Below are 144,179 nucleotides of genomic sequence, written 5' to 3'. Positions count from 1 at the left end.
TCCCCCAGGGGTTAGAATTCAGTGCCTGTGACACCAGGGTCTCACTCAGGAGTCTTTGAGACCCTCACCAGGGGGATTTTGAGATCCCCAAGGAGGCCAGGGGTACACCCTGGGCTCCCACACTGTTTAGAGAATATAATTTTCTCAGCTCTGTGTTTCATAATACAGAGTGCAGGGAAGGGCTGTGCCTGCTTTGGACATCTCTATGATGCCTAGCCAAAATTTAAAAAAAGGTACCTAAGTGCAAGAATTGGACAGGAGAAAAAATACCTGAAGAAATTGCTCTTCTTCTAGCCTTCTAACAAGCTTGTTATCTTGGATTAACCTGTCCCTGAAGTCTCCAGAGATTGTCTTAAATAAATAGATGCAGCATCTAGTCATTCATTACCTGCCTATTTTCAAACCAAGCTGAGCAGTGTTCTAATTCACAGTATAGGTTTCTGACTTTAATTGAAAACAAACGTGGGTAAACAATGAAACCACATGTTTATCAAGTGCCCATTTCCTGACAATCAAGAGATATTGTAATTGCAGCAGTACCAGGGCTTTTTATCAAGATGCTTCATTGTTGAGTGTTTATGTACATCTCCTCCCAGTCCTTGTTCCCATAAAACATAAGCAGGCTGGCAACAGCAGGGAAAATGTCCCTCCTGAGGCCAGCAAGGTAGGGCAGCAGTGGTAAAAATGTTCCTCTAGAGGCCAGTAAGATAGTTTGTTCCACAAGGCCTTATTGAAGAGATGTGATTGGGAAAATGCTCCAGATTGGTCTCAGGGAAATGGTTTCAGAGATTGGAAGAGGAAAACAGTAGTGGGAGGAAATTAGATATTTTATATGTTAATAAATACAAATAAAATACTTCTAACAAGCAAAAATCTATGTAAAGCTCCCCAAAGGATCTACAGCTATATTTTGAGACACCCACTCATGTGTAAACCACAGGACTCAGAAGGCCCCTACTGCAGATGTTTCAGCAGAATATTTCATGTCAAAAGGGAAGGCTGGCCAAGATGCACTGGGTAGGGCTTTTACAGGTAGACAGCTACAGTTTATGGGAAAATGTTCTCTTTTAAAGCTTGGGTATTTAAATACAGGAATTGGAACTCTTTCCAAAATCCTTTTCTGAATGCATCACTGCAGAGACATTTGCTGAAAGCAGACAAATGAATGATTAGGTAACAGGAAAACAAGCTGGATGGCAGGCAATGCATTTGGTGAGTGTGGCACAAGAAATCCCTGTGCATAAAGCTATGGCAGAGCTGTGTTAGGTCTCCACTAAGAGATCCTGTTTCTTTAAGAATTAGACTGATAATTAGAAGGGTGCATAATTTCAGTTTCTCTTACATAGAAGCTATGCTGGGATAAATGTACCTGATGTTGGTATGCTTATCTGTGTACATGAAGTAGAAAATCATTATGCAGGCTTGAAATGTCTTTTCAGTGGCTTAATGACATTCAGAAATTATTGTTGATCTGACATTGCTTTAAAAAGTTTTTAAAAAATTGACCCAGTAAATATAACTCTTTCAAGAAACATTTCCATTCCAAATAGACATCACTAGTAATCCTTTTGTTCCTTTCCCCCTATCATACACTTAAAAATGTCACCATTCATTAGTTCCTGAACTTTTCACATTAATTTCTTTACATTCTAGATGTGGAACAGCATATGTCCCTTTTATTTCTTCTCCTATCTCAGGAAATGTATCTGGTTTACAACCAGAAAATTAATTCTGCTCTTACCTTTACAAGTATCACTCACACAATCCTTTGATGTCAAACCAGCAGCTCTCATATCTAATTGACTGCAAAGCTAGAAGATGGATTGACTTTAAAAAACTTCTTAGCCAATCCTATCTTTTTTCTTTTTATTTATTTTTCATGTAATTATAGAGACCGGGTGTTCAACTGACATAAACTTATCACATTCCATTCTTCTTCCAAGTTTCCTCATTATTTTACACCTAATGAAGATTTAGCCCTGCTGTTGTGGAAGAACAAAAGCTAATGTGATTCTGTTTGTTAACCTGCTTGAGCATGCAGCAGCAGTACTGATGGTATTAGCAGAAACGAGCACACTTTGGGAATAGCAGTTTTTACTTAATTACTTCTATATGACCAGCTGGGAAAACTCAGTTTGTTTTTATTAAACTTCTAAAAGTTCTGTGCATGTAAGGAATGCTTAGATGCCTGACAACGCACACAGTGCAAACAGTAGATTGTTCTATGAAGGGGAATATATACACAAACAACAGAACACACAAAAAGAGTGAAAAGCAGTCTGCCAGACAAGTGTTATGACACCCCATACTTTGTACCCAGCTAAGTAGAGTTACATGAATTAAGGACTTCACAAAACATTGTGAGATAATCCTCTAATAAAAGTATCAGCCAGTTATCAATTGGCCATTGTCTTAGCCTGAGAGTTGTTTCTGTTAGGATTTCTATGATTTCTGTAAACTGCCTTATAAAATATTCTTATTTACCAAATATTTTTTATTTCAAATTCTTATGTCCTGGGCAGATCAACTCCACGTGGTGCTTGTTGGGTTCATCCAGACATCTCTGGAATACTAGGGGCAGTATCAATTTTTCAAGACATCCAAACATCCAGAAGTTAGCCAAAAATAGTTTCATGATCCAGGACCTGGTCTTGCAAAGCAGGGGATGCACATCTGGGTGCCTGTGGGATTAAAAGCCCCACAGGATCATAAGTCAGTTTTGAAGACAAACAATACTTTTCTTGTTGCTGTGGCCAGCTCATGTGATCTTTAATGTGCTCTTTAGACATGAGAGTGATAATTTTTCCACGGACAAATGGATGAACAGATAATCTTTTAGGACACTCTGATCTGAATAGCAGTGGCTGAAATGTGCATTTTTTATTATTTAATATCTCCCAAGACCAGCATGACAGAGGTAACAGAGAAAAAAAAATCTGCATTTACAAATATCTACATTAATTTCTAAAGCTTCACACAATGTACATTTTCTATAAATATCTATTACTACCGTCACTATTAGCATTAAAATTTTCATTGTTTTTCTGAAGCTTGTGGGACAATAAATTTCTCAGATTCAAGCAAAGTCAGTAGATGTTCATTTTAGTGACAAATCTGTTTTCCTATTTTTAAGCACTTTACTGTATTTCCTCTACCATCTTTGTCAAAGCAATTATTTGTATTTCATTGTCATTTAAGTCCTTGTCTTAAAAAAGCTGAATTGTTAAGATAAACAAGGATATTATTCCCCCACTTAATATTCTCCACAAAATTTTTTGAAATATTTTCCTGACCAGGATTGATGAAATTTAAACACCATCTTTCTTGTGATCTTTCATGTGGAGAGCTGTGGCCTCTCTTTGATGATAAAAAAGTGAAATGAGCTGAATTTAAAGCAGCTCTGGCCATGGCTTACTGCAATTGTTTTCAAACACCTTGATTTAAGGTAACTTTCCTGAGAGCAATGCACTATAAATGGCATTACTTTATTTTTTAATAGTGAGTTCACTTTATCTTATGGCTATCTGAAAAAGCTACTTATGGTTTTATATGATCACTGAAATATAAGTGCTTAGGTGAGAGACCTTAAACATGAGGAAAAATCTGGTGTCAGGAGCAGAGCTGTGCTGAGACTGAGCAGTTTGCTTTGCTCTGCCAGAGCTCTCATTCTCTGTGATTTCTGCTCTGTGCAAAGATTGTAATGTTGTTTATTTCTTGATTTTGCAAAGGTTTTAAAGGCTTCAAGAAACAAGGACTAAGTTGATCATATTAATTTCTGGGGCAGAAGGTGAATAAAAAAAACTTTCGTAGTGAGTTTAAAATTTTGTCTTCTGCAGAGTCCATTAGAAAAGGTTCTAATAGAGACAGCTAGATCAGCTCTAGTTTGTGGTCTGAGATTCTGTCAGGGAAACACACCTGGATTTGGGATGTCTTGGAAAGTTGTAAATTCTTGAGGAATACTTGTTGCATCAGACTTGTTTAGAAATAACTTGTCATTTGTCAGTTATGGCACCTTCTCCAAGGCTCCAGCTGCCCAGTGGGAATCTGCCCCATTGTCTGCTGCTCCCTCAGGGCAGTTTAGGTGATGCTTCCTGGGACTTGCTGCAGCTCCTTACCCCAGAGATTCTGTCACATGCTCATCTGAGGTGTATTGGTCCAGTGCTCCAGTGGAATAAGCCTGTTGGAATACAGATGTAATTCCCTTTTTTGTTCTTGAATGATCTGAGATGACTTCAAGAAGACTTTGGACAAAAACTCTCAATCCACATGGTGTGACTCTTGGGTTGGACTCCATGATCCTTGTGGGTCCCTTCCAGCTCAGCTCTGTCTGTGATTCTGTGAGGATCCAGCAGAGGAGGATTCCATTCATGTTAAATTCTGGCTCGTACAAAAGAGAATATCAAAAAGGAGAAAATTTGGAAAATTTCAATCAGAATTTTGTTGATTTTGACTACAAAATAGGAACAAATTGATCTGAAATTTGATTAGACATAGGAAGTATGTGGCTAAAATTTTAATAATCAGTAAAGAGAACTTACAGATTAGTGAAAAATCAAGAAAAATCATGTGTAGAATCTCTTTTATTTAAAGCCCTATGAAGAAGAAATTGAGGGGTGGGCACCAATGTTTGCTGACTTTGTGCTCTTATGTGGCTGACTCTGAGATGAGTGTTCAGAGGTATTCTGAAATCTCAATCTCTTGCTAACAGTTTCACTGCTGGAATTTTTAAAGCAGAGAATGCTACCACTTTGGCAAATCAGAAATTTCAAGTGACTTTTAATCACCATTAAAAAGAATTTTCATTAAACAAAAGCCTAATCAGCAACAGAGTTTCTGGCTTACTTGTATACTCTGAAGCTTGTGAGCAATTATGGTATCTGAAAAAGTTAAGTTTGTCTTCAATCTAAGACTGGTCTGAATAGTCAGTAACACATCCCACATTAATGATTGTCATCAGGAAAATGTTGTCTCACAGTATTTTACAACAGAAAATAAAATCAGGTACAGTTTACAGTGCCAAGTTTATTAGTTGACTATATGGAAAAAACAAATCTACTGCTATGTCAAAATTATTAATAGAGTTACACAAATATTCATGCATCTGGTTCAGGTAAAACAGTGGCAGAATGAATAATTGGGACTTTGTCTACCATGAAAGTTCAATATGTCTAAAATGCTGACTCTTCATTTTCCTGCAAACATCACATTTCTTCTTAGGTGATGTAATTTGTCATTAAATTAAAAAAAGAGACACAAAGGTCTTAAAAGCATGCTGTATATATTTGCTATTCTAGATCTGGTGCAATACACAGAATTGAAAAAAATTAGCATTTCTGTTTTGAGTAGAATGGCAACACTTTTTAAACAAATAAAGAATAACAAAAAAATATTTTGAACCACATTTTTGGATCTTTTTTTTCCCAGTGGCAGTATGAAACAGTAGCAATCTTGGCTGTTCTTATTGGCTGAGGTTTATTTATGACATATGCTTGGGTGTTTATTTCCACCTGTAAGCACTTTGTCCTTCTTATACATATCAAAATTTCCAACCATGTTTCATCAAGGTATAAATCAGAATAGGAGACTGCTCTTTGTGAATTTAACTAACCTGCAAATTCACACACTGAATTGCTTCCTCTTAAGGTAGTATCCATGGACTTTTTTTTTTTAATATATTCAACAGGAAACAATCTTTAATTTGTTACAGGGTAACAAATGTGTTTATTAACTTCTCACAGTATGCCCTACTGGCTGTGAAAGTCTTCTTAAGCTTCAAAAACTTTATTTCTGTTGTTGCTGAAATCTTAATAAATATTTTCATAGATTCTCGAGAAGTTACAAGAACAGGATCTATTTAAGAGTCCCAGTCACTCTGCTTTTTAAAACTGTTAGTTTTTTCATCTTATTTCCTTTATTCCTTTTTATTTTAATTTTTTTTTAACAACCATTTCTATTCCATGCTGGCTTTGCTGTCATAGATGTTAAAGCATTCAAAGTGTGATTTTTCTCCTGGAAGGGCTTTCTGACACTTGCAGGTTGGAATCCTGTGCTGTTTTTAATGCTGAGCATGTTCTGAAAAGCAATCACAAGAGAAGTATTTGCCAAATGGTGTGTTGGAACTACAAATCTTAAAGCACCTTGTGCCAGTGAAAACTTGCCAAACCTTTTCTGATTAATTTGCTGGAGCATTTTGTTCCTGCTATCTCAGCAAATATTTACCTTGCAGAAGTCCCTGGTGTTCTGGCACAGCTGTTGGGGATCTCTATGAAGTTTGAATGTTTCCACCTTCACTTCTGCAAATGCTGCAGAGTAAGCAGGTATTTAGATACTGTAAGATGATGTATTTTTCAAAGGTTTTTTTTCCCTGTGTTTCTCCAAGTTTTATAAGGCTTGTTGTTTAGGTCTTGTATAAACCAGTTTCAGGCTCAACTTTGCAATAGCAGAGGAGCTGAATTCCTGATTCAGCATGGTTCCATACCTGCTGAGTGGTGGTGTCCTGAAAATTGCTGATAAAGGTTATCCATTTGCAATAGTGGTACCTAGTAACATGTTATTAATTACTCCTTTGCCTTTTCTTCTGAGAAAGCTTGCTTATCTCTTGTTCTCACTTTCCAAAAGAATAGCCTGCATGGGGAAATCGAATTGCCTAACAGCTAGCTCTTCCATGGAATAAACTAATTACCATTGTAATTGATTTCTTGAATTGTCTTAATCAGTAAGGTGTACTCAGGTGCACCCTGTGCAGGGCTTGGCACAGGTGTGTGACCAGCATTCTCACCATGGTGAGCTGGATTCCATTCCCTGGGCAGTGCATTTCCATTGGATTCTGTGCCCACACTGCCCTGAGATTCATAGTGATGCTCTTCTGAAACACTTGTCATGATGCAAAAACCACTGACTGTCAATATCACTGTGCCACAGGAATCACTGAATGAGTAGCATGGCAGAATCTTTCTTCCAAGGAACACTGGGAACTTGATTATTATGAACCAGGACTGATATAACAGCCAGGCAAGTTCCTTTAAAGGTTTCACTTGAGATTTTGGAAAAAAAATAAAAAGAAAAATCCATATCGTGCTATAGAGGAAGTTCACATATTGTCCTTAAAACCAAATCAGAAAAAAAAAAACCCACCAAAAAAAACCAAACCAACAAAAAAGCAACTAAAAAAACCCTCAAAAAACAAACAAAACAACAACAACAACAAAACGAAAAAAACCAACAACTTTCTTTTTCTTATACATTTTCAAAATTTTTTTTTATAGGAGTGTAATAAATTTTAAAGTAAACATTTTATATTTTAACCAGACAGTCTTAGAAAACCTTACCAGTGCAGTCCAATTCTTTATTATCAAAATCTGGACACTTAGAAAAATTGTAGCTTGATAGGGACAAATGACTCCAAAATGTGATTCCACATGTACCTCTTACATAAATATCTCCCTTTGGTTCCTCAAAACCATTCTATATTTGAGGGTATTTTATTAAAGTGTAGAAGTAATTAATCCTATATACAACAGAAAAAATAATCTTTAATTGGCAATATTTCCTGCTCTTGTGTTCTTTCCCTTGATAGTAAGAAAGGGATTTTATATTGTTTTATCATCTTGTATTGAGTAGCCTGTCAGCTGTGTGTTTGATCCACATGGCACAGATTCAGGGTGTATAAAGTAATAGGAGTGAGCACTGCCAGAGCATAAGTAAAACTGAACTGTGCTGATATTATTTTCTCACTCATTGAAAACAAATTTTTAGAGGTGCAATTTCATCTGTGTTTGTGTGTGCATAGGTTCAAATTCCCATGGCCTAATTACAATCCAGTTACAAGAGAGGAATTCTGAAGGATTAAGCTCCTTGGGACAGTAGCTTGCATGTGAGATGTGGAGCACTCTGACCACCTCTGACCACCTTAGTGACAAAACCAAACTTTGAAATGAGATTACAGACAAAAGCATCTCAGCCCTTTGATATATTCACTCAGTTTTTCAGTAGTTTGAGTCCCTAAAGTAATACAATTATCTTCTGAGTTTCTTCTTGCTAAGACAGTCTTGTCCTCATTACAGGCTGGAATTTGGACCCTCAGCTGTGATTGAGACACAACAGTAAGAATAATTTTATGTCATGACTTTTACTCCTTTCTCAGTGTGGTAAATATGCAAAAAAAAAAAAATCTTATTGCTGCTGACTAGTAAAATACTGTAGTATGAGTTCAGTTTCAATTGTTAGGGATCTTTCAAATTATGGTTAATAAGTACTGTGGAAAAACCCTTAACTCTTTTTCTGAGTTTAGTTACTGTTCTATTTTCAAACAGGCTGGAAGATGTCACTTTTTGTGATTTATCATGATTTCTCAAATTCATACAAAATGGAAGAACTCACTTTCGATAGTCCTATAGTTTTGCAGAGATAAAACTTGTTTCCCTGTGTGCTGGATGTATAAGTGATCTATGATGTAAATCCATGCTTCTCAATCCATACAGAAACAAAATATCAAGTGCTGTTCCCCCAAGAAAATGATAATTGCCTTCAAACTGTCTCAGACAGGGTGTCCATTAGACTGAATATGTCTCACTTGGTAAGGTTTTTTTTTTAAGTTTAATGTCCTAAGGAGTTTGAAGGGTTGACAGATTTATAGAGTGCAGAGTGTGCTACTAATGCCACAAATTTGTTCAACTCATGGCAAGCCCGTGCTTGACTATGGCAGCAAGTCAAAGGGATAGAAAATTCTGGTAATGTTTATTATTTGTATTGCAGGAGTGCCTAGAGGCTCTGCTTGGGAATGTAATTCTTCATGCTGGGGGCTCTGTGTATCTACATGAAGCTAATCTCTGCTTCAAAGAGCATGCAGTCTGAGGAAACAAACAAAATAAATAAAAACAAGTGAAAATAGAGATTTAAAGGATTAGGAACTGGGAAACAATAAGTACATGTGTCTGTGCAGGATCTTTATACAGCTCCTCTTATTTGTCCTAAAATCATAATTGTACCAAAGCAACATACTGTGGGGAAAAAAAGAATAAGAAAAAAAAAAGAGATTGTTTCTGAACCAACATGCATTCAAGAAATCATTTAACTCCTCATTCTGCTTCAAACTTGCTGTTATACTTTGGAAGACAGAAAATTTGTATTGTAATGGGAAAATAATATAGATAAATATCCTATGAGTAGTAAAAATTACTTTCAGAATGTCACATTCTTCAGAGTTGGATAGTAAAGAATTATAGAAACCTTGATGTAGTTGGTATGATTAATAAGTTTATTTAAATCAGTCTTCAGTGGATGAGTTGAAAAGTATGGTGCATGATGGGATCAGCAAAACTGGATTTGAAAATGAAATTCCACTCACTGGGAGAGAGTAGTTATAGGCAAAGAAAGAAGTGAAAAATAGCAATGATTGGAAGACCAATAATATAACATTAATTTAAAGTGTGGTGAGTGGAAATGAAATTCCATATGAATTCAATAGGAATTTTCTGAGTTTATGCAGTTCCTGTTTAACAAATGAGAATTCTGTAGCTCCAATAATAAAGATTTCTACACATTGAAATACACCAGAGTTCTTATCAAAATAAAATACAGATTGAGATCAGACAAGAGTGAATGGGATACAGCAATTGACTCATAAGACTAAAGAAAAAAATAGTCATTTACAGAGAAGGGATAACATAATTTATGATGAAAATGTGCTAAAATAAATGAGAATTTTTAATTTCAAGGAATGTATATTTATAATTTCTTTTAATGGGGAAGTGAGTTTATTTGTATACACAAATCTGTCTGTCTGTCTATCCATCCATCCATCCATCCATCCATCCATCCATCCATGAAAGTGAAACTCAAGAAAATCACTCCAGTTGGTAAAAATAACTGTTAGGAATACCTGTCAAGCAGACAAATGCTTCTGATGAAGATGCCAAAAATATTTCTCCACAATGCTCTCTACAGGGAGAAGTAATGAGGTAGTAAAATGTGATATAAAATAGAAAATCATAGTACTCTCCTAATAGAAATTTTACTCTGATTTCAGGGCTCAAGGAGTTCTAAAGAGAAATATAGTTTTGGAAACCCATGAAGAACATTAGAAAAGAGTTAAATAACTTAACATTCTGTAACATAGGATTGAACACCTGATTCTTGACACAGTTATGCTGTGATATGTGTGGGAAACTGTAATTTCTGCCATGGAGTTTATAGTGTAGAGCTTTGTGGAATAATGTAACTGGTTTCTCCTGTACCTGAAGGAGAGACAGAGGCTCTAAATGCCTAAAGTTTACTCTTCTTTAATGGCCAGAATAAATGTTTGGTTGCATTTATGAGCAACTGCCAGAGTTTGAAAAATCAGATCTCTTCAAAAGGCAGTTACACTCCTAAATCAACTAGTTGATAATACTGGAATGAAGGAATGAATCAAAGTGTAAGTGTGTTTTTGTTTTTTTTTTTTTTTTAATCAAGTGTGGTGATTTGCAGTTCATGTTTTGTAACAGACCAGCACTAGGATTCCATCTTAACTTCTACCCAAAGTCAGAATTGAAGTTATCCTTTATTTACTGCTTAGTTTAGGTAATGTAAGAACCATTGTGAAATAATAACCATACCTGGAAAAAGATAAGGATTTCCCTCCATTAAACAGTGAGGCAATATTCCTATATATTTATATGTATTTCCCAACAGCTTTAATCAAGGCCTGCTATGGATATTTCACAAAGCCAACAGCAGTAGTGAGGAGGATATTTCACAGAGATTCCCTTCCCTCTTCTCTCCCTGAGGAGATAAACAGCCATGTGGCTGCAGTAAATGTCAGTGGGAGTTTTTTAATGAATTCCCTCTCAGTGACCTTTGAAGAGTATTGCCAGTTCTCAAGCTACTCCAAAACCTCTACAATTTATAAACTCATTGCTGCAATTTTAAACATTCAGTGTAGTTTTGAGCAGTAAAAATTCAATGAGTTGACCTAAAATCCTCTGTTGTCACCACAATGGGAAAAGCAACCTGCTGGGAAGGATTGCTTACTGCACTTGTACTGCACTGTCAAGATGGATTGTTGCTGAAGCACTTTCTTACTTAAGGGATCAGAAACACCAGTTAAACTCTACTGTCTGGAGTAGGAGGGTTTGTGTATTGATGGAAATTAACACAGTAAGATTATGCAAATTTGAACAAAGCTTTCCTGTGTACTGTCTTCCTAAACACCTGAATTGTTGGATGCTGTCATGGTTGATTCCCCCCACCAATGCCCCATTTGATCAATCGGAGCTCTCTCTATTGAAGACAGATGTTACACTCTTTTGTATTTTTGGCAAGCAGATGTCCCAGGTGTTGGTACAGGTGAGTTAATAACTCCTTCAGACCAATCTAGTGCTTACTTTGATCCAAGAATTAATTTCTATTTGTAAGCCCTCTGTAAGCTGAAACATCCTCTGGTCACTTCACAAAACTTTTCTGTTGTTGTGACAGAGAGTGACATTCACATCTTCCATGACTTGGCTCTTTATTGTGGAGATGGGTCATTTTAATTCCTCTGGCTAGATTATGTTAATGAATTTTCTAAACGTGGCCTCGTTGTGACCATCTGCACCCTCGGGGTACTTGGAGTGGCTGCAGTGGCTTATTACAAGGATGCAGAAAATCACATTGGAGTGCTTTGGCTAAAGCTGAAAACTCATGCCACTTTCCTGTTTTATTTATGCTCCTTCATTTCAGGGTGAGGATTAGCTTGCATTTGCCACTTCCTTCAGCTGCACATGAAAATAGCAAACAGTTTTTTATTGCATGCACAAGGCAACAACTTGGTGTGTGACTGACCTGCAGCTTCAAAGCAGTAGCAGCTCTTTTTACAGAATACCAAAATTATGCTTCCATAAATATTTGCCAGTCACAACCATCATGTTCTGATCTTTACTTCTTAAATTTCAAAACAGAAAACAGTGTGCTTGTTAGAAGTTTTTTGTTTTTTTTTTTTTTTTTTTGGTAGTGATTTGTTTCTTATGGGAATATACCAATTGGAAGAGAGGAGGTTTCTGTCATTGTCTCTTGTACTACCACAGTGTAATACACAGAAGAACAGAGTAGAAACAGGTTTTTGAACTTCCTTTGCCCCTGGCAATTGGGCAACAAGAGTCTGGTCCTCTCACTTTATAAAGGGCAAGGCATCATATTCTGTGATGGTCCTCTGAGCAATAAGAAGGGAAATGACTCATCAGAAGTGGACAGAGAAATGCACTATGCCAGAGCCCAGGGAAATAAAAGCATGGTGATACTTAAGATACACCTACAGTGCATAACAGACCTTTATCTAAACCACTTAATAAAGGGTGATGAAATTATGACCCTCAGTTCCTACCACAGTTTTCTATATCTCCAGTTAAATGAATAACAAATTAATTTGAAGCCATTGAATTAACAATTCAGATTACACTGACATTTAGACACATCTAGTAACAGGTAGTAGTACTACCTTAAGATCTACAAATAAATTGCAAACTTCTATATAATTAATAGCTCTAACACCTATAACATTTCCCTTGTAGAAGGGAAATGCTTTGATTTACTGGCAGCTCTGGACATAGGAAATAGGAATGACCCCTCAGGTCACCAAAGTCCTCTGTTCTGCTGGAGCAGGTTTTATAGCAGGATCCCTTCACACATCACTGAACTGCAGCCACTTGCATTGTCCCTGGGCTGTTAATCTGCCATACACCCACCCATCATATCACTGTCCTAAAAAAGGGCACATTAAAGTGTGGGAAAATCAGTGTGTCCTTGGAAATTACCTCTGACCTTGGCAGTTTGATAGGCAGATAACCTGCTGAGAAAAGCCACTTTATAATTGTTTTCATACCTCTACATGAGCTGAGAATCCAGGTAAGAGAATTTAGGGGATTACAGGAAAACCAGAGGTCATTTTTGCTAGAAGAAAACAAATGGAAAATGCTTTCTACAACATGAGTATATTTTGGCTTGTTCCTTTTCAGACTAATACGTTCACTTTTTAGTCCAAAAAGGAGTTGCCAAGCCTGATTCAAGCTTGATACAATAATAAGTTACTAATTTTTGAATTATCTGTGCTCATTCATAACAGACAACAGCAAAATTAAGTTGATCATACTTATTGCAACATACTATAGGAAATTATGTGATATTCTATAAATATTCATTATTATCAGTACCTCATAGCTGGGATTTTTCATTGAGCTGGAATAAAAACTGACTGAAATGCCAAGCCCAGGATATGGTGATTCTTGATGCAAAGTCTTTGCCACTGCCAGGTTCTTGTAATTTTGTTTTTCTATTTCATGGGGTATATGTTGGACTTTTTTTTTTTTTTTTAATTTCAAGATCAGAATAATAAAAGACTGTGTATGGTGTAGCATAGTATAGAAATGTCATGGGAATGTTTTGAATTAATACAGTGTGGTTTCAGTCTTCCTGTGATCATTGGCCATTTTTCTGGGATTTTGAGACATCTGCAGTCCCATCAGAACTCACTTCTGCTCTCAGTGCACTCTTGATAATTCAAGAACCTGGGGCAAATGACCAAAATCTTCTAATTCCATCTGGCACTATTTCTGGAGAGAAAAGTGGCCTTAAAAGACCAGATATATGGTAACATTAATAGCCCTAAATTAAGTGGAGCAGAAGTTAAAGCAACAATGATTTTTAGGAATATTAGTCACTGCTCCTTAAAAATCTGGGCTTCCACATTTTTCAAAACTTGCCTAGTAGAGATAACAGATGAAAACAGAACACAGGTTATTGTTTATCTCATTTGCAATTACACTTTATTAATGAAATTGGAATCCCAATGGGGAATTGAGTGTATTTCATTAAAACATTATCACTTCAGAATTCTGAGATAAAGTATTTTCTAATATTCAGTGATAGAAAATAAAATTTCCTGATATATTTTCTTTGTTTTAAAACCAAGTATACATCTTTTCCAATTTTGATGTTTACTGATATGTGCCAAGGACTAAAAATTATTCATGATGGAAGAAGACTTTCTTGGGGAAATTGTATAGACGACATGGAGGACATGTGAAGGATATTACTGAACACAAGAGGCTTTTAAAATTCTGTTTAAGCAGTGTATGTCAGCATTCCCCAGTATGGATCCAAGTCACAGCAGTGTTCTTGCTGTGCTGCTGGGGGTGGCAGTGGAGGTGCATCATCATTGGGCTGCAATTAACCTTAATCCTTAATCAAAATAGATCAAACATTTCACATCTGTTCACATGTAAAAACAAAGCAATGAAAACTAGAGAAAGAGAGAAAGACATCCCCATTTAATGTCATGAAAGGCAGTGGAATGGGGCGATTTGGGCAGGCTCTGGCTACTTTGCTGACAATGCTTTATAAATTTGAAATGGAAATGAGTGATTAAACCAGGCAACCACACTGATATAAAAGTTGAGAAACAGAGGATCAGGGTCTGGAGTGTCCTGAGAAATCTTCAGGAAAGCATTTCAGGCATGCTCCTGAAGCAGGAGCTTAAAATCTGTTCTTGAAGTTAGAGGAGTGGAAGAGAGGATGTAATCTTTCATCTGTGAGAGGAGCTGTACAAAAGAGAGGGAAGCCTGTGGTAGCATTTAATTCTCTGAATGATAAGGTCTCTATTCTGTACTTTTCACTGAGCTTGCTGCTTAGCAGGAGCTGAGAGTCAGAAGGTGCAGTGTGTCCTAGAGGCATGGTGGCTGTGATGCACCTGGTCTGTGGCTCTTTGGAAAGTCAGTTTACAGCCTCCCTCCCACAGCACCTGCAGTGGACAATCATTTGCCAGCTGCAGCTCTCTGGTGTGTCAGTGCTTTGTGCCTCCTCATATTCTGTTGCAATCACATTTTGAGATCTTATGTTCTTTAAAAACACATTGTTTTTAAAGATCACATCACCTCTAGGTTAAACCTCTAGCATTGTATTTCTCTCTGCTTCTGACTTTGGGTTCTTTTTCCTTGGAGAAGTGCAAGCTGACACAGTTGATCTAAACACAATGCAATCCTTTGATTTCATAGAACTTGAGCAATATTAGAAGTGCCCACACGATCCCTCATTGCAGTCAAGAGGTGAAATTGCAAGGAGCAATTGTGAGCAGCTCAGGCTTTGACTGATCATGGCAGGCCACTGCAGAGTGTGCTACTTGCCTTGACCTCTCAGCACTCCTGCTCTTCCATCAAGGCTGAAAACTTGCCAGTTCCCAGGTACACCATAATTCTAAATTTAGTAACTTGTCTCTGAACCTAATGGCAGGTAGGAGCAGCTGTGTGTGGAGTGGGAGGCTTCATGGTGAGAGAGCCTGTGGCAGGCTAATGGAGTCATGATGGAACAACTGCACTGAAAATCAGGCTACAGAGCACCCAAAAGTCTTTATTGCATCTCTAGGAAATGCTGTCTGTCCAAAACAACACCAGAAATGTGCTTTGATCTCTTCCCTGGAAAGCAGCTTTGGTGATTCCAGTATGTGCCTCTACCCCTCTCTGTCTGTAATGAATCAATCATGCAGCAGGATTCCGTCAGCCATTCTGCTGGCCTGAGAGCCATCCCTCAGGTGAGGTACTTAGAGAATTGATGTCTCTTTTGTAAAGGAAGGAAAGCTGAATGTATATTTATGGACCATAATGTTCTATCTCCCAAATTTTCATGCTCTTCTCTTGTTTAAACTTCACAGGGTATTAGTTGAGATTTTATGCTAAACTCTTCTGATTTTGCTACAGATATGGCAAAACAGCTGCAGTGCTGATTTCTGGAGGCAAGTGCATTTCATTAGTGATAGAGTGACCCAAATAGATCCATGCTGTCACACAGGAGCTTAACAAGTTTCTTGTGTAGTGATTAAGACACTGTCTGCCCCTTCATCTAAGGCTTACAATCTTTTTTCTCTAAAGAGTTTTAAAATAATGTATTCCTCAAAAATGTGTTTATCAATAACAGGTTTAAAGCAATTTGAGGGAAATGTGAGACCTTTCAGCAATCACCAAAGCTTTTTATAGCTTACATTAGTTATTTTCCAAATTAAATATATGGAAAAATCTCCTTCTGCTTCTGCTATTTTGACAGTGCTGAAAATCGATTGCTCTTAATAATTTCTAATTTGCACTTAAAAGCATTTACACTTAAAAGCAATTTTAAGCATGATCCAAATCTGCTGGGATGTTAGGAATATGTTGTCTCTGAATACATCCAGCCTGTTGTTGAAGTATACATCTGTGTGGGCCTTACCCAAGCTCTCCATGAGTTATCTCCTCCACACACTGTGCAAGTCACAGATTTATCCTACACTGGAAAGCCAAGGTGAGCAAAGCTGAACAAAGCACCTGCAAACATCAAGAAATGTCTCCGTGCCCAGTGTTTGCCTTTAAGTACTAGTTAGTCTTACTTTAAATAACAATGTGCTTTATTTGTTGCAAGGTGCAATTAAATTGTCTAAAGGCTTCCAGGATTCTTCAAAGAGCACCCACTCATTTGTAATTCAAAACATATTTGAGCAACAGCTCAAAACATATTATAAGTGTTTCTCAGAGAAGATAAGCATTTATAGAATGTCTTTTTTTTTTTTTTTTTTTTTTTTTTTTACTTCAAGAAATTAACAGCACAGAGCATTGAACATATTTGCCTTCTGGTGACTTAAAGAGATGATGTTTGATTATGCAGAATTTAATGATCACATCTAATTCAAACAGGAATATGATTAAAAAAGGACATTGGAGCCAACATATATGCAGTGACATGGATGGTGACAAAGAGTTCCTGGTAGAACTACTACTAAAGATTGAATGTAAGACCAAGAAATTATGTTAATAAATCACTGAGGAGCATCCCAGCATCAGAAACCCTAAAGAGAAATATTGCTTCTCCTCTAACACACTGGAATCTGATACTGTATGATGCAAAAGGCAGCCTCTAAGGAATACTGTATTCTAAATATATTCTTGACACCAATGCACAACTACTTCAATCTGTAAATTTAGTTACTATTTTTTGTTTCTCTGCTAGAGGACATGATTGTGCTTGAATGGGAATTGAAGTCACTTCTAATAGTGCAATTCATGTATGCAGTTGATATCTTTTTTGCTACCATGATCTAGTAATAGACTTTTATCTTTTATTGGTTATTGTTTGCAGTAGCTTCATATTTGCATTTTGTATTTTCACTTGAAACAATCAAGAGCAATAAGAAAAATCTTGTATCTGAATTTAATTTCCTCTTCTTGCCTATTAATATTCATGCTTCATGCCATGCATGAGCATTAAAGAGAAAATCCCCTTGGCTATGTGCAGTGAGACTTAAAGAAAGATCAAGGAAGATGCATTTCATGGGATTCTGCTTGGGTCATATAGAAGGGTAAAGTTAAGAATGCAGTAGCATGGCTTTCTGGCAGAAAGTCTATTTCAAATTGTCTCAAATGCTATTCCAATACAAAAATGCCTCCATATTTCTGTTGCTAATTTAAAAAAAAGAAAAAAGAAAAAAAAAAAAAAAAAGGTTGGTTACCTGCAATCAACCAGGAGGGGATGGCAGGAATGGCCAAAGAGACGAGCCAGTGTTCTGCAGCTCAGAGCTGCAATCACTAAGCTGGCTGAAGCATCTGCATTGCACAGATATGTAGGCAGAAAAACAGTTTTATATAACCATTTTTTAATTTATGTTCTGTCTTCCTCAGTAATCATCTGTTGTCTGATTAAAAAGTTAATTATTTGGTTTTATATTTGAATAAAAACTGTTGGAATGTTCTTTTTGATGCAAAAGCTTTCTGGCCTCTAGGGAGTTCCTCTTCCTAGACTTAGAGGAGAAGGTCTGGGCAGATCCACTGCAAAGCTCTGCTTGCTTCAAAGCCTTATCAAAGGGATTTTACAGCTCTTTTACTGAGCAAGGCAGTAGCAGTGAACTCTCTTGGGTTTATTATCATGGAGATTTCTTCTTTATTTCTGGTCTAAATATGTTAATTATTCAGATGACAGTTATCTGTCAGAATACCTGTATTAGAAACACAGATATTAAGTTTCTTAAGGTCTCTTATGCTATATTTGAATAGCAGAATACTCAACAAAATTTTTGTGGGGAAAGTGAAGATTTCCCTGCTCTACCCTTCCTGAATATGTTTCCATTCTGCTCTTATTCAACATCTGTAGATGCCTGCTACTATTACTTCATTTAAACTCTCTTCAGAAAATTCCATTAGTTTCACCAGCTCTGACAAAGCCAAGGTGAGGTGCAAACATTTTTCTGACATCTATTTCAAGCAATTTCTTCTTCATCATCCTTTTCCTCTTATTCACAAGGTTTCCTTTTCTGAGAGGCACACACTGATGAGCCAGACCTTGCATAATATTTAGGACAGCCAACAATTACATACATTACATGCCTAATCTAATGCCCTGTTCCTTTTGAAAAATGTGTGCTCATTTTATATAGAGTTTTCTGACCGGGAAATGAAGGGACAACTGATTTTTACCCCTTTGTACCTGCCTCCTCCAGTGTGCCCCAGCCTTCCTTCCTTTGGTGCTCTCTGAGTCTGTGTGTGTGCCTGCCATGCATCACTGTGTTAGGTGAGGCAGAAAATAGTGCAGTCCCCAAAAATACAAAAGGAGGATGTTCATACAGGGAGACCTGAATACCTCGATCAGGGCAACCATCTACTCAGATTTTTAGATTACAGCAGATAATTCTCAGTTTACACATTAAAAACACACGAGAAAGTGCTAAAATTCAAGTAGTGTATTTCTAGTTGATTTAGTTAAATCAGTCTTTTCCTTGCAGATTTTCTGAAAGTGCTTGTAGAAAACGAGAGACTGAGGATTTCTTGTTTGGTATTGCCCCCTACAGATAAACGGGATGATGACAACAACCCGAGTGTAGGATGATAGAACAGGTGACTGCACTGCAGACCAGCACAAGTTCAGTTTTTACTGATTTAAAAGTTACTTTTGTAGGTGTAGAAGAAGAGATTACATGTCAGGGGTGAGGGTGGTCCCCAACAATACTTTTTGGGGTTCCTCTGATATCAGGGCTATCATGGCAAAATAAAAGAAGAGCAGTGTGATGACCACGGCTTAGCAACATAAAATACTTTAATAATAGTGAAGGTAAATGTGGGATGAGGCCCAAAAATCCCAACACACTAACCAGGTCTCTTTAGGAGTTGGTGATGCAGGGAGGTCCAGGGTATAAATGTGGGGCAGGAGAGGGATGGAGTGGAGGTTGGGATCCAGTGGGTACAGGGGAAAGTGGTGCAGGGTGGGGTAAGGGAAGGCAGGGCCCATGGGGCAGGCTGGGTGGGACACTGCATCAGCTGAGGCAATGGGGATACAAGGAAGGGAGAACATTCTGGGGACTGGGAGTGGTGATATCAACTAGAAAATGAGGGTTGGGAATAGGTATGAGGCATCAACATGGGCAGCCCCATAACTCCTTGGAACTTTCCCTTCTGGGATCACCACAACTCAACAGATGCTTGCCAGGGCCTAGGGTTGGGTACAGGCCTTCCTCAGGAATAGTTGGGTGATCTGTATTCCTGGTTAGACTGACTCCTGCAATTACAGGTGACCTTGCCCCTGATAAATCACAACTGTACTAATTACCAAAGAATAGCCTTGCCCTTAATGGGTTGCAGCTGTGACTAATAAAGGTAAGTGTGATAAAGGGGGTGAGTTGCCTGGCCAAGGGGGCAGGGGAGGAGAAAGAGGGTCTGGAGGAGTTCTGAGGAAGAAGGAATGATCAAGTTAGACAAATGGATCTGCTATGAAGTCAGTCTGGGTGTGAGGGAGTTGGAGCCTGCTGTTGGAGGCTGCAGAGTCCTCACATCAATACTTGCAGTCATGGTTTAGAAGGAAGCAGCCAGCAGTCAGTCTGCAGTTGGACCACACAGCAGGAGCTTGCTGTAGTCAGTCAGGATGGCTAAGCTGTAAAAGAATAAACTGATACTCAAGTTGTTAAACAGAGTCTGTGTCTTGACTCATTTCTACCCCTAACATGAGGTCTGCTGCAACACCTTCCAAAAAAACCCAAGTTGTCTATGTTAATGAAGTTTTAGCTTAATTTTTTATTTTTTAATTTAACCCTGGCTGTACAAAAAACCAAACCTTGTAAAATAAGAAAGGCAAGCAAACCAGCACATCAGATTGTAATGATTTTCAGCCTAGTGAAACATCTTAATGCTGCCAGGTTTCTTAAAACCTTTTCCACCACTGCAAATAGAAAATACTAAATCATCTCTTCAGCTTCTCATGACATCTATGTAAACCAATACCCATCAATGTTTTTTTTGTAACATAAAGCAGAGTTGAAAATAAATAAAACTTGTGTGAGAGGGAAAATTATCCTGCATGAAAAATTATCATTGTGACAACTTTCAAAGTTCTTGTTCTACATTCCTATTGTATGAATATAGAGGAGTAATTTAAGCACAAGAATGTAGGCATTCACAGATTCTCACATACATAAAAACCCACTTTTTATAAAACCAAATAAACCTGATGAAGGCCCAAAGAAACTATTTTGTTTTCTGTGTGCTATAAGTTTGATAGTTTGATGAAATAACACCAGAGTTGCTTGCTTCTTTGGCTGGATTTTGTTTTTAAGGTCTGAATAGATTATACCATCCATTTATGAGACTTTCAGTGGGTGGGCTGTGAACTTTACACTGGAATCACTTTCAAACAGGTGACATTGAACCAAAGAAAATGTCCTGTAAGTGACAATAGTCCAGTGGGATAATCAACCTCCCTTAAAACCCTTGGCTGTTTGGAGGGTAAGGATCCAGAAATCCTTGTGAAATTCCTACAAATAGTGTCTCTGCTGTAGTATAAGAGGTATTCAGATAGGAAAATGCAGAGTGTCAAGCCCCAGATGAGACTGGGTAGGAGGAGGAGAGTTAAAGACAGGTTTTGAAAATCCCAGCCTTGAAGCAATCTGCAATCACCAGAACTCTATTTGTCTAAATTAAAGACCTACTTATGCAGTCTCCTGTTCACAGAAATTGCTGTATGCACATGATTTTCTCTCTGGAAAGTGTTGAAGAGAGCCTGAAATACAGACTGCTGAAATGAAATAAGGAATTAAAAAAAAATAAAAAATTGGGAAAATGTAACAAGTTAAGTAATTCTTCTATTTTATGTTCCTGACAACCAATTAAGTAATTACCAATTACCAATAAGTAAAAATCTGGCTAATGGTTATTACAAGATAATTTGAAAGACACATACCTCTGCATTTGAAATTCATAGGAGGAATTTGATATCATGTTAGAAATTCTTTAATATATTCATCATAAAATACATAATCATGGGAAAGATTACTGAGTGTTTTACTTGATCTGTACTCTTTTAAAGAGGTAAAAGGATTATGCTTAATTCCATTGAGATTTTTCTCTCTGAAAGGATGCACTTGGAACTTTTATTAACATGAATAATGTTCTTTCTCATTACAGAGGGAAGATAAAGGGCAAGGGTGGAAATTTTGCAAGTGAGAAGGAAAGAAACACTGTCCCTACTTCCTTCTGATGGAGACATCAATGCTCTGAGACCCTTCCTCCTGGCTTGTCTGCAGTGACTGCTAAGCAACATTACTCTGGGCCTATTTACCCTTCTCTGTAATTTCCAGGAAATTCACAGGCTGCAGATATCCTAAACCATCAGGCAATGAGCTATATGGAACACAGAATATTATGCTGCAAAATATTTTTTTTAAAGTGTGTTAATTTTTTGGTGGAATTAGACTGCCAGTGAATAAGGCAGCACAATTATCTTTAGACTGAGTATTCTGTATGGCAGATGTCAATAGTTGCACTAAGTGATTCAGAAAGGAAAATTCAGCCTGGTATAATTAAGTGAAATTTTGTTGTAGAAGTGATCACACTTTTTATTTCTGGATTGAAAATGATTGTGAGGATGAGAGTGAGGGAGGATACATCTCTGCCAGAAGGATAAATCTGCACCTACTCCATGATGTTGTTGGAGTAGGAAATAGTTGCACAGACTGTGAGACATTCAAAAAGGGCTGCAATTCAAATCTGCTTTAGATCTTCTTTACCTCAATTTGAGTAGCTATTTATTTTGTACTGGAGAAATGTAATGAGAGAAAATTTGGCTCCTATTCTCTTTGGGAGCCTTTATTTCTTCTGCAGGAACTCCATCCTTCCCACCCTTTTTTCTCATGCTATATCTGTCTTATCAGTGGAAGTGGTAAAACGCTCTGAAAGTTTTGCTTCCCAATTCTCACAGAAACAGAGGCCAAGAGAGCCTCTAGGTGGTACTGTGCTATAAAAAATTAATTAGGAACAGCAAGCAAAAAGCATGCTTACTTCTTATTCACAGTTCAAGATTTCACTTGGATTGCAAAGATAGTATTTACAAAAGAGAGCCTTTTTTCTGTTAGGTGAAATTCACTCCAGCAATTCGGAAAATCTTCTATTTTAGCTCTGTCAAACTTCACTGCTTTGCTATTTCCACCTTTCTAACTGAGCTCTGCAGGATCCTATTTTATAGCCATTTTCACAGAGTTTATATGCTTAACACTACTAGACAATAATTTCTTTGAAGATTGATTCTTGCCTGGTTATAGCAGAAACCCTTCTCCCAAATTTGATAAATTGCTTTCACATTAGCTAGGATATAGCTAAACATCTCACAAGAGAATCAAAACACTCTTTTTTTTTTTTTTTTTGTAGGTGTCTTTCCAGAATAAATATATCAGTGAGAAAATGCAATGCAAATCTTAGTGTAGAGCAAGATAAGTGTTTGAGGTGACATGCAATTTGCAGTCAACATCAAAGGAAAGGACAAATCATTCTATAAGAACTGCATCTTTTTCTGGAAATAATTGCAAACTAAAGTAGATGAAAATAAAATAGAAGAAACTGAAAATACTTTGTTTTTTTAAGAGGAAAAGAGGCAAAGATTTTGATACAAGAAACAGTATCCCTTAGCAGCCCGGTAGATGCACACAAGCTCAAATTCCACCCTAGTGTAAGTATACTGCTGCTTCTCTCCTACAAGTGAAGAAAGTCACTCCATTCATGAACATGGCAAGGATCTCACTTGGTCTTTTCTTTTCAGCTCCTTCCTTTTTTTTCATTCCTTTCTCTTCCTCTGCACTGTGAGATCTCTTATCCTTCCCTTCTTTCCACCCTTTCAACATGTTGTTCCCCTCTTGACCCTGATGCCATTCTGTCTTTTGTGCCAGAGGCTGCAAAGATAGAGCTGAGCACTGATTATGGATCCTATCTTCTTTATTCTTGTCAGAAGTAGTGGATTAAGATAAAGTCAGGGTGGATTAAGATAATGGGACATACAATACAGGAATAGAGGTACCAGAGAAATATTTCTCATTTGGTTGAGCCTGCTGTGGAATTAAATTTGAAACACCTACCAGGCTTATATTCTCCTATCCAGAAAGCCATTGAATCTTCTCTTTGTACAAAGTAAAAAGAGGAGATGAGGAGCATGATCAGTGGAAATTTCTAGCCTGTTCACCAAGAGTACCCACCAGAAACAGATTGTAGTAAAGCCTTCTTTTACTTTCTGAACTTCTCTCTTTTTTTTTTTTTTTTTTAACCAGTAAAATCAGACAGAAGTAAAAAACACTTTTCCATACTGCAGCCTTTTTGGCAGTAGGATTTCTTATAGTAAACTCTGGAGTCCTATGCTCTTTTCCCTCTGCACAGAATATTAGTTCTGTTAAATAATCTGATCTGACCTATTATTATAATGATACTTATTAATATATACCTTAGGCTAGATTGATTAGCATGTGATTCCAGATACAGAGTCTGTTTCACAGGAGTAATATATTATGTGACCTGTTTTTTTAATCACAGTTTTAGAGATCTCATCTATCAGGTAAAATGTGGCTTTGAAAGCTGTGAAATAGAATGCAAAAATCCCACCATTTAGGTTATATAATTCATTCTGGCAAGGTCAAAGAATCTGTGTACAAATGTCATTTCAAAGCAAGTAATTAGCTTAATCCAATCATCCTATTTCATTACTTAATAACTTATCCTCAGAACAACAGGTCACTGCATTAACTAAATGGCAGAGGAACAATCATGAAGAGCATTTATACCATGCCTTGGTGAATTGCTGATGAGTTTTTGTCAAAGTTTTTGGCCTCTACTTCATAAAGAGTGTAGATCAAAATTCACAAAGACAAGAGATCTGCCTCACCTGGGGACTGTACAGTCTATCACAAAGATTGTGCAAATGAAATTGCCATGTTTTCCCTTAAATGCTTTTTTTTTTTTTTTTGCAACTTTTTTTCCCTGCATGCCTGTAATTGAAGTAGATGTACACGTTTTCTCTGATGGATATTGGTTGCTGTAAAGTGACAGTTACTCAGTCAAGCATTATTAAGAGAATACTTTTTAACTTGTACAAAGAACAGATCGAAAGGCTGGCTGGTCCATTAGAAAGCAGTTATCAGGAAAAAAAAAAGTTGTCACTATTAAAAAAAAATAAACTGCACTTATATGACCTTCCAACCTTATTTCTCAATTGGTTAAAAGTTTTCACAAATGCTGGTAACCATTGTCTAATTAGGGCACCTTCAGGCCACAAAGATGATTAAAGGAGCACCTCTGCCATAAGGAAAGGGTGAGGGAGTTGGAATTGGTCAGCCTGCAGAAGAGAAGGTCTTTCAGTACCCAAAGAGAGCTTACAAGAAAGATGGAGAGACTTTTTACATGAGTGTGTAGTGACAGAGCAAGGGGGAAATGGCTTCAGACTGGCAGAGGGCAGGTTTAGATTACATGTTATGAAGAAATTCTTTACTGTGAGGGTGGGGAGGCACTGGCACATGTTCCCCAGAGAAGCTGTGGCTGCCCCATCCCTGGAAAAGTTCCAGTTTCAGCTGGATGGGGGTTTGAAGTGGTTTAGAATTATTTTGCTCTAATACAACATGGAAAAATTGATCAGCCTTGGAAAATAAAGGATTAATTTAATTTCCCAAAAAGTATTTCAGGCTTTTTATTTAACCGTTTTGAGTTTAAAAAGTTAAACTTTAGTGTTCTTGAGCTACTACATGTAATGAGGGCCAGTAATCAGTGATTCTGAAATTACCAATAAATGCCTCTTTCCATTGCAAGATAAGTAAAATTAAATATACATGCCATTCAAAACAAACCCATATAATCAGCACACAGTTTTGACTTTAAAAAAGATAATCTTTATTTACAAATCTACATAAATACAAACCAGCTAGTCTCCATTTATTTAATGAAGTTCAAATTAGAAAGTAAATACTCAGGTAATAAAATAAAATAAAATAAAATAAAATAAAATAAAATTTTAAAAGTGTTACCATGAAATTTTTATTTTCATTTGAGAAAAAACATTGTGCTTTTCTTCTAAATGCTTTAATTACAATATGACAGTTATCAGCAGGGCTGTACCCAAATTGTTTTGTTTTTTTAACTTGTTAGCTCTTCTATTTGATATTCAGGAAGATGCAGTGCTTGGCAGTGGGTTTGCAGTCTGGTTTTCCTGCTGTGGGCTGGCTCAGCAGTGAGCTGGCTGCCCCAGGAGAGGGCAGAGCAGGAACACAAAAAACAAGCCCAGACTGAGCCCATCTGAGCATTCCTGCACAGCACTGCCACCTCTGTTTAAGGCTGCTTTGTAAAGGATGGAAAGCTCCAGTCATTTTAGAGTTTTTTAGTCGATTCTAAGTGTCTGGTGTGCAGGCAGCCTTCCTGTATTTTAGCACTGAACCCCTGGAAAATTTTGATTTCCTAGTGTGTATGGTTGTTGTGAGAAAAAACACTGATTTGCTGTAGTTTAAAAGTAACTTTTTTGTTAGTAACTATTTTTTTTGGGTTTTAGTACTTTTGTGAAATAGTGAATGCAATGAGAAAAAAAAAAAAAAAAAAAAAAGAAGAAGAACTGAAATTGCTGAAACTAAAAGCCTGTGGGTTAAGTGTCTGCTCTTCCTTATGTCTAAAACTGAGTCACATCATCACATCAGAGCTTCACATGCTGTTTTACATATATACACACATGTATAATCTGGATAGCTCTACAGGCCTGTCTGGGAATAAAGAAGTCTCATTTGCAAGATTTTCTCTTTTCCAGGGTAAAACTCTACAACTTCCCCACAGAGCTGTGGTTTTTAAGTTGGTCAGCATGGGAACAGATAAGAGGAAGGAAACTGAGACTCCATATCCAAGACAGTGTTCATTCTACTTTTGTGGGTAGCAGAAAATGATAAACAGAAGGTAAATTAGCAGACTTGGCAGAGCAAAAGAGAGTGTACAGAAGTCCTTGTGTGTCTGAGATCCCCCTACCTATATACACACACACTGACCTAGAAAGGGACTTTGGCACTCATTCAGTCAAAATACTTTGGGTTACATTTCCCTTTGTCTTAATTGATTTTTAAGGAATAAAACCCTATGACTGCAATGTAGTTATTCTATGTTTACACATGGTAGCAAAGTAGTTAATTGTAGCCTTTGAATTTATGCTTTATAAAACAACCAAGAGTCAAATTAATAAGGGAGGAGGTGGATGAGGTTATTGCTACAATCTTCTCCAAGTCATGGACTTTGTTCACATTCATTTGTTGAGGTCAATGTGCTGAGCCGGGAAAAGGCCCTTTAAAAGAAATACAGCACTTACTAATGAAACCCACATAATCAATAATGGTTCTTGGCTTGTTTGTTTTGATTACCCTCTCCCTTGCTGATTATCTAGCTTAAGCTTCCCCAAGTCTGAGTGTCTGTTTTTAAATCTCAGATATATGTGCACTACCCAGTGAAACACATCCAGGTTTTCTGAGAGGCCCTGCAGGAGGGGTTCAGGTAAGACACAGAGTGTGCTCACAGCACAGCTTGAGGGTTTCTGTGATACTCCATGCTGACATTTGCTCTATTTCCTCTATGAGTTAATTCACAAGTGTATGAATTTTGTCTCATTCCTGTATTTATTCACACTTTAGGACAAAGTTGTAAGTCCACTGTGCATTTCCTAACATGCTGCTTCTAAAATCTATCTGTAGAGCTCTCTGTGACAAGCTGAAGAATTGATGCATGAATTAATCACTGTACAGTGAATAGCCCATTGCTTGTTTGGCTGCTCTGAGTCCAGCCTGCTCAGCCATTTGCAGGATAAAACATTTCTGTTAAATGTCACCTTGTTATATATCTTGGTCTAATTTACAGGTATTTGTAGGCCATTTGTCTTAGCAAGAGAGGAATTTTTCTTCTGGATACCAAACAAATAGGTGTTAAAAGCAACATTACTGCACTAAACTCTTGGGATGTTTTTAATGAAACCTGCAAGTGATAAATCACATTAAATATGAACACAGAAATTAAACAGCCAGAAATAATAGCTGATAATTTTGTCCTCAGGAAGAAAGTTACCTCCTAAAAAGCTTGAAAATACATGCTTTTCAGTTTATTTAAATGCTAAATATTTAAATATATAAAAATATTTTAATTTTAGATGGTTGAAAAGGCAAGGCCCGTTTTTTAAATTTGAAATTATCTATTATGTTGAACTGAGAAACACATAAAAACAAAAAAAACACCAACTGTTCATATTATAATGAAACATTTCAGCATTAAAAATATATATGGCTCTTTCTAGTGTATCCTCTAGATTAGATTTCAGGGATAGTTGTTTTTTCACCTTTGAATTTTTTGAAGTTTAAAGTTGTATTGTAATTTTATATGAACATTTACTGCAAAAAAACCTCAAAAAGTTTGATATCATAAGAACATAGTTCTTTATTGTTATATTTTTCCAAGAAAAGCTTTAAAATTATAAAGATGGGAATAATTAAAGAATAAATTAAAAATAAACAGATTTTTTTTAATTGAAGTTCAAGGCTTTTTAGAAAAAAAACTATTTCATCAATTTAATTATATTTTATACTTATTTCCATTTGATTTTTCTTTAAGAGTTAGGAGTATTAAATGAATTTCAAACACATATCAACTCATCACACAGAAACATCAAAGTAACACTTGCTCTTGCTTTATAGCCAAAAAATTTGCCAGAGCCAAGGTTAACCCTTAAAATTGATGTTCTGTAGCACAGTCCCACCATAAAGGCATGCATTAAGTAGAGGAAAGTACAATCAATATACAAATAACAAGAAAGGTCATTGTTAGTTGTCAGTATTTCTAAGGTTTATGTGCCATTCAATGAAGAAAGACAATTTGGGATGTGCACAGATTTCATGGTATGAGGTTGGATCCTGCCCTACATAAGGTTTGATTGAAAATTTCCTCCACAAAATGGCCTGAAAGATGTGGTATATTTTAAATATACACACGTCACGTGTCCTGTGTCTTGTTTAGCTGATAAAGCTGAGCAGCATCTTCTTCACAGTATTGAATTTTATATTATCAATTCATTCCAGATTTGTATAGCTTTAGAGACATTTTCAATTCTTGTTCACATTAATGGGAAAGAGCTTGGGTATACCTATGAAATATTTAAATATTTGTTTTAAAATGTTCATGAATAGTTGAAGACAGGAGGGTAATTTCCAGTCAAAAATTAAAAATTACCTATTACTATATATACAGTAGTAAGTTTATCAGATTGCACAAAAAAAAAAAAAAAAAATCCACTCACTCTATTTCAGGTTGAAATTTTACCTGTTTCCCAGGAGGACTAGCCAATTTCTGACTTGTCATCAATTTGTAAGAGTTCACTAGGAAGAAATAGAGTTTATAATGAGGTTATGAACAGCAACTTAAGGATAGATTCCATAAAAATTGGGTTTGGGAGGTTAGATGGCAAACTGTTGAGGCCAAGCTCCAATCAACATGCACACAGTGAGCTTGAGGATGTGATTACCTGGCTGAGCACCTGGAGATTGCAGCCCCACGGACTGTGATGTACTGATCTCTCTGATCACTGCCTTTAATAAACTTAAATAAAGTCATGGCAAATCCTCCGGGCTGAAGTTCCCAAGGAGCCCTTGCAAGAATCAGTGCAGCTCCGTGGGCAGAGTTCACTTTGCTGTGATTGTGCTGCTGGTGCTTTGTAAAAGTGTCCCCTGCATGGCCTTCAGCAGCTGCAAAGATCACCTTCACTCTTAAAATTCCTCTTGACCTATATGTACAAGGTTATGAGGCACAAATTGTCATGGTCAATCTCTTCCCTTTCTCTTGTGCATCTAATTGCTTCTCAGAATGCATGACTTCTCTGAAATTGCAGCCCTGGCTGCAAAACTAACCATGAGTGGATGGTCATACAAATCAGGCATTAACTCTTATGCAAGCAGTATTCTGGACAAAAAGTGAGTATTTTGTAAAGGCCATTTTCAAGAAAGTCTGGTCAGCACTCTGCTTTTTGTGCATCTGCCTAAATGTCTTTTCATGAAGTGTATATTTAAACCCTTTGCTGAACTGGCATATCAACAACAAAATGTTTCCGTGGAATGCAAACCAAGGGGGCCAAAATTCTCTAGGAACACAAGAAAAATTCTATCTACCTGCCTTAGACAAGGCAGTAGAGCTCCCTGGTTTAGGAGTTCTGACTTCCAAATATGTGATACTGGATTTTGCTCTGTAGAAGTTGTACTGCCATGGGACAAACAAATGGCCCAAACTCTGAATGCTTTGCACACTTAGAGCACTGGACAGTGAGCTGAGTGTGGCCATATCATCTCTGATGGAGAAATGAGTCTGTATGGGGCTGCAGCAGCAGTAATTAGCAGGACTATCTGGAATTACTAGGACTATCTGGTGTCAGCAGCAATTACCAGTCACATCTTCAAGGATCTCCCCCTGGCTCCATTACTGTTCCCCTGGCTTCTTTGTACAGCTACTAGATTAATTTCTTAGTCTGTCTCCTTTTATCTTTGGAGAAGTTAAACTTTGTCTTGCCCAGAGAACTGAGATGAATATGACCTGACAACTATTACTTGAATGTTGTAAAACCTAAATGTACAATACCCAAGATGAGTGAGTATTATTAGCTGGTAAGTATTATATGGAAATGCTAATAATTTTAAATTCAGAACTAGGTATGAAATACTGGATTCAAAAGCATGATTTACTGCTGAGTGAAACATCATCTGCACTTCATTCTAATTAGCTGGATTAAACAACTGCAGTGTACATGGCAAGGATGAAATACTGTTAATGAAAGCCTTCAGTCCAACTAGCACTCATGAAAGTCAAGTGGTCAACAATGTTGCCTTTATTATGTTTTTTTTGTGGTTGTTTTTTAGTTTGTTTGGGGTGTTTTTTGTTTGCTAGTTTGTTTAGTTTTTAAATGAAAAGATGTGTGGGAAGGACTGTAAGTCATAACTGTATTTAGAATCCTTTTAGACCTGTTCAGTCTCAACTATTGACCCCTACCCTGATATTTACCCCTCATTCTTGTATGCCCTTGTATGCATATGCAGATATAGGAGGCCTTTGCTCAAAATAAGTATAAATAGGTAATATAAACCCTACAAGAGATGAACAAGTCCCAGGACCATTATTGCTAAGATTGTGCAATGAAAATAAAATCATAATATCTGCATAACCTTCCTGTTTATTCATGCTGCACACTTTATGCAGTAAAATGAGGATATATTTCCACAGCTATGTAGCAGAAATAAGAAAGCTCTCTAGTAGTCACTGCGTCATAGAACTAAAGCAAATATCTAAAAATAAGATAGAAGTCATAAAATTATAAAGCTGTGTAAGAGCAGAGCATCATAGTCAGTGAATTGGGAACTGTGCAAAGCCACTGGTTCTGTCTGTATGGTAGAAAAACTATCATAACTAAGCCTAAAATAAATTTGTATAAAATAAGGAAAGTTTCTGACCAATTTCCTGCTGCTTATCTGCACAATTTGGATCTGTCAAACACACCTTTATGTTTGTGCTGTTTGGATACTTCTGTGTTATCTTTTTCAGAATCTTCAGTCTAAATTTCAGTTTTTTGTTCAGTTTTTCTTCTTCTTAAAACCCTCATGTAGCTTTACTCTTTTTTTTTTTTTCTTTTTTATTTTTTGTTACTCTAAAGGTGTAAGTTTGATCTTTATTCCTTAAAGACTTGGATATCAAAGGAACTTCTATTCAGTTTGATATATATGAAAAAGACCAAGATGCCTTCCAGGCAGCTGGTCAAATCAGAAAGCTATCAGAGCCCAGCTCTTGGTGGTGGGCAGGATATCTGAAAGAAAATCGTCCCCCATGGATTTCACTCAGTTTCTGGAAACCAAGCCAGTGCAAGTACAAAAAGGGAACAAGCTATGGGCTCAAATATGTCATTTCTGCAAGTTTCAGTTGCAGAATGCTGATAACTGCATCCTTTAACTTGCTGGGCAATAAATTTATGATTCATTGGATAATCATAACTTCTGTGCTAGATTTCCTCGATGTCTTCTCTTTGGTTTTAATGTAATTTCTTTTAGACACTGGACTTGCAAAAAGTTTGGCGGAAAAGTCAGAAACTTATTACTAGGTCCTTAACAATTAAGCTAAAACACCTTTTCTTGTCATATATCACATGTTGGGATCCACAAAAAAATAAAAAAATCCACGTTTAAATGTTTATATTGCAATTTTTTAGCATGGTAAAAGATGGTATTTTCTTAAGTATAATTTTGTTACTAAATGCCTAAAAGAGATTTTTAGTGACCATTTCAAGATAAAGTGATTGACAAATCTGCAGTTTGTGTGATGAACTTTCTTTGGATGGGGAACATTCTGCTTTTCTCACATACATTGAATTTATACTGGTGTCAGTGTGGTAGAGTAGGAAGACTCAGCAGAGTCCTATTGACTGTGGCCAGTTAAATGGACAGAGATTTTTGCTGATTGAATCTTTCACACTCTATACTGCACATCATTAATTAATGGCTCAGCATGTGCTAAGGCTGAGAAAAACAGCTCTGCACTGGATGCTCAGAAGACAAGATTTATTTTCAAGTACCTTAGGTAAGATTCAAACCACAGACCAAGAGAACAATTTCATCACTACTCCACAAGTAGAGTTTTTCCTGACAGCAGATTTAAATAACTATCAGGCATGTTCCATATAACCCTTCCCTGACCTACAGCCTCACATTTCAGTACAGAACCCATGCATGTTCTTGAGGGACAACTGCTCTCCCTGCACAAACATAAACTCAAATTCTTCAAATATTCCCATTTTCCCAGCCATTTATTGTGCTACATGAAATATGTTCCAATTGCTTTTATTGCAGTAAATTCAGCAGTAACTGTAGCCTATTTAAAACCATTTTAGCTAAACATATATTACTGCTTCTACAAGTAGAGCCTGAAATTTTCAGAAGTGCTCTCCTCTCTTTTCAGTGCCAGGGGGAACGGAAGGTAAAATACAGTGCTTTAAAAGTAAGCCTCTTCCATCTGGTTAGCTACCCTTAGACCTACTTTAGTCTGCCAGGAACAGCCTAAAATTGTTTCTATTTTTCATCTGTAGTTAAAACACTAACAGGCATAATGAGAACAGGAGCTTTTATAAAATTACTGACTGCCAGGATGATGAATTCATTCTCTTCTGTTAAAATGAGGCTGTGTTTTAGGTTTGATGTCATCCTATGATGTTTGGCTATTACTTTGCTTTTAAAGTAGCTAAATGAACCTTTTCTTAATACTCAAGAGCACTCTTCCTGCTGCTATATTTCAGATTCTCACAGAATTTTCATTATAATACTGTATTTTTGAGAGCCTGTGACTTCTCTGCAAAATATCCTCCAGGCAAAAAAAAGAAAAAGGATCACAGTCTCAGCTTGGAAGTAAATCAAGAATGGCTTATTTAAGTTGATTTAAAAAACATAGTATGAATTTTTATTATTTTTTCAAGGTTTTTTTAAATTTTTTTTTATTTCTACACATTAAAAAAAAAAAAAAGTCATTCAGAATTATTCTTTGTGACTAGATCAGCTCTCAGTCTTTAAACAAGCATGAAAGATTTGATTTGTGTTTACCAGTACAGTCCAGAGTAATTAAATCAGTTTATGTTAAACCTGGAGTTTTCTAAACTCATGATCTTTTAATATTGAGGAGTTTTGGGATTTTGGTTTCTTTTAGGGTTATTTTTTGGTTTTGTTTGTTTATTTATTTATTTATTTATGGTATATTTAAATGTGTGTCTGTGATTTTGTACTTCACTATTTTGTTTCATAAACTGTAAATCTATTTATATTGTATCTAAACACAACACAAGTCCATGACCTCACTGCTAAAATCTCCATTAAAACCAGGACTCTCAAACAGGCTGCTGAACATCCCTGAAGAATCCCACTCAGATGTTGGGATTCTCCACCCTCCATCCCTACTAGCAGTAGTTCCAGGAAGAGACCCTAAATCTCCTCTCCCCTTCTCCTCTTTCCAGGAATGGTGCTGACAGGACATGTCAGGGGCTCTGGTACTTGTGGGGGAGGGATGATATTTTGCTTTAGATGAAAAGGAGATCTCAGTGCTTGCAGGTTACCCCACTGACAAACAGACAGGAACAGCTTTGATGCCTTTTCCTGCATTTTTTTTTTTTTTGCAGGTTTGCTTCATGATCTGTCCTTTACCACATATTTTTTTCATGGTTCATCTCTGTGTTAGTATCTATGGGGAGCTCTTTGGCTAAATACTAAATATATGTTGTTTTTATTTGAGCTCAGAGGGTGCAATGGTCTGTGGCCATGCCAGCACTGAAGATGCTGTGTGATCTTGCTGATCTGCAGCAGTTCAGGGGCAGAGCACAGGATATAACTTGCTTCAGTTTCCCAGCCCCAGGGCCTTAAAGGGTCAGTGAAGATGAATGGAGTTGTCCTGCTAAACTGTTTGCTCCTTTTTCTTTCACTTAAGGGATGAAACCATGTTTTCTAACAGAATACAATTGTTCTTTCCTTGAACTGTGGATATTCTTTACATTTCTTCTTGTGTAGGACGTTTGATCCTACTGAGGTTCATGTGGGCAGTGTGGAATATTGCTGGGTTAAATGCATTAACCCTCATATCTCATTCATGTTAATTTGTTGGGCTTTTTAAAGTGTTGTGTCTGCTTAGATTTTAAAACCACAACGACAGTCACACATGCAGACTGTGCAGACTTCTATCAATGGCTCTGTGAAGGTCAGTGATGCATAACTTAGGGAATAATCATTCAGTCTAATGTCTTTACGATGAAGCTTCACCACTGTTTATCATCCTTACAGAAAATCTATTTATAGGTATTGAAACCCAAAGTGGAGATTTTCAGGATTAATTTGCAGGATTAATTAATGAAAATAAGTGCATGCATTTACATTGCTGAACAATATTCCAGTTCTGAAAACTGATAGTAGATTAAATTAAGAATATCCTTGTTATGGATCAAATTCTACTTTTCTGTGCAGATCTGCATTTAACAATCAGGTGATAAGGCACCTAAAAATAATTTTATTTTATGTGGTTTTGGAGATACAGAGTAGATTAAAATGTCCATGTAAACACTGCAGTTAGTTACTTCATAAAATTGTTCTACTGACATCAAAGGACATGATGCTATCCACTATCACCTTAGCATCAGGCCTGCTGGAGGTGTTTAATTTTAATTTTAATATTAAATTTTAATTTTAATTTTAATTCTGTCACTATCCTTCTGCACAGTTTGGAGAAATTGGTTAATAAACAGAATATGTCAAAATATAATAATTTCTTCCAGTCCACAAAATGATATTTTGTTTTAAATCTATTTATATATATAATCTATAATTTTAATATTTTATATTTTTTAATCTATAATTTGTTTTATATCTATAAGAATCAACAGTTCAATGTCAATTTAACTCCCCTAATATCAATTGGAACTCACCTTATACAGAATCTAATATTCTTGCCTAGAAAAAAAATGTGACAAAAGAGGAGTTTCTTACCCTCTTCTTACTTCAAATTTCAAAGTACTGAAGCCTCAACAGCATTGCATGAAAATCTGTCTCTTGAATAGCCTCAGCTTTTAGAAATATTGAGGACTTCTTGCTATGGGCACATCAACCCTACAGTAATGATTTGTACTGTGAACAATACTGGAATGAAAGGGACAAATGAAAAGGGAACTCCAGGGTCACCTGTAGTGCCACATTGACAAAGTCACCTGGATGCAGCCCCCCAGTACCTAAACAGATAATAATAAACAGAGAAAAATATTTGATTGCCTCTGCCCCATTCATCAATTCTGTTCTCTGAAGTTCTGAGTTCTTTGTAGCCTAATGCAGGCAGCATGGCCAACATATAAAAATTTCAGTATCGATTTATATCTGAAATTAAAATTTTAGGAGTGTCCTTTTATTTCATACAGAATAAACATTCATCTTAGCAAGGAGACTTTTACTTCATAAAATAATATGCAAACTTTATAATCCCTTGATTGTATTTTTCATTTTGCATATATAAGTGTTAAGAAAAGTTTAGATTGAAAATGTGTAGTAGCCTAGTTGAAGGTAGATAATACAGTCAAGGAGAATGGAAATGGCCCAAGATTCAATTAAATTCAGATAGTTTTCACTGGAAAAATTCTCTTCCTATTGGCAAGGGGCAGTCAGACAGTTAACTGGTAACATTTCCAAATCAGTAACATTGCACAATTCATGTTAGGAGAGAGTGATGAGCAAAGTGATATATTAAATAAGAATATCTTTTGTTGGCCAAGACAAGCTTTGCAGGGACTGGTGTAGGACTCAGGGACTCAAATCATTATCAGATTAAATTAAATAAGAAATAATGTGGATGTGCTTCATGCAGTTGCAGCAGCAAATTCAATTAAATTTAAAGTTCAAAATCAAACTTGCATTTTTCAGTGGCTAGATCTAATGGAAATGGGGGCTTCCTGAGTGATACTCTTCCTTTGCTAGTGAAGGGTATTCTGATAAAAGAATAAGAGCTTTTAATTTATTTTTCATTATTGTTATTTTAAAGGTTCCAAAATAACTAATTGCTACAGTGCTTGGGGTTATTTTCCCTGTGTTCATAAAAAATTAGAGATATGTAATTTTTATCCACAATGACAATGTCTGAAGGAAATGAATTTCTGAAGGTGATGACATTGCTGCAGACTAAAATGCAGATGAGAGGAAGAGGAAGGAGGGCATTTGAATTGTAACTGAGAACAAACTGTGGAGAGCAGACCTAGAAGGTTCTAATCTAAAATGATAATTACACTATTGTTTTCTTATGTGCTTTATTTTTTATGCTTTGCTGTCTAAAGGATTTAGGAATCCTCAGCTTCAAAGTACTTATATTTGCCTCAGGTTTTAAAATTTTTAAGATTACCCATAGAAATTTTTGACGTGTTTGTTTAAGCATAAAATCAGATTTCAAATTTTCCATGAAATGGGATGGGAAAAATCAGTCTGAAAAAACTGAATCATTAAATATTATTTCAAATTTCTTTGTTTTGAATATTTTTAATTGAACACTGTATTCCAGTGCTCAGTTTTGAATATTGTAATCAAACACAACATGATGAAATGCATTGTCCTGAAATATAATTTTAAAAATTAATATAGAACTATATGGATTTTATATTTGACAAGTAAGCTTACAGAAATAAAGCCTGTGAACTTTCAGATTTAATCCTGCATGTGTGCTAAAACAGTCTTAAAGGAATATTGACAGGCAACTGTGCAAGATGAGGTGCTAGCCATTATTGGCTAGGTTGGGGAGCAAAGTAATTCCCCTGAGTTTGTGTGGGAGAGGCCTCCAACTAAGATCCTTACAAGAGAGCATTGCTTGCTAAATTTCCAAATGCAGTGCAGGTGCAGCAGGTTGTCTACATTGCCCTTTTCATTTTTTTTTTCTTTTCCATATCTGTGTCTAGTGCTTTTTGTTGCCACTGTATGCAGCTCTCTTAGAATGAGCCAGTATTTCAAATGTTAAACCTATCTCCTGAAAATAGGATATGCAGAAGAGATAAACTATCTCAGGCCTGCTTTATTGCAGGTTGAAGATAGTAATTTGTGTGTCTTCAGAGCCCTCAGTCTTCAAAGAACTCCCTCCTGGTGAGTAAAATATAAATGACTTAGAAGATATTATTTGATGTGTTTTGACGCTGCCTGTTTAAGGCATCATATGATGATTGATAAGTTGGGTAATACAAGACAACACTTCTAAAAGAAATTTCTAGCCTTGCATTTTAAAGTTGTATTACATTGCTGATATTTACTAAGCTCTTCTTAGCACTCTCTAACACAGTTCACAGGAGCTTTTTCTTCTCTTAGGTTTAATGTGTGTTCAAGAGGAAATATGCTAGAAAGATAAAAAAGTAACTTCTCATTGATACATGTCATGTAGAATCTTGAATGTATGAGACAAAAAATTCCAAAAAGATGACTCTACTAGAATTTATGTGGGTTTTTTTCTCACTTTAAAGTGTCTGCTCTGAGATGAATTAGCTGTGAAAAAGGCTGAGTTCTGTTCATGGCTTATCTGCATAAAAAGTGACCTTAACTATTCAATTTAGCATTATTGAAACTTCTCCTTAGTGTCCTGCTTTTGATCCAGACTCTCCAGTTATGGTCCAAATCCACTTTAGGCAAAAAAGTTCCAAAATACCTAAAAGGACAGATTTTGAGATAGGGCAAAGCCTATCATGCTTTGACATTATTCAGCATTCACCTGTTCATTATTATTCTTAAAGACACTTTTTAAGTGATGGAATTTTATTTGTCAAAGGCCAAAATGTCATTCTTGTAAATAAGTCAAGTATTATTGCTTTTTTTGCTTCTTCTGTTGCCAGGTTTTGATTGCACCTACTTCTTCCTTTCTTTGCATTTGACTAGGTCTTTGGTTTCAGCAATGTAAATACTTCCAAAATCAAGTAGATGGCAAAAGAAATATGCAAAAATATTTGAGTAGTGTTGTGATCTTTCATGGAACTGCAACTCACAAACTCTGCCCTGGACATTCTTTCAATTAGGAGAAAATAGAAAGGGAAATCTCTTAGGTTTTCATTATACTTGAGATGCTACTGATAAACATTTTTAATCATGACAGTGTCTGTAGGCTTATTTTGGGGGAGCAAATGAGGGTCTTCAAGGGGCAGGATTTGGTACCTTACTGAAAAGAGTTGGAGAATGCTTTGAAGCAGACTGAATCACTGAAGCAGATAATAGGCAAAAATTTTCTTATTGGAAACAATTGTTTAAAATCTAAGAAGCAGATAGTACCACAAAAGAGTTATTTTTCCCAATATTTTTGCAATCACATTAATTGTAATTGCTCCTGTATAAAGAATGATTCCTATTATAAGGTGTTCCTAATGTTTCTTGATTATTAATCACACAGTATCATTGCTGGATAGTTCAAAGATGTATTCTCCTGGAGAGTCAGTCTTGGAATTTTCAAGCCATTAATACCATTTAGCTGCTGGAGGCCTCTCTGGCCTCCCAGTGAGGCAAATTCTCTGTCAAGGGAGTCTTTTTCTGATTTATTCTTTTATTGGGGCTGGTGACTTAAAAGTGCCTTTGTGTCTGAAACTAGTATATTATGTGTTTAGAGAATTTTTATGGTATCAAAGAAAAAGCAAGTGCTGAAAGAAATAACTCCTATTTTTCTCTACAAGGTCCTTTTCTATTGATTGGATGTTGGCATTAATTGCACTCTATGATCCAGTTTTGTGGTTGTCTATTCTTCCATGACTAGACAGCTAAGAAGTCAGTGTTAAGAGATGTCATTAATAAGAAAAAGCATTATTTTATTTTATTTTGGTAAGACTCTAGAAAAAGTACTGAAATAAGTATTTTTCTCTTCCACAGAGAAGTGGAAGAATGGTTTCTCACTGACTTGCAACTGAATATAAACTAAGGTACCTAAAGAGGAACTAGTTAGGAAAAACTTAATTAAATATTTGTCAGGAATATATTCCTTAGCTGTGTAATAATGGGAGAAGAGTGTAGAAAAGGTCTTAACCAGAGCAGTGTACTAGATAATCAAACATTGGGAAGGTAATCAAGGTACTGGGAAGGGAAAGATGCACAAGAAACAAGTCATTGCAAAATACGTTGTCTTATTAAAAACCTTAGTTGCTTTTGCTTTCACTAAGATATAATTTCATCTTTATGTTGATGAAATTTCAGTATCTGAGTCAAATCTTATTTCTGTCAAATGCAGATTATGTAATTGACTTAGAAAAGAGCCAGAAGGCAAGTATTATGTCAATGTGAAATCTTAATGGTAGGAAATTGATAATTTGGAATTGAATAAAAATGTTTTTTGTTTCTGTTCATTTTATTGTCTTGCAAATGATCACTTAAAATGCCCCTGGCTAAAATTATAAATTAATTTTTCTCAGGAACATTTAATGCTCTAATTCTTCTAATTTTGTAAGTAAAAGTATCCTTATGAATTAGGAGAACTAAAAACCTAATTTCCATTCTTAAATGAAATTAACAGAATCTATTCAAATTGTAAGTTAGTTATTGTGCTTATTTTGAAATGACTGTATTTTAGCATATGAAAAATGTTTATTACTCACTTGAACCAAAAATAATTAAATTGACATTTGACAAATGTTGAAGGCTTGCCAAAGGTTCATTTTGTAAGAATGATTCTGACAGTATTTCAAAATACTGCTTATCCCAATCATGAAGTCAGTGGTGGGGAACTGTAGTCCATTTTTTTATTTCACATGTTGAAATTTATTGTCAATATATAAATTAAACTGAAAAATGTTTGAACATATAAGGAGAACAGACCAGCAGTTCAGATAGTGTAGTCTTTTTATCTTACTTAAGGTGTGTGGAATGATGGTGATTTATGACAGTTTTGGATGTGACAGTATTTTATCTAAATGCATTAGAGCAAGGTCCCCAACCTTCTCTTATAATCAGCCTGAAGGACAAATGGATTTGTCTGGTTTATATCCTTGCAGAAAATTATCTAGTCAAAACATAAATATTAGCAAAGGATTTTTCTGGTAATAAGACTACCATTTAAGTTGCAGCATGAGGTTTCAGGTCAAGTTGAATTTTCCTGTCTCTTAGAGGGATATTAAAATCTTTGGATCTTAAGTTATTTTTCCTTTCTGTCCTTTTTTTCTCTAGCTGAGCTCCCTTTTCCTGCACAGGTTTCTAAAGGGAAGGGGGATGTGGTATCTTGTTTATGAATGCAGGTGCCTCAAAGATAAGATTTGTAGAGAAAGCTTGAAAAAAGATTTTAATCTTTGTTTTTCTTCTCTTACAACAGATTTTACAGGGATAACTGTAAATTCTTGTGGTAATTTAGTCCTCCAGGATAGTACTTTATGGAATTTGCTCTAGAGCTGTGTCAGCACAATTTTTACTTCTTAGAAGGAATGAGTGTAGAGAATGACTTCAGAAATTGTGAATTATCTCGGTGTCCTGAAGAGTCTCAGACTGGTGTGATGGAAGAGAATTACCTGATTGTCTGTTTATGGTCCCCAAAGCCTAAAGTTTCTAAGATCACACTTTCTAGATGGAAGGCATAGAAGAGAATATGGTGCTTTGATTTGTTTCCTTTCAATGGAAATTTCTGGAATGTTTTTAGTGTTTTGCTCCCTGAAGGAGATGTGGAATTTATTAATCTGTGAATCTGTAAATAACTATGTAATAATTATGAAGAAAAGCAATTCCAATCTCTCCAGCACTGTCTTAATAGAGGAAATGCTACCTCAAATATCAACTGTAAAAAGCTGTCTTAAGAATATTATTGCAGAAAAAATTTGAAACAAATTGCTCCTTTCAAAAGCCAAGGCATTTTATTGTAATTCTTATGCTCAGTCCCACACTGTGTGCACAGTAGCATTTCATCTGGGAAAGAACTTCAAGCTTTGCTCATTCAAAGTTGTGCATTACCATTGTCTCCACTGCAGGCAGATTCTGCAGCTGGCTGCAATGCTCAGGACTCCTTAGGGAATTAGCCCCTCTGGCCAGGGTATCCTGAAATCTGAGCTGGGGGAGTTGCTTAATCACCAAACATTATTCTTTAGGAATGCTACCAGTGTGCACACTCTCCAACACTGCCTCTGTGCTAATAAAAAGTCATTTTGTAAAGACCCTGTGTTGAAAAGAAATATAGATATTTAAGTGAAAAATTTCTGGTTTCCTAGCAAATAGTTCTAGCCCTTATCAGTTATTTATGGGAGGGAGGGCTCCTCTGTGCCCCTTTTCTCCTGCAGAAACTGAGAAAGAATTTTAACGTGAATGTTTCTGTGATGATTTGTAGTAGGACAATGTTAAGTGCTGTCATAAAATCTGCCTTCAGGCAGACTGCAAATACTCTTGCTTTCTGTAGATTTTTGTGAATCCTAATATCAGTGATTCTGAGCCAAAGAGCTATTACTTCTCCTCCAGTTTTCTTTCAATGGCATTCCCTCTAAGTTTTGTAATACATATTGGATAAAATGTAATTAAACAAAAGGCAATACATTTTAAAGATGTTCTAAACTTTCTGCCACTTTACTCTCTAATGCCTTAAATTTCACATAGGACCTATAGACCTCAATAGTTACCACTTGGCCTTTCCAGATGCAAATTTGGATTGTGCTGGTGCTTTTAATCATTTGCTCATATTTTCTCATCTCCTACCAGAATTTGAATCTCTGTTACCAAAGTCAAAGATCATATAGAAAATAAGTATAGAAAGCTGCAAGTACTTCTGAGAAGCACTTGTATTCTATTCACTCAGATCATTCAGCATCAGGCAGGATCAGAAGAGATGGAAAAAAATTTTTGAAGTCATGAGCATACAAATATAATTAGAGTTGAATTTTACTTTCAACTTTAATAGATATATTCTTACATATTTTTTTTCATCCTGTTAAAATGGCCACTTTTCCATATAGAATAAAAACAAAGCTGTGGAAGGTAATATATTTAATTTACCTTCCTAAGACCTTCCGTTCAGGCCTTTCACTGAATATATACTTTTTGAAAGGAATAAATTGTTCAAACTTGCACGTTTTATGGGTTATTTTTTTTTTTTTAAGCACGTTGCTGTTAGTTCTGCCTTGCATTTCACTGAGCTCCAGGAAGAGAATTTGGTCTACAAGGAAATATGCAATTGTCCATATCAGCTGAGCAGCACAATTGCATTGAATGGCATTGGAAACATTTCCTTACATGAGTGATGAAGTGTCAGATGCTGGACAATAGCTCTCCCAGAGGTTTCAAATGGCATGCAATCAAATCTTTAATAATGCTTGCATATGAGCACATAAAGACCCACAAACCAGTAGGAGAGTTGTTAAAAATGATGAGAGTCACAGAATTATCTTTGTTGTACAGACTCTCAAGACAGCTGCAGTATGTGCATTATAATAATTTTTCTTAATTTAGCAAGCTGCAGATACTTCAGGTGTAAACTAGGACAATGTGTTGGAGGGGATATAAATGTATAAGGTCAGAGGCAGAAAATGAATTCAAGGGGAGAGCAGAGGGGGCCAAGAACAGGAAGCATGGAGGGCTCCCTATTAGAATCTAATATATCCAGTAAGTTCTGTGGTTCTGTACTGGGTGATGCAATGGTGAAAAAGTTGATGGGACTTGAAGACTTAAAGCAAACTAGAAATACATAAAATCTCCTTAGTTCTAGTTTTGGTGATAATCTGGCAAGATTATTTCAGTGAACAAGTTTGCATGAATCTGCTGTTCACTTAAGGGTCAAATTATCTTTATACAGTGTGGAATTACACAAAAAAATGAAAGGATAGAACTTCTGCTACAGTTGGTCCTCTGGCACCACATTTGGATGTATTGTTCATCATAATACCATGCCTGATGAATGGTTTCATAGAAACCAAATAGGCTTTTTCTGTAGAGTGTCATGACTAATCTGTCTCTCATTAATTTGGCAGAACACATTATAAAATATTGATGTGGATAGCCTAGATCCTTCCTCATAAATAGAGCAAGGTTTTACAAGGAATTATTTTGAATTAAAAATGCTATTTTACCTATGAATTTTAAAGGTCAAAATATATGCCAGGCACAATTATGCTGATTGACAGATTGGAAGGTCATGGAAAGGAGATTTATCCATTAAAGGATGAGGCAGAAGAAGTGGGCAAGAAAAAAGGACTGTGGTGGGTTGACCATGGCTGAACACCAGGTACCCACCAACCATTCTGTCTCTCTCCTTCCTCAGCTGGGCAGGGGAGAGAAAATTTGCTGAAAGGTATTTGGTTCTGTCCTTGCATTGTGTTTATGTGGCAAGGTTTTCTACTGAAGGGGCTGCAACACAGACACCAATGTCAGATATCAATAACAGCCTGGGGGAGGAACTCCTGGGGAGCAGCCCTGAGGAGGAGCTGGGGGTTGAGAGCCCAGGGAAAAGCCTTTCCCAAGCAGGGGCAGTGGGTTATAGGGGGATTCTTCCCTGTCCTCTGCTCTGCTGAGGGATCACCCACAGTGCTGCCTCCAGCTCAGGGACCCCCAGCATAAGAAGGACATGGACCTGCTGCCATGGGCTCTGTTTTTGACTTGCTTTTCAGTGCACACAAAGACAAGAAGGGAAGCAGAAGAGCTGTCTTCCTTCTTTTATTTTGGGTCAGAAGCTCCACCAGCAGAGGTAATGAAGTCTTAGTTTCAGCATGGTCTCAGATTCCTCCTTACTCTGAGCTGTATTTCTCCTTTATCCATAGCCTGGTGTCCTGATCCTCCTCCACCCCCTTCAGCTCTGTTGTGTGCTTTAAACAACCACAAGGTGTGCTTGTTCACCTTCCCTCAGAGGCAGCACCAGCTGACAGGGAGCTCTGCTCCCACTGCAGGTACCAAAGCAGTCAGGCAATGCACACAGTTCTCCTGTGAGCACTCTGGGTCACACTTTGAAAATTGCCCATTATATCTCCTAATTACCAGGTGCTATTACAGACATGGGTGAGCACTGGGTGGAGAATATGGAGAGTGCTTTCAGAAACAGTGCATCAAAACATCACTGCTCCAGATATCCTTCAGGTTTGGGGTGATATCTGAAACAGCAAAACCTGTGGGTGGAAATCAGGACAATTGCATTTTCTATACTGTGCATCTCCAAAGGCCATGAAATTCCTCTTTTTTTTTTTTTTTTTTTTTTTTTTTTTTTTTTTTTTTTTTTTTTTTAATTATTTTTTTTCTTTTTTTTTGTTTCTTCAGCAGTCTATGAAGGCTCCTATAAGTACAGTATTGGTATTTGCCCACCAAAGTGATGTCTATTTTGAGTCTGAGAGCCATGGACCCAAATTTTCCAATCACCTTTCCAGCACTGTAAAAGTGACTAAAAATCAAACAACAGTTTGTGTCTTGTTGGAGAGCTGCAAGTGACTAAAGAGGAGTCAAACTGGAACCAATTTGGGACCAATCTCTGAACTCCCAAGTAATTCTATTTTATGACAAATAATCCATGTGGTTAATTTTCAATTATGTAGTTTATTTGCTTTTTATGTAATGCAATCATAGACATCCAGTATATTTTTCAAATCTGAATAAATTATTTCAAATGAAACACTAAAATCCATTATTAATTACATTATAATGCTCAAATCAAATTCTGCTTTGTGGCTGGCCAAAAATACAGTTTCATTATAAGATTACAAACCTTTTAAAATTAAGTAGCAACAGGCATCCATAGATGCAGAAGCTAACACTAATGCAGTTTAAGATGTATGATTACTAAACAATATCTTCAGAGGCTTATACCTTGACCACAAAGCTCTATCTTGTTTTATATTCTGTAGAACTCAATCTTAGCCACAAGATGAACTTAGTTTAGTCTTTTTTGCCTGTTGGTTTGTTTTGTTTAATTTTTTTTTTTGTAAAATAGGATATATATTTTCCAGGGTTCTATCATTTCATTCAAAGAGTTGAATCTGCAAATATTTAGCTCGTGTTTTCTTGTTGCACTATCTTAACTTTTTCTTTCTGCTGTCAATTTTAGTGATTAGTATGAGGAGATCCAAAATGAGCAGCTAGACATAATGAAATCCTGTGATGGCTTCTTAACTTGCATCTGTCTATTATTGTTTCAGATGAAGATTTTAGTGTCATTCTCTCTTAGGAATATTGAAAAAAAGACTTCTTGTTGTCGATAGGAAAATCAATGACATACATGTAGAGCTACCTCCTCATTTTCCTTTAGTGTTTCCATTCATATTTTAATATAAAAGTGATGACATAATATTAGCACAAATCTTGGTAATTATTTTCTTTTTTTTTTCTCTATTAAATCAAGTGATACTTGAATTGAATAATATCTTATATTTTCTACAGGCAATGACTGAAATAGCTTTTACTATGAATCTCTCAAGATGATACAGTAGAATCTGGACTTGTTGCTCACAGTTGGTACTATTTTAGTTATTTTTAAATAATTGAAAATGTGACTATTACTATACTCCTTTAGAAATTTTTAAGTTTTTTAATGAGACAACCAAGGAACAATTGAAAATGAGACCAATGTCAGAAATAAAGGGTAGGAGTATAAAAAAACGAAAATTAAAAAAGTCTTTCTTAAGTGGAGTTGGGTGACTGGGCTGGAAACCCAGAAATGGGATTATGAATGAAGCCTTAATTTGACTTAGGCAAGAAAGATAGATTGAATTAAAAAGCTTCTTTTTGTCTCAGTAATCATTTTAAGTTTTCAAGCGGTCTTCTATGATCTGCTGTGTTCAGTAATCTCTGGCTTTGCTCATCCAATCTGTCGGAGGTTATAAATAATGTGCTGCTGGGCCATGGGATGGTGATGCTGGGGTGTCCCCTCAATGAGATCCAGGGTTAGCAGGGCAAGATCACTGCAATGGGAAGAGCACAGAGGGTCAAAGACCCCCAGAGCTTCTCATTTTATCAACATCCTGTGCACTTGCCCTAAGCACCGAGTCATTCAGGGAAACCCAGTGTGTTCCTGCTTTTTGCTGGGAGGCTGAGATTGTTTAGAGAATTTCCTGTGCTCTGCTTATGCTACTGACTGCTTTCTACTGCCTGGGAGTGACAGAAGAGAAGCTGCAAAACTCTATCTCATTCAGGTAAATCATGCCTGTTCTTGCAGGATTTAGGGAGGCAGTGCAAATTTCCCCCTAATAAAAGTGTCTGAGCAGTGATCTCTGCGTGGGGCACTCTTGCTCTTGTGTCACTTGGACTGCACTGAGAATTTTATCAAATACTAACTCTTTATTTTGTCTACTAGTGATCAGATCCTGGCAAAAATAATTACTGACTTGGTAAAGGGGATTAAACCAAACCAAAATGAACATTTTGGCAGTGTCTCTGTTCTGTACCAACACATCTGTGCTCCCTCCATGCTGCCAGTGGAAAAGGCTGCTTTAACCCCAGGACAAGATGCATTACTCTGACTGCTTTAGAATCTGTTTGTTTCACCTCAGCCGCAGGGAAGTCTTAGTTCTTTTATGGATCCTTATTTTTCCCTGACAATAAACACTGGGAAGGTCACTTTGGTGTATGGCACAAATGTCCTTTCTTTTCCACAAAGTTTCTTAAAGTAACAGCTTAGCTTGGAATTTTCACTGGTTTGCTCAATTTGAGAGAAGTCAGCAAAATAGAGAAATTTTGGAGCTACCTAAAGAGCTGTTCTCTGAGAAGTGCAGTTTTGACCAAGGTAGAATGTTTCTTCTTGATATAGTCATTGATTATTTCTCTCTCCCCAGCTGGAAAAAACAACTTGAAAGCTGGAAGACATGACATATTCGAGGAGTAAGAGGGAAAAACAAATACACAGTCTTAATTGATGTCAATCTAAAGAGCCCAGCTAGAACAGTCTGTTGTCTATATCCTGGATAGCTTTAAATTTAATATAGCATGATTTACAGGAATTGTCTTGCCTCCGATTTACCGAACATGTCACCCTTCCTAATGCATTTTTGATTCTTTTCAGATCCCTCCTCCTGATAGAGAAACCATATCTTGGACCTATTTGGTCTTGTTTTTTTCTGAATTTCTCAACAGTGACAGAACTGTTGTAACCATATTATCTGTTGGTTATGCTCTTGTGGATTTTAAAAAACATGTAATTGATAAATGGAAAGCACATAGAAGTAAAGTTCCTGATTCTCTGACTGTGGTGAATATTTTTATGCATGGGCTAAAATTCAGATGATTGCTGTTCAAAAAGCAAAGCAAAACCAACAGTAAGTTAAAAAAAGAAGGAAATGGCCTAGTGGTTGTTGTAAAGTATCTTAATTCAGAGACATCTCCTGCTGCCTGAATCTATTTATTCTTGATGATATTTTAGTTTTTTTTTAAATTAGTGAGATCATTTAAAGGTAGTTTCCACTGAGCATGAATAGAGAATGTGGCCATACGACCTGGTGGCAGAAAGTCTTCTCTCAAGCTTATTTGTTTTTTGAACCTTTGAGATTTTTTTCCCCAAGGTAAAGATTTGGGGTGACTATTTTTAACTCCCTTTTGAATTGAAAGACTCTGGGATACATTCAGAGGATATACAGCTGTTAAGTGAGTGTAACAAACTTTTGAAACATAAAGAATGGAATAAGACAAGGTAAGGAGAAGGAAATAAGACCTCACAGAAAAAAAGATCCTAGTCTGGGGAGATGCCTCACTTTGAGGACTTCTTAAAAATCTTTCCTAAGTTTTATAGATCTTTTGGATGTCTTTGGAAAACTCAGCCTTCTTTGACTGAGTAATATTGAATACAGTAATCAAGTGGGGAAAATCTTGCCAGGAGCCACCTTCTCTGTATATGGGAAAAAGGTGCTAATGGGTATATCCTGCCTCAAGATACCCTATTGACTATATGGAGAGCAGAGGGGGATTTTGGCTTTAGTAATCCAAGCAGATCAAGACAATGAAGCAGTTGTGCAGATTGTGGATGTAAGATCTGCTCCCAGGCTTCTCCATCTTTGTGGCTCTACTTACCCCAACAGTCACAAAAACCCCAAAATAATGTAGAAGCTTATAGTGTAGGCAGATACTTAGTTAACTCTACCCAGTGCTCAGGGGGCGGTTGGAGCATTTTTCTGTGCCTATCATAAAGGTCTTTCTCATACACTCAAACTTTTTTTTTTTTTTTTCTTTCTTTTTGTAAGGGCTGAGGGTAGGGTGTTTGGGTATGTTTTTTGCCTCTGTCTTATCAAAGCAATGTACTGAAATCAAGATTCCTGAGGAAATTGCCATCCCCTGGAGTCTAAGGTGTGAATCACTACAACTGTATGGAAGAAACTGAAGTGATGCTGAGCATGTGTATTTAATTGGTCTGGGCAGAGCATCTCATCATTATAGATGCACTCTTTTGAACCTGATTTTGTGCTCAAAGCTGACTGGAGTAGTTTTCAGTGACCTCAAATTTCATCACAGAGCAAGTTTCAGAGATCATTTGCACACCGGGAGAAGGATCATTGTGTCTCATTTGGGATATAATCTTTTATCCTTTCTGTTGTATACCTGCTGAGTGCACTGAATAAAACCAAGAGCAATTTAATAGCTTTTCATGATGTGATGTCAAGCAGGCCTCAGGGGAAAAAGGCTTCTATTTTCCTGGCTAACCAACTTGCCATCGTGCCACTTTGCAGCACATGTACAATGTGTCACATCACATTTCCAAACTCTTGGTGGCAGATCTAAGTGTGCTCCTCCTCCAGTCCAGTCAGCCCTCCTTGTCTGAATCCACACTGCATTAGGTATGATAGCTCAGACAAGCCATTTCCCTAAAAGTAATTTTCTTCCAGCTGTGATAATGAATCCATAGGTCTGTGATACCCATCTACAGCACCTGAGATAACAAAACCCCTCACCTGAGCAAATTATCCAGCCTTCAAACCATTACCTGTAACTAAAGGCTTAGGATGTGGCTTTTTTAGACCTGCTGTACTGAGGTGTAAGAGGATTCTGCACAGCCCAACTCCTCTGAAAGCTGGCTTACAGCAAAGACCATTCCATTAAAAATGGAGGTGCACATACCTATATCTCCTTGTGAAGAATAATGTACTACAAAATTAATGACCTGGAACAACAGATGTTCTGGTACCTGACTGAAAAGCCAGAAGACTGAACTGGGTGCTTCTGGCTGGTCAGTCCCCTGTTCCCATATATATTCATTCCATGATTGCATTCAGCCCAGAAATCGAAAAAGGCTTTGTAACAGACCAGTGATGGACTTGAAAATTGGAGTTTCATTGTATTTTTCTAGGTCATACAAGGAATGTAGCTAATGAACCTGTGACTCACTTGCATTTATTGGAAGGTCACAGCAAAATTGAGTCTCCTGAACTGACAAGGTGGTAACCCATTATGTGAGACAAATTATTTTTCATTCCTTGAGTATGCATTAAACTACCATTAATCATAATAAAAATCTTTATGTATTAATGGAGCTCTGCTGCATAATTTTGGATTTTCAATGTATGCTAACACCATTCAACATCCACCATAAAGTATCTAAGCTGATGTTAGTGACTTCTGTATACAGAAAATGCAGTAACATTTCTGCTGTCATTATAAAATAATCTCTCTTTTTACAAAGATAAAACAAAATGCTGATTACTATTTTAGAAGAAAATTGTAGACAGCAGTATGAATAATACACAACTGAAAGATTGGAATAACTTGGTACAGCCAAATGACCTTTACATGGATAGTAATTTTCTACTTCCTTCTAACTAGGAATTTCTTTTCATTGTCAATACCCTGGACTGTTGTTTTGTTTTTTAATTTTTTGACAACTTTGAAACATTTTATAGATAACTGCAAATGCTGCAGATTAAATGTTCTTAATTAAAAGATAATTTAATCAGCCTTCTGAGAGAAGCAAAATCTACCACTTTAGGTTTATTGCTATTAAAAGGTCAGAATTTATCCACATATCTTGCATTAGATTATCAGGAGTGTTTCTGTTCGTTTGGAGGTTAATTTCTTTTGAATACACAGTCAAATACTCTGTTATCATAGGATGCCACAGTGTGGTAGGTGCTGGTAAATGCTGTGGGTTTAATAATAACGTTTTGAAATGTGTTTTAATATGTTTGTTTGTGATCTTAAATTTTTAAATATTACTGTCTTTTTCACAAAATAGGCCTTTTAGCTGAGAGTGAATTTTAAGATTTTTCTTTTTGCTTGTTTGGGTTTTTTCCCTAATGTTGGTGGGCTGTCTTTCTGTGGTCCTCATAATATGTTATTTGCAGACAAACAAGTTGAGCATAAGATGCATCTATTAGGTGGGGGTGCAGAGTTCAGCTGTATACTAAAGAAGACTCTTTCCCACACTGGAATCACTCTGCAATGGATTACAGACTGCAATTCCTTGATTTTTTTTTTTTAATTTTTTTTTATTTTGTCAATCTGAATTACGTTTAGGCAATCAATAAGGAGCCTGTTATAGCCACAGTGGTTCTTAACAGAGCTGAAGGAGCAGTTGAGGCACAGAAGGGACAGTACCAGGTACAGCAGACACTATGCATCTGCTTTATAGGGAACAGTATACAGATATATGTATATCACTGTATTTGTGGGAATTTAAAACTGTAAAAGTTACAGTGCAGGAAGCTTGCAAGAGTCTGGGATATCCTCGTCTTTGTTTCTCCACAAATATTTGTTGCTGTGGTTATGTTGAGGCTAATACTTTTTTTCTGTTGCAGAGAGATTTAAAAAAAATATGGCAAGGAAGAGCAAAGCAAGAAGGGTTTTTATATCCCCCTGGTCAATAAAGATTTAGGATATAGAGTTATTTTATTTATTAGCCTGTCAATCTGTTTTCTGTGTTTAGAACTCCTTACTTTCTAGTTATGGATCATTACTCTGATTGATCACTTTGATCTCAGGACATGGGCAGTGGAGAGAAATGAAACAGTGCTTTGTCAAGAGAATCATCTCCTGCTTCTTCAGTAGATGGAAAGCATGGGATGGGCTGTGACTCAAGTGCTGCAGATGAGAATGGCACTATCCCCACCATAACTGATGATGATCAGTCAGATTTATCCTTTCTTTTATTGCTCCTCTGAAGCTAGTAGTAATACACTTTGAAAGAACCTTTTTCATTCCCTAAGGCTCTGCTAGGATAATAGAAACCAAATTCTATTCTGCCTATTAGGTATGAGTTTGGGGCAAAGATTGAGTCCTGACTACTGCAGAGCCTCTGTTCCTAGGACAGCACCTTAAAGTGTGAGGTTTTATTAGCCTACTCTTTCTGCAAGCAGAACTATTTCCCTTCCAATGGAACAGCTGGGGAGACTGCTTGAATTAAATCTTGATATGAAACTCAACTGCTTTGTTTGTTTGACTAAAATCTCACAGCTGGTTTCACCAAGGCAGATCCTTTCCATAGCCCCCAAGATTTTAAGTCTAGGCCAAAATGCTGTCTACCTTGTGGATATTTTGTGAGTTTGGCTTTTTGTGGTGGGTTTTTGTTGTAGGCTTTTTTCCCCTCTCTTTCTTGCTGCTGCTTCCCACACGGCTTGTCAGTGTTTTGCAAGGAGCGAGACAAAAGAGTGAAAGAATAAACTGAACATCTTCTCAACACAATAAAAGTAAGAGAGTGACAGCAACTGACTGAAAATTAGCACTAAAAATATTCCTCCCTATTCTTTCTGAAGGTGAATCTTCGAGATAAGAGTAATTTTGCTAATAAAAACCCCCTGATGTCTCATTTCAATAGACTCAATGCAGCACATTCTGGCAGGAGTTCCCACTCCCATGTAGGTTTTGGTTTTGCTTAGAAAAACATCAAGCATAGTTGAACATTTGTGAGGAAAATAATTCTGCCAGTTCAGTCTTTTTTTTTTTTTTTTCCCTCTTTTGTTGCCATTGCTTCAGATAAGTTGGTAATACATAGTAGAGGTGAACAACAATTTTAACAGCCCAAAATGTGTTTTTTGCCTCTCTTCACACTGAGTAGTTTGTTCTACTGACTTATAGCTGGGATAATTGACCCAACAGTAACCACATGCAAAAATGAACATCAGTGCCTCCTCTGAAATGTGACAGTTCTGAAGACAGGTATGCAGAGGGAGCTGAATGATTAGAGACATGCACAATTCTAGGGTCCTGCTGGTAATTTAAATAAATTTAGCCATGTTCTGGAAGGAAGGGAATTGCTTATTTGTTATTTTCTTTTTATTTGACACCCAAAAAAAGTCCTCCAGGAGACACTAAAGTATTTTTTTGTTTTGTTTTGTCCCAAGAAACTTTAATTTGATGAAAGAGATAAAAGTTGAGAAGAAATAACTTTGGAAAACAAAAGGGGAATGGTAATTAAGGGCAGATTTCCAAAAAGTATTTAAACTGGAGATGCAGTTACAAAAGAAAATGTGACAGCTGCTTGTACTGGGATGTACACAGCTGAGAAAAGTGGTGTGATTGCTTTCAAGAGCTTAGGGTTTCTTTGGTTTTGGTTTTGGTTTTTTGCTTTTGGTTTTGTTTTTTTTTTTGTGGTTTGTTTATAGAGACTGTTCTTTACCTGAGATATAGGAAGTCTTAGATTAGATCCAATGTAGCCACAAGGTCTAAGGGCCTGATACAGAGCAAAAATGGAAGTTCTTTGAAGCTCAAACATGTTGGCTGCCATTTCTGAAGCCAGGCAGTGCTTTGAATGCTTTAGAAGAAATATCAGTCCTGGCTCTGGAGTACACAAACTGTACCATGAATATTCTTTCACTGAGCCCATCCACTACTATTCTGTAAAGAAAACACATTGTGCTTCCACAGCTTTCTTTGAGAACCTGAACATCCTTGGACTTTTTGATTATCAATTCCCAGGTGAATATCAAGGAAAAAAGAAAATTAATCCAAAATTCCTGCACAAGTGTAATGTGTCTAAGACATGCTGCCAGGCACACTTGCACTGTTGAATCTATTGCTTCAACAATATTGCTATTGTCAGCAATTGTTTAATCACATATTCAGGTTTTAATATATTCTTTTATTTATGATAAAGGGACAAATGATAAAAATACCAGTTGAGAAGAGGGTAAATTTCCAAGAGAGCTGAAATAGTTCATTTTTAAAAATGTATTTAAAAAACTATTTATTTCTTTATTTAGGAGCATAAATGAGAAAAAAATCCTGGGAACATTTTTTCTATAAGACACTTTCCATCAAGAAAAAGAAAAAAATCTGTGACAATCTTTCAAACTAATTATATTTTTATTTGTCCCTAGGACCCTTAAAGACCCAGACATCTTGATTTTGCTGCTGTATAAAATTTCAGCAGTAACTCTTACCAGTGTGATTGTGATAAAATATAACAGGGTGTGCTTACTGACTTCATGCAGATACCTGGGGTTTCTAGCCTTAATAAGGTCTCAGGAGACTGCTTTTTCAAGGTAAAGCATTCTCATTTATGACTTTTCAATTATTTTTTTTTATTGCTCCAAGTTTGCAGAACCTTGTCTCACATAATCTTCTAAATGGTTTCATGTTTATTGTAGCAACAGAATGCTCTCAGTGATAAATGAGGCAAGCATTTCCTGTCACTTATTCTAATTTTCTTAAGCTCAAAAGGCACATGGCAACACACTTCATAACTTGCCTTTGATTACATGTTTTGGATATTTTCATCTGGGTAACTAAGCTGCTGAAAAAGTCATACATTATTGTCATAATTATAAAATTACTCATAGTTAGAATTTTTTAGAAGCTCTTGATGCTAGATGGATTTGGACTGACTGATACTGAGTAATTAGCTTTTAAAATATTCCTAACAAAATAGGCTGTGCACTTGATAAGTCTTCTACTGTTTTGTTTGATTGAGTGGACCAACACTGTCCAATAGTTTATTGAGAATGGAATACCTAAAACCCAAACAAATCCCAAAGTACTCTAATGCAGTCTTCTGTACAACATTGTGATTGTATTCATTGGGTTTAGAGCTTTATCTACGTATTAGGTCAAATCAACTTCATAAGCAGCAGCTTAATGAGGTTTAGATTTCATCAAAATTGTATGCAGTTCAGTAATTTTCATTCTTTTAAAAGAAATATGGTGTACTTCTGTAACTCCAGGCCAACACTTGGATGAAAAGACAATCTCATTCACCATTTTGAGACTTGGATGTGTTCCTAAATACAGTGACCCTGCTTGGATGATCCAGATTCTTTAACTCCCTATCATTTACCTTTTGAAATCTGAGCTGCATCCAGTGCAGATTTTTCATTAATCCACTGGCTGTCATCTCACAGACTCTTAACTCTGATGTGTAATAAATTTCATGTTAGATAGTGAACCATGGCCTTTGAGAGCCCTTGCTAAGGAGCCAGAGCCCAAGAACAGATAAATGTGTGTGTGTATATATATATACACACATATATTTATGTATATATATCTAAATATATGCATATATATAAAAATATAGGTATATACCCTGCCAGCAAAAATCAGAAATATACAGAGTACCTAAATGTAGTGGAGCTGTTCAGAACAGAAATCCAATTGCATTTGTGTCTTCATGAGCTGTTCCATGCTGTGCTCAGCAAATATAAATATCACAACACTGAACTAGCTCAGACACCAGCAGCTATGATAAATTAAAAAAAAAATCAGAACTTTCATGTATCAATATTGAAAACAAGATTTGAATGCTGAAATATTGGTGGAAATGTTCTGCAAAATATACTGGGGTTTAAATAGCTTTTATAACACTCAAATTTGCTTTAACACTTTCCTAGGTCTTAACAAAGAATCACAGGTTTAAAATGTTCTCAATTTACATTTGAGGAGCTCTGCTCAGAGCAATAATGTCAGGAAGATGATATATGTAACTGAGAGTAGACCTCATGATATAGTTTTAAAAATTTCTTCTACTAAAGCAGCTGTTGGGAAGGAACTGTAATAGATTTTACTGTGGCTGAAGTTCTCTTTCTATCCAAGCTGACAGAAATCTGTGGCTGCATTTAATGAGTACACTTACAGAGGTAATTTTACAAAAAATATCTTTTGCTTGGAATTAAGAGAGATATTCTGTCACTTGCAAAGTCTGGTAACCTCTTACCCCTGTCCTGTTGGTGCTCAGAAGAGTCTGGGAGCAGGTGGAGAGTGCACTGAAATGGGTCAAGCTGCTGCCAGCCCACATGGCACAGCAGTGGATAGAGGGCCCTCCTTCTGGAGGCTGTGCAAAGTGGCCTCTCCAGCCTCTGAGATGAAGTCTGGGGTAATTTGCCATCACATAAGATGTATTTGTTCTGTATCCACAGTTTTTGGCATGCTAAATGAAGTTTGCTGTACTTCTAAGTTCAGTTTGAAAATGTTAATCCAACAATTGTGCTGTTTCTGGGGTTGTCAGTAGGTTGTTGAGGGATGTTTTGAGCAAAAAAAAAAAAAAAAAAGGAGTAGATTTCTTTTCAGGTTTTAATGAACTTTTTCTAATGAAATGAAAATTCCTCTTGGGAAGCAAAGTGAGGAATCATTTATGTTTCCTTCATGGACAAGGTGTCAGAAAACAGCAAAAGAGCTGTTTAGCTAAATTAGCTGAGCTGTTGATGTATATTCATCTGACAACATGATTCTTACAGCTCATTGCAAGTCTGCTTCTTCAGACCACTAGAACCCTATTAAAATAAAAAGACTCCTGTCAAAACTCACAAAACCGGTTTAACTGTATTTTGGTAAATGATGAAAAAAAAAATTTATGCCCTATATGTTTGAATTTGAAATCCTAAGCATTCTATGATAAGGAAGTTTGCAAAAATTGTTTGTGAAGTAAAGGAATGCCAATCTTAAAAAAAAAAAAAATAATATCTCAAGGTGAAGCTGCACCTCTACAAGGGGATACAGTACAGGTTAGTACAATAAGGTGGGTTAAATGCAAAAGACTGAGAAGTCTCCCAATCATTAAATAGCGTCAGTTCCCCAGGGTGCCACAGTTCTCTTTGGAATCTCTATTTTCCTGAAGTAGAGTACTTCTTTAAGAACATACCAAAAATGGATGTACTTTACAATCTTGGCCAGAATTAGAAAAAAATTTTACTCTTCTTAGATTAGTTTTTTTTAGGATTACTGTTTGTTTGCTACTTTTTAAATTTTTTTGCTGTAGATTGAAAAAAGTGGGGGAATATTTAAATGCTTATATTATGTGCAATCATGGGATAATAAGTTCACTCAGTCTCTATTTTTCCATAAAAATATTAAATATAACTATCTAAAGTTTCAGGTGGATGACAATAGAAATATTTCACATGGATCTTACCAGAAATTTCTATTTTGGCATACAAATCTAAGTCAATCAGATTTGCAGGAGACATCTGTGAGAAGTTCATTTTCAGCAGGTTGCTTTTAATCAGTCTGACCATGTCAGAATTCTGTAAGCACTGGAGGAGAACAGTTTCTAGCAAGTGGAGCAGCATACAGACTTATAAACTTCTGGTGCCATTGAAATAAAAAGCCTTTTTTTTTTTTTTAAGGCTTGTAACACTGTAAGTAAAAATCAGGCTTTAATACCTCTTAAAACCATTGAGTCTAGCACTGGATTTGGTGAGATGTAGTATCTTCTTTTATTAGCAGAAGAGAAGAGATTCAGAAATTAGGTAGCCTTAATGGAAAGTAATACTCTTTGGGGTTTGTTTTGTGATGTAGGTATTGCTATTTCCTATCCAACCTTTTAAGCTTTAGAGTAAAAAAAAAAAGAAAAGAAAAGTACATAAAAAATATATTTTGTTTTATCTGTGTAGTTAGTGGGCACTAATAATGACAGTGGATGCTACTTGAATCTGCTGAGTCCTGACTGCATTGTAGGTATGTCCTTTGCCATCTTGGGTCCTGTGGGACAATCATTCCAAAATTGAAATAAGGGAGTACAGTAGTCATTTGATATGTTCAGTTTTCATACAGCTATAGGATGTCATTGATTTTTCCCAAACTAAAAGTCTCATCTGATATGTAATAAGATCATCAGAAAATAACATTCTGGGATCTTTGACTTTATTGAGAAATGTTTGTTTCTTCCTGTTTTTTTGGAGGTTTTTTTTAGTTTATTTTTTTTCTTTCCTTCCAAAAAAAAGACATAATTTTAAACTTCAATCAGAAGTCATCCCTGTATCCACATGTGCCCAGATTTCTGATGCCAAGGGGATGCCCTACCCTCCTCCTGGGGCTGAGGGCAGCTGCTGCACACCAGGTTTGCCTCTTGCTCAAGGGGGTCTGTGGCTGTCTTGGAGCACATGAGTGCATTAAGCAGCACCTGCACAATCTCTGCTCAAACACCAGCCTCTGCAAACACCAGCCTGGCCTCAGAAAATTGACAGCAAAGTTGCCTCACCAGCTTGAATGAAGAGCTGTGTAAGAAAGGCTCAGCCACTCTTTACAAGCATGAAGGTGGTAATACCAGGCATGACATTGCAACCAGTCAGACTGTTTCCCTTTCTAAAATATCCAAAGATTTGTCAGATTACAGCACAAATTTAGCCAATAAACTCTCTGGCCAAAGACACTTTTATCTCATCCTGTGATGGTACAGCTCATAGCATGACATGATCTTGGTTTAGGTTCTGTCCATGTCTGTCACATAAATAAAGAAATTCTCTTCTGGAGCTATTCAGATAGCTCCTAAATGTTCAGCATAGGCTAGCCTAAACGAAATAGGTCTCCATCTGACATTTTTTGCCCATTATCCTACTTTAAAAAAGAGGATAGGAAGTCAGGACATACATTTTGTTACAAATGTTCTCTCTAACAGTGTCTAATAAAAGCTCATCAATGTAAGTATTGTTCAATCTTTCCAAACTAAAATTTACAGTGAAAGGCAGAGGGAGGAATAGGTATGTTTCTTTCTCCTTTTCTTCTGAAATAAAACCTTGTTGAGTCTAAGGAGGAGCTGCAAAATGAAGTGATTGTGTTATTTAATGAACCTTTGGTTGCAGCCAATTTTTCCTTGATGTCAATATGTAAATTTTCCCTCAATTTGGATGTCATTCCACTGGCATATGGAATATTGTTCATAGGATTCTTACTGGGTCAGAATATGTTTCTTCTGTCAGTGGTATTTGCGAAAGCAGAATCTTACTGCCAATAAAAAGTGTGCTGTAATATCTTTAATATGCAAACATATGTTCATCTTAAGACTGCCCTTGTTGCTAATAGCTGCAAGCTGACATCTGCTTCTGTTAGTGAGCCTTGTCTAGGTCTCCAATAGATATTTGAAGAGAAAAAACTGTGCTGAGTTGCAGAAGGGATTTCAGCTATATGTTCTAGAAATCTTTATGAAAATATTTATCCAAAATATGAAATTTTCTGGAAATAATTGGAGTACTTGAACAGTCTCACAAAATGATAGGCTAGGGGGTACTTTCCAAACTCATTGTGGAAGTGGTTCAGATGAATATGATTAGTGAGTTTAATAACTGGATTGCCCAATGATTTGCTTTCTTGGCATGTCAGTGTTGTGTACAGCTGTATCTCATTTTCTCCACTCAAATACATATTAGTTAACTTCTAAGGGCAGCCAGAGTGAAGCCATCAATTCACAGATATCCTTGCTGGCAGCCCTGTCAGTATAACTCCAGAGCCATTGGCTCCAAAGCCTTTCCCACACTGCCTTCTCAGTCATGCAGTGCCTCAAAAGCCTGAATTAAAGTACAGTACAGCATAATAGACCAGACAAAAGCTTTCTGTTCTGCCTTTAAGAAACACCATTTTACTCTTCAACCTGCACAGTTGAGGAAGAGGCAGGGTACAGAAAGGAGGAGAAGTGACAAAGTAAGGATGATATAAAGGATGTCTGTCTGGTAATAGACAACAGCACTTCTCGTTTCCTTTAACATCTGCTGCTGCAGAAGTTTAGGCTAGAAATGCTGGTATGGGGATATATCTTGGATTTGTGCTGAAAATCACTTTAATAACAAAGGGACAGTTCAGTTCTGTCTGAGCAGCATTTACCTAGAGTCAGGGCTGTTTCTGCTCCTCACCCCACACGCTGGGGAGGAGGCTGGAGGTGCAAAAGGAGCTGGGGGGGCACAGCCAGGACAGCTGATCCCAAGGGCTATCCCAGATCATATGGCACCATCTTTAACAAGAAAAACACCTAGGCAATAATGACTGAAAGGATCCATTTGGAGTGATGGTGTTTGGCAATTCCCAAGTGCCCACTGGGCAGGTGGAGCCCAGCTTTCCTGGGGATGGCTGAGCACCTGTCCCCTCATAGGGAATAGGGCAGGAATTCCTTGCTTTGCTTGTCCACGAGGCTCCTGCTTTGCCTGTTAAACTCAGGTTTATTGACTTTATCTCAGCCCATGATTTTTGTCACTTTACCCTTCTGGTTCTCCTCCCTGTCCCACTGCAGGGAGTGAGGGAGCAGCTGCATAGGGCAGAGCTGCCTGCAGAGGTTAACCTGTGCCATTATCACAATTAGGACAGGGAGGATTCCCCCTCTTCATATTTCAGAGGCTTTTGTTCAGTATCAGCATTTCAACTACTGTCTGATAATCCTGCTGTGACATTGGAGAAAAAAGATTCTGCCAACAGTTCAATTTAAAATTTTATTTTAACACTTGTAAAGGAGTACAGATAGTAATTCACCTCTTTTCTATATTAAGCTATTTAAAAGATGTCTCTGCAGGTTCCATCTGCAAGCTGATGAATCTGAAATTTGCAGCAGCAATGCTGGGAAGAGGCTGGCTCTTCCTTACATTGAGCTGCATATTTTCCATTTGCAGACCCGAAATTTCTGCAGTTTCCAGAGTATTTGTTCTTAAATGACATCTGTTGACATTGAGACCATCTACAGTTTAATGGCTGCACCTCCTGAAGAGGAGCAGGGTTTGCCATCCTGTGCTAGGACACAGCCCTTTGGAAGAAACAGATCATTTGGGGCAAGAACAGACAAGATGATAAATGGACTAATTATTAATTAGCAGTTAATGACTCCAGAGGGAGGACAGACAGCTTGAAAGCAATTTGTAGGCTTAGTCTGGGGAAGGGTTTTCCCTCAGAAGTGCTCCAAAGGAGAGCTGTGGCCTTGGAGAGGGGGAGGAGGTGGGCAAGGTGCTCAGCAAGCAGGATATTCTCTGAAGCTGAGCTGCAGCTCATGGAGTGCTTTCCCTGCATTCTGCTCCATTAATTACATCGAGCCAACAAACACTAAGCCAAATCTATTCATTGTTTTCCTGACTAGTAGTGAATTCCTGGAATTTACAGGGATCTGTTAGTTACTAATTGCATATATTCATCCAACTTTGATTTGGAGAAATAATTCTCTTTCAATGTTTGTTCCTGTTGCTTTGGGTTTTTGTCACCCTGGTGTGTGATTAGAGCAGAGGATGGTGTGCATATTTCATAACAGCAGGCCATAAGAGGGTCCAAATACTAAATATAATGTCTTATTTGGCAGTGGATCTCTGCTACTAATACATTTGTCTTTGTCTTGCTCCTGCAGGTATTATTAAAAATATTCATAAGCTGAAGAAGTCACAGTATTTCAGTGGCTAAATAAATTTAGGAAGGATAATTCTAAATTGTCTATGAATAGTTTCTTCACAAGGCATTACAAAGTCACCACTGTTAGTTAAGGTGCCCTGCTTCAATGCAGCAAAGCCACAATCCCTAGTGGAATCACTAGTTCAATGCAGTGGATTATTTATACTCAATATTCCAATTTATTTCTTGTTTAAATCCTTTGTTTATCTATCCTAGTTCCTCTTTAAAATACCATGTGAATGTCTGCATTTGTTCCACCCTTGCACAGATCCTTGTGATCAGATCTTTAAGCAGTTATGGCTGGTTTGGGAATAAAACAGTAATTTTACTGGATTTTATTGGATTTTATTGCTGCCCCTACTGGCAGCACCAGATTTTCCTGGTACTTTAAGAAGGGATTTTGTAGTGAGACTAGGAGTAGCTTCAAACAAAATTACTTGTGAAACAAGATGAGATTTTCCTATTTATCATGTTTCCTCTGTGAAATAGACCCACTGACACTCTGAACATCCCTTGTGAAATACCCCATTGTGGAATTCAGGACTTGTGTAAGTTATGAAACATTTCTTTCCTCCTTTGAAACTCTGGATTACTTTATTAGACTCACTCTTCCATCAGGAGTTTGGGCTTGCAGGGCAAATCCAATGTGCAATGGGAATCCCTGGCTGGAAGGGGGAACACACCAGTTTCTGGAAGACAAAACTGGAACCACAGAAATGCCCAATGACAGAAGTTCCAAAGCAACATTAGACTTTTGTAATGCCTCTTTTATGGAAATAAACTTTTTAAAATTTAGCATTTTATCAGGAGTTTAGATGGAGGAAGAAAAACCTACAGTTTTATGAATGTGTCCAGAAATCAAGGAAAAATAAAGAAAACTTCTATTTCCAGAAGGAACTGAACTGCACAAGGTCTGCATGACTGCTTTCATTAACAACTACTGTTACAGAGGGAAGGTGCTCTTGTTTGTATTCTTTTGTTGTTGAACATAACTAAGGGGCTCAAAAAATTAATTCTCAAAGAAGTAATTAAAGTTAATGCCTATGATGGATAAAGGAGAGGGGGAAAGTATAATAGCTTGTGGTTAAGTAAATCATAATCTTGAGAAAAATCATGAGATTGTGTATGACCTGTAATTGGAGAATAGTGGAGGAGACTGTTGCATTCTCCTGAAGAGACAGAAGCTTACCTGATGGCTGATAAGTGGCTTTAACTCTCTGCTCTGGAATCTTAATTAGGTAGAAATATTCTACTCTCAAGGTCTCCTGCCTTGGTTATTCCCTTGAGCACTGAAAGTACTATATATTCATCTACTGTACTCTAGTGACCCAGTCTGCTGCCCAGCTTCTCCTGGTTATCTTTTGAAGGACAAAAAAAATCTATTTTATCTCTTTCTTGTTATTTAGGGAAGTTTCTTGTTTGTCCTAAATGAATAAGACTCCCAGTAAAATTCTGTATTAACTAGAATAAATTAAGATGTCAAGGCCTATGAGTAGAGGCATGGAATTTAATTGTTTTGCTATAATTCAGCATCTTAATTTTATGCATATATTTAATAGCATTTATTTTACATATACTCTATCTCCAACAATTTTTTTAGTGGGAAAATTAACCTCTGTTAAGAAATTAACTTTTAGTGTCACACACCCTTTAGTTCAGAAGTAGTAGTAGGGTTCCCTAGGCTAGATTTCAAGGGACACCTTCCTTGTGCAGATTTGTGTTCTTCTTCCAATTATCTGGGAAATGGAAGAGTGCAAAATTCCAGCCTTTTTATGTTAGCTTCCTAGATGGCTTGTTTTGTTTTTTTCCATAGAAATGCCTGCAAAGTAACCTGTTGTTCCATAGAGGACATACACACATGCTGGGTCTCAGTTAAAAAAGAACTGCTATGAATGTCAAAACAAAACAATTAGGGAAAGACTAATTGCATTTTTCAGGTAGCAAATCTTTGTTAAAAACAAAACAAAACAAAAAACAACAGAAAAAGCCAGCAAGATTTTTCCTCTCTTAGCATTTTTTCTTGCTTAGTTTATATTTTGTTGTGAGGCCTTGGGCTTTAGGGTGGGTTTTTTTCATATTAACTTCTGCCATCTCTCTTGCAGAAAGTAGAAGATAGATTGTGCATGCATTGTAGAAGGAAGAAAAGGGAGTCCTATGATTAAGATAATAAAATTATACAGAGATTTTTTTTCCTTCCTCTGCAGTTTTCCTTTTCATGCTAGGATGGTCTTGTTATTAGCAGTCCTGTATGTAGGCTCCCTATAAATCTCATTTTCAGAGCATATTAACACTGTGCTGAGCCTGTCAAAGCATCTCCCTTGGAGAAGGCACCTCTCAGCATGGGCACACTGCTGCACCAGGGCTGCTGACTGACACCAAAGCTTTAGCCCACCAACAGACCCTGGCTCTATTTGTGTGTGCCTAAAAGACAGAATAAAAAGCCCATCTTTCTCTTTTTTACCTGGCAAAGATATCTTATGCAACTCAAACTATTGATTATTTCAAAGCCAACAAACACTTAACACTCCTTGCCTCCGTCTTGCATCCTTAAAATGTGCAAGTAACATCCCCCTTTATCTTTTCAACGTGTGAAATTAAATAGGGGAAGGGATTTTTTGCCCTTGAGAAACTCAGAGGCTCTCTTCAGTATTGAAGTTCTGTGGCTACACCATGGGCAAAGAGGAGATCTTAAAAAAAAAATTAAAAATTACTGTTAATTACTTCCACTACCTGGACCTCATCCTATTCCTGTGGTGATCAGTGATAGGACACAAGGAAATGGAATGAGGTTCAGGTTGCACATTAGGAGAAGGTTCTTCACCTGGAGAGGGGCTGCTCACTGGGAGGAGGCTCCCCAGGGAAATGGGTTTAGTAGTTCAGATTTAGGTTTAGATTTAGCCATGCAGGGACCAGAAACTTGGAGCCAATGACCCTTATGGGTCCCTTCCAACTCTTTAATACTCTTTAATTTATGTCAGATTTCAATATCTACAGTGTATGGAAATTCTCTTGTGATCCTTGGAGAGCTGAGGCTGAGCAGCTTCACTCTGGGAAGGAACAGACCCTTCCCTGGCCTTTCCAAGGTGATAATGTTCAAAGTATTTGGCATACGGAGGGCAGAAAAGGAATGAAGGGCTGGTTGTGCTTTGTTTTGTTTTTTCTTCTAGGAAAAAACATTTTCATTTACAAAGGTAGAAAATTAGTATGCAAATGGTGGAAAAAACCCTTCTTACTGCAGAGCAGGGAATTAGGGTGCATCTTCATTGTTCCTATTCATTAAAAATTCCCCAACACTTCTTAAAGGCAGAAATTCAAGGACAGTCTGTTTACTTACACTGGGTACAAAATTTTGCAAATTATAATGATTCAACTGTGTCCTGCTCATCAGTTGTACTGATGGAGGCAGACCCTTCATGCTAGTCTGGTATCCTGTGGCAGTCAATTGAAACTCTATTTCAAAGTAGCAGGATTCTCCAGAGATATCCTCCAATATCCTGCATCTAATTGCAGAATTCAGGACTTGAGGATTTCTGTCCATCTAATGAATTTCCCTGTGATCTCATTTTCCAAAGGAGCAACAGTTTATTTCTCTTTATTTCTTGCCAATAAGAACTGGGCTAAAGGAAAGTTACTTGTAGAACTTTGAAGTATTGAGTCATTCATTTATTCACAGAGATAATTAACAGCTGTAGTTTTACATTAACTGTTTTTCTGTTGCATTAGATGGCAATTTAATCTAGGTTTTAAATCATCTGCAATCATTAACAACAAAAAAAAAGCCAACCAACCAAAAATAAAATAGTCTTTCTTCTTCATATTGAAAGCTAATTTCTCTTTTGTGTTGATGACTAAGTAGTTACCACCAGAAATAAAAGGGAGTATGAAAGAGCTAAGCATAATAATACAGAATAGATAGTTAAATAGAGAAAGGACCAAAAAAATTAAACAAACAAAACCCCAATAACAAATAAATAAGTTCCCTCACTGGTGGGGTTGCAACTGAGACACTAGGCCAGGTGTTAGGAGACCTCTGCAGCACCAGCCTGGTACAGAGGGATTTCAAAGAATCCATAAAACTCTTTTAGCTTTGCCTTGATATAAGGAAAGGCAACATACAGGGAATGCAATGATCTTTCTGTCCACAGCAGGTTATTTTCCAAGCTCTGTCTCACAGTGGGTCAGCCCTGCTGGCTGATCCTTTAATTCCCCCTCTAATGGGGGCTGGGTGAAGGTGGTGAGACCCTCCCTTGGAGGTGCTGCCCTGCTCAGAGCAGCAGGACAGTGCAGTCCTTTAGAAGGGATATCCCAGAGCCTGCAGGCTCCCAAAGAGCATTTTGAAAACAAAGTTTAAACTTCACTGCTTCACCTCTTAAGCTTCGTGGTGTTCGAGTTTTAAAAAGCTTTGATAGGTTTATTCAAGTTGTATCATAATTAAAAGATTGTTTCATTTTTTCAGGGTGTATGGTAAAGTAAGCATCCTAATGGATGATTTCATCCTGAAATTGTAACAAATCTGAGTATGGCAGACAGCTTGAGCTTTTTTTTAACCTACTCTCTCATTGCTGGTTCTTTTGGTTTGTTTCTTTATTTTGAGGGGATGGGAGGATTGGTGGTGGTTTTTGGGGAGATTTGTGGGTTGGTTGTTAGTTGGTTGGTTGGTTTGGGTTTGTTTTAAAGAGAGTGGGGTTAAACAGATTTCAGAATGCATTAAAAAAAAAAAAATGTTTTCCATAGCAGGTGCATAGACTTGCTCATGCAGAGTTTAATGCCCAGGTCTCACTAAATTTCAGCTAGATTGCACATGAATTAGCTTTTATACTGACACTAGAAAAAGTCCCACACTGGTTTATAAAAATATTTCCTCCTCAGTAATGAGTGCAAGAGAAACTTATTGCTTGAGAGTTTTAGATCAACTCTTTCTCTAATTGTCATTACTGCCAGTGAAGCTTTGAAACTCAGCTCCAAGTTTATCTTATAACATTTGGTATCAGCTGTAAAATTCTCCAATGTTTGATTGAATGGCAAATGCTATTATCCTCCCAAAAGGTTTTAATTAAGATGTTTGGAGGCCAAACAGCTGTGCATAGAAATGCTTACTTCAGCTGAAAAAATAAAACTTTGGAACCCATAGTTTCAAATACTTAATTTATATGCCTTATCTTCTACTCAGTATAGAAATCTAAATTAATGGAACTAGGGAAAATTGCAGACATACTTCTGCTGGTGCAAACTGGGGAGCTGGGAATGAAAATGAGCACTGCTTTCATCTCTTTGTACTTGCAAAACATCTGATTGCTTTACCTTGGCACAAGCATCTCTACCAGAGAGGATTGAGCCTGGGAGGGATAAGGCTGAAAAATCAGGAAGACTTGAAGTAGTGCATGACTCGGAGTGTTTCTCTAAAGTAAAGATAAGAAATTCCTAGAAAATCAGTCTTAAATCCACAGTATCCAAGTGTAGGGTGTCTAGTGATCTCTTATGGTAAAACTTTTAGAATGGGGATAATTTTCCTAAAGGTTGTGTCTGTCCCTCATTCAGTTTTTATGACTGATGTTAGTAGGGGTATGGGTGCCAAGCTTTAGGACCTTGTTTGTGGAGAGGTAGGGAGGAAGGTTGTTTCTGTGATTTGTTTTGGTGTTTGTTTATTTTCTGTTTGGGTTTTTTTAAATCTCAGTAAATTCTGCTGCCTTCCTCAAAAAGACACTCTACAATGTGCATGTTATGGGGCTCTATTTTGTTTAGAATTCAAGTTTTCTGGGTGTTTATGATGGGGTCTTCTTGTGAAAATCCCCTAGTATGTAATTCTTGCAGCATAAAAATGTAAATGAGACTAGAGAAATTTTTAAAGCAAGACAATCTTCTGCCTGCACTATGAACCAACATAGATTGGGGGGCTCCTAGAAAGCCCAACAACTGTTAGATAAATTTACTTTAATTTTTTTCTTCTTTGCTGATTGAATGGGTTTGAAAATTGGGAGTAACCTCGAAGACTGCAGAGAGAAATTAAGTATTCTGAGCCCACCAAAGGAGTTAGGGGAGTCCAAGAGCCAGGGACTGAACTGCCTTTTAGCAGATGCCTTGTTGTACAGGCAGATCCTTGCTGAAGATCCTGCTAGGGTGTGACAGTGAAAGTAGATGCTGAAATAGGCAAGAGCACCCCTTTCCCTATGTTTTCATCCTCTCTGTGCCTGTCTCACCTCTTTCCAGAAGCAAATTACCAGTATATGCCTGAAGAACTATGTATGCTACCTCTGTAAATTAAAAAAAAAAATAATAGCTGGACCATTTTAACACTCTCTTTCCTGGCAGACACATCTCCTCTGTCATAGGAATCTAATTCAGAGGCACAGTTGGTTTCCAGCCACTAGAAGATGTTGTAGGTTACATTCCATTCACTACCCTTGGAAAAAGGACCCAGCAGGTATTCTAACAAAGGAGAACTGTTCCTCTTGGGAAGAGGCTTGCCATGCTATGGAACTCCTGCTTTAAAATGTTTTCTGAAAAGGAAGAGATGTGAGAAATCTTCACATGCTGGGAGGGCAAGAAAGAAAATGTTCACACCATGTTCACTTTCCAATATGCAAGAGCTGCTTCCCAAAGCAAAAGAAAAATGAAACCAGGACAGAACTCCAGTGTCAATAAAATACAACTTTTTTTGTGCCAGTGTCTTTTAACTGAATTTCAGGATATGATTGCTTTCTTCCCTGCTGTGCTCCCCAACTCATACAGCACTGGCTCTTATCTTGGAGACAGAATAGAAATCAAATTCATGGGAGTATTCTCTCCTCATCATTCTCTCTCCTGTCCCCAGTAGTGCTGATGTGATCCCTAGAAGATGGAGAGAGGATTTCCCCTTCAGTTCCCTTGAGTTCAGGTGGCAATGATGGCATTTACTGCTCTGTTCAAAAACCAGCTAAATGGTGATACCCAGGATTCTGAGGGCACACTGTCAGTCAAGAGCAGTGTCAGTCCTGCTCTTGGGCAGGGTGCAGCTGAGGGTAGAGGTGACCAGGAGTCCTGGTCACCACCAGGGAGGGACCTGCACCATGGCAAGAGAGCAGCTCTGTTTGACAGCCCTGCCCAAGTGTGAGCAAGCCCCAGGGAAAGCTGCCCTCACTCACAGCATAGAGCTGAGGGCACAGTTGTACTATAGTACCAAGAAAAAAAGGCTGAGGAGAGACCTTATTCCTCTCTACAACCACCTGAAAGGTTGTGGCAAGGTGGGGGCTGGTCTTTTTTTCCTCAGGGAAGCAGTGACAGGACAAGAGGAAATGGCCTCAAGTTGTACCAGGAGAGGTTCAGCTTAGATTGTAGGAAAAAGTTCCTCACTGAGGGAGTGAAGGATTGGAATGGGCTGCCCAAGGAAGTGGAGTCCATGTCCCTGAAAGTGTTAAAAGAAGCCAATAGAAGTGTCACTTGATAATATGGTTTAGTGGGCATGGTGGCATTTGGTTGAAGGTTGATGACCTTGGATGTCTTTTCCAGCCTCAATGATTCTCTTTTTCTGTAACTACTTTTATCAGAGCTGCCAGGTCCCCCTGCACCACTGCACTGATTTCAGGCACACAGAGGTGAGGTGAGAATAAAACCCTGCACACTTTAGGATCTGCAGCTCTGGGAAGCTGTTGGGAATTGCTGGAGGGCAGGCTGTACTGTTGGCAGTCCCAGAGGAGCCTGACTGAGGTCTCAGAACCCATTATATGCAAGCTGCATTTCCAAACACTTGCAGCAGAAATCTCAGCGTGGCAATAACTGGGAATTATGACCCTCGGGGTGGAAAGCAAAACGTTCTGTTGTTATGGGAGGAGGTAATGGATGCTGTGTCAGCTGCTGTGCCCTGGGATGCAGCTCTCCTGCCTGGATCACTGCAGTGCAGAGGAGCAGGGACCCCCCTGCTGATGCTGCTCTCACTGAAAGGACAAAGGGCTCTGGCTCCCCTTGTAGCTCAGGCATGTGGAGCACCCGGGGACATCCTGATGGACATTCTCTGTCCCTGCCCTGCCACGTGCTCTTATTGTGATTTTTCAGATTTAAAGGTCTGGGCTTGATCTTAAGACTCCACAGTGATGTGAAGAATGTTTAGAAAATGATATTTTTGTAAAGTTATATGATCTACTTTTGTAGTGTTCTAGTTACCACACAATGTTCAGTTAAGGATTAAGAAATAAGGCACTTAGCAGAACAGATTGAATTATCAGATATCCACCTTTCTAAAGACTTATTGATCAGCCAAGATAATGCAGCTAAAGTACTTGAAATTAATGATCAGCTTCACATTTTTCTGTATTAGCAAAGGTTAAAGTGTTAATCAAATAATTTATGAAAAAGTAGGATTTTCAAACCCAGAAAAAGTGCCGTTTCAATAAGAATCATTCTCATTTTGATTGTCTGGCAGACTGAACAGGAACTGCTAACTATTCTTTTCTGAAAGAGGTGGGACAAAAATATTGGGATAAGCTTCTCATTGTTCTCAAGTTTATATGTGTGACTTCACTGAACTACTTTTCAAACAAAAGATAAATGCTGTTCATTTCTCTGAGGTAGTAATTTGAATTAAAAGAAAAAAAAAAAAGAAAGGAAAAAAAAAAAAGAAGAAGAAGAGAGAACTGGAAAATTAGCCAAAACAACATAATTTACAATGAATGTGACTGTTTAGTGTCCAGTGAGCAGATCATAGCAGAGCAACTTGAACCATAGATAGCAGGTTAAATATATGTGGGTATTCAGCTTTCTTTCCAATTCTCAAATCTGAAACAGATGTATGTAGATGAAAATCATGAGATCAAAATGTATTTTTTTCTCCCTTTTTTAATGAAAATTGATTTTCAATATCCAAAATCAGCTGCGCATATTAGATATGTATGATTTCCATTTTCCTACAGAATGAATGTGTTTTATGAATATTTATTTTCTGAGATTTTTCAGAAGCAAAGATCTTTTTTTGAGGAGTAAAAACTTCTGCTAACCATAGGAAATATCTTTCCTGTTCTCCATCTACAGGAAATCTTACTATGATAGTGGCCCAATTTAAGTAATAAGACATTTTGAGGTGGTCTGTATTTGGGATCATATAAAGTTTAAAATTAGAGCTCAGACAGCATCCAAGTGGGGTTTTTTTTAAAGAAGAAATCTCAAATATAGAATACCTTAATTTTATACAATGGTCTTTGTTATTTAGTTAGGCTTCTGTCCTCAATAAGAGGAAGTTAAACAGTGTTATGAACAAGTTACTTATAAAGCAATAATGTCTCTTCCCAATAATGTCTGCTTTTATTAAAAACTGTGAAGATTGACATGCAACATGCTTGATTTGCTGAATAGCATCTTACTAATTTATTACAATTTAAGATATATGTGTACAGAGGATATGCCTCAATTATTAGTTTCAGTAATAGGTATGTTCTTGATGCAGTTAGGATAAGGATGGCCATTTCTTACTGTTGTGAGTACTTGCCCTCAGAATGCAGCTGCTGCTCTTCCTCCTTGATGTGACTTTTCTCTTGATGAGCAGAATGCTGCTGTGGATACTAAAATAGCTCATAGCCAGACAAGACCCTACAGGTTTAATAATGAAAACACACTTTGAAAGCTGAAGCACTGGGATAAGTGCAGCCAGGTGCAAGTTCTTCCATGCTCATGTATTCTTAAGGTTAAACAAACACATATTCTGTGCTTCAGCCCCCTGATCATCTTGGTTGTGCTCCACTCCATTCCATTCCATTCCATTCCATTGTGTCACTGTCCGACAAGCTCAGCCCTGGACAAAATATTCCAGCTGAAGTCTCACAGGTGCCAAACAGGAGGCAATAACCCTCAATATATCAGGCACTACTCCCATATCTGTACCATCTGCCAACTGGGTGTTCCCTTGCTCATCATGCAGGCTGTTAGTAAAAAAACTTGAGAAATATTGGGGCTGGTATTGAAGTGTCAGTCCCTGAGGGTCCCACTGGCAACTGGCCACCAGCTGGACTTTGGCTTTTCCCCACCACTTTTCTTGTTTCTCTTGTCTCTCTTGTTGTGATTAGAAGTGGACTTGAAGAAGACTTGCTGCATGATTTTCTCACAGATTGATGTTTCCTATAACTTTCTCCTTTTTCTTAAAAATGGGTTATATGCCTTTCTCCAGTCACAGGGAAGTCCCTGAGAGCCACAACCTATGAAAGTCTGCTTCTGGGACCTTCAGCTGCACCCCATCTGTTTGCATGGATTTGTGTATTGTTCAGTCCTGCCAATGGCTTTCTTCATTATAGAAACACAGGATTTACAGTGTGATGGAAATGCAGTGATCCATAACATTGTTAAAGATACTGATGCTGCAAATTGGATTTTTTTTTTGTTTTTTAATCACTTGTGTTGCATCAGCTTGTGCTTCCACAGATGGTTAAGCATCCCATAAGACTAAAATAGAATATTGGGAATATGTCTTTATCGATACCAAAGTATAGTAAACAACCTTCTGTTCCCTGCATCCTCTGGAAAATGTCAGGCTTAGTTTACTTATATCTTGTAATGCTGTTGCTGATAGAAATGTGTAAATGACTGCTCCTGTTAATGGAGAAGATAAATAAGAATTACTGTGTGGCTAACTGACAGACATGAGAAAACTAGCTCTGCTGTATCATTGATCAATGCTTTTTTATATGAAATATTTTTTGCTTGTTTTGAACACAAGTTTGGCAGGCCCAGGGAGCTGGTAATGTTATTCCACATCTTTTCCTTAAATCACTACTTACAGGCCAGACTGGCAAAGCAGTAACCATGAGGTTTTGCTCTCTAAAGACTGATTGATGGCCTGTGTGAAATAAGTTTGTTCTCTCAATATAGTTACTGGTGGAAGAGATTCACGTCATAAAAACCAGCACCACAGTATATTGTCTCTGTGGAGATTTGACAAGAAAGTAAGGACTGATAGAACTTGGAAATTAATTACCTTTATGCTCTAGAGGGTCTTCTCTCAAAACATAAAATGGCAAAAAAAACCATCAGTGACACCTTAGTGACTGTCTTTGCATTTAAAACAGGATAACCATTAGAATATTTTTTACTAATTCTTCTGTTCTTTAAAACTATGTTAGCAATGATAAATTCATCCACATTTCAATATCAAAGGGAGAAGATTGTAACCAGATGAAAAGGAAGTTAATGAACAAATGCCTCTATTCATTGCATGTGTTATTTTTAGAGCTGAATGGAATGGGTGATTGGGGGGTATTTGTTTGTTTCAGGGAATTTTTTTTCCCTTCATTCCTATTGTCATCACTAGACAGAAAATTAGATAAAGACAAGAGGTACATTATCCTGTAACACCCCCAAAGTCCATCCTCTATTCCAAACAGCTGCAGCAGTGCACACAAACTCTCAGCCCTTCCATGACTCCTGCAGCTGGTTTCAGATGGAAATGTCTGTATTCAGCTCCATTGTCATGCACTGATGACAAGTCCACGTTGCATTGCTGTTGAAAGAGAATGTGATTCATTGCTGTGTCTTCAGATATTACAAATGTGCTGCTGTACAAAGGCAAGATAGTCCTGAATTCTCCCTCTGCTGCAAGCCCTAGTGCACCATATGCTGAAGAAGACTTCATTTAAAGTTAATAATGAGATACAGCATAATAAGGTCAAAGCAGTGAGGATCAAACTGAACATATGCTGTGGTATATTCTTTCTAAATGAAAACCTCCAACTATTGATATTGTTCTTACCTAGGCAGAAATAATTTTTTCCCAGGACATTTTCCTGATATACTGTAAAAATATATGAAATACAGGCTCCAGAAAGTGGGCATCAAGTGATCTGTAAATGACTTCAGTATTAGTTAATATTTTCATCAATAAACTGGAAAAGACGTAGAACAGCAGCCTAATGTTCAATGACCTGTTGAGAGAGTCTCATAAATCTGGGAAATTGTATCAGGGAAACAATGCAACTTAATGGGGGAATGGGAAACATAAAAAGAAATCCAGGAGGGGGGAAAAAAAGAAAGAAGTATGCCAAGAACTTACTGCTAGAGAGACCAGATTTCCTCCCTTTTTTAAACAGGATAGAATATAACATTGCCTCTTTGACCACTGACATTCTATGTGTTCAAGGAGTAAATGCAAGAAGAAAGAAAGTAGAAATTTTACCCAACAGAGTAATGTCAGCTGTATTTACTTGTTTGAGGGCCAACCATATTAGAATATTTTGACTCAGCAAAGCCCTGCTATTAAAAAGCTACCATGAATATTGCAAAGCAGTTGGGCTCCATCAGTGCTGTTTGATAGGGATATGTGTGGAGAGAACCCCTCTGCACAGAGCAGTTTCCTCAGGCAAGAATTCAGCCTTGCTGCATGTGTTCAATCAGGTGTTCTTTCACCAGATGTTTCTAATTTTATTTATGCTAGTGCATTAAACACAAAGCTTTCCCTGTGAGCTCTTCAGTGAGAGCACAGACTCTCACAGAAGACTGCATAAAAGCAAGCAAAGCTATAAAATTAATACAAATTCAATGTTGACTTATAGCTAAATTAATTCTATTTCTTATGTAAGTAAAATTTGCTCCTCAGCTGGGATTCTCTAATTAAACTGTTGAAGGACAGGGCAGTTACAGAGATTTGACTTAAAAATAAACAGGAATTGCTTCTAAATTACTAGGCTTTTTAGGGATCTGGCCAATTTTAAAATGGTGGTGGGAAACTGCACAACTAAGATAAGCAATGAAAAAATTAGTCTACAAGTCTGTTAGATGCATAGAACATTAACTTTAAATGTATTTTTCACTTGAAGTGATATTTATGCATGTCAGTTGACACTATTTTTTAATACCCTTATTTCCTATAAGTCAAAGTCAACATTCATGATCAGGTTCCTTTTAGTTATCCAAAGTGTCTGTCTGCAAATATATTGCTTTAAATCTGAAGCAGTTATATAATGGTAGGTAGGTGATAAAAATAAACTTAAGTGAAAATTTTTGAAGTCCAGTACACAGCCTGGAACTGGTTCTTCTCACATGTGCTCACACACATTTGCATTCTTCCAAAACACCAGGTGACATTTCAGTGTCTGTAATCTCAGATACCTTTGGGTAAGAATTGGCTTTTGTCAGGAGACCAGGGCTGGGGATCAGAGCCAGTGAAAGATGAGCAGCCCTGCTGTCCTGGGAGTGCCATTAGTACCTCCATGTGTGGTCAACAATTAATTACCTGCACAACAGAGGTTCCCACAGAGGGTTTTCTTTGATTTCCTTGCTGTGTTTCTGTCCTGTATCTCAGTCTGGGATTTAAGAGATAGTTCCCATTCTGTCTGCATAAACTGCTTTAGACATTGCCCTGTTCAAGCAATTTTAGAACAGTGCATAAAGCAGTGCAACCAAAAGCATGAATGTGTGCATGGACAAGTAATTGTATTGGAAAATTAATATTCATTAGCTTGAGCCACAGCTATTTCACTGTTTTTATCTCTTGCCAATTCCAAAATAAAACATCAAGAGGGAAAATATATGTTTCTGCCAATTTTAAAGGCCCAGATGCTTAAAAAGTCCACTAAGACAGGAGTACTCAATGGCTTTTGGTTGTCTCTTTACCACACTCAACATATATACACTGTTTTTCTCACATTCATGCAGGATGGGGAATTAATGCACATGCCTATTTGTGCTGTTAAAAATAAGAGGTTTCTAGGAAGTTTTTAATGTTTGCTACACTTGACAGGGGGAAAAGCAACTTCTTCCTTATCTCTGTCTAATCTTGTTGCATCATGGATATCAGACATCGTGGATAATATGTCCTAAAACCATTAGCTGGTAGTTTCATTTTTAAATTCTGCCACATGTGTTTGAATGCAGCAGGTGGTTTAAAGTGCAGCACACACTATATAACAAGAACCTAATTACATGTCTGTTTTCATTTCACTACATTGATTGATAAAATTTCATCAGGTTAATAGGGCAACACAATACCCCTGTCTCTGTTTGATGTAGATAGGCAAGTTATAGGCAGATTTCCCAACTTTTCTGAAATCAAAGGTAGAGCAAGAGCTGAAGTGACAGTATCTTTCATTTTGAGCTATATACTGGTTTTGGCTGCAAATATAAGTAGAAGTTCACTGCTTCCTCCTCTCTGGGAAAATGATCTCCAAAGCCATCAGATGCTGATGCTCTTGGTTGAATTAGGTCAGAAGCAGGAGGACTTGCTGATTCAGGTTTCATAGCTCATCTCAGGGCACCTATCAGAGGTCATTGCCCTTGAGATACCTCATGCTCCCATTGGTATTGATGAGCTGGCTCCATGAAGATAAGTCTGAACTTTGTAATTTTTCATATATGTTGGCCTTTCAAAAATTGTAAAGTTAAAAAAAAACCCAAACAAATACCCAAAAAACCCCATGAATGGGCACGTTAAAAAAACAATCAAAAACTCAAGGCACTTATGTGCGAAATAGAAATAAAATTACTACAAAACTCTAAATTCAATTATAAATCATATTTAGCTAATCCTACATATTTTTATAAAGAATAACAATGAGTTTAACCCATCAGAGCTGAGATTAAACTGTAAATGATACACTGAAGGTGGGCATCTCTTTAATGTTATCCTCATATGTAGATCTAAAACCAGATATGGGAGCTGCTGATTCTGCAATCCTGTTGAGGACAGCCCTTTGTGAGTTTGTTCATATTCCTTCTCAAACCTGTCTTAGCTGCCACCACTTGCAGCATAGAGCAGGAGAGTATCTGAAAGAGAGGGTGCAAGAAAAGAAGAGTGCAAAAAGTACTTCAAGGCAGCAACTGACACAGATATCCAAAGGTACTTCCATGAAACACTCTATTATAGCAATGCTCAGCCTCTGCATTCAAACCACTGGGACTCTTATCCTCCCAGTTCCTTCCACCAGCCTGACTGAATGCTCTGTCTGACCCACATCAGCTACTGCATGCCTTGGATTCCTTAAAAGCATTGCACTTGACAGCACCTGTGCCACGTTTGCAGAATGCAGGATGCAGGATGCAGAATGCAGGGTGGTTCTAGAGGAACCCACTGAGTGCAGGTGTCTGGGCAGCAGCTGCAGGTGAGCTCTGGGAGGGGGCTGAGACAGGAGGCTGGGAATTGCCACCCTTTGTTTAACAAAGGGCACCTGTGGCTCAGCCAGGTGAGGGACATGGCAGGAGCTGAGAACCACAAATTTTCCTGGAGTTAAAACAGTGAGGGGATAAAAGCCTAGAAGCTCCAAGTCCCTCCTCAGAGGCACCTGCTCAAGCTTAAGTTGTACCAGAATTAAATTTGTTGAAGGGCTTGGACATCTGAGACCCTATTAGAGGAATCCTGGTAAGGGGATCGGGTCTGGCTGTGAGTGTGGGGTGTGCAGGGAGCCGGTGGGGACTGGAGCTGCCTCTGTGAAGGGATTTTGTCCCAGCAGTGACAGGCTGGGGTGGTGCCAGAGTGGCTTGTGGATGGTTCCACAGGTGCCCTTAACAGTGATGTTGCATTGGGTCCAATAATCCATAAATGTGAGGTAAGGAGGTGCTCCAATATGACATACTGTGCCATAACTGAGAAAAATTATGACCTGTTGTGTAAATTTAGAGCACTCTTTATCTTTGTCTGAACACAAAATTACAGCCATTGCCATTTTATAATAGTAAATCACATTTGAGACTTGCTTAGTTGTTTCAGGTGTTGAGGGGTTTTTGTTTGTTCCCTTCCTCCTTCCCCCTTTCATTAATGAAGAATAACTTCTGTTGCTTAACAGCTTGTACATTACAATTCAAAGGAACAGCCTTGAATTATATTTATATATTTATGGTGAAAAAATAAGACTTTGAAAGCAAAGGTCAACAATGTAGAAGTAAATCCATGCAATAGAGCACCAGCAGCAATTTGAGACATAAGTGACCTTCAAGTTAACTTTTATTGACATCAAATTCTTATAGAGAGCAAGGACAGTACATGGCCTTGTAAATATTAGTCTCAAATAAATTCACCTTTTCTGCAAGGTTTTATATACTGACATTCAGAGTAAACAAATGCTACTGCTTTGAGGTTTACAAGACTTTAGAAAGGTGTATTTGATCGTGTGCAGTGAAAAAATAATAAACTTCTTGGATTTCTTTTTCCTTTTGGTCATGTTTTCTTGGTGACAAATTATGAATGAAAGATTCCATATCCATAATTGTAGTTGATCTTGATATGTTTACTTTATTCCAGAAAAATTTACGAAACCAGTGCCTCTCTATGATCTATATATATGTTTAAAATAATTCCATGTGAACTGTCACCTGCTTATATGTTTAAATATAACTGTGTTTACTCTTTGCATCCTCAGTGGAAGCAATAAAGTTCTAGCTTTGCTTTTTAATATAAGAATGCAAAGTTGTTGCCTTCAAAAATGGGAGAGATTTTGAATTAGGAAGCTGTGTTACTACTGAGCACTGTTTTTGATAATTTGATGAGATGGAGTTCTGATAGATCCTTGAAATTCTTAAGCTGTTCCTGAAGTTGCAGTTATAGTCAGAGATGGGAGGGATGCAGTCCTACACCCATTGTGAAAAAACACATATAACTGGGGCAAAACTCATGTCTGAATCACTGGTTGTTCCTTTCAAGGCTTATCATGTCATACAGGAGTAAAGCACAAAAACCAGAGCCCACCTTGATTTTAAAGTGCTCAAGAAAGAATTTACAGCTTTTACTAGAAGACAGTTTCAAATTTGAAGACACAACCCATTTGAACTTTTATACTAATCCAACTTAAATTTATCAAGATTCAACTTCCAAATCTCACTTCTGGTTTTACTGTTTTCCAAATTCAGTCTGCATTACATGAGTTGCAATCCTTTTTTTTCCAATTGTATGCCATTCCATCTAGCCAAATTAAAATTGTAACAGCCTAACAAATGATTCAAGCTAATTTTTGCAAGTTTTATTATTATTCTTTACCACTCTGCTACCTTCAAAGATATTAAATAGCACAAAAGAGATATGGGTCATTCCCAGAACCCCAACATACCCATTCTTAATCACTGCTGATTGCTTGCTAGCTAACTTATTCTGCTCTCCAGTTCATTCAGTTTTAGTGAATTTTAAATTCAGGAGGCACTGTGCACCAACACCAATATGAAACAATAGTGTAAGTATCCAATCTATGGGAACAACAAGCACCTGGGATAAAATATGCTGTTCAATTTTTTTACAGAGGCAGAGGACTTTAGCAATTTTCTTGCTGAGCATCAACTGCTTGAGATTCAAGAGGTTAAAACAACCTTGAATAGTCATCCAGGGTTTTTCTTTTTTTTTTTTTTTTTGAAGCTGTTAAGCAGACACCTACATGTGAGCCTCCATACAGGATTTTGACTCTTCTGTGTACAGTGCTTTCAGTTCTTTATGTAACTGTTCAATGGGTCACTCTGCTCCTTTGTGGTTTTCAGAGAACAAACTGGAACCAGAGAAGTTCTTGTCCCAGCTCAGGTGTTTTCATCCTTTGGGGATTACCAAACTACTTCAACTTTTTAAGGAGTCAAGTGCATCCATTACAGAAATGGCCTCGGGCTGTGGCAGGGGAGGTTTAGGTTGCATGTTAGGGAAAACATCTTAATTGAGAGAACTCTGAAACATTGAATATACTGTCCAGGGAAGCAGCTGAGTCACCATCTCTGGAGATATTTAAATAACATATGGATGTGGCATCTGGGGACATGGTTTAGTAGTGACTTTACAGTGCTTGGTTAATGGTTGAATTCGATGTTCTTGAAGGGATCTTTCCAAGAGAAATTATTCTATTTCTAAATTTATTCTGATTTCTAAAGGTAACTGCCTGGTCTAGAAAAGTATTTGATTTGAATATGCAGAAGGAGATCCTTTTCTGAGGTATCAACAGAGATTTCTGTGATTCTTAATTAACTTCAGCATTTAAGTGGTAGGTTTTAATTTAACTGAAGGGTTTTAATACTTCCAAAACTTATTTTTGTGACTAACTTTGTATGAATTACATTGAAAAGCAAACTTAGTAAAATCTTCACGAGGGATTGAAGCTATTTCAGGGTTCACAGACAGGACAAGATTTAGAAGAATTTTCTTACCTCAGCATTTGCTATATGAATGCCAATGAGAAAACGACAACATTTTGCCTTCTCCTTGAACTCTATCTGCTGTCTAGATGTGGAGTATTCTTAATACCAGGATCTTCCTTTTTTTTAATACATACCTGTGTGTGGGGAGTGTATAAAAAGAATAATAAAAAAGTTACTATGTTGTCCTGATCCATGGTCATGTCTCCTGGCATTTCATGATTCAGTAAATAAATGATCTGCAATGAACTTACTTACTTGCTGAAGAATGAGTAGGAGGGGGGAGAAATTAGCATATATTGTTACTTTACACAGTGCTAAGCCTGAATTTCAAATAGATGATAGTGTATTCTTTTTCCCCTAAATTGATGGTCATGCTAGACAGCAATGCCATTGTTTGTAAATGATGTCACCCAAAAAAATCATGTGGGTGCTTCATTCAGTAAAAGAGCAGTCTAGGAGCTGTGGACATATTATTAGGAAGGGCTTAAATGCTTAGCATATAGTTATTGTCAGGAGAGCATACAGATTTGAGCATGTTGCTGATGAGATGATTAGTCATGTTGTGCAGACCAGATATTTTTATAGCCAAATCACTGCCTCTTCAAAGGAGTTAATTTTTTTTTCTTTTTAATATGAGAAGCAGCAACAGTAAAAGATAGTGCTTAGAATCAATGTTGTCTTTCCTACATGAATTCATTTATCTGTCCTTCTTTATTTCTTTCCTCAGCCACTCTTTTACAGTTTAATTTGTCTTGTTCTGTTATTTGCATCTCAATGAGGCAGAGATGCAATGAAAACATGATTTATTGCTGAAGATAAACATGAGCAAAGAAAAGCTTTTAGGCCATCATGAAAGGGAAAACTTGGAGATAAAAAGGTTGAGGTGCCACTGCCATTATTCATGTTAGGGCAGTTGTTCAGCACAGGTGAGGCTGCCTGCAATTTTGGGGTTTTTTTAAAGCAAGGTAAGAGATAATGTCCTTTCTGAAAAACTTTTTCTTTAATTGAAATAAGAATGGGTGAGGAACTGGGATAGCTCAATTTCACAGACAAGGAACTGAGAACAAAGAGAAATCAGTGCTTGATTCAGTGTCTACATGAGCATGTGTTTGCTTTCAGACTGACTAGCTCCATGTCAATTCACCACTGTATTCAGAGTGAGTTTTTTACCAGCTGAGGAACCAGCCCAAGTTCTTTCTGTATCAGTTTGTCTAGTTCATGAAGAATAGCATCCTTCTTCAGCTGCTTTTCTGCTTTGCTAATGAAATACTGTAGATTTTAAACATAGAACTTGGTTTTTATCAGCCTGCCATATGTTTTCCATAGATAACTACATGGTCTAATTGGTTTGATTCAAACTACTGACATCAATATGCAAATCTGGTTGAATGGAATGTGTTTATACTGCAGCTTCCTTCTGAACCATTGACTGAAATATGAGTGTTTAAAATAGATCTGCAATGAATATTTAAGTAGTTTGCAATTGTACACATTCTGTCTTGCTCATGCTGAGTCCTGTGAAACAAATAAGGAAAAAATCCTGGTCACTTGCTCTTCCCCAACCTAGCCCAATATGTTTTAGAGCATGTTCATGCTTGCAAGATTTTTAAAATTGAGTTAGAGCAGAAGTGGAATCTTTAAAAAGGGATATATAGATATATATATATGCTTAAGTGAGACTACATTGTGCTAGCACTGTAGAGATGTTACTGGAGCCTTTCTCACATTTTTAAAGTATTAGTTACCTTTCCTTTTAATATTGCATGGTTATGGTGTTATAATGGGTATGTCTGTCTGGTTTCCTCTCTTTGCCTCTGTCCTTTCTTTCAGTGTCCTTCCCCAGTTGTTAAGCCAGACACCAGGTGGGCCATGCCATCCTGCCAATTATTTCCATTGGAAGGACTGCCAGTACAATCCTTTACTGTTCATTTTTCATTACCACAAAACATCACATTTCTGTGCAGGAGGTAAAAAATGTTTATGCTTGCATCTTTGAATTGATACAGAAATATTCAGGCTCAGTTATCATGACTACAAAATTTCCAGTCTTACTGGAAGGCTCCTGAATTAAAAAAAAAAAAAAAAAATGTTTTGTAGGGAAGCAAAAATATACACATGCTAAGCAAAATTTTAAATACACTAACTCAATTTTTAGAAGTTTTCTTAGCAGATTTGTGTAATTTGGTAACAAAACAGCTGCATGCTGATTTCTGACTGTTCTTTATTAAAGCAACAGCCATTATAAACAAGTAAAATAATTTCTCGTATACAATAAAATATAGATTTTATTTATCATCTTTAGTATTTCACATCATATAGCCATGCTTTCTGATAGCAATTCAGTATCATTATATTAAATAGATCTTTAGTAGTATGAATCATGTTTTGATTTCTTGACTTGGTTCTTTTTATCAAGTGAAGAAGCCCATGCCTTCAAGAGCCACATTATGGCAATAATAAGTACTTTTCATATCCTCACAAATTACAAATTCACAATACACAAAGTAGTGAACACACTTTTAGCTGGTTCAAGCCCCTTAAAAGCTGCTGATATTTTTCAGTACCAAATTTAAAGAATAAGCTTTTGGAGTAGAATCTCAGCTGCTCTTTCAAGACAAGGAAATGGCCTTGAATAGTGAAAAGACTTGCAAAACAAAATTCCTAAAGGCTAAGTCATCAAATCATAGATAAAACCAGTCAAGTGAATGGCCAGCAAATAGGATTGTAGAACCCTGTCTAAATACTCTTTATGGAGGTGTCTTCTGTTTGGAGCATGTTCAAGCACTCCTATTCACAACTGCCAGAGACAGGGGGACAGACAGTTTTCCTAAATTGTAAGAAATAATTTGATATCGAATTATGTATTTTTTTTTACAGGTTTACAATGTTGGTTTTGTTATGTTAATAATGAAAATAAAAGGAAGAAAAGGCCCACAGCCTCATAGCAGTCACTGAGAACACAACAAGTTATTTCCAAGGGGACATGAGTTTATTCCTGCTGCTTTCATTCTTTCTCCATATTCCTGTAATTCAGGTTGAGTCCCTGGTGAAGAGTAGGTTCCATGAGAAGGGGCACTGAGGGGCTGAGACTCAGGCTGAGCAAACTCACCAGGGTGAGGTGTTCTGGAGGGCAAAAGTGTCTTTAATGCAAACAGCAAACTCATTCTTCCATCTGGCTTTCTCTGCCAGCTTCAGGGTGAGCTCCAGGAGCTGAGTTTCTTTCCCAGTGGGAATACTGAGCTATCTTCATTCAGCAAGACTCACATGCTCTTAACTCTTAAACTGCAACCAGTACTGTGCAGCTGGATTATTCCTTCACTTCCTCTAAATGAAGCAATGGAAAAAGAAAATTAGATTGAAATTCCATGCAACTATATGCCAGAAGTTATGTTACAAAATGATAGAAAAGAAAAATTAATGGTAACTATCTTATTAGACAAGGCAAAGCTACTTCCTTGTATTTGCTACAAAGTTTGGAATTATTTGCTTATTCAGCTGCTTCTCTGTGGGTGAATCCATTGGTGCACAGAGTCACTTAACTGGGGACAACTTCTAAGATTATTGTTCAGAGAGCCCTCTGAAATCTGAGGGGAAAGGAAGATGATTCTACAGGAAATATCATAGCAGAATGCTGAATTTTAGAAAAGCTTTATAGGCCTGCTACAAAATGCTTTTTGACTGAAATACTTTATAATAAGATTAACACTTACAATTCTCTTCCAGACTTTTTCTGAATGATAATGTGCAGCTGTGGTTCAAGATGTTTACATAAATAAGCACCATTTTCAGGGGTACAAATATGTAGTAAAATTATTCACAAAGGGGAAAAATTAGATTTAAACATACAAATATACAGAAAGTTGCATCAATACCAAATTTCTAATGAATTTTTGGCCCCTTAGTGTGAAAATGAGTAGAACTTAATCTTGTAAGCATGTATTTGCTTGCTTACATTTGTTCCTTTTAGTTATTGTATTGGATTTGAATGTGTTGCCTTAAACTGCAGATTTCTCTGATGAAAACAGGCTTTAAAAGGAGAAAAGCTCACTTATAGCACAAAATGGAAAAAAGCAATATTATGAGACTTGGGATAGATTTCAGGACCAAAAGTAGCTGTTTGTAAATTTTTTAAAAATTGAAATTGGAAGGAATAAATTGTCCTGTGTGATAGAGGACAAAAGGACAAAAATCTTTAAGATGCCTACTAGTTCTGTGGAGGAAAGTATATACATCTTTGTGTCTGTGCTTTCCATTTCCTAACTTCAGGACACTGTAAGCTGCTGATTACCACCCTACTTCTGCAATTAGATCTGCTTTCACTGGCAAAGGGTAAATGTACAGGATCAGAATACGGGTATTAGACAAATATCTATAAGAAAATTTGGTGTCTCCATGTTATTTTCCAAACACTTGACATCTTTTAGCAATGCAGCTTCCTATTCTAGACACAGGGCACAGCTCTGTACAGCACCCATCAATCCCTATAAAGTTAGCTTTGTTTTTATGAAGTTTGGAATGTGACTCTAATCAATTACTGTGCATTAATTAGTGACCTTACTGAGGAAATATGCTCCAACTCATGCAATGAGAAACTTCTTTAAATTGAAAAGCACCATTATAAATCTGATAATGGTTCTAAGATTCAGAATTAATGTTGAAAATTTACATGCAAAGTAATCCTTTGGATAACATCTAAAACTGCTACATAACTAGCATATCAAAGCTAATATGTTTTCTTCATTGCTGTATATCCCTTGCCATAAATTTGTGTGTATTAAGAATCAATTCTGAAGAGAAAAATTGGTTTGCTTTAATTTGCACTTGTGAAAATGTCTCTGTGTGTGTATATATATGCATATATATATACACACATACATATATGTATATATAATCACTTCCTGTGTTGGCTTTTTGTTAATATCTATGTTCATGCTTCTACATAAAGAGCAGTGCTCTGAGCTGGCTCACAAGGCTGATTAAGCAGTAAAAGCAGCTAACTTTGCAAAGCTGTTCTCACAAATCTAGATTTGCAGGCTGAGTTGCTACATTTCAGTTGATTGCAACATGTCCTTATAAATGTTTGTATAAAATTCTGAAAATGTGTATTTTCTGGATCAAAATAGTTGTGTTCCATAACTGATCCATGAGGGTCAGCAGTGAGACAGAAAGTTGGAAAAAAATATTATAAGAGGGACTGAAAATGAAATTGGAATAATGTTGGCTGTGATGGGGAGACCCTGATGGGAGGACTATGCAGATTTCTGGAGTAGATTTGAAGGGCCTGTTTGGGAAAACACTTGCAGTCAGTTTTGTTTCTGAGTGCATGTGTCTCTCATATACTGCACTCTGAATGACATGATTGGGAACAAGCATCTGGGTGAAATCTGGTTATTCATCTACTCCAGCATTTCTGAACACAACATTTATTAAAAAAGGCAAAACAAAATAGATAAATTAGGGTCTTGAGAAGCAGTGTAAATAGAGATACAAAGAGACTTTTGAGCATACTCCAATTTCTGGCATGACTCTGATAAGAAGCCATTAGGAACCAAAACTGGAATTTAACGATTTTTTGTAGTGTGGCCAAAGAAAAATGCTGCACAATCATCCTTACAGGCTCTTCAACAAAGTCCAGCTCAACGAGTTAATGGTGTTCCAATAATTAAAATAAAGTAAATTAATAAATATATTTTTCCTGTTGAGCACAGATGGATACATAGCAAGGATATAACAATACTAACTGGGCCCCAAGATGAGAGTTTTTTTAAAAGTTCTTGGTTTACATTGACCAGACTACCATGGGATGAAGCACTGAGACAGAAATCCAAGTTTCACATGCTAAAGGAAGACTTACCTGTGTTGTCAGGATATTTTTTCATCTGAGGAACAAGTTTTGTTTTATTTCCACATAAAATAAATATTTATTTATAAATAGGGATTTATTTATTTTATATATTGCAAAAATGAGATTCTTATACCAGTGTGCCATTTCACATAAAAATGTTTTGTTAGTGTCATTTACCAAAGCTGCTGGCATACTATAAAATTTTTTCTTATCAAACTATCAAATGGATTGAATTACTCTGTATGCACTTGGGAGATTTTTAACCTACTGTTGACTCAAAACAGTGCTGGACCTGGCCTATGTACTTTTTAAAGATTTTAAATATTGAGTTTACTTATGATAATTTCTTTAGTTTTTATTGACAAATTACTGAGGAAAACTCTTGACTGTTGGATGGGATAGGCTGGATGGGATGGGATGAGGTGTCCCTGGTCCAGGCATGCTTCCAGGAGTTGGGGATGCAGCAGGATGCTCCTGTCCATCCCAGCCCAGAACAGCCCCTCTGAGCACCTTGCTCACAAATTCCCAGGAGATGGTGCTGGGGTTGTGCTGGGGGCTGCAAATATCTCAACACCTGGGAAGAGCAAAGCACTTCCTGGGTAAACTGGGCATGGTGAAGTGGGAACAACATGGGAGGAGCTCAGCAGCTCATCCAGTCCATCCCTGCTGCAGGGGCAGTGGTATTCAGAGGGTTTGGACTTTTTCAGTGGGACTTTATATAACTGTAGCATTTCAGATTACATAAAGGTTGATTTTTTTATTTTTTTTCTTTTTCTGTTCATGCTTTTAGACTTACTGCTGCATACATGGGAAGAGGAATGGAAATTATACTGCAGCTCTTATTAGAGGCATTATTAAAGAAAGCACTTGTCTGATGGGTAAGTGCAGTGTTTACATTTGCTGTTTGATATAATAGGATTCTAAAAACAGGAGGCAGAACTGTTCACTTGAGTAGAAAGAGGAGGAGGAAATAGTAATTTGGAGCTTTTTGTGACCCAAAGTCTTGGCTCCATGCTTCACTGTAATGTATTCACCACACACTGCTGTGGAGATCAGATTCAGCTGCAGCTGCTACAGCTGACAAACACTTCACTTTAAGTTTCATGGTGCTGCTTTGGAGTTTTCCTGTCTGCATCAGAACATTATAAACAAGCAGCTCTTTGGGTGCCACATAACTATGTCTAGGAACAGAGTATCATTTGAAAACCAAACAAGATCTGAACATAAAAGTGTGAAATTTAATAAAACAGTTGTAAATGTAACTGCCTTCCCAACATTTAATTACAGGGATTTACAGGGTTCATTACCAGACCACTTAGAAATAAAGGTGAAAACACTCCCACCTGTTAGCAGCCATGTCAGTAAAAATCCCTCTTCTAAGCAATGTTTTATGTGCTTCTATGTCCCTGACAAACACATTTTACCAGCATGGTCACATTTACAAAAAAATTAACTGGTTTGCAGGTAAAATCTCTCTAATTGCCATTGTACGTTCAGTTTTTCAATATTTTGCAAGTAGCAATAAAAATTAATTTCTCAAGCAACTCTATAATTATCATGATTTCTGACCTGGGAAAAATGCTGAAAAATATTAACATCAGTTAGTCAGTAAACAAAAAGTGGTTTCAATTTATGATGATATTCTTACTTCCTGTGAAGATAAGAAAGGAGAAAAAATGAGTTGTAGCATGAGGCTTCCTTACAGTTGTCAATGTACTTCTTTATGTAGTTCTATCAGATCAAAATAATTATTTAAAGTAAATTTGTTTCACACTTTTTGTGAAAGCAGAAAAGAAAAAAAATACTAAGAGAACTGCTAAGCCATGATACATTTTCTCCCAGATATCCACAGCACTGCAAACTTCACAGGAAATATTGTTCATAAAAGTTTCTTGCTCCTGGTGCAATGACAACAAATAACTCTTTTGTTTCTGTGATCATGTACCGATTCTTTCTGAGTGATTTTTCCTGACACTTTCTTACATTTTTTTGAAATTTGTGATAATGGTGCGCTGTTCTCCCCAACAAGAAATTATATTTTTTGTTTGGAAAGGGGATTTTTCATTTCCTTAGCACCAACTTCCTGGACAGAGGATTTGGCTTTCTAGAAATGACTTCATCAAATCTTTTTAGGCTTTCCTGGGCCTTCTTTGAAAACTGAAGCAGTGCATTTTGTGCCTAGTCTGACTTCAAAATTAGTGTTCTTAAACAGAATTTCACAAGGGTCTATAAATTGAGGTTAAATGAGAAAGAAACTAAAAACTGTTTTGTTCCACTGATGGAAGCAGAATGGGTTTTTTATTAGTTTGTTCATTCTCATCACTGCTGCTTAAACAGGAATCTGGAGTAAAAAACTTTTAGGGCTGTGTATTTTTTATGTATGTGTCAGAAAATGAAAGTTTCATAAAATATTTTGTATGAAGGTGTTCTAGGTTCCTGTTTGGGAGAAATAGGATGGGATGGATGAGAAGTGCATCTCAGTCCCATGCACAGGAAGGAGACATTGGCCACCAATGCACAAAATGAAAAAACCCCAAACAGCTTTTATGATAATGGTAAATTTTCAATGAACTGCAAAACCTTTCATATTAATACATGGCATTATGCAAATCAGCTTCTTCTCTGAGCAACTAGTGTAGTCTGCTCTGCTGGGAAAGGCTGAAAAGACTCCCAAGGCAATGGTAAACATTACTGGAATTATATTACGAATGATCTAGGACTTAAAATCGTGTTTTCTGTGAAGTGTTATCTCACTGTGCTTCAAGCCAGAGCTGCATTAAAGATGCATCAGGGAGATGCAACAGACTTCAATGAATTCTGTAAGGACAGTGAATGGGGAACAGAGTTGTCACATACAATAATTTAATTGGTTGCCTCTAAAATTTTCAGACAGGAGATACTTCTTTACATAACTCTTAACTTTCATATGGAAAGCATTGCCATGGGAAGCCTCAGAAGCCAAAATTATAATTTCAAAGGAAGAGATGAGACAGATGAGTGGAGAAACTACAAACTAAGTTAGGCCAAGTACAACCTCCAGTTGCAGATGTCCCTAAAATTTAAGTTTGTCAGCTGAGACATCATCTGAAATTAAGGACCACTTTACTCATGCATCTTTTGAGTTTCTCTGAACTGTCATTGTTAGACACAAAACTGAAGTAAAATTTCTGTTTTCTAGCACAGTGTGCTCTTATGCTGTCCATAGACTCATAGAGTTGAAAAGGTTTAAGTTGAAAAAGACTCTTTGAATTCATCAAGTCCAGCCTCTAACCCAGCTCTGCCAAGTCCACCACTGCCATGTCACCAAGCACCATTTTTTAGTCCTGAGAAAGCCAAATTATTGGGGTGCTCTAATAAACTGCATTAAAAATATGTAGTTAAATTAAGGCAAGTAACTGAACATTTGTGTTGGATATCAAAGTGAGGCAGCACTTTAGAAGTATGATTATACCACAAATCAAGATAGAAATCAATTTTTGTTCCAGTGCCTAGAAGTTTTTCCAAATATTGATGTATGTACTTCAGATATAAGTTTTCAAGCCTGGCATGATCTGTTATGTACATTGGTGATGTAATGCAGTTCACTTTATTGTTTTAGAGCAAATTCTGTACTGGCTGCAGCTGCCATTAGCAAGGTAATCACCTTTCTCTGTTATTTCATTGCTTTGACTCAGATACCCAGAGATCCAGGGGTTTTCTGTCTCCCCTGATGTTTTGAAGACTAATTAGTGTTTGCAAAGCTATTTAAAGAGAAGAATTGCTGTTTGAATGTTTGTAAATATGGTCAATTAATGTCTGTGTTGCATTTATTTTACAATTTTTAAATTGGAGGTAAGGCATGAAGACATATCACCGGTCGTGTATCCCAATGAGCTGCAGCTTTCAGTTTTGGGAATCTCTCCTGACTTCTTGTGCTTTACTATTTCACCATAAAAGCTTTTTAATTTCTTCATTATTTTAGTGTCAAATAGCTTTGCATATATTTTAATTTTGACCAAGAAGAAAATTGAAATTAACTTGTAAAGGAAATATTAACTGCATCAGAGCTGAAATTAGCATTTTTTCTTTAGGGCCACTTTTGTCTAGTGATACAACAAAACAAAACACTGACTGCAATCACGCATTTGATCATCACAGGAGATGCTAACAGATTCTAATCTAATGTCAATAGAAATTGTGACTGTTGTAAAGCACAAATCCAGAGTTTGAAACCACGGGGTGGAAAGGTGCTGGAGGAGAAGGAGGAAAAACAAAAGGAAGACATTTTCCTCATTTTGCATGTGTCCAAATAGAGAAGGCATAGTCTAGCTGCAATAAAGAGAAATTGGCATGTTTTAATTTCAGCACTCAGAATGCTGCAGCTGTAATTGCATCAGTAGTATGAAAAGAGCATTAATTGCCATGCATTTTCCCAAAATAATTTAAAGTACAGAGAACCTGATCCCTCACCTGCAGTCTCAGTGTGAATCTGGTTTATAATGATGGACCATATCCATCCTCACTCACTATGTCATTTTTTTAATTGCTGTCTTTGTTCAGTCTCAGCATTTGGCTGTCACATCTTTTAGAAAAATGGTCCAACTGTTTTGCCACTTGCTCTAAGAAATAAGTTACTCTTAGCATATGGAGGCTGTCACAAACAATATGCTTTCAGTTTTCTGTGCTTGGGATTTCTCCACAGAAAATTGGTAAAGCTAGTGTGAGATTAACTAAAAATGCTGTGTCCATACCAGCAGAGCCTGCAAGAGCTTCTTCTGCAGGAGAGCTTGCTAAGGAGGTGGATTTAATGTATATCCTACTCCGACTGAACTTCCTATAGTGAAACAGCAGAGAAGGGCAGTTGAAATGAAATGCAGTAACAATGAAAAGCAATAATTGCTAAAGTAGAGACACAGTTCCCAGACCTGTGCAGTCCCTCTGGATGCCATCCCTTCCCTCCCAGGTGTGCACACAGCTCAGAGCTGCTGGCTGAGGGTGCCTGGGTCCCACTGCCCACGTTACACAGTGCCAGTCCCAGCTTCACAGGCATTGCTGCCAAGGCTGTACCCAAAATATTCTGAAGAGTTTCACAGTCTGAGAGTCTGCAAATTAATATCTTCCTGTTACTCAAACCTCCACACTGACTTTATCCAATGCACTTTAGCACTTCTATTAGAAGTGCCAGTAAATTTTTTTGTGTAAGTCTGTACTTGAACATTTTTCAAGTCTCTTCTCCTTGAAGTAAAAATAGTGATAAAGGGAGAACGAGAACAGTTCATTTTTAGATGTTTAGGTTCATGTTGCAATCTAATCACTCGCCTATTTCCATCAAAATAATTAAAATTATTATTTAGTAGGAATTGCATTAATTTTAACTGGTCTTTCTTTGCATTCTTCACTGTGATGTATTGTTTTGCTTGAAAACATTGGTAACACTATTGGTTCACCAAGAAGATAGTTTTTCTTCATAAATATTAACTCTGCTGCTTTCATGTTATATAATTCATCATCTTTTAATTTCCTTTGGTTTGATTTTTTTTTCTTTAACTTTTTGCTCTATTTTTCTATCTATAATTTTATGAAAGTTCACATACTATTGTCTGGCAAAAATTATAATATAAAATAAGTTTGTGTAAGTTTCACACAGTGCAGTTTTTTAATAACTTAAATTTGCCATTTTGAAATTCTAAGCAAACATTAATTTTTATATAGCAGGGTTTAGAAGTTTATTTTACATAGTCAAATGAAATTTAATTTTCATTTCTAACAAGTCAGAAAGAATAGCCTGGAAAACTGATATAATTCTTAAAGCATTCCTCTTGGAGAGAGTTGTATCTTTAGCAATAAATCTGGCATTTCAACACATGTGACATTTTTCATATAAATTTAGGAGTAAAGGACCATGATTTTGCTACCCTTCTGCTACTTTTTCATTCAGCCTTATTAATTTCAAAGGGGACATTTCTTGGCTATGTCTCGACCAAAAAAGGCTGATAAAGAAGGCTGAAAATGATGATAAAATGGGGATACAGGCAATTATATATTATTTTAAGAAGGTACATTTCTTGTTAATTCAATGTTCAGTGAATATCTTCATATGCCTCTAGAAATTCATAAACAGAAGCTGATCAGAGAGAAAGTGGATCTCATCTGACAGGAACTCCTCAGTGTTTAAAGTAAATTAAATAAAAATAATAACAAGAGTTCAGACTGAAGTCTCATGTTTCTGTGGATATTGAGTTCTTATGTGGCAGGGAACAGAACTTTCTGAGTATGGATGAGTTTCCCATGTTTTCATGTACCTTCTTTTGACATAGTCATTTCCAATTCATATGAAAGAAAATAACTGATAGATATTTTATGTAAAGGTGAAGACATGAGAGTGTTCTTTGACTAAAGTAGAGTGCTTAGCCATCAAATTCATCAGCTGTGGAACTGAATTTAACAAGAATGACCTGAGAACAAAATCACTGTGGCAAGAAGTGGAAACCAGTAAGTGGCAGAAGTGAAAGGAGTTTTTCTAATAGCAGGGTGTGACAGGATAGCTGACAGGGTTATGATGTGCCTTGCCACCTTCAGGGTATCACTGGGTGGACAGCCCTTTCCATCAACAGCTGTAAAGAACATAATCAATTGGGAGGAAGGGAAGTGTTTTTGTGTTGGAACTGAATCACTGTATAAAATGGCTGTAGGGAACAAAGAATGTAATGACATGTCTGGGTTATAGAAGAGCATCTAGTAAAGCAAGAGTACAACAACTCTCACCCAAAAGCTTTTAAAGCACAAAACCAATCAAGTAAAAAAAAATAATGTTTGAGCCTTGGTACCCTGGGCCTGTTCTCACTCTTGTTCCAGGAAAGATTTACAACTGATTTCAGCCTCCTTGCTTAGTCATTCTGATTAAATATATTGTAACCCTTGTCTCCCCCACCATAAGTCAGAGAACTCTTTTAGTCAGCAGGGCTTAGGTAAGAGAAAAGTTGACTACACCAGGATTGTCTAATTGAAACTCGATTGCTCTTTTTCCTCCATCTTTGACTAAGCAATAGAATTTGCTCCCTGGTTCTGAAAAAGTTTTAAAAGGAGGGCAGTGGTAACACTGGTCTTGCTTTAGCTTCAGACTTGTGAAAATTGAAACAGAAGTTGGCAGGCATTAGTCAAGTTTAGGGAAGAGTTCTGCATTGTCATGTGATGGTCAGCAGACATCCTGAGCATGCTTCAAAAGAGGAAAAATCCACTTGGAATGGAATGCAAAAGGGTAGCTGAGTATGGAAAAAAAAAACCAAATTCCAAACCTCTTAGGATGTACACTGAACATCTTTTGAGAGCCAGTTGTTATTTCAACAACCAGTTCAGGTGAATGAGCTCCCTCATAGCTCTGATTGGGGGCAGTGTAGAATTCCTGCTGTACTGGAATATATTTTTATTTTACTTATAAATGCATTATATTCTTAACTCCTTTGAATTTCCCATTGGAATTGCTCTTGATGGGAAACAGCCCTGTGCTCTTTACAGTGCATTTCTTCAGCACACAGCACGAGTTTTTCAAGCATAGAGGATGGATGGGGATGATGTGTGGGGTGGTTTTGGGGAGGTTAATTATGGAAGGAACTCCCAGCAGCATGAGAACTAGACAATAGAGAATACTTCTTCAGTATTAAGTTCTAATTTGGCCAAAATACACATTATTTGGGTTCATTATGCCCCATATATATTTTTACATAGAAAAGGCCAGATCTGAATCCCTACTTTCAATATTTCAGCTCTTGCCAGGCACTCAAGATGATCTGAATTGAATTTAAACTCATATATAATTTGATCTATTTTTTTCTAAATTCAAACTTTAATAAGTTTTATTTCTTTGCTGATCAAAGCATGGTATTTGATCTGTGAATTCAATGTTGCTAATTGCTATGCTATAAAGGGGTTTCATGCCCCTATGTTTTAGAGAAAATGACTAATATGGAAGCTGTTGGAAAAGCTACAGGAAAACAAGAAGCTGTTTTAATAGAATTAGGCAGAATTATATATTTTCCTTTTGAAAGACAGCCCTCATATGCATTACCAGTGGTATTTACAGTTAAATAAAAAACATTTGTTTATTTAAATCTGGAGACAACCAGAATTCTAGTGAAAGGAAACTTTGCTACCAGAGCTGCTCAGTATTTCTGTGATAGGGTTCAAAGTTGCATGACATCCTCTAGCAATTTGTAAACATTAATAGTGACATGTGCTGGTTTTTCCAAATATGCACGTATATATTTTAACCCACAAAACTGTATAGCAAAACCAGATAATTTTATACCCTGATCGAGTCTTCAAAATCTGTGAGTAGCTCACTGCACAGGTCTGGTGCTTCACCTAGCCCTAAAGTAAGTGGGAAAAGTTTTATGGAACATTGACAAAGGCCTTAGTTGAGACATTGGACTGTGGTATCTCTTAAAATCTAATGCTATTATATACCATTTATATGTTTTGTAACACGTTTTTCTAATGTTCCTCCTGGACTCACAAAATTATCTCTAAGTTCTAAATCTGTCAATAACAGAACTGTAAATGATAAATCATATTTGGTAATATTATTAGTAAGTTTTTAGGGGTTTGACATTTTCCATCTTCTGCTATTTAAATTGATTTTTATGTAAAGCAATTAAGGACATCCTTTTTCCATTAAGGAAATTATATTTAACTTCTGTTGTGATAATGTATGTTATATATATAGAAGAGAGAAAGTACTTGAGTTTCACTTTTTTCCCTGCAAGGTCATTTTAATTGCTGGTAGTGGTGGTGTAATTTTTCAGAATAAATATATTAATAGGTGATGCTCTTAGCACAAAATCAATCAAGGCTTCAAATATAAATATTTCTTTTGACATAATTACTGTCATGAATGAGAAATTATTTTAATTCACTAAACAACTTTAGGCTTTTGACAGATTAATAGGCAGTATGGAAAGTGTCACCTGAAAGCTATAAAGTGAGCACTGTACTTTCTTGTCTGAAATTACTGCTTGTTGCTGGAGTTTTCCATGACACCTCATTAGGATGGTGGCAGACATAAATAAATATACCCAGATATGATGAAGAGCTTTTCAATGTGCATTAGACATTGAGCTGTTTGGAACAGAGCAGTGTGAGAGTAGCAGAGATACTCTGGGCAAAAAGATGAATATAGTCCATGAATAGCCCATGAATGTAGCCTGAGATGATTTTGTTTCCTGCAAAAATGCTTGAGGAACAAGAATTTCTTATTTCATCATTGCTAATCTTGGTATTTCTTTTTACAAACAGTGTTTAGTTTGTTTGTCTGTGCACATCACTCTATGGCAAAGCACTGACATTGATTCCATAACAATTGCAATTAATTGCATAAGTTAGTTGGAGGTTACACCAACAGTAAGTTTTCTGCAAAAGTCTAAAGGAGATATTTTTGTCTTACAGCTTAGTGAGAAATGTAAGTGAGAAAATAATTTCTTAATATTTCTGCTCTGTGATTTGCTTCAGGAGAACAATGGTGAGGAACAGATGAAAATTATACTTTTATGTGTTTGCTAAATTTTAGATAACTCCATAGGCACTAACAGTGTCTAGCTGACTCTGTCTAATGCATACACAGAAATGTTTTTCCCTGTCTCATTCTGGATTAAAATATTCAAGAGATTTCCTTAACACCCATGGGAGAAAGTCCTAAACTCTATCATCTGAATTAGGCATAAAGCAGGAGGGGTTGGCCACTTGACATTTAAGCTTGAATTATTCCAGAATTCTGTGACACATTATTAGTTTTAAAAGAAAAATATCTGTATTTCTAACAGATGCCCAGTTCTTTCCCAACATATTCTTATGGAGTAGTAAGGAAGGATATTGTGAACATAACCGTGGTAGAACTGAGGTCAGTGTGAACATTTTACTCCTTCCCTTGACCTGAAGGAAATCTCTGCACAGCACTAGTGAGCACCCAGAGCATTAGAAATTCTATTAAGGGAGTGGAACAGTGTTTTGACTTTCTTTCCTGTCTTATAGGTTTTTTTAATTTTCTTTCCTCTTTAATTTTCTATTTTTTTTTTTTTTTTTTTTTTTGGTTATCCCAGAATTCACAAAACAATGGTTTCTATTGCACTGTGGTAGCTTTAGAGACTTTCAATGAAATTGTGTCTTTTTTATGGTAAAAATGGTTTGCAAGGGTGTTTATTCTTGATTATATTGTAATATTTTACATTCTGGCATGGGAGGAGGTTTCATATCCTTGGAAGTAGCCTACAAAGCCTGTGACATGTCATAGCCTGCCTCACCTATCATTATGATGCACATTTAATAAGAATTTCCATGGGATAACATCTTCATCAAGAGATGAAGATGCATGTAGATTTGTATCTCTTTTTAAAGACAAGATTATGCTGATAGTATGTAAAAAAGTGTTTCAGTCGTGTCCAGTTCATCAGACTTCTGTACAATCTTCACTCCATTAAGGTACCTTGCATAATTTTCCTGAGGAAAAAATATTATGAGCATAACTTAAAATGTTCTATGACTGCCATAGAATCCCAAATGGCTTATTCAGCATTCTTTGAATGGTTTTGTGGTTTGATAGTGCTCTTAGTTATTCTAAAATATCTGTGGACAAGAGCATCCTCTTTGAAGACAGTCAGGAGGTAATATTTGATTATCATCTTGATAATAGTCCCACTGCCTCACTGTTTTTTTTTTTTTTTTTTAGGTGAATATTCTACACTTGAGACTCAGTTTTTTGGACAGGGCTGGAATACCATTATTGTGTCAACATTTGTGCTTGTATTTTATTTGAAGTAAAAAGAACATTTTGTTTAGGTCCCAGACCTCATCTCTTGTACTAATAACATTATAGCTTCAATTAGGGGGTAGGCATTAACTTGTTGCCATTATGATATTTTTTTAATAATAACAGAAATCAATTTGATATATGTAGTTTCTCATTTCCTTAAAATAAGTTTAGATGTTTCTTATTTATAGTTGACATCTATGTTAGACTTTAAGCTTCAAAGCATTTCATAGAAACATTCATTTCAGTTTGGTGAATTCACAGAGGAGAAACTGGGCTTTCCAGAGCATCATGTTTGTGAATACCTGTATGGATAATTAATTATGAAAATATCTTTGTGAACTAGATGAGTCAGTATTGTAAATGTTCTTTACAGACCTGTGCTTCTATTTTCACAATTGACCTTGCTGAAAGTGTTCAAAAAGACAAGAAAGAAATAAATTTCATATTGAGGAAAAAGCATAAAACTGGAAGGAAACCAGATTTCTCTTTAACCACACAGTGTGCAATTAGTGTTGAACACTGGAATTTGAAGCTGTTGAAGGCAAAAAAATAGAGGCAAAATGTAAATGAGAAATACGTGTAAAACGAGCACTAAGAAAAATATAGAAATATTGTTAAATGTAGAGCATCAACCTTTAGAGACTTTTGAAAATGGATGAATGGAGGGTGATGATTTTTTCAGGTCTGTTTTCTTCCTTTATTTTCTCTTGTGTTTGGTGCTGACGGAGAGGATGAAGCAGGAAGGCCTTGCCTTAGTCCACTGTGACAGTATTTCTGTTCCCAGACAAAATCTTAGGAAAATAAATAGGTGGCCTAGTTTCAGGGAAATTAAATAACTACAGTAAAGATTGAGGATAAGTACAGGCAAGGATTTAATGTTCTTAGGACAGAGCCCAAGCTTGCATCTGCCCTGAAACATCTAAATAGGACTCTCTGGCTCTTTATAACCTTCCAGACTGGCAAATGATCAGGTACTTTGCAGAACTGGTCTGAAAATACCTCAGCAGAATTGCTGTTGGACATGTGAAATTAGGTAGATAATTTAGTCAGGTAGGTCTGTTTATTTTTTTACTGCTGCAGTTATATCAGAGTTAAAACCTGTCTTCCTTCTATTTTCCATACTACATCAGTAGACTACATCCTTGCCTTGTGCATCTCTACACAATGTTTGGAAACTGCATTTAATGAACAAACGTAATATAGGAGCAAAACATATTGGGAAGAAGTAAAAACAAGATCATGCATCTTGAAAAATGCAAAATATTTCAACTCAGTCTCATCATTCTCCATGAAGTTTGTTTTCTATTTTGAATTAACAGAGCTCCTGTTCTGATTCAGATCAAGAATGATAGTTACAGATGGATTTAATTTCATTGAGAGAGAAAGAGGAGCTGACTTTCTGAATTTTATTAGCATGTGGAACACTGGAGAAAAGGTGTTTGTTAATTCACTTCAGCAGGGCAAACTGGGAAAATGTCATGTACTGGGGGCTTTCTGTCTCCTACTATTGCCATTTTTCTCAAGAAACTACTATAGATTTTTCTAGACTTGTCTGTGGAAAATAATGAAAACCAGAATTTATCTTCAATCCAATGGGTTTTCAAGATATGTGAACCAAACATCTTTGCAGTTGAATCATTTAGTTTCAATATTTTCAGTTCTCCAGAAAACTGTCCCTATTTCCCCCCCCCATTCTTGGAAGAGAAAAATCTTCTGAGAATTAAAATTAATTTCATTATTAGATTTTTCTCCAAAATAACTAGATGAAATCTTGTTTCTCATCAGTAGTTGAAGATGAATAGCTTCGTTTTTCCATTTAATCTCCCTTTAAAAATTTAATAATTCATTGTTCTTTTAAATAAGCTTGGTTTAATGACATAAACTTCCAATATAATAAGGTAAATAATCAATTTGAGACTATTGGACTATCCAAACAAACAATTTTAAAGTCTATTCAAAATATAAAGATTTTCAGCCTATTGCAAAATCAAAGTAGTAATTAGGGTTGCCTAATGGGAAGAGGGGAGTTTTAGCTGTGTAAAGTTGCAGAGGTTATTCATCCTAGTTCAGTGTCATGAAAATAGGAAAACAATTAACATTCTGTTTCTTGAACAGGACAAGTGAAGGAATGTATCCTCTACATGGAGATGAACTGAGATACTTCCCTTTCAATAGGAGAGTGAAATAAGAGATTTACTAATTAAAATGCTCCTCTGTTTTCATTGCTCTTTAGTTTAGAAAATTCCTCTTTTCCCTGGAACTGAACTTCACTATGGCACTCACAGTTACCATGAAGAGCCTTAAGTACTTTAGGTAAAGAACAAAACCCAACAACAAAAGCCTCACATCCCAAGGTTAGATTTAACTTTTGATTCTGAAGGCAGAGAGAGGTATAAGCCTTTTGTTTTCTGAGCTCTCATTCTAAATATGATATAAATCAAATATTTAATGACCCAGATGGCCTGTAACTAACCACCGTCTTCATTAGTCAGCATTAGTAAATTAACAAGTTCGTTAGGCCCTGCTGGTGTCAGCTGCTATAAGGACAGAAAGGTTTTACTTTTTTTTCTTTTCTAAATTGCAGGATGAAATTAACTCTTCTGTAGCCCATGAAGTTGTCCTATAACATTTTTATAAATGTCATACCTAATGAGCTAAAGGTCTAAATGCTTTCAAGAATTGCACGGCCTGTAGTGTCAGTGGGTTTGGGAAATTACTGACTGAAATTGAAATCTTCATAGATGTCAGTGCTTGTTGTGAATTCCTCTGTTGGGTGCAGTGCTAAGAGCCATTGGGCTTTTCCACCTGGAATTAAACTGTATTGAACTAATTAAACCAGCTTTTTTTTTTTTTTTCACTTCTATTTCTGACAAACATGTAGAAGTAATCCCAGTTAAGACACGGGAATCCTACTTTTGACAAGATCTAAACTAGAGCTCTACACTGGAGAAATACTTCATCACTTTTTTGACATTTTCTTCCATTAATCACCTCTCACAGTTTCAAAAGAAATTATTTAGTGGACACTGATAAGGCAGCCTACTATATCACTGATAAGACAAGAAAGAAGATAACTGTTTCCAAGATGTATTATCTGAAATCCAGGAAGCTATTAGCATATTGAACAAAGATAAACAGATAAATAAGTTGTGGCAACCTCACAGACTGCTGGATGATCTTCAAGTATTGATTTTGATGAAAGACTCATTAATCCTTGCAAAATGCATCTTAAATTGTCTCATCTTTTAAGGAAGCAAAATCCTAGCCTTGTGATCAATAGAGTTCTTCCTTGATTTCTCTGGCCCAGAATGTTGCACCAAATTCTCATGAAATGCACAGACTGAGAAATCAAAATATCCAGGCTTGCAGGAGAGATGGATAGCAAAGAAGGATAGTAAATTAGATCCCCATGGCTAGTTTATTATGGTAGCCAAAATTGAACTGTGAAGTATTTTCATAATGTATTAAATAGTATCATAGTTCAAATAAGAATTTAGTAATGTAATTAACCTTCCCATACTCCTAAGTTTATGCAATGCTTGATTTTTGATGCTGTGATTTAATATTTGTCCCACAATAAAGAAAACACTTCAGTAATTAATACCTTGTCTCATTAGTCGAAATCAAACTCATTTGCATAAGATATCTCTCATGTAATCCAAGAAAAGTAAACTGAGAAATTCAACTGTACTTCCTCTTTTTAAAAGAATGAAGCTGTGGAAATTGGAGAGATGTGGTTGATTGTGTGCACTTGAAGGCCAGAAAGCCAAACGTGCCTTTATCTCATCTTAGAAAAGTCATGTTTGGCACAGCTTTGTAAGGCATAATTCTTAAATAGGAGCAACAATTCTGTTTCTCGTTTAAAATGTATACTTAATACAATCATAAGGAAATTAATCTTTAAATTCTGTACCAAATTATGTTAGTGTTCCCAGCTGTTTTCTGTGTGTAAAAACAGCAGTTATCTAGCAACAGAAGGCCTAAAATTAATTTAAGAATTTATATATATGTGTGCTTGTGTATATACACACCTGTATGAAACTTCCACTGGTTTGCTTAGCCAGGGCAACCTGATTATACATTCTTTATGCCTTGTGCTTTTGTTTTATTTTTCTAAATAGATGCAATTTCAGATTTTGTCAAAATTTATTATTGAAATTTCCCCTAGTGTCTATTTTCTTCCTCTCTTACTGGAAGAACAATGACAGACACTGGTGGTTTAGGTTATTCACGGTTGTTGTTTTTGCTTATGGATTATTAATTCACCTCGCATCAGAATATAGAAAAATGTAATTGTCAGTGTGCAGCAATAGGGAAAGAGTAGGAAATTAAATTTTGGAGAGCTTCCTAGTCCCATACTCCAAATAAGGCTTAGGGTTAAGACAGAAGCTTGGGGCTAAAATTCTTTGGTTTTTTTAAGGATTCTTTACAGACACTGTTATCCAAGATAGATATGTGTTAGAAAAATCTAAACTGTCCATAATGAAATTTTACCTTTTTGACAGTTCTTTCCTGCAATAAATGTATTCCCAAGAATTCATCATGCTCAATTTGCAAATTACAAAAATAATATGATTTATATTATATTTGATTTTTTAAAATCATCAAGTACTCTGCTTAGGACAGTTATCTCTCTCCTAAAGAAACTTTCCTGTTGAATTTTGAATTCTCCATTCTTTGCTAAATGGCTAATCACCTTCATCATCTACTAGTTTGGACTAAAAAAATATGCAAAGCCTTATATAGAAACAAGTTAACCCTAATTTTCCAAGCAGTTACTCACCGTAGCAGTCTCAAAAAATTCAGATATGATCATTTTTGCAAGATTCGTGGGCAGGGAGAGTCAGCACTAGGCTCAAATTATAGTGAGTGCATGTGATATCCACATTCTTGGCTGTCATGCAAAGAACTGAAACATGCTATGACTTTTGACTGCCAAATTTCTCAAAGTTATCTGCTGGGTTTCGGGAGTTGAGCAGCTGCCAAACTTAGAACATCTATGAGTGAATTTCTGGCTGATCTATGCTCAGATTCACAGTGTAGCACTTCAGTCCTGTGAGGAACTGTTGGGGGTCCAGGGTGGTCCCCAACAATACTTATTAGAGTTCTCTGATATCAGGGCAATAGTGGCAAAAATAAAAGAAGAGCAGTGTGATGACCATGACATAGCAACATAAAATACTTTAATAATAGTGAAAATAAATGTGGGATGAGGCCCAAAAATCCCATCACACTAACCAAGGGGACAAGGTCTCTTTAGGAGTTGGTGATGTAGGGAGGTCCAGGGTATAAATGTGGGGCAGGAGAGGGGTGGAGTGGAGGTTGGGATCCAGTGGGTACAGGGGAAAGTGGTGCAGGGTGGGGTAAGGGAAGGCAGGGCCCATGGGGCAGGCTGGGTGGGACACTGCATCAGCTGAGGCAATGGGGATACAAGGAAGGGAGAACATTTTGGGGACTGGGAGTGGTGATATCAACTGGAAAATGAGGGTTGGGAATAGGTATGAGGCATCAACATGGGAAATCCCAAAATTCCTTGGAACTTTCCCTTCTGGGATCACCATAACAAATGCCTCCCAAGGCCTAGGGTTGGGGTACAATTCTTCTTTAGTGATGGTCAGGTTGACTGCCACAAGGAAGAGGTGGTGTTTGATTTGATTTAATGCAAAGTAATTTGTCTATTTCAATTGTAATGGATCAGCATCTTCAGGGGGACGTGGGGACAAGCCACGCTCATGAGAAAAAGCTGCTCACATGTGAGACTCAGCCTCAGCACTTTGTAAGTTCTCTAAAGGGCATCCTAGATCAAGTAAGGTGACTCCCTCTGAAGAGACCAGTCCCCAGGAAAGTGAACTCCATGGATCACCTCTGCTGAGCCACAGACAGCCTGTCAAGGTCCATGTTGCTCCCTCCCTTCTGACTCTGTGTGTGCACACTCACCCATTTGTAGAAAGGCTTGGGGTGGGAGCCAGGGCTGTAATTACCATTCTGTTCAGTACTCTGCTGCTTGTTTTCCCAGTGTACAGCAGTAGATGTGGGCCTGGTGATGTAATAAATGGGTACAAAAGGTTAAATCTTGTTCAGCATATGGGGAGAAATTTCAAATAAAAGGAGAGTGCAGCCCATTTGCCAAAAATCTGATTCATGCAAGAAAATCAGGGAGGAGGGATAGAGTAGAGAAAGGCTGCTGTTATTTTTTAACAAAAGACACTAGGAGCACAATCAGTAGATTCTGTCTTGACTGAAATTACATCGTTTTGAGCATATAATTGTTGGGGGAAAGTTGTCTGGAAGCAGCTAAAACTTGCTTTTGCTTTCCCAGAGCATCTGTAGCTGGTTGCATTTCATGATGATAGCAATCGCAACCATTTAAAAAATCAGATAAATTCTCCCTATGATTATAAAATAGAATGATTAAAAAAGGAGTGAGAATATATGACAATTTGCCTTTTCTCACCAATTAACTTTTGGTGTAATTTTTTTAAAAATCAGTCTGAAGCTTTGACAGGTTGTATTATGTTGCTTCCCCTGGGGTTTTAGCAAGTTCAGTGATATTTGAATTAGGCTTATAATTAAACCCCAGAATTTTTATAGTCTTTACTGGCCGATTTAGTTCCTTCAGTGCCAGGGATGGAAAGGCACAAGATCCCTGACACACATCATCTCAGGCATATTGCTTAAATTGACAGAATGTAAGATAGAAGGTAAGACAAATTTCAGAAAAATTTCCATTAAGGTTCTGAAATGGGTTTTGGAAACAGTTCTTGTCTTACTGGTTATTCTCTTCACATGAAGATAAAGTATGGTAAATATCAATTACAGTATTACAGTATGGATTACAGTATGGATTCAGATATTAAACCAGAAAGGGGAGGCAGACTGCCCTCCCAGTAAAGAAACAAGAGCAGAACTGCACTGAGAGGCAGAAAAGAAAGCTGCTGCTCCATAGCATTGCTCAGCAAGCACCAACTTACAAAAAAAAAGAAACTGAGGAGTTAAATTTGACAATAAAAAAATAAATCTGGCAAATAGCATGAAGGTCAGAGATAAATATAACCATCAGGGAAAGGAGAAGGAAAGTGGGGAAGAAACGAGAGAGAACTTCCACAGAAGTGCAGCTGCAAATTGAAGTGACTAAGGAACATGAAAGAGGAGGTGGGGTAATTGGATCTCTCAGTGGTAGGTGCCTTGGCAATTGCATGAGTGGGTACAGCCAGCTCTATAGGACACAGCATTTGGTTGTGATTCAGGGGGAGCTGCTATTAAATTCAGAGTGAGAAGAACAACAGAAAGAGACAGTTCAGGAAAGTTACTCTGGGAAGATTAAAACAGGAATTTCAGTCCAAGTCACTGTGGCACTGACTATGTTAGCAACCTAACAGGGCTCTTTCCATTTTCATCTGTTTTTTAGGTTTGACAGGAAGGAAATTATTTTCACTAAAGATATAAAGGTCAATATTTTCAAAAGTGCCTATGTGCTTTTTCAGAAATTGCTTAGACTTAGTTTCACAGAATTACAGAATGGTTTGGTCTGGTGAGGGTGCTAAGGATTATCTAGATTTACTCCCCTGACATGGGCAGGGACAGCTTCCATTAGACCAGGTTGCTCACCAGAATTTCTTCCACATATCTAATTTAAACCTACTTCCTTTCAGTTTAGAGCCATTTCCCTTTGTCCTATCACCCCATGCCCTTGTAAAACATCCCTCACCAGCTCTCTTGTAGCCCCTTCAGGAGCTAGAAAATTGTTTCAAGGTCTCTCCAGAGGCTTTTCTTCTTTCCCAGGCTGAACAATCCCAATTCTCTCAGCTTGTCCTTATAGAGGAGGTACTCCAGCCCTCTGATCATCTTGTGGTCCTCCTCAGGAATCTCTTGAGGAGCTCATTTTAGTGTTGGGGGTCCCACAGCACTCAGGGTGGGGTCTCTGAACAGTGGAGTGAAGTGCAGAATCACCTCCCTCGACCTACTGGTCCCAGTCCCACTGCTTTAGATGCAGCTCAGGATGTGCCAAGAAATATAATTTATTTTGTGGAGTGGTCCCAGAGGTGCTCTCTTATGGTAGGGAGGGAGAGAAGGAAAAAAGAAAAAGAAGAATCATCCAGAAGAATGAATGATACTGCCTCTGCTCCTTTCATTAACCTTAGAAGGCCTCTAGTCAGCTCCATAGACCAGATACTTAAATGCTGGCAATTTCAGGAGGAAAATGGTTTGTGAAAATATCCTATAAGTGCTTTGACAGGGCAGAAAAGGGGTGCAGGATTATTCATATCAGGAGACCTAACATAAGGCATTTGATACTGTTTAATCTGACCAAAGTGAGGTGTTTTGAGGGAGTTAGGAAGTCAAAATATATGAGTCGAGTCCCAATAAAATGTTACACTCATATTAATTTATGGCAGACATTTAGCATAATCTCAGAGAATTTTTTTTTTCCTTCAGAAGTGGAATTTTGTGTCAGAAAATCATTATGATTTTTCTCCCAGCTCATGGTACTTAGGTGCTGGTATGATCTGCCAACTGTTTATAGAACTCCTCCATAACTCTCTTAAATTTTATGGTCTCTGTTGTTCCTTTGGAAACAGAATATGTTGAATGCTTCTATTCTGGTAAGGACAGCATGGCCAAAAGAAAGGTGCATTATCCATCCTATTACCAGCAAAAGATTTAATTAACCTCACAGGTTTTTTTCACCTTTTAGTCATCTGTCAGTTGTTCTGTGATAATAATTCATTTTGGTTGGTTTAACAAAAGCTAAATTTGCACAAAGTGAATTTGTCTGAACCTCAGCTGTATATGCCAGATGACAAGTAAATGTATTTATTTATTGCAGAGTAGATTCCATGGAATCTTTTTGCTGGATATTCAGACATCCTTAATACTGAACAAGAGGGTATTGACTGGAATGCTGAGTGTTATAGAAAATAGATCTTCAAAAAATGTATAAATCAGAAACTGGAGGAAAATGTGGTGATTGCCTCAGAATAATGGTGGATTAATTGTTTCAGAAGAGGATGAAATGGTTTTGAACCCAAAAGAACATTTTTAAGGAGCTGTTATCATACTCTTTGGCATTAATGGCTGTTCAAAGATCTAAGTTTTATGAGTCAGTTGTCATGGATTGTATCTATTACATTGAATAGACAAACCAGGTGGTGATAAGAAGGAATTGCCACGCAAAACTGTGAACCCCAAAACTCTTTCTGTTTGAACAGTGATAATTTCTCTTTCCTCCCATTGCTTATTTTGATTTGTGTAGGGTGTGAGACTAGGATAAGAGAGGGGAGTTAAAAATTTCATGTTCTTTACATGTGATGTGCTAATTTGGATTAAAATTTGGGAACTTCTTAGAAAATATCTGTTCCTTTCTTCTGTGGTCTCTCATACTCCGTGTTGCTGTCTTTGGGAGCAATCAGGACTGTGAAGGAATTGTTCTGCTGAAGTTCTTCACTCACAGAGAAAAGGATGCAAAAAAGAGCACACTATAGCTTCTGTGAGGACTTAGAAATCCTTTTTACTTTTCCCACTTCTGGTAAATATTCATATTTTCAGTTTATAATTTCCCCAAATAAATACATTGGGATTTTTTTTTTTTTAACAAGTTTCATTTTCAGAACCATTTGTTTAGAAAAACCTGCCTTTTTTCTAAATCACAGTATGTGTGTTCCTTCAATCATGCTGTGTTTCATGTACACTTAGGCTCTTTTTACAACTGAAGATCACACATTAAAGACCTTTTCTGTTTGTGCAATGAAAGCAAAAAATTGCTGTATCAGCTATTAATTAGGTAATGAAGAGGAATTAAATTTTTATTTATACCTCTCATTAAATATAAAAATCCACTCAAAGTTGTTCTCTTAGTTCTGAGTTTTTGCTGAAGAATTTAGAAATAAACTTCAGTGCTTCTTGGTCCACTGAAGTGCCATCTGGTCTTTCAGGTACAGGGAAATAAACATAGAAATTATATTTTTCACAAGAGACCATCTTTGTGGTGTTCAGTAATTCTATCTTTCTTTCTCCTTGCTAGGCCAGGCAATATTCACATTAGCTGAGATATGTTTGCTTTGTAATTGAATTTCAGTTTAATGTATTACTGGAAATTACTTTGGAAAAAAAAAAAAAATCATAAGGGAAGAGGCCTCTACCACTTTTCCAAACTGAAAAATAACTTCCCCTGTATATACACCATCCAGATTTATTAGATCTGTCTTCCTAACACAGAACACAGGCTGCTGGCTAAAAAGGAATAACTGATAGTTAACCTCTTGGGCTGGAGAAAAGATTCAGCTTTCATTGTCTTTTGAGTTTGTTTTATTTTCTGCTTGTGGCAAAACAGCTGAAAATGAGAAAACGTAAGGGATGTGCTTTCTTCACATATAGGTGATGCTAGCAGGGATGGGGCAGTAATAAACGGTGGCTGGGACACAACCATGTTCAGTGATCCCCATTCCTTCTGTCCTGGGCACAGGGGGATGCAGAGCCCTCTCCTTCCCAGGTGCTGTCACCTTCCAGCTGGCTCTGGAGTCTGATTTTCATCCTGGAGCCACTGCAGTATCACTTGTGAAAAGGGGTTTAAATTCTGCAGGCACAGTATTGATAGCAATACCTGTTAAGCACTGTCTTGCTTTTGCTTCTCATTTAATGGTACATGTATGAATTTAATATTTATATATTATTAACTATATTAAATATATTTAATATTATGTCAGTCTGAAAAGCTGGTTCTATGTAGGAAAATTTGCCTTTTTTTCTTTTCTTTTTAATTGAAGCAAATAATATTCCTCTGATATCTTGTTTCCATGCCAAGTTTTCTCCAATTAAGAAAAAGAAAAACAAGAATCCCCAGGCAACCCTGTTACTCTTATTCATAATTAAACCATCACACCTGAAATATCCAGCAGGCTGCTTGTGAGATTTCTGAAGTACAGGGAGAAGCCACATTAATATCTTTGGGCTGTGTGCCAGCACAGAGATGTCTGAGCCAGGAAGTGAACCAATCCTTTATAGGAAAGAGAAAGGTATTTCCTGGTTAAGCAATAATTGAATATGCAGCTCAGGGAAAAAGTGAACAGTAGGACATAAAGTTGCTTTTGTCCCTCTGTAAAATGATTCTGTCATTTAGACATGAGTTCTATTTTGTGAAAAATACGTATTTTTATTTTTTTTTTTTAAATGCATCTGTGAAATCCAGGGAAAAAGCAGCATGGATTTTCTCAGGCTGCTCAAAGGAAAACATGAAAGAATGAATAATAAAGATTAAGCACCCACAGGGTGTGTGAGAGGCATGTTACCTTCCTTGCACCAATGAAACCAAGTCTACCCTCAGTTCCACCATCTAGTCCATAAAAGTGTCATTGATTCTGTAATAAAGGCTTTTTGGTTTTGCTTCTTTCCTGCCTCAAGTAGGAAGCCATGTTCCTATATTTTTTCACTGCATCCTAACTTGATAGCAACATGCATCTTCTGCATGATATGTTACTGTTTGGATTTCCATGGGAAGGTCAGAGGGAGCCACTGAAGCTTTCATACTCTGGTGATTTGCATTAAGGACAGTTCTAAAATTCACCTGATACAATTTAGAGCACAGTCAAATAAACTCCAACCTCTGGCACTTTGTAGCTTTATAAATGTATTTCTCCAAAAAGTTGCTTCTCTTTTCTAGAGCTGTTATAGAGCTGTAGGATCTGGGAGAGTCAATCACCTGCCCTGGGAAACCATTGAAGCAGCCTCAACAATAGTAGATAGGAACAGAACTGGCTGTAGTGAAATTTATCTTTTTTCTCATAATAATCCTTTAAATAAAAATCTGTTTCCAAGTAGAATAGCTCACTGGAGAAGAATATGATTTAAACTCCTTTTTCTTCTTCCATACGTTGTTAAGAACCCAGAGGCTTTATAATTACCTTGTAGCTGAAAAATCAATGGGTCAGTGGATGTAGCTGGCCTCTACTGGTTGGAAAATATATGTGATTTTCTCAGTGCCACTATACTTCCAGCAAAGAAGAGAACACATAATTTTGTTGTTTTGGTTTTTTGTTTTTTTTGTTTGGAAAATATTCTTAGAAAAAGGTATGAGAGGGAAATACTCAACCAATAAAAAAGAGAAAATAGAAAAGTAAAGGGAATGGGGAATCTCAACCCTCCTACTAGTGCTCAAAACTGGGAAGGACTTTTGAAATATATTTTTAGTTGTTTTGCTGAAGACATGATTTTATTTCCTCCTTTTCTGTCTTCAGAAGAGTATTTTTAATAGTGAAATCATCCTCCTCCAACAAATGCCTTTTAGAGGAGCTTCATCTATATTTTTAGGTTTCTTTCCTGGTGCCTTGTATTACCCAACACTTTTTGTATTTCCCCTCACTGTTTCCTAAAGATAATTATAAAAGATGGAAATCTTTTTGTGACCCTGCCTTATTCCTGTGAAACAGATTGTAGCATAAAGTAATTGGCTCTTGCAGGAAAACACTCTTAACTTGGTTGGCATGCCATTGACATCCTTAACTTGGCATGACATTGTCTCTTACTCAGGGTCATTAAACTGTGCTCTTGTTAACAAGGAAAATTCTAACCTCTGTTGCATATGTCCTTGCACAACAGCTCCAAGTCATCCAAACAAATTGTATGTAAAATTAAGAAATGGAGTAAAAGCATGCTTGTTTATGAAAGTGTCATAGATCAGTAAATATTAGTGCTTCAGAAGACACACCTGTGGGTAAGACTGGGGTGCAAAACCACATTTACACTGGAGTTTTCAGTGCATGAAGTGTTGCACACAAATCTGGGGGTACTTAAGACATTGTTAGTGCAAGAGCTTCCATTTGTACTGTTATAAATGAAGCCTGAGTTTTGGAGATTAAAAATTGGAGTACCTTCCATCATTTTGGGATTTTTCACCTGCATTCTTCCTTAAGAAGAATTTCTAGCTGTAGTTTCCAACTGCAGCACCTGGAGTGCTGAGCCCAGGCTGTGTGGAGAGGAAGCAGCTGCAGAGGGGGGTTTGCTCCAGGCAGGATCTGGAATGCACTCTGGAGCATCACTGCTTCCCAAAAAGCTGCAGAGGGAGCAGACAATGATGAGGTTTCTGATTTAGGTAGGTCAGCAAGGTGCCTGAAGCTGGAGGAAGTGCAAGTAGACTGAAGTTCTTTATTGGATTTTAGCATTAATTACCTTTGTCAGATCAATTCAGAAAAATGCTTGATTTCTTCTTTATGATTAAAGTTCTTTATGATTAATGCTGCCTCCTCCAGCCCAGCACTGTGCAAATGGCTGTTACTGCCTGCAAAGCAGGGATGTGTGCAGGGTTTAAATTCTCACAACCACTGCAACTAAGCAAATGTTGCTGTCCTATTTTATATGTGGGGAAATTGCAGTGCAGAAAAAAATTAAACAACTTGCCCACTAGGTACCCTATGGCTCAACAGATTAAACATTAATGCAGGATTTCATTGAGTATAATTCTGCTCTGGGATTTCTGTTTGTTCATTTGCTTTGTTTGGCAGAGGTTTGAAGTTCTGATGCTCTTTTTCCTCAGTTTTGCTAAGAGCAGTTTTTATGTTACCTTTGATTCAGAATGCTTGAGGGTGGCTTTAAAATTCTGGTTGAATTGGAATAGGAAAATCTTCTGTATATTGGATCAGCTCATTTCAAAGCCAGAAAAGCTGCTTTAGTCAGTGAATGAGTGCTTATAGCACCTCTTCCATCATCCCCACCAGGCTGCCTGATTTAACTCATTCAGTGTCCCAAGTTATTGGGAAAGCCCAAAGAAAGATGCATCTCACTTGATGTGTCACTGCTTCACTGTCTCTGGCGTGTTGGCCACTTTATTCTTCTTAATTCAATCTATAATTTTAATGCAACCATCAAAATTTAACGGTGCATTTGACACATTTTTCTTTCAATTATTTTACTATATCTACATTAGGACAATGTAATCAAGCCAAATAATGTGCTAATTTTGCCAGTTTCTGAATCTTTTATTCTTCTGAATCTCTTATGTTTTTTGCAAGAAATTTGATTGGCATAGTAGGATTGAACCACTGAATTTCTGAGCCAAAATTATTAATTGTTCACAATAACATGCTCCAGGTGAGTTTATAAGAGGGATTTTTTTTTTGAGAATTTATTCAGTCAGATAGGCATTCAGACTCTTATTTTGGGTAGACTTACTTGAGTAGCTGCATATTTTTCTCACTAAATTAATTTTCTTCTTAATTTTTTGTGGAATGAAGGTTTACAGCCCTGAGCCATTGTTATTTATTGTTTTTTATTTTTTTAATTTTTCATAACTCTGAAAAGTTACAATGAAATTTTCTGGATTTCCTATGTTATTCTGCATAATTTATTCTGATTTAAAAGAGCACAACATTAAATTGTACTAGCTCTCTCCAGTAATGAATAGCTCTTGAGACAGGTTTTTTCCTGGAACTCTCATTATTGACTTATGTCTGCTTCTATCAATATCAAGGAAGATTTTACAGGTGTTAAAAAAAAAAACAAAAAAAACCAGTAAAAGTTTCATAGCATTTGCATTAACAAGGATGGCACACAATTAAATAAAAATAGCCAAAATAGAGAAAAATAATGAATCTGAAATGAGAAACTATAGCAATTTTGATACAAATATAGGAAGGGACTCTATTTATTCTTTCTCATTTATATTACTTGCCTATATACAGAAAAAAATAGAAAAAAAGATGGTTCTTTCCCTGTCCCTTGGCAAAACCAGTGAACTATATAAGGCATTTTCTCCCCCTCTTTTCAAACTACTTTAATTGGGTCGTTTGATAAAAATCTCTGTTTAGATAGAGGAACTAAAGATACTGCATCTGTATGAGTGAATAGGCACAAGGGGAAATATCCTAAGGATATTGCAGCTGTTTACAGGGATAAAGAATATATAGATTTTTCCTCACAAAATTGTGGAGGTTTTTTTTTCTTAGCATCATCTTATTGCATATTGTAATTTTGCTTCTTTCATCTGTTTTCATAAGAGTCTGCTTGACTGAGGTCTTCCTCTTCACCTCAAGAAAAAAAGAACAATGTAGCAATGGATTAAATAAGCACAGAGACAATAAATTAAAACTGAACAATTGGAGTGGAAGAGAAACACATGTATAAAGGGAAAATGCAACAGAAATGCTCCCAGAGAACATATTAAACTGAGGTTCTGAAAACATTTATATGTTGATTCATCCTTGTAGGGCAAGTCATGATCCTCTAACAGGAATTTCCCAGTTCAGTGTCAGAGGCCAGGGCTGGACCCATCACAGGGATGATGGAGAGGATCACGGCAAGTGGGAATCACCTGAGTCTGTGCTGCTTCCTGCCTTATTCTAAATTTATTTCATTTGTATTTTCATGCCCAACCAATAATAAATCTGGCAAGGGCAATGCTTTTTAGGAAAATATGTTTCTGTAGAAGGGAATTTTACAGTTCTGTAAACGGCGCTAGGAAGTTTGGAGTAGAAAATTTGATTTGTATTTTTTGGAACTTTAGGAACCTAACGTTGCTAAATGGTTCTAAAATGCACTTTCAGCTGTCTGCATGTCATCCTGCTGGCTGCTGCAAATGTGAAAGCCCAGAGGAAGCCCTGTCTTATCAGAAACACCTGATCAAATGGGAGACTTAACAAAGAAAAATTTGATTGAAAAAGTAATAGCAAAGGCAGTGGTTAAATACAGGTAATTTTTCAGTTCATCATAAAGTTATAGAAACAACTGAAAATAAAATACCATTCCTCTATTTTATCCAATGAAAATTTATGCCCTGAAGGATACTTAAAATTGGTTTTCCCACTCAATTGCTATGTCACCTCACAATGCTGCTTGCATGAGTGCACGTGCCCTTGTTGTTTAACAGATCATATAGTGTAAAAAATTTTCAACATTCAGAAATATTTTCCTTTTCATATCTTTAATCCAGAACTAATGATAACCTTTTGGTATTCAGTTAGGCATTATCTTATTCTCCTTTACTTTAGTCTGCATAGATCAATAAATCTTATACATAGGCACAGATTGACTTGCAGAAGTTGAGAATTCTCAAACTTTCTTCAGGTGAAGATGGATACAAGTATTGCCACTGAAATTTTCATTTTCAGGCCTGAAATGTTATATTTATTTCACTATTATGTGTAGGGAAGGAAATATAATAACTAGACAGAAAATGCCAGCTGAAGTCTAAGAGCTGACTGGTCCTCCTCTGCCCAAGAATCTCAGCTGGAGTAAGCATGGAAATTAAATTTTTTCTTATGTGTTGCAATTTATTTTCTTGAAGGCTTTATCTTCTTTATTAACTGCAGTAAGATCTGATTCTAACCCCATGTCGTATTAACATTCAAATATTTTTGTCTGGCATTTATATTCATCACCTGTTTCAGTTAGATAAATAGATTTATTTGGTTTTGAAATGTATTAGTATTTTAGATACTTTATATGGATCCCTCTCCCCTCCATTATTCTTAGTTCATGTTGATGTGGCAACTAAAATTTTGCTGAAAGAAATCAATAGGCACACTAAAAACTCATGATATTTTTAGATTTAAAGAACAAATGTCCAAGAAGCAGCAGCTAAAGTTTCAATTAGCTGGTGAGACATTTTCTATTTAAGTAACAAGCAACTGTTTTAAAAATCTAGTTTTATCTATATAGGACTAATGCTCTTCAAATCCAACTTATTTGAGGTCTGCATGCAGTGTTCTCTGATCACTCAAGTAACTTGATTCTTAACAAGAACTTAACAAGGTTCTTAACAAGAACTATGATTAATTATCTTTTAGTATTCAGCTGTTTCAGAAATTCTTCATGATATAAACAACTTCAAGAAACACAGAGAAGCTGAAAAACAGTCAAGGTGGGTTTTTTTACACTGTGGGATTTCATATCTACCATTGCAAAAAGAGGATTGTTTTATTTATTTTACCAGAAGGAATATTTATATGTCATTAGGAGTTCACAGTAGTTCTTTTCTCTGGTGGATCTGTGTCTGGTTTCCAAAGAAAGCCAAGTGCATTAGGGTTTTCTTTTGTTTTGATGGTTGTTTGTTTTTACCTGTTGTTCTAAATACAGTCTGGTGTTCTCATGAATAGAAACTCTTGATCTTTTACAGCTCATACAGTTGTCAGAAGTTCCATATTTTCACTTTGATCCCCTACACAGGGAGAGGCAGCAGGATGGATACAGCAGAGGATGCCCTTGGTGGCACCAGTAAAGGACCCCAGCACCAGGGAGCTGCTCCCTGGGCAAGGGGAGAGCACTGGGGACGGTCAGAGTGCACTGGGACTGAACTGGGAGCCAGCAGAGTTCAGCAAGGTGAGGGAGGCAGGTGTGAGCAGCTGAGGCAGAGCCAAAATCACTGAGAGGGAGGAGGAGAAAGGAAAAGCAAAGTGGAGGTGGGGGCAAGAGGAGCAACAGGAGTTGTAGAAAAGTTATCTGATCATGGAAGCAGAAGCAGAGAAGTAAGAAATGAGGGGCACAGATTTGTAGAAAAGAATGGGTTGGCTCAGGAGTGGGAGAGGGGGAGCAGCAGCCCAAGGGGGCTGGAGAAGCAGCAAATCAAGGAGGAGGCAGATGTCAGGAAAGGAAACCAAGCAGAAAATTTGGAAAACATAAACCTCAGTGATAGCATGTATGTATGTAAGGTATTGGTACACCTCAAAAGGGGAGATTGGTCACAGTTTAATATTTTTTAATCTTTGAAAACTGAAATGTGAATATAATAATTTCCATCAAATGCTTCAATTTCTTTTTTTAATGTTCGATAAATCTGGCAAAATTATTTCCTCACCTGTTCCTCTGGCATTACCCTATGTTGAGATTAATGAGTATTTTAATGAACTCATTTCTCTTTTAAATCATTAAATATATTCATGCTTGATAATATGCATCAGTTCTTTCTGTGGGGGAGATTATTACTAGAAATAATGTGGTGCATTAGAATTGCATTAGAATGTAGATTTAGGCCATATTTAACTTCCTCCTGAGCTTCGTGTTGTGCAAGCAGTGTACAAAATAGATGTAGTCAAAGGTAAAACCTGACAGGATGAGCTCATGCCTGCAGGGGTCAGCAAAGAAGCTGCTCAGGTTCTGCCCCTCAATCTGCTCTGATTTCTGTGGAGCACAGGATGCTGGGGTAGAACCAGCACTCACACTCTGAATTAATCAGTCAGCTCAGCATTAATATTTCAGTGCAAATTACAAGGAGCTGGTCTGCAAATGTGCTTCTGAAAGTCAGTGGTAGAGCTCTCTTTCACTTTCAAGCTGCAAAAATCTAAATGTCAGTGGGAAAGGATTGGAGATCCCAGAAAGTTATGGTGTTACAGTGGGAGTCACACTCCCAGTGTGACTTTGTGTGTTTTAATGAGTCACCAGCAAGTGCAACAGGATCTGTCTCCACTAAGGGGTGTTCAGCAATTTTGGGTTATCTGAGCGTCCTGGGAGATGTTCTGCATGCACAAAGATTTAAAGGTAGACCTCTAGCTCAGGGAGACAAGCAGCTCTACTTCTGATGGAAGAATAATATTTCTTTTCTCAAAGGTAAAAATCTGAAGATCTTTGGTTGCATTGCAAATCCATTCTCAGTACTAAATGGGTTCTCTTTTAAATCCAGTCTTCCTGTAAAGGAAAAGTCTATGTCAGTAAGGTTCTCTATCAGAAAATCTGACCAAACCAAGTTTTTATGTGTTTGAGCCAACAATAAGGAACAGGAACTCAAACCTGGCCAAGGAGGAAAGTGGTTTTGTTGTTCCCTTTGTTTGTTGCAAAGGGACTAAGATTGGCCAATTCGGCTAATGGCCAGCAGAAATTAAACATTTAATTTCAGATCAGCAAAACAAAATAAAATATTTCAGAAATTTGACAGGCATTTTTATGATTTTATTTTTTAATGCATAGATTGGATGCTGCAATACCAGTTATTTTATGTGTTATTAAAAAGACATCAAATTCCTGGGTGATGTGAAAGATTTTTTTTTTTGTCACCTCTGTATTAAATGTGAAACAACAACTCAGAAGGTGAATTATTTCTTATATTCTCAAATACAGGTAGTAATGGTATTTTGTGGAAAAATATGCCCATTCTGGACTTTTTTTTTTTTTTTTAAAAAAGAGAGTATCTCTGCTGAGGAATCAGGAAATTACACTGGGGACCATTATTCTCATCTTTCTTGAAGTGCAGTTCTCAATATGAACCACAGCTGATGCTCTGGTCTCTGAGGGGAAATCCATTGTCCTGTATCCAACAGAGAATATGCCTATTTATGAATCCTCCTCTAACCTTTTCTTTTTAATTTTTTTTTTTTCCAATACCTTGGGGTTGGAGAGCTATTCCAGTTCTTAGTTTCCTTTTAGCATTCACTGTTGCCTAGTGAATTGTTCCCTATCCAGTATTTTTGCAATTTATTCTTCATGCCCAAGTGTTAAACTTTAAAGCCATCTTTATTGAATGGCATTTTATGTTTTGTCTGGAATATTTCCTCAGTCTGTCAAAATAATTTTGAATTGCAGACCTGTCCTCCAACATTCTTGAGACTCTTCTGTGCTTAGAGTCACTTTTGATTTTAAGAGCTGTATTTTCTGTGCCACCATGCACTTTAGTAATGCTTTTTATAATTAAGGTGTATGTCAAAGTAATTTATTGTAGTCATTAAAAAGAAAAAAATTCCAAAAGATAGGGGAAATCATTATTCTTTTGGCAATATCACATTCAGATAGTCAGCAACACCTATTTAAACTGAGAAATAACCTTTCATTTAGGACCCTGAAATCCCCCTAAGATTTTCAGTTGCAGTGTAGCCTGGAGCATTGGAGAATAGAGAGCTCCCAGGTTAATTTGCTGTGCTCTGCAGCTTGTGCTGAATATACAAAGGCCCAGTCTGGGTTGTCCCACAAGACTATTTGATAATATACTCAATTTGTGGCATTAATAGCAAATAAACTGTCCAAAAGAAAACGAAATTCGATTGCCTTCAATTCCAAGAATATAGAGAGGTTTGTTTACCCAAGTCACACAATTTCTGGTCCCTAAGAACAAATCTAATAATTTAAAGCCTTTGGACCTGGACTCTGTTGAACTGAATTTTACCAAAGGCTCTGTGCCTGGTGTGACTTATATTCAGCATCTTAGCCAAGGGGAATTAGAGTGACTTAATGTATCCAAACCCAATATACAATCAGTGCCAGAGGGCATTCTTTGCCCTCGGAGGAGAGACTCACTGGCTAAAGAGGGAGGCAGGAAAGCTGCTAAAAAAAGAGTGTGTGGCCACCGCAGGATGGAATAAACCTCCCACCACAATGCCTCTTTGCACAGTCACCTGTCTTAATGTATTTCTATATCCATATAGATGATTTTCAAGCCTCAGTTCATTTGGTGATAATGGAGAAGTGGATTGAGAGCAAAGCAAATAAATTAAATTACTTATGTAGGAGGCAGTGAAATATGACTAAATGCATTGGGATCTTGCTGTTCCTGATGATGCATCTGAATCATTCACCTCTTCTGAGCCACTCAGTTTCCTGGTGGACACACTCCTAGGAGAGAGGTTTAGCTGAAAACTACCTGCAAGGAAGTGTACGCTTGAGTAAATCTAATTTAGAAAACATTAGCAATTATGGGAGCCTTGTTTATATTTAGGTTGTTATCATTCACTGAACTTATAATGCCTCTGGACAGGGACTGGATTTGTTTTGTGGGGATTCTGGTACTGTAAAAAATGTAATCAGAGTTTATAACCTTTGTTTTTGTACCACATGTATGACACAGCAATGAAAGGAATATCTTTAGTGGGAAAACAATAAAAGAAAGTTTCTCATCCTCAAAGTAGGTCTCTAAAAGGAAAAGGAAAAAGAAAAAAAAAAAAAAAAAAGGGCAGGGGAAAAGGATGTATGAGTTTTAAGAATTGATCACTAAATAACATACATTAGAATTGAAATGTCTCACAAAGTTTTTTAAAAAAATCTATTCAGTAGTTTCCCCTAATTTCATCACTCTGTGTGCTGCCTGAAGGGTTTGTCACTCTGGTCTGCAGGAGCAGTAAAATCTCAGAGTCAGGGGCTCTCCTTGCTGCTCTGGGGCAGTGAGCCCCTGGCACCAGTGCCAGCTCCAGGCTCCTGAGAGGAGCAAGATTCCCCCATTCCCTCTCACTGACACCCGATGTAAATGGGGCCCCTCTGCCCCCCAGAAACACCTGGGTTTAGTGTCCAAATTCCCAGATTGACTTGATTGTGTCCTCATCTCTAATACTGCAATAAAATGTAGAATGGTACCTGAACACTTAGGAATGTGAGACTATCCCATTTCTCATGGAATTCTCATTTCCATTTCTCTTTCACACTTTTGGCTTAGAATTCTGACCTGGTATTCTGGAGGTTCCCTGGAGGACTCTCAGTCCCACAGATCCCAAACTTCATGGGTGCTAAATCTTTGTCTCTTACAGGCCATCTGGAAAATACAATAACATAGATGGAAAGGAAAGGAAAGGAAAGGAAAGGAAAAGGAAAGGAAAGGAAAGGAAAGGAAAGGAAAGGAAAGGAAAGGAAAGGAAAGGAAAGGAAAGGAAAGGAAAGGAAAGGAAAGGAAAGGAAAAGGCAAAGGAAAGGAAAAGGAAAAGGAAAGGAAAGGAAAGGAAAGGAAGGAAAGGAAAGGAAAGGAAAGAAAGGAAAGGAAGGAAAGGAAAGGAAAGGAAAGGAAAGGAAGGAAAGGAAAGGAAAGGAAAGGAAAGGAAAGGAAAGGAAAGGAAAGGAAAGGAAAGGAAAGGAAAGGAAAGGAAAGGAAAGGAAAGGAGGAGCCTTTGTCTAATTAGCTAAAGAGAAATATGGAGATGGAGGAAAGACTAAACAGGCTTGCATACAATTTTCAGAAAGATTTTTCTCATCATTAAAATGTACTTTGGACAGAATATTCCTGTCCTGGGTATGACTATTCTGCATTAGGGACGACCACCTACGTCTGCTCTTTTCTGGAACCATTTTCATCTTCTGCTGTCATTCTCTGAGATCATATCAATCTTTCACCCCATGTCTGCTTTAAAAGACTGGATTCTACAAATTATTTTTTATATACTTCACCCTCAACCTCTTCTCTTTTTTTTTTTTTTTTCTTTTTTTCTGTTTTTTTTTTTTTTTTTTTTTTTTCTGGTTTTAGACAATCTGACATGTTCACATTTCATTCATCTTATCATAATAATGTGTTCTCAGTCAGGTGGGCACTTAAGGGGTTTTTTCTTCCTCTACTGCTCCTTCTCTGGTAAATAACCAACTTGACCTTGCTGACAGAGTTTTTCACATGTGCACATTGATATATTCAAAACACAGCAAATAATCCTTGAATTTTGCACAGATATTTTCTGCAGTCATTTACTGCAAAGACCCAGGAAGCAGCTGAAGATACTGTGAACCTGTGAGAAACTGGCAAAAAATAATTTAGTAATCTGTTTCTGCAAAACTGCTTTCAGGTAGGTTTTTCTGGGAAAAATTTTCTCAGCTGATAAGGTTACTTTTTGGTTTTCAAGTGTTGTAGGGAGAGTCAAGTACCATAAAGCTTCTAAGCATTTCTCTGGTTTCTAAAAGGCATCATAATTATTTATAATGTGATAAATTATTATTTTCTTTAATATTTAAATTGATGCTATTTTAAGCAATATCTGAACAACAAAGCAATTTAAATTCTCTGATGTTATTTTTCACCCAGTGGTGTGCTTGCTCGAAATCCAAAGCAATGTATGGATCTCAGATAATTTTTCTGTAATGCTTTCAATTAATTCTTCAGTTTTAGAACCTATAATATTTTCTGCTAGCTGTGCACATATATAGTCATTTATTTGCTGATATCCATCTAACTCTGAAGTGGAATTATATTGTATTTCCTGTTTGCAAGTATAAAATATCTGTATTGACCCTAGTGGGACAGAAAACTATTGGTACAGTAGCCAATAAATCTTGGAGTTGGAATATGTCTGCTTTAATCTTCACTGTAATCAATTAAATTTTGAGGTTAAGACTTCTAAGGTTTAATTCAACTGGCTGTTTGCAGAACTCTATGAGCTGTCTTTTCTGAGGGATTGGTTATGATATTAAGATGCAGTAGCAGAATAATAAATCTATACACAAGATCTAAATTTGGGTAGAAGCTATAAAATGATAGTTGAATTACATAGATGGATAATTTATTGTCTGCTTTTTGATCAAAAGTCAGTTTACAGGGCTTGGGATTTTTTTTAGCAATTATTTTAAATATGAATAATGACTCATGCATTAGTCAGACTGTTGATTTGAAGATTCACTTCCAAATGCCATGTGATAACACAGTTCTTGCTACTACTTCCACTTGTGTTATTTTTTTTCCCTCTAACTAAGTCTCAGAAATTCAACTGTATGATTCCTCTCCGTCTGACATTCCTTCAGAAATGGCAGTCAGCATGCAGATACTGTTTAGAAATCAGGATAATCAATCTCAGATCCTCAAGAAAGCACAAAGCACTTTCCCAGAATGGTAAATGTGATATCCCTGTTGGTTTTGCCATTCGGGAAAAGCATCCCTGAGCTGGTTTGCACATGGAGTTACAAGAACCCCAGACCCACAGAAGTTACCCTGCCCAAGGGCTTTGTGAAGCCCTGCTGGAGGAGGCATCAGCCAAAGTGGCTCCCAACATGATGGCAAAGGCCAGCAGTGGCCAGACTCAAATCTGCAGGATGGCTGTGACCATGGGAGCCTCTGTCTGCAGGGAGCAGCCCAAGGGTCACTCACCTTCTCACACACTGAGCAGTTCCTCTTCAGTGCCTTCCTCCTGTGATAATTGATGAAAGATTCATGTTAATCATAAAATTATTGGGATTTGTATAAACCAGAATACTAAGGTTTGAAGTGAAGCACGAACACTAGATAGAGGAAAATATATGATTAAATCATTCTGTTTTAAATTCCCCTGTTATGAATACTACCAGTTTGCAAAATCAGACTTTCTGATAGTCTGATAGATTTTGCAAAATCAGACTTTCCTTTGTTTAATCAATGTTGCCTATCTATAAAGACCAGACTTCCCAATTTTCACCGTTTTTTATCTATGAGACTATCACCCAGAGTCTTTATGCATGTTTATTCATCACCACTGCTTACCTAGCAAAATTATGACATAAAAAAACCCAACAATTATTGATGACAATGAGAGACCATACTCTAAGAAGAAGTTGCAAACCAAGGTTTAATGGAGTGTGGAGTGAGCACTGACCCCTCACGTTCCCCAGTGCTGTTTGCTCCATCTATTTAAAATAAAGCAATCTAAATTTTGCTGAATATAAAGACTTTTTGTTTCTCATTTATAGCACTCCCTTTCCCAGCACTATCCCCATGCAATTTTCCCTCACACAGACCAAGCTGTGCACTCACTGGGCTGACCTGTGTGCAGCAATGTGGGTGGAAATTTTTCTTTGTGATGAGCTGGGCCCTCAAAGGTTTCCTGTATCTGTGACAGAACTAGAATAATAAAAGTTCTATCTTGTCTGTCTGCTCCATTTGCCTTTTCCCCCCTCCAGTCTAAATGGAGCAGAGGATGCTGCTGCTGTCGAGGATAAACTTCTCTTTTCCTCTGAAATATGGAAACAGTAAAATGCTCCAGGTGTTCATTTTTTCAGTCCTCATATAAGCCAGGCATTGTAAAGCCTGAGCAACACACAGCATCTCCTGTTTTTTAGAGCAAGGTAGTATTCTTTTTTTGTTGTTGTTGTGTTTTTGTTGTTTTTTTACCCTGTGTGGGTTTTCATCTAAAAGCAAAGATCCATTTACACTGAAAAGCTCTTGTGGCAGTATATTAGTTTTATCAGAAGTTACACAGTGAGGAATAGTGCAAAAGACAGCAGAGCCCATCCTCCCAGCAGGCAGCCAGGCCCATGGGTCCAGGGCTCTTACCTGACACAGGAAGGGCAGCACAGCATCCTGCTTTCCCCAATTTAGTGGAAAGTCTGGCACTGAAGCCTTCCAGGATGCTGGATGCACTACCTTAGTGTCAGACACCTCAGAGCATTCCTTGCTGAAGGATTCTTCCAAAGTCTTTACATGGTCCTAGTTCCAGCTTCAATCCCTTTTTGCAAGAAGCAAAAGTAATTTTGGTACAAGCTTTAGTGTTGTGTCTCATCAGGAAGAAATTAAAAAGAAGAATAGAAGAATACTCTAAACCCTGTTTTTTCCCTTTTGTGCCTTTTTTCCCCCTAAAAAATCATCACAGAAGACCCAGTTTGAATCTGTATATGGAACCTAGATTATTATTCTTTTATTGATTTTAAGAGACAATGAACCAGACCAATGATTAAGACTGCACATTAGCCACCATCTCTGGTACTCAAGGGTGTGTGTCTCTATATCCCATTTTCCATCAGCCACCAGTAGCTGGCTGATCTTATTTCAATGCATGATTATAAAAACACAAATGTAGCACATTTCTTAGCTGGATTGACATATTGCTATTTATGGCTTTTTAAGTCATGTATATTTATGAGCTTCTAAAATAGTGTATCCAATATCAGAACATCTTCAATGTCCAAATCTCATGAATTATAAAGTATATGTTTTAGCATACATGATTATTAACATACAGAAGAAAAATTACAAGTAATATTATGACTAATTTCCTGTGGGAATTGATAAATTGCCTGCATATTTATTTCTTCTGGAAAACTCTGACTTCTTGGTTTCATAATTCCCAGGCAGAATATTTATAACCTTGACAAATAAGGCAAAACATATTTGACACTTTTAAAACCCATTTACTTGCCATTTTGAGAATGTGGTCTTCATTAACAGAAAAGTGACTTTTTTTTTCAGCAAACAAGGTAACTGACCTTGCACTTAAAGAGGAAAAAAAGTCTCCTTGTTATTATTAAATCTATTTTTATATATTTTAAGACTGATTTATATGCCTCACTCTCATGCATCTTTGCTCAAATACATTTTGAACTCAAGCCTTCAACAGTGTTATTCAATTAGGAGAGATAGACAAATATTTTCCAATGCCTCACTGTTCTCTTTGTTTAAACTTTACTGGGCTCATTTATTATACACTTGAAAATATTTGTGATACATAAGCATTTTAAATGCTGTATATTAATTAAGGAATTGCAGTGTATGCTGGCTATTTTTTACTCTAAAAGAGCAAAATTATGTCCTTTCTATTTATCTAAACACCAGTCAGGTGGCATTTCTCTCTGGGTAGAGTTTCTAGTGTCTCATAAGGAGTACACTCACACTTCAACCACAGTAAATTCAGTTTAAAATTCTTCAGCCATGAGAGAGAAACCCTTTGGGAATCAAGTGTTGTTCATTCCAGGACTATTTGTTTGAATTTTTTTTGAAAATCTGCCTGGTTATTAAAGGTGAAAATGGGTGAAAAATTAGGGATGGACTGAGAGAGGACCCACAGCACAGGGGAGAAGGGCACAGAGGGAAGTGAGGCAGGGCAGGAGGCAGAGCCACCCTGGCAGAACAGGTGTGGAGCTGTGCTTAGGGAATCCAGCTGGGAATGAGGATGGAAAATGGAAACTTCAGTGTCTGAAGAAAATAGAATATAATCAGGGTGAGAATGGTTAGATGGCATTCAAGTGGTAAGAGCTTGTATGAGTGGCAAGTGAGGATGCTTTGCTTTCTATTTCTACTAAAGATGTAGCTGGATGGTTTTACAAAAAGCTTAAAAAGTCACTGCTGCTTGTTTTGCAGACTGTGAGTTAAAAGTGTTTTAAGCAAGAACATTCTCAAGTGCTTGTGGTAATTGTCATGGTGCAGAAACTACTCCTGTGATCCTCCAGCCCCACTCTAGATTATCAGCCAAAATACCTGAAGAACATTAATAATCCTAATTTTTAAATAAAGATATTTGGGTAAGAAGAGAAGTCTGGTAAATACCAATTTTGACAAACTGTTAAGATCAATTCTCATTCTAATTCCAATAGGAAATATATACCTATTTTTCTGCTTAAATTGACCTGTTAATGCATTTTTACGTATTATGATATATACACATAAATTTAGGCAATTTGGCTTCAAAATTTCCAGGTAAGAGAAACCTGTAAAGCATTTCATTGTCAAAACTTTGACTTGGTTGTGGTATGGGAAGGAATCCAGGTAAACACAGATTAGCTGTCATTAAACTAGGAAACAAAGACTGGTTGAGTTTATGTTTATTATTCACTGCTGCACTGACACATAAATAGTGGTCTTCTAATTAATAGCAGTGTAATGGTTAGGGATACACATAATAATAAAACTGATTATAGGATGGCTACCATAAAAAAAAAATAAAAATGAACCAACCCTGGAGTGAGTTGTAAAGTTATTTAATTGTCTCTAAATTAGATGTGGGGAAAATAACATTTAAAGCAGGCAATTTTTGTAGTATTGTGGATTGCCTGTCTGAGAAAGGTTTCAGACTAGGTTTACAAGGAAAGAAATTATTGTAAAAGCAATGACACCTGTAAATGTGAATACTTGAGATGCATCTAGTGAAGAGCAGTAGTCTAAAGGCATCTGCAGCTGAGTGCAAACCTGAGTTGCAGCAAGCAACAGCTCTTATTGAACCACTCTACAGTAAAATATATATTGAATAAATTGTAGAAAAATAAATATAAACATGATAGTAGAAGTCATATTTTTCCAAGGTGAAAAACTTAACTACACAATCAAGTGAAGGTTTTTTTTTTTTTATTTAGTTATATAACAGATCATTTCTTGTTCAGTGTAGCAATTTCTACTATAAACTTGGCTGTTTACATACATAGAATCAGGAAAATAACATAAAATAAGAATTCAAGTCATATTTATTTGGTCCTGGTAGCATTTGCTGAGTACCAGCCCTGTTATATCACCTGGTTGAACTTCTGTCCTCCTTAGAGATGCTTCTCTGTGTAGATTCTAAATCTCTACTTTTTTATTTCTATTTTCTTCTATAAATAGAATCACTTTTTAAGTGTCAGCTGGAAGAAAATAACTGGTTATTAAGGCATCTGTGATGGAGTCTGACACAGGGGCAAAAAAGCACAAGTAAAAGCCTTCAATTAGGCATATCCTTGACTTTGTGTGACTGATTCTCTGCAGGTTTATGATATAATTGGGTTGATTTTCAATTGTTTTGGGAGTGGCTGCGATGTGGAAAAATCTCTTTCCTAAATCTAGTGCACAAGTCAAAATGTACAGAATCTCTTTCTCCACAACCTGTTGTCGCAGATACATGCTAAACACTGCAAATATCAGGGAAATTTCTGAGCTTGGGAAATATGAAGGACCTTATCATTCTCCAAAATTCCCTAATAGGAGCTTGCAGCCAAGGATGGGGCATTCTCTTCTCCTGAGTAACAACTGAGAGGACCAGAGGAAAAAGCCTCAAGTTGCACCAGGGAGGGTTTACACTGGATGTTTAGGAGAAATTCACTGAAAGTGTGGTCAGGTATTGGAACATACAGCCCAGGGTAGTGGTGGGATCAGCACTCCTGGAAGGGCTCAAAAGCTGTGAGGATGTGACATTTGAAGGCAAGTTTAGTGGTGAACAAGATGGTGCTGAGATAATGGCTGGACTAATGACATTGGAGATTTTCCACCTTAATGATTCTGTGAGAGTGAAATGGGCTTTTGGGATGGCTTCAGGCAGAAGGTGACCCCACAGCCTGCCCAGAAATGGCTTTTGCTGCTCTGTCTGAGTGCAAGGTTGGGAGTTTCACAGTGTGACTTCCATCACTGTCAGGTTTGAGCATGAACAAGATTTTAATGCAGCCACTGGGTTTGAATTTTGATGGAAAGGATATTTCTAGTTGTTGGATCTGTCTATGAAGAGCTGTAGAATTAAGGCTGCAATGACAGAATAACTATAGGTTTATGGTATTTAAATTATTGGAGAGTGAAAGAATTCTCTTGTCAACAGTGCCCATGAAAAAAAAAAACAAAGCAAAACAAAACAAAAACAAAAACAAAAAACCAAAAGAAGCATATAATGGCATCATTTACTTTGGCTAGGGGAAAGCAGAAAAATTTTATTAAAAAAAAGTTGAAACAACCTGCTGGTTCACACCCTGTACAGGCAGATGTCCCAGCAGAAGACACAAAACCAGGTGGGGTAGATGCTGAAATACTTTGGGAGGCAGCAGAGGTAATTACCTTCCCTGAAGTGCAAGGAAAGGTCAGAGCTGCATTCCTTAGGAGGAGAGACCTAGTCTGGGGTCTGGGGGAGGAGTTGCTTCAGCTCTCATTGCATTCAATTTTTATTTCTTTCTCCCAAATACATATATGTCTTACCTCTGACATTTACAACAAATCTCTTCAAAGAAGGAAATTCTTTTGCCTGATGTGGCATGCCTCAAAGAAAACACAAACTATTTCTACTTTTTTTCTTCAAGTGAGATGCAAGTTATAATTTGCAAAACAGTCACATGGAATACTGCCCTGTCAATCAACCTTTTTCAAAGGAGATTTGATCTAAACACTGCTTCCTTAAATCATGTGTCTACACAGGCCTACTCATCCATGCTTTCAATGAAATTAATAGTTGTCAAAAGAAAAAACACACATTATCTATTTCTTATACTGACTTGAGCAATAATGAATACTGTTACCAGGAAAGACTCCAGAAGATGTGACAGATGTGAAATCTTTTGGTAAGTTTTGTTGTTGTTGTTGTTTTTTAAATCACATCAAGAACACTGAATATGAATTAAAACTTGTTATCGTGTGGAGAGAATCAAAAGCCTTGCAGAATAAAATCACCTCTTTCAATTTATATTTGTTTTCATAATTTTAGGAGAACAGAAGGCTATAGTTTATGGAGTTTTCTTGTCATTAAGTTCTATATGAAAACAAAATATATATTTGAAATTGTCAGAACAATCCAGCCATGAAAGATGATTTTAAGTATGTAGCTAAAGAATTTTGTAATTTTCAATATACTTTCTCCAACACCTATTGCAGAAAATATTTTTTTCCCAGGATATCAAGGGATAGTGTGCCACCACCTCTGCTGACCCTTTTCTCTGACCCACAGAGCCATGAACTCAGCTGGAACTTTCCTTTGTGAGGTTCTCACTGATATTTCCCATTCCTATCTGACTTCTGTCTGTACTTATTGCTGCAGAATCCTGTCCTGAGTTATGGGGCACTAAGAAGACTGTGTTGCAGATTAGGTATACTCTCTCAGCTTTGAGTTCAGTTTCAATAGTGCCATCTTCTTTCTGTTCTAATTTTCTTAACTCCTCAGAGCTTTAATTCAGCTGCTACAGGTGTTTCCCTTTTTTCCTCTTATCAGATCAGTTTCAAATATAAATACTGCTGCCATGTTTGATGCTATCACAAATTTCTTTATGGATTTCTTTTTAGTGTTTTATCTCTTTTTTGCTGAAATCTGTAGAGAGTTTGAAGCCAGTACAAAGATAAATTATTTGGGGCACCCAGGCTTGAGTTGCATTGGACAGATATAAAACTGTTCCATTTCAGGGGAAAAAATTACATTTACAGCTTACCAGGATACTTGTTCATAATTTTGAAACCAGACAAGAGTAAAATTAAGCCACTTAAATCTCATAATCTGTTTCTCATTGCTGTGTGCCATGGTTTATTTTTAAACTGGTAATTCACTTTAACTGAGAGCACCAATGTCTGAATGCCTAAAGCTCTGTACAAAAGTAGAACCCTGACAATATTTTTACCCAGAAGCTAATACTTTGTACTAAATCAAGGAAACAAGTTTAGTCAGGCCCCTATTACTTACAATGACTTTTGAACTAAATGTTGTGCAGCTTCTGGATGGTGTGTTGAGACCAACCCAACGACTCCACACATTCCCAATGGATGTTCTTGAGTCCCTTACAGCAGCTCTGGTCCCTTCCCAATTTAATCCACTGTCCTAGTTTGAAGGACAGGTGTCTGCCAATAAAGGCAGGAGCTTCTCTTTGAAATGGAGAGTGCAAATCCCCTCCCTCCAAATTATTATCATTTTGAAATTAAGGTGCTCTCAGGCAAAGATATGGGAATTAGGAAGAACAGTTCTTTACTAAGAAAATTAAAATAGAAATACAGTATTACAAAGAACAATCCCAAACACTGCCAGAGTCAGAATCCAAGCTGACACCCGTCAGTCAGTCAGGGTGGTGGCACAGTCCCATTCCATGGTGGCTGCATCCTCCTGCAGTGGCAGATGTGGTTCAGCTGGAGCAGTGCTCCTGGAGAAGGTGCAGTTTCCTCTGAAGGTCCAGGGATGATGTGGAAAGGTCTGGCTTTCCTCTGGAATCCAGTGGAAAGAAGGTACGTTGGTGTCCAAAATCTCAGTTTTTCTCTGGGTAGGAAAGGCTTGGCTCCTCCCCTGGCTGGAGCATCTCCCAGTGGGATGATGGAATTTTATCAGTCATGCCCTGGGACTCACTGGCCATGAACAGGAGATATCTCCTGGAGGGAGGATGGGCTGTGGGAAGATAAAGATGATTGCCCAGCTGGCTTAAAGATGGCCCATTAGCAGATAATATGTGCCAGGAGATCAGAGTCACTGCCCCACCCACTCCAACAGATGGGGACAGAATCCACATTTCTGGTCACATTCTGCATTGCAACCCAATACTTGCAACCAAGCAAGTGAAGTTCATATCTTCCCTGTAAAATTGCACCTGTAAACATGCTGACTGCACAGTGAGCTGAGGAGTAAATTGTTAATGAAGGGGATCATGGTAAACTCCTCACTGCAGAAGAGTTTTAGAAATACGATTCTTTTCAACCTCTCCAACAGGGTCCAGACTACTACAGTTTGTGCCATTTGAAATAACTGATAGATGTCATTGGGCTCAGAGGGGCTATCAGTAGCATCTGTGATCATAAGGTGCCATGTTTTGGCTTTACATACATCTAGTATTTTTCATGTACTTCAGAGAGTTATACATAAAAACAAAAAAAGCACCAAAAAAATCTTCACACATTCTGTAAACAATGACAGATGAGTCTGTTCATACAGAGTGATGCCCTCCTTTTACCTACATCTGAATATTCAACACTAATCTTCTTACTGCTTATACCTGCCTTAAACTATGTTGGAATATGTGAATTTTGAATTATGAATGTATGAATATTATGTTAAAAATTAACTTTGGATAAGTTGTCTGCAAAGATGTGTCACGAGTAAGAGCTGATGACAAGAATAATTAGCATCACTGCAAGTTTTGAAAGATGCAAAAAAAATAGGTCAGGAAAGGAAGTAAAATTAAAAAATATAAATAAAGAGAAAAATCCATTGGGCCATTTCACAGAAAGTAACCTTAGCTGAACCATTGAATCTGTTAATCTTGAATAGGTGAAAATTGTTTGTACCAGCTGAAAACTAACCAGGAGTCCAGCTGGGTTCTTGCCCTGCTTGGACATTCACAGTGCAATCTCTGCACGCAATATCTCATTTCTTGAGCATGTACCATAAACATTTTTTTCTTCCCTTTTCTCCTCAGAGGCACATGTAGGTGTCCTTTATTGCTCTGCAATTCAAATTCAGTTCAGAATATGGCTGAGGTTGCTTGTGGCTTAGCCTGTCAGAAGAGGGATTTCTTTGGTCTGGAGTTCAGTTTTGTAACTTTTCTCTCTATCATGATCACCAATGAAAAGAGGTCACATCACACAGCACCTGGATGTTTTATGTTTTCCTTTCTAAAGAAAATCCTTTCTAATCCCTTCTATAGGGAAGTGGCAGATCATTCTTCCTGAAGGTAGAATCTAAGTTCTCTAATATTTTTTGCCATATTCTGTCCTTACAATATTCCTTATCAGCTTACATGGCCATTTCTTTTGCATGTTATCGCCTAAATCAATTTTAATAGAACATTTTTGATCCTTACTCCACTCCTTGTAGTGACCTGAGATTCCATATTTATAAAGAGTCTCTAGAGAATAAATGCAGAGAGGAAGAGCTGTTTTCTGTGATCTTGCTATTATTACAGGATTGCTAGTACTGGACATGTTCTCCATACATTGTACTCTATACAAAATATCTTCAGTGTTCCATGCTCTATCAGTACAAAATGTGGTATAATAGAGGAAACACAATAAATAAATAAATAGTAGGCCTGCAACTCTGGTTCAGCTGTAATTTGCCAAATTAGAAAAATCTCTGTCATACTACAGAGCTCTGCATTCTGGAATATTTTAATAAATCAAAATCTTTCAAGAAAAGACCTCCCCCTACTTACTGCCTGCAGAAAGTTGCTTTGATGCTAATTCCTCTTTTACTTCTCATGGGAGGATTAGTTCAGGGTCTTGAAAGTGAAAAGGAGTCCAATCTGTCAACTTAGGGCTTTTTCAGTGTGTAAATTAAGAGAATTTTTCACTGTGTAAATATATTGATGGACTTCCTTATAAATTTCTTTATAAGATTTCCTGTGTGAGTGGTAGGTATATTTTCTGAGATTTTGGTTTACAGCCAAAATTCTGTTGTTGTTTTGGTTTGGTTTGTTGGGGTTTTTTGGTTTTGTTTTGGTTTTTTTTGGTAGTGGTTTGTTTGGTTGTTTGGTTTTTGGTTTTTTTTGTATGTGTTTTTTGTTGTTGTTGTTGTTGATTTGGGGTTTTTTGTTGTTTTCTTATTAAGAATATAAAGTCTATACTTGGGTAATTTTTTAAATTCGTGAATTTTTTTCTTTTCTATTCTGTAATGAATTCTGGAGGATTAACTGGCATAAAGTCATAAATTTAAACAGCTAGGAACAGTATAAAACAAATGGTGGTACTGATGAAAATTATTCATGTGAGTTCTTTAGACTTGTTGCTTCAAGGCCTGATCTCCTTTTATCTCCATCCATTCATTCCATGGAGTGGAATTAGAACATTGCATTTTCCATCCAAATTTCTTAATGTAACAAAATCTTTTTGCCTCTATATCAATTACTGATAAATAAGATTAAGATACAACAAAAACATAAGGGAAAAGAAATAAAAAATAAAAACTTTAGAAGCCAATCTTGTAGTCAGAGCAGCCACATGAATAGGTATAAACCAAATTAAGGAAAGGCAGAAGACGACAAGGAAAAAAGAACATTTTACAATGAAAAATTGGGTTGAGAAGTTCTTCAGCTAAGAATATGAGAAAAGAAAGCAGAGCAGAAAGAATTGAGGAAATTATTGGAAGATATGTGCTCCCAAGCAGGAAGTTCTGGTGTTTAGAGAAGGAATTTGCAGACCTGAATATCAGTTCTGCTTTTCTCACTCATTCCCAGTATGGCCATAAGCAGAATAGGTTTTTTGGATCAACCTATGTCTCAGTTCTTCTCCACGTGTGTTGCCTAAATGGCATTTTCTTTAATATGTCAAAGGATTTTTGGTGTAAAATGCTATTATGTATTTAGGGCTCTGCTTGGAAAAATAGATAAATTCTGCTTGTTTGTGTGTTGATTTTAATTTCCATTAACTTCTTTGTTTCATTCACTTGTTTTCTGATTTTTCAACATTTTTTTCAATACCTAGCTAAGCCATAGAATCACAGAATTCTTTAGCTGGGGAAGATCTCTGAGATCACCTAGTCCAACCATTAACCTCAATTAACAAATTATTGTTCTTAACAACAGTCAAAACAGTTGTTTTTCTTTCTTTTCCCCTCCTTCCCCTCTGACATTCATTCCTACTTCTTTCTAAATAGCAGCCATATATTGTACACCTGTTCCATCTTTATAAAATATCTGTTTTGAGGCTGGTAAAAGTTTTATTTGTCCATCATTCATCTCTGGGTATTAATAATTCCTTAAAAATTATTTCCACTCTTAATGCTGATGGTAGACATGATGTTAATATCTCCTGTACTTTTTTGTGATTTCTAACATTTACAGTCATTCAATACTTCTAGAGGGAATGTGTGAAAAGGAGTTAAGGCCATATTGCCAATTAAATTAATAAAAACTCCCAAAAATCTTGAAAACATATTTTGCCATGAACTTTTGTGTTATTCCACTTTACTTTTTTCTTTATTCTACTTTGCTGCTATATTTTTCTTTAAGATAATATACCCTTGAAGCTATGTGGAAGATCATTGCCTGCTACTGAAAAGATCCATAGAGCAAGCATTTGTTTCAGCTGATATCTGGAGTTGTCTCATGTTTCCATCAGGCTGGTGAGTGGAGTACAAATCACTGGGATGCAGAGAGCAGCACAAAAGGGGCTCAGGAAGGACACACAGCCTTCCACCTAAAATTTTCTTCTGATTTATTTGCAGGTAGAGGACAAATATTTTAAATGTGTCTAAGACCTAGAAAGACCTTGTCAGTTCTGTAATCTGTCAGTGTCCTCAGTACAGTGATGAACATCACCATGTGCACAGCTCCTATATTTACATGCAAAAGTACCTAAAAGATGACAGATATAACTGTATTGCAGTATGACATTTTCCTTATGTGATGAATTGAGTTCCTTTTTTCCTCCAATCTCATTTATTTTAGCACATCAGGGTTGAAATATTCTCCAGAGTGCCTTGCAGTTGTTTATTGTTTGCTTGTTTTTTGAACAAGACCATGGAAGCAACAACAAGGAAAAAATTTAACTTGCCTTAGTTCAGAAGTGTGTGCATTTTGAGCTGACCCCATGTGTTTGAGACACTTTATTTTAATATTGCACTCAAGGAAAAGATAGCATGTGTTTTTAGATGCTCTCGAATTTGCAGGAGGGTGTGTTTTCCCCCTCACCTCTCCTCCTGTACTCTGTGGTTAATGCAGATGTGAGCTGTGCAGCAGCACCAGGGGAGAGTCCACAGCTGCTGCTGAGGCACAGAGAGTGTGGGTGGTGCAGAGAACAAACAGCACCTTTCCAGGGGGAGCTGGGGAAGGATGATGAGGAATCTGTCTAGAGAAGCACCTCCTCTGCTCTGCTGCATTGAGAATCACAGAACAGGCACTGAGTCTAATAACACACATCATCAGAAGGCTGCTGAAGGGCCACTGCTGCCCTTATCTGCTCTAAGGCATATATGCATTGATTTTTTTGTAGGTAGAAGAATTCTGTGGACTTTAAAATGTAAAGCAAGTATGCCCTGTAGAAAAATGAGTAAAATAAATGCAGCAGATACTGAAGTTGAGGAGAAACAAGAGAAACCACTTTGGTCAGAGAGGTGAGCCCATCAAAAATGGGAGTTGAAAATGTACTGCAGAAATATTAGGAAGCGTGAGCTTTTATTGTCAGGAAGAATTATTTGAAATACTTTTTTTCCCACTTGTATTTTTTCTGCACTCTTTTGAACTTTCTGAAAACACTAAATGGTAGTTCAGATTTTTCAGGATTGACTGCAATAACTTATTTCTTCAATAATCTAAACCACCACTCTTTTTATTTAAAACTATTACCTGTCCTATTGCTAGTCCTTCTCAGCAGGGCTGTTCCCAGCCTGCACTGACCCATGGCTTGTCACAGCCAAGGACTGGATTTCTTTATCCACCTGTCACCTGAAGGTAGAGATCACCAGTGAACACAACATTTTCTGCTGCTCATCCTCTTGCAGCATCACAAATATTGGCACAGTGGCCAAGAATCAGGATTGTTTAGGAAGGAAAAGTTGGAATCCAGAAAGATTTTACCACACTTTAGGTTATAGCTGTGGGAGCCCTGGGGCACATAAACAGATATAAAGATGTCCCTGTACCCAGGTCTCCCCTGGAGGGAGCTTTGGGAAACCCTACAAGAAATAAAGTCATAATTCAAGACATGGATTTTAATCTGAGTGGTTAGCACTACAGTCAGACCCTTCTAAAACAGACAACTGATATATACCTTTCATCATTATTAGCAGGTTCTTAACATCCAATCCTGAGATGACAGGAAAACAGAAAATAAAATTATTGTTCTTTTTACCATTAAACAACATTTTACACATCTTAATCCATTTAAAGAAAAGAGGGCAAAAACCAGCATTGTTATTTTCAAATGGGAAGCCATGGCACAAAAAAGTGAAATAGCTTGTCCTAGTTTGTAGAGAAATCAGAATGTTCCCTGGTGATCATTAAGAAGGATCCAGACTATTCTTGGCTAATGAGGACAAAACATAAGTTGTTCTGGATATGGCTGAGAAAAGATCAGACACACTTTGTAAAAAAGGAAAAGCTCACTAGATATCATACCATGTTCCTGAATCAGTGATGTGACAGAACAAAGTCAAGTAAAGAAATGCTTGATTGGAGGGTATTAGTTAAATTAGTAGTATGCATTGCTTTCAATAAGTAATGATTGGAATATATCAAGGGAAAAAAATGCAGGCAGTTTATAATTGTCCTAATCTAACCTTTCAAACTTAAGGTTATGCACCAGTCTAGACAGATTTATAGTAAGTTTGTTTAACTAATGTGGAGCTTTTTTTTTCTTTTAAGTATGTCAGTGTTCTCCATATCTTAAATTGGTGGAATTAGTGGAGGATTCTATTAAGCCGTGACTTTGCTAATGTAATTTGATGGTTGAACATCTCAGAGTGCCTGGTTTTCACTATTTGTTCCGCTTCAAAATTTGACATGATCAGTCAGATCTTAGAATCCTAATTATGCAATGAAGAAAAATCTTCAATATTTCAAGTCCCCACAGAAAAAGCCAGTGGGTATGTAATTAGGAACAAGAAAAATGTTGACCTACTTTTTCCATTTAGTCTAAACTTCCAATTGATCTATCTTTATTTCTTTCTATCGATCTATTTATCTGTTTATCCAGTCTGTCACTAATAATCTTGACCTTATTTTGTGTTGATTGATCATTTTAACTAATTTCCAGCCTGAATGATGGTAATTTAATAATGTGAGCCAATTAGAAGTTAAATAGAATCAATAAAACATTCTGTGACATCAGCAGGAGAAACATTGAAGTACCACTGTCTCATTAGACTTTTTAGCATTTTATATGAGTATTTTTAGGGCTAAAGTAAAATTAAGGTACTACTGAAACTGGAGAATACTTAATGACATGTTACTATTTTCTGGGTATCAGCTTTTTCCAGCTTCAGAAAATAAAAGCCAGGAACTTTGTTATTTGTTCAACCTCAGCAGGCACTCTTCATCTAATCAACATCTAGTATGGGGAAAGACATGTTTGCACTCTTGCTCCTGCTTTCATCATATCTTTTCCAACTGTTTTGCTTTTCACATCTCTTTTAAATAGTAAAAGAAAGAGCCTGATATCTTCTGAACCAACCATGCTATAACTCAGATCTGTGTAATCCATGGAGAAAGCACCATTTGCTGAGTGATTGAAATATTTTTCCCAGGAAAAAAAGTGAAAAATCAGTTTTTCTGATGCTGGAAATATCAGAGGAAGAGTTGTTTGGTAGAGAGTAAGAAGGCTGATTGATGACCACTGCACATAAACAAATGTTTCCTCCACTGGAGGTAGCATCATGATTACATCTCACAATACAAATATTAGATCCACAAAACCATAATGAGTTGATGCCATGCCTTCAGTTTGCTCACTTGCCTTCCTAAGATTTTGGCTTCAAATGGCTTGATAGTTATTTCATACAACACCCTTTGCCAATCTCTGGTTCCTCCAGTGAATCAAAAGCAAATTAAATACTCAGAAAGCAGTTTTGTATCCTGAATGAATCCAGATTTTGAGGCATGTGTACAGATATTTGTAACAATATTCTCCTAGGCCTGGAATCATGGGGAAAGGGGGGCTGCCATGTGCTTGCAAAGAGATCCATCCCTCTTCCTTACTGAACACTTTTGTGGAAAAGCTGTTTTCTTATCAATTCCATGTGCATTCCTAGCAGAAACTGAGTTCTCTGAGGTTATCTCTTACAATTTTACACCCTTCTAGTCCTAGATTAAAAGTTCTTTTGATCTAACCATTGCTTATGTTGGATGAATTCTAACTATGCTTTCCCACAGGCTTGAGCACAATTTGCTGTTCCTGCCTCTGGATGGTGACTGACAATTCCTGCTAGACCTGGCCCAAACTGAAGTGTTAATAGTGGGTCTTAGCTGTGCTGCAAGCTTCTTGTTTGCTTTCCTGTCAGTCCTGTCAGATATTGCTCTTTTGTTTTGGTGTTTATATTGATTCATTTTGTTTCCTTCCTGATAAACCAGTCCTAGGAACACAATACACATTATTATGGTTTTAGACAAGAAGCTTCTGTGAAGGTGCTAGATACTGTCCATGTGACATCAGGCAAACAAAATAATCCTTCCCCTAAAATCTTTGTAATTCTTTGTAATCCTCTTCCTAAATCCTACTTTTCCAGATGGATGGACAGGGTTGTGGTGCTGGTCTGCTCCTTACCAGGTTCTGATTCAGGGTTGGCTCTATTCTTCACATGTCCTTTTTCTGTGCCAGAACAGATCAGGTCTGCTGGCTCCTATGTAAATCCAGATGTTTGCCATATGAATAATTGTTAGTCTGAGGCCCATGACAGAGAAAGGGATAGATACAGCATGTCAAAACAGCCTGCTGGAATCCTGCTTGCAGCTGCTTCATTTTAGGAGAGCGGGTAATGTGCAGCATCCAGGCCTGCAGACATTTGCTCAGTGATGCTCACATCAGTGCCTGCACAACACAGACACCTCTTGACTTCAGTTCTTTCATGCTGGACCTTATTTGAGTTAAAGATGTCTGAGTTGTGGATGGGATGAGCAGAATAAGTAGGAGGCACAGAAGTAGCCCAACAGTCTGAGCCAAAGTAATAAAAAACCCTAAACCACCAACCCCTTCAACTGTGAGCAGTTGGGGCAACAAAATAACAGCCAGCTGTGGTCAAAAAGGCAAAGACAGCACTGGACTGGATGAAGGGAAAAGGGAGAATAGAGGAATATTACATGGTACAGAACCAGATTGTATTTCCTCACTTCAGATTATCGCACAAAGTATTTTTTAAAATCTGCTATAAAAGCAAACCCCTAAGTTGTATGAAGAGGCAATAAAAACTTCATTAATATTGTTAGTGGAAGAGTGGGAAGAGTGTCCATAAAAGTAGTACAGGATGGCAAGGAGGACTTGATCTGTAAAAAAAAAGTTATGTGAGAATGTAATTAACAACACAGTCCTGTCCTCCTTCTTCAGTACAATGAAAAAGAAGAGAACCTTTGAAACAAAAGCAGTAAATTTTCCTCTTTCTCTTCCACCCCACCTGTGCAGTTTAGTAGCTGAAAAAGAAACCTAATTTTTTCAAGAGTTGTCATTCATGTGCCAGAACCTTGTGCACTGTTGATGCACTATGACCAAAGTAGAATCTTCTGTCCCTCAGGTTTGGCATAAAGGAAATTAGACAGTACCAAACAGTGTTTGACACTCTTTTCTAAATTGATAGTTGTACAATGTTTATCCATTGTGAAAATGGTTTTCATGGTAAGGTATTGCCACACAGGCTTTGGAGGAAAATAAAATATTAAAAAGCAGTAACAACATCCAGAGTGATTAACAAAGTCATTGCTTTGAAACGGTGACATTGAGGAGATTTGTAATGAAACGAGAAATTTTCATGACCAAAACTTTCAAATTAGCTACATCTTTAATTAATTTGAAGCACACTTTTGTCTTCTTAAGCTCTCTTGAGCCAGGGATAGTGTCTCTACCCTTTGAGACAACTCCAGTAATGGGCAGTTTTCTGAAACTCTTCCATAGCTGAGTTTACATAGGTTCCCACAAAAATTGTTACACAATTCTTGTAATACTAGATATTAATCAACAATTCTGCTAAGCACCCTGAAGAAATAAAAGAGGTTGGAGAAAAGGAAAGAAAGACAGAAATGAAGGTTGAGGAGAGAATGGAAAGTTGGAAAAATGCAGAGAAAGAGTAACAGCAAGCTGATGGTAATTCTCTTGCACTGGAATGAGAAAAGGAAAAGAGGAACCTTAATCTCTGCTGCAAAGATGCTCCACTTTTTCCTTTGTTGGTTTGTTTGGGGTTTTTTGGGACGGGGGTTGTTTGTTTTTTGGTTTTATTCACAACCCATTCCACAAATTGAAAGTGAATGCAGTTTACAATGAAACTTCCATTTGCAGGACTATAATCCACATATATTTTTAGTATTTTTGCCAAGTCTGAAAAGTTAGATCAATGGGATAGATTTCCTTTAAAAGCAAATGAGGATTGTTCATTCCCCTTCCTCCAAAATCTATCACTATTTTAATTTTATTTTGATGTAGGCTTCTCTTTGCATTATTTCTAAACCTTGTTATGAATAGATTTGCAAAAAAAAAATGAAATAAAATGTCTGGAGATTCATTTAACAAAGTCCATTGATAAATGATAAAAGGCATTGGATGCAAGTCTCCTAATCAGTGGACTTTACTAATAATATTCAAGAGTTCCTCCAAACATGCCTTTTTAAAAAGTTTTTTTTCTGACCAGAATTTTGTTTATATTAAAAAAATGCTTTGATTTAATTTCATGTTGTCACTGTTCCATTATACTCTTTCTGTCTTTCATCTTGAATTTTAGTTTTCTCTACCGTATGCCTAAAAGAAAACCATACTTATTTAACTCACAGCTCTTCAGAGCTTAGAGGCTAAATTGCCTTGGAAACTAGAAGTTTATGTAAGGATAATGGGTTTCAGTTATTTCACAAGTCAGCAACCTAAGGAAATAATGACAGATATAGTTCCTGATTATTTCTAAATTTATGATTGGTTAAAAATTCATTTTACAAAACTAGATTAATGATTAAATATCAAACTATCTATAGATTTTAGTATTTTGATTTGTTCATCATTCCACACGTACAGATAATAAAATAAAAATCATTGCTAGAACTTGTTTAAAAATTAAAAGAAAATTACATATTGAAATCCAGTCTTGAATTTTGCATGGGACATGTTTAAACTGGGTTATAAAATATTGCATATTTAATCTCTCAGAGAAGATGCTCCCAGTGATTTCATGCAGGTTGTTTGAACTCAGCATTCACAGATGATGTGAAAGCATCAGGAGTTCCCCTGACAGCTACAAGGGTAATCTGACACCTGGACCAGGTTTGTGTGGAAATTCAGCTGTTGCTCTCCATCCTGGGGACCAGACCCCAGCACTGAGGGGTGGCAGTGAGGCACCTCAGAAATTCATGTTCTCCTCCAGAGCCCAGCACTCCTCTTGGCAAGCCCTGCCAGCAGGAGCACACTGGGCTGCTGTCATGCTCAGAGATGCAATTCCTTCAGGGCAACCAGAGAAAGGAGCAACAGGACTGAGAATTCAGCTGGGAATCTTGGGAGGAGAGGTCAGGTAAAGAGCAAAAATAGCTCTTTCTAATAATTCTAAATAAATAGGCTAGGGGAGTTTTTGTAGTATCAGTGTGCCATTTGATTTTATTTCATTTGGCCAAGCCAGGAGTTTCTTTGAAAGGAATACCTGTGATGGAAGGTACAGTTTGTGCCCAGGTGTGATGGCAGCTTTGCATTTTAAAATTTTCCACCATACTTAACACATTTTTTTGAATTTGTTGGCCCTGCCATTGTTCACTTCCTCCAAGACAGAATTATTACCAAAAAAATTTGTGCAGTGAAAACATTCTAGATTGATGCTTTAAACATTCACTTAATCACTTGAGGATTATACAGGGATTAAAATAAAATTTAAGGTGCAATTATAATGTAAAAACAACATTTTCTGATTTGGATATGTTTTCCTTATTTCTGTATATTTCTTGCAATTCTTTCCCCTACTACAAATGTAAGCCTATATGATATTTTATTTTGTTTTCTACATTACAATATATTACTAATAATGTAAGTGTTGATTAAAAGGTGAGTAGTTTAGACAATAGAAAATACCTTGAAAAGTACCATGTTAATTCACACAGCATACACACAACTGGACTACTTTCCAATATGATTTCTGGTTTTCTCATATATATTCACAGATATCACTTTTTCTTAGCTTTAAAACCTGGTCCCAGGATCTGTCAGTCTCTATATCTCACTAATGTTGTTTTTGGGCAGAGGTTTTTATCTTTGCAATCATAAAGAGCACTATTGTGGTGATGCTGATTTCTAAACAATAAGAGACCCTCACTTATTGAAATGGACACCAGAATACATGGTTTTTATATTCTGTTATAAATCAAAGACCTGTGGGTGTTTTGTTCAAACTTTGCAAAAAATGTTGCCTTTCCACAGAAATGAACATTTTTTTTTCAAAAAGAAAGATGTTGATATTTAGAAAATCTTGAGTAGGGATTTACAAGTTTAGTTCACAAATGGCTGCTTAAACAAAAGAAATAAGGTTAGTAAGGCTGTACAACAAAATTCATCTTCAGTGAAATGCCCAAATGAAATGCAACCTCTCAAACAAGGACTTTCTTTGCAAACCTTTTGCAGGCTGTGTGGGACCTTTGGGAGCATCTGGGAAGCTCTGGCTCACAGCACATGGAAATAAAGGTAAATTATATTATTGGGATTTACTATTCTGCCTATGATTTTCAATGAAGTTGAAGATGCAGCAATAGCACAGACAAGATAAAGATAATTTCTTAACAAATTCCCTTGTCAACACACTTTTCTTGGTTAAAATTCAGAATGGCAATTTATGCAGAGGAACATAGCTTAGATGCCCTGTCAGCTAAACCCCACCTGGGCTGTCTGCACGCCAGCTGGAATGAAAATTAAACTTTTATTTATCACTGTCTGGAAAGGAAACCTCTGGTTTTCCATTAGACAGATTGTGTCTTATTTGGGTTATTCCATGCACTTATCACTTGGGGGTTACAAATAGAGCAGTAATGAAGAAATACATCAGATCTCAAGGTAATATGCAAAAATATAAGTAAGAACTCAGATCAGCCTTCTGTCTGTCCTGCTTGCTGGACCCCTGCAAGCATGAAACTTACTGGGAGATGAGGTTAAATCAGAAAAAGAGCAATGATAAAATAATCTGGGTACAGACTCTTTATACCTCTGTTCAAGATTCATGCCTGACTCTAGCTGATGAATTCTTTAAAGCCAGGACTGCCAAATGAACCTTGATTTCCATGTGGAAAACAAAAAAAAATACAGCATAATAAAGATTATTACTCTATTATTACAACCCAGTAAGCTTTCTCTCACTCAGGCAAGACTGATTGTAAGGAGACAGCTCCTTGTGTGCTGTTCCATTGCTGCTGTAGAAACTGTAGAAACCATTCAAAGGAAGATTGTATTAAAGAACAAACAGCATCATTAGGTGAAATTAAAGGGCTAGTAAAAACTAGGAAGGCAAGCTGGACTTCTGTTTTGTAGTTGACTTAGGCAGTTATGTTAGGCTTCATGTTTGTTGCTGAAAACTGCATCATCTCCCTTACTTCAGCAGAGAAGCTTAGTTGGGTGAATTTATGGAATGCAAATATCTCTGGGCTTTTGGGTTTATATCAGCCATTAGCACTGCCTTTTATTTTACCCAATTAACATTTATAAACTTTGGAAGGGAATACTTTCTTAGCCTAGCAATAGGGGTTTGTATTTTCCATTTTACATCCTCAAGTACAGACAATAACCCCCTAATGAGAGTTAAGGGATTTTTTTCATTTGACACATTCTGAGGGAAGAGATTTCGATGGAAAAAATGATTGGTGATGGGTGATTATTTTTGTTTTCTTGAAATTTTGCTGGAAGACTGGAAAGGCAAATAGCTGCTAAAGGCTGCCACATTCCTCAAACAGTTATCTCCTGTGCTAAGGGGAGAACTGCTACCCCACACAAATGAAGAGCACAATGCTATTTAAAATATAAATTCACACAAGCTGTGTCCTTTAGCTTCCACTGTGTGCTGGAATGAGTCAGCTAGTGCAGAATAAGGTTTAAAGGAATTTAAAGCACCAGAGCATGTGGCAGAACCTAATTCAGCTTGATGAACTACATTCAATGTGAGCTATGGATTATCTTGGGAACACAGCTGGATCCCTTATGGACCACAGGCTTGGACCAGAGCCTGGGAGATTAAAATAACCTTGCTAATAGTAGTCCTCTTCTTGTAGAAATAATCACTGGAGGTGCTTTATATTGTCCCAGGTGTCTGCCTGGATCTAGTTATACCCACATGAATTTTAGATGGAAGCAGAAGAGGCAAACCCCACTCCTTGTCACAGATTGTCCTTTTAGCTCCCAACAATCAAGCCTTCTGGGCAGTTGCTCTAAAGCACAGGCAATTCCCTCAGTGTCTCAGTGGCCCCTTTGTCAGAGAGGGTTAAAACCATCACTTTCACAGGAACATACTCAGAGATGTGAGGAACATATTGCAGACCAGACAAACAAGAAAGAAATATCAGATGAGCAAAGATTTTAAAACACCCAAAGCCCTACACTCAACTATATCACTGATAAAGAAACATGAAATTACAGTTTCATAAACTTTCTAATTCTCTTAGGAAGATTACTGGAAGTTTCTCCTCTGGAGTTGCCTTTGTGGTGACATCTGTAATAAAACAAAAATAAAGCTTCAGTTCTCCCTGAAGTACTTGTAGGTTAAAGCTATAGCTCTCCCTCCCCATATCTGATGAATAGAGAATGCAGCAGTATTCTGAAATTTCTTAGGGTTTATAGACACAATGATTCACCCTTCGAGCCACTGGTAGTTGTGTGATAATTGAAGATAAATCTGAGATTCTGTGAAACAATGAAGTAGCAGATACTCTTGAGCATCTTTTGAAACAGATTTTTTTCCCCCCAGAGTATTTTGTTCTCATCAAATGCAGATTTAGATGTTTGTGTCAGAGATCACAATCTGTATGCTGTTTATTTTAGGGAGAAGTCTTATAACAGTCTCTTCTTTGTAAAAATTCAGAAGCAGCAGATGAGAAAGTGCATGATTTTTATATCTACCCACATTTTGCAAAGAGAGACTTCTCATCTTGCTGCAGGTCATACAACTCTTCCCCTGTGTTTTTCATCCTCATAAAGTTGTGACACCTCTAGAAATTCACCTCATGTGCACAGCACTGACAGATGCATCCTCAGTGAAAGGTGGGGAGGTTTGGTTGTTGGGTGAGTGTGTAAATGGAAGTGTGTTATATGAATGTGTCCCTCCCCACTCCCAATCCCACTCCATCATCCCTCCCCACTTCCAATTTTGTCTTTTGGAGTAGTCAGCACAGTGGTAATTATCTTGAGCCAAACCCACATAAGTATTAAGGTACCAAAAAATTAAAATAATTATATTTACAAAAGTGGAAGTAATTAGGCAAATCCTCTAAAGATTTTGACTCAAATTTCATAATTATTTCTTCTGATGTCTCTGTTATAAAGTTTTCTTGGGGGCTTTTGATGATATTACACTTCTAAATATCTAACTGAGGCCACTCTGCATGTTATGGGGTGGGGTGAATTGCTGTTTTGGATGTGCAGTGTGAGAATATGGTATTTCTGTTGACAAGCAACATTCTCTACCATAGATTCCCCTTTAATAACCATTCAGTACACAAGCCTGAGTAAATCCATTTTCCTGTTTGTTTTGTTACATGGCTGGATCTCCAGGCTTTGTGCAATTTCCATTGACAGCACAGGTCTGACACTTGCAGAATAAAACAGCTTTCACTTTTCACAATTCCAAATCAGTTTTCTCTGTCAAGGTGTGATTTTTAAAAGGGAACATATTCCTTTTTGCCTAATCCTATTGCTCTCTGTGTAATGGATAGAAGCAATTGAAATATCCTGGTTTATCCTTGGATTGTCAGCTGAGAGGGAAACAAACACCGAAGAACTGTAATGTGAAAATGGTTCCCTGGGGAAATAGAGTCACACACTCTTTTTTTCCTGTTTAGAGAAAAATCCCCAAGTAATTTGTCCAGGTAATTTTCTACAGTCACCACAGCTCCTTACACAAGTTCCTTCCCCATAGGCAGGGGACAGAGTAGCTCATTGCTACTGCAGGACTCTTCCTCAGTGACTTATCAAGTTGCTGACTCCCTGATTAATTCACACAGCTTCCTCACAAGCTCTTCCTTAATAAGGTGACAGAGTTCTAGATCAGCAGGTTCCCCCTTTCCAGCAGAGTAATCCTGTGGCTTTCTGCAGGATGCAGGCTGCTGGAAAAGCTTCTTGGTCTGAACAAGCTGACAATGCCTTAGCTGCATGACCAAGCCCTGCTGGCTGAATCTCCACACTGTATTCCAAGGAGATTGCCAGGGCAGTGCAGATAGCCTGTTTCAAACCCTGTCTGCTTCTCTCTCACTGAGGAGCAAAAACACTTTTCCAAAGGCATAAAAGCTGTTAAACAGAAAGACCATTGAGGTGTGTGAGAGAGAGAGCACCTCCCTAATCATGGATCAGTAGCCAAGAGCATATCTGCACATCAGCACACGTTTAGGAGCAATTTGTACACAAATGCCACTGTCTGGAATGCCACTGGTCCTGGTCTGCCCACTCTGCACCTCACTTCCATCAGCCCAGGACTCCTCATGCCACTGCATCACCTCATGCACTATCACTAGCCCAGGCTGCTCTTTGCCCTCCCCTGCATTTCTTCTCCATTCTGTTTTTACCTTCTGCCTGGTTACCAGTCGCTATCTCCGTGCACATCTTTGAATTTTCTGTTCTTTATCAGCAGCCTTCTCCCTCATGGCCAATTTCTATTTCATGGTAATATGCAGAAAGTGGATATATAGGTAAAAGAGCTAATTAGGAACTTTGAATGAAGTCTCTGCAGACCCAAGTTCTGTGGTTAGGTTTAAAAGGGGTTTTTGTCTCTTGAATATAAATCTGACAATATATAAACTTTCATAGCATCTTAAATCAGAGCACAGAAAGAATCTGTTTCCTTTAAAAAAACAGTTATTTTTAGCTATTTTAAATAGGGGATTGGGCAAGATGACCCTAATTTCCAACCTCAATCACGCTGTAATATTTATACATCTGGGAAAGAAAATTCCCTTCTGAGGATCTCTTACCTTGTTACTGTAATAAATCCTGACAAATTCATCTCTCCAGCTTCATACATGTTGTAAGTCTGTCTGAGAAAAGACAAATTAAAAAGTTCCTTTGTTTCACAAAACAAACAAACTGTGAGGTGGGACTGGGAATGCTGTAACATCAACAGCATGCAGAGTGGGTCTTGCACCAATAAATTAATTTGGAAAGAGCCATTTTGACAGGTCCTAGCAGGTGTGAACATGCTGTGGAGCAGACTCTCAGTATTATTTTATAACTCCTCTTTTATAAAATGTGCAAGAGGGAGTGGTTTGTTGTCTGGAAATGGCCATTCTAGCAGGTAGATATTTCCTCCTACAGTTTAAGAGTATGTCTTAGAGAACCTTTTTCAAAAATATTTAAACAGCATCTAGGAACTCAAGACTTTTATTCCTATTAAATTGGTTATTTCTGTAATGTAATCATTCTAGGTATGGGCAGGGGTCAGGTATCCAGTCTTGTGAAAACACACAAATAAAAATCATTGTCTGAAATAAATGCTAGTTACATAAAGCATGGGAAATAGACTTTGTAACAACTTCAATGTTACAACATAGTGCTTATAGTTAAAGAACAGCATTGTGTTATTTATGAATTTTTCAGTTCAGTGACTGATCAAAAAAAAAAACCTTTGGAAGGGTTCCCTACATAAATATTTTTTCTAAAAACAAATTTGAAGTCTCCATTTATTGTTTTGGAGATTTTTTTTTACTCAGTTTTTAATTGAAATATTTTCATATTCTAATTTAAATTATTCTAAAATTGAAGGTTCAGATGCTCTATTTATAACATGCTAACAACAATGATTGCAATTATCCAATGGCACCTCTCCATGGCTATCATTTCTTCCCATAATTGTCAACAAATATTTTATATGCAGCATGGAGCAGGATATTTAACACTTTTCTAAATTGTGTCCTCTTTTCCATGTATTTATTGCAGGAAGAATATCAAAATACAGACACTAATATGAGCCAGCCAAAAAATTGGGTTTTTGCTCCTTCCTACATTTACCATGTTGTGTCTCTTCCCCCATTTTGATATCATCTCTGATGATAGATGAGAAAACAAAATCTCTGCCATTTCAGAATAAAAATAGAAGTAAATTTAAAACAATAGAAGCTTTTGTGGAAGATTAATTTGTGTGATCTATACTTTAATTGCAATAAAAATAGATTAGAGAAGGTGGGGGTGATATTGGAATTGCTTTCTCTTCAGAATTCTGCTATCTGGAGCCTACAGAGAGTCACTTTTGAAATATTGTGGGGAAAATTAAAAAAAGAAAAGAAAAGAAAAATACCTCTGAATATAAAAGATTATTCATATATTCTCTTTATACTTATTCCTCAGCATTTTCCTGAGCTCTGATTCTGAAAATAAGTCCATTGATGATGAGAAATTGCACTGTGCATCACTTGTTTGGTCTAATTCCTCTCTCTTTTAAATATTTTTCTTTTTTGTCCTTCTGATTCTTTCCCTCCTC

General features: G+C 37.0%; 1 long non-coding RNA gene across 1 annotated transcript; it reads left to right on the top strand.

Annotated features, from left to right (window-relative positions):
* The first annotated feature begins 26,645 nt into the window (after positions 1 to 26,645).
* Positions 26,646 to 140,772, top strand: LOC306808299. The gene is made up of 5 exons (XR_013775957.1): positions 26,646 to 26,780; positions 36,876 to 36,934; positions 129,865 to 130,079; positions 138,140 to 138,199; positions 140,653 to 140,772. It is a non-coding gene; the product is annotated as an uncharacterized lncRNA (long non-coding RNA).
* The last annotated feature ends 3,407 nt before the right edge of the window (positions 140,773 to 144,179 follow it).

The sequence above is a fragment of the Erithacus rubecula genome, assembly GCF_903797595.1.
Source record: "Erithacus rubecula genome assembly, chromosome: 15".
Classification (NCBI taxonomy): Eukaryota; Metazoa; Chordata; class Aves; order Passeriformes; family Muscicapidae; genus Erithacus; species Erithacus rubecula.
The sequence above is the reverse complement of the archived record's forward strand: the minus strand, read 5'-3'. Positions and strand labels throughout refer to the sequence as shown.